We start from the raw sequence: 132,263 nt of genomic DNA, 5'->3' as shown, positions 1-132,263 counted from the left end.
TTGACACACAGGAAATGACAAGCACAACTGCCAGCAATTTGCAAAAGGGGTTGTGAAATAACCTACAATAAATGCTTCTTTCCTTTTGTTCAACAGTAGGAGATGCCCATCTGTGTTTTGGGCCAATCAGGATATGGGAGATGTTGATTATCCAGAGTGATTCCAGGGGAAGATCACAGAGGTAGGGAGCTGGAGGATATGATGTACAGCAAAAAGCTGAGAGCCTTAGGGTTGCTCAGCGGGAGACAAAAAGGCAAAGACAGCGTGAGTAAATCTAATTCTAGATATCCATTTCTGAAGTGGGCTATGGAGAAGGCAGAGCCACACTTTCCTCACAGGTGCACAATGAAGAGCGAGCCACAACAGCCACACACAGCAGCAGGGGACATTCTAGCTGCATTGTGGGAGGGGGAAGAATGTCTTTCACCACAAAGGCCATGCACCTGGGCCATGCCCAGAGAGGTCAGGGAACCCCCACACCTGGAGTTATTCAAACCTCAGAGGATCAATGTTCCAAGAAATCTGTCTTTGTTTTGATGTTAGCCCTGTTCTTAAAAAACATTAAAAACTTGTAGAAGTCTTCACCAACGTATTTTTGACACGTTTCTCTGATATTATGCACTAGTAATACTATCAAGAAGAGACCTCTGTATATTCTCAGAGGAAGCCTAAGAAACATCCCCACAACTATCCTGCTGGTCCCATAGTCAAATGCAACAGATAGCAATCTTTAATCTCAGAGTGGAGGATGTTCTAAAAGGAGAAGAAAACATGGCAATGATTAATAACAAGTAGAAGTAAAAGACTAAGTATGACCCTCTACAGTTTCCTCAAACAAAATCTTTAAACACAGAATTGGAACATTTCAGATTCATGTCTTCTATCTAGGTAATTAACTGCTCTTTGTTTGTGGGCTCTCCACTTGATTTACCCATCTTCTTTATTTTTTACAAACTTTATTGAGTCTGTTTAAGGATGAAAATGAATATTTGTTTAAAGCTCTGGATTGTTACAAAGTTCCTTTATACTCTTAGGTGTCCAGTAGGCCAGCTGGAGGCAGTTCAATGAATGATGAGTTCTGACATCTGAAATTTCATCAAGAAATGAAATTTCATTTCTTTCATTTTCATCAAGATTCTCACAATAATATTTTATATTAATGTTTTCCCATGTAACTCCTTTTTGTGGCTTTAGACCTAAACAGACAGATTTATTATTAAAAATTAAATCTTGTCAGGTATTGTTAAAAACTACTCAAAACTGACATCACTGGATATATAAGTGGGCACTTGAAACAACTGATGTCTTCATTTCTCTACTCTAATCCTCATCTTATGTTTTTTTAAAAAAGCAATTCATGTATCAAGCTTTCCATGACGAAGTTCTCTGTTACATGGCATTCATAGGAATATTGAAAGCTGTGTGCTACATTATCAATATTTTCATAGTTTTTATTAATTTACCGTAAACCTTTTGCAGTAAGGAAAGAAACAGCAAAGTTAAGCTGCTCCCTTCCCTCAGTAAGGACCATAATTCTCAGTCCAGCTTTCCTCTACTGCAACTTAGTTCTTGTATTCTAGAACTGCTTTCCAGTTAACATTGCAATTTGACTATCACCATACACAAAATTATATAATTACATCCTTTTCATGAGTTAGCACTTATACAACAATCCCCTTCTCTATCTTATCTTGGAAAAGCAAAACACTTTGCTTCCTTTAATGCTGCCTTTCTTGCCTAGAAGTTAACATTTTTTGAAAAACATGCTGCATGACACCAATATAAGCTTTTATGTTGTCACACTGACATGCCCATTATTTCATTTGTCTGAAAATATATAATATTAGCAATCCAGGGATAAACACATGTTGACATTTTCAGACTGAGCTATAAACCAGAAAATTATACCAAATCTAGCCATCATATTAAATTTAATACTTGAGAATTATATCACAAGACATCTAATAATGTCAAGAAGCATAGAAAATCAAGAATGTTTAAGTCACCTACTTCATTTACTTCATCTTCAGGCTTAGTTGTTTGGGGATCATTTTTTTCATCCATTTCAGCAGAATTAATTTTATGACTTGTCCAAGCTGAGAAAGAGCCTTACACCTTTCCTCAGGCACCCTTTCTGCTTGTGAAGCTGAAGACAGCTAATTGCAAGGTCCAGGACCAAAAGAGGCATCAATTTACTTCAATGAGTATCCAATTGTAATCTCATCTGCCCTACTGCACCTTTGCAAATGTTAGAAGACTGCTATCATATAACTTCAGGCTTTTCATGGTCTTTATAAAGCTGAAAAAATAAAATACAAAACTGCAGTGCTAAAATCTATACATTACTGATCCTCATGGGTCCTTCCCAATTCAACGTCTTCTATGATTCTGTGAAAATGTCAAAATATTACTTACATGAACAAGAAAAGCAGTACGCAAAATGTAAAAGTGAGAGCAAAAACATGCTAAAATAAGGAAAATAAATGTAAGCACCCTAAGTAATAGTGTTGAAAATTGCAGATAACAGCAGCAAATCAAGTTGAGCATTTGGACTATCTTTTAAAATTTTGTAATGTACACTGTTGAACACTCAAATTTGCTTATTTTATTGTAACTGAAAAAGCAACTTACTTCATAGTATTAAAATAGATCAGGCTTCAAACTGAGAATACTTTTTGTAATCAGATGCAGGAAGTCACTTGTATTATAACAGTTCCATCCTATTGTCTTTGTTAATTAAATATTTATAGAGGATGTAACCCAGTACTTTCCTCAGTGGATGCTAAGTATAGAGCTGTCTTTCCTTTTAAGTGATTAACAATCTCAATGTCTTCCTTAAGTCAACTGCAGAAATTGTACAGGGGATATACAATTATTATTTTAAAAATAACCCTTCTTTTAATTTATCTTCAAAGATATATTTTTAAAAAAGCACTACAATAGAAAAGATGTACTTATTAAGCTCTGGGCTGCATTAAAGCTTAGCAGCATAGGAAAGTGTATCCATGTATTCCATATTACTATGTTTAATTGCTTAAAAGTCCCTATTTTTTCTTTTTTGTTTGTTTGCTTTGGTTTTTATTTAATTATGCTTAAGTTTTAGGGGCTACTCTGGTCTCAAGGTGTTCATGTAACTCCCCAAAGTTTCCCACTCCCCCATGCACAGGGAGTTACTATGCTGTAAGTGCTATTTCAGAAGCTAGTCCATGGATTGAAAGAGCATTGACAAGTAAGTCCCCATCCCCCGGCACTACCTGTGGTTTGGGAGATGAAAGGGTGTGGGTAAGCGGAAGAGCAGCAAGCAAAGAAGTAGACCTGGGAAAGCAGGGAGGCACAATGTTGTTTTAATGTTTGTCTTGTAGATTCTCACAATCCACATTAATACTTCAATTTCTATTTGAATATCCAATAAATTAAGTAAATTTTCCCCAAACTGAATTTATTTTGCCTGTGACAATATTTGGCAAATAATCTCCCTGTCTTCATCAGAAGACATTATCCCTCCTTTCCTGTTCCTCCCATTTTCTCCCCTGATCCTCCTGAGGAAAGGAGGTAGGGGCTGAGCAGCTGGATGGGAGTTTGGCTGATAGCCATGGCTAAACCACGACATTGTTGCATTACCTAGTACATACTTTCACCTCCTCTCCTCACTCTCGGGTTTGAGTTTTGTTCATGATATCTTTACTTTGAAACAGAATGCACTCAATATAAAGAGACTGACAAACTGAAATGAAACATGAGACACATTAGAAATAAAACCATCCTACAAAAGGGAGCACTGTTGTTTGCTCCTGTTTAATTAATTGCATATTCCCTATATAAAAAAAGAAGTCTGAAGATTAAAAAAAATTAAACTTCAATAGACTTCTCAGATCATTCACACACTGACCAAAACACTTGTTTTCACTCACATCATTCTCACTTAGGGGAGTAACTTCCTCATGCACATCTGTTTGGCAGCCTTTCTTTTTCTCGTCTCATCAAGACCCTCTCACAACCAGGGCAGTTTCACATTCTAATTTTTGACCTCCCATGATGGGGAAAAAAAAAAAAAGATAACTGGAGAAAAGATAACTGGATCTTGGATGCATTCTCCCCTACACACACAGACACCTCTCTCCCTTTCCATTCTGATGGGCAGAGTGGTTTGTGCTAAGATGAGAACACCAGACGGTTTTGAAGGAGGAACAGTCTGGATGTTCATGTAATGAATGCATTCCAGAGTTGGGGAAGCTGTGATGTTTGGATTGACATTAGTGCACGCTGGCTGCCAGCGACCAGAGGGAGTCTCGGTTTGGACCTGACTACCACAATAGATGTGACTCTTGTCAACAATAAACCACAAAGGATCCCTACTGGGGTTAATCAATCCCAGGGAGCATTACTATCAGGACACTCCTCATCTAGATTTAAAGGACTTTTTGTTCTTCCTGGCAGAGACTGTGAAAGAGAAATCAGCGTGGTGAATGCGTTGGGCCAAATTTCGGCCTATTTGGCTTAGCACATCCGCTATGCTGCTTATTTAGTCACTGCATAGACTTTGAACATCAGAAGCCGCAAATGGACTGAAAGACTGGGAAAAGGCAACGCTTGTGCAGAACAGTTGGTCTTGTTGACAATACCAATGAGTGAGTTCACAAAGGCTCATGAGGCCCTTGCCACGTTTCATCGGAGTGCCTGAGGACTGCACAAACAGAAGCCAGAGGGATAATAAGAGCATGTCCTACCTGCAGCCACCATGGACCAGGCCTCGGCATCAGGGTTAATCCTCAAGGTTTAGGCCTGGATGGGATTTGGCAGATGGACGTCACACGTGTCCCTGAGTTTAGAAGGCTAAAGTGTGTGCCTGTCACAGTGGGCAGGAGAAAAGACCTCTCATGTAACTCATCATTTGACCAGCTGTTTTGCTGTAATGGGTGTTTTATAGTGGAAGGAACTAATCAGACTCTGAAATTGTATTTTGAAAAAATTAAAGATGTTAAAGATGTGCTAAAACAATTGTGTAAGTATTATTTGTACCACATTATCTTGGTATTTTTACTGATCAGGTGTTTGGAATGGTCCTGCAGAGTTTCGATATTTTGATGGGGGTTACATGTGTATTATTGCTCCTGCAAGGTCCAGTTTGGGTATCAAGCAAGTGGACATGAGCAGCAGTAGATGGAGCTGCTGATGTGGCAGATGCGTAGGCAGACTGTTCAACTTGATAACGAGTTATGTCCGGAGGCGTGTGAAAGGGAGGATTTTCGCTGGAACCTCCTGGAAGATCAAATCCTCCAATGGTGTATAGATATATTGTCCTTAGAGTCTAGGGCATTAAGTTTACAAGATATACAATCAGCCTACTTTTCGCAAAGATGTCAAACATTTAAATGCTTAAGATGTAGTAAGTATACTTTTGTATCCCTTGGGTCTTGCTTGAATGTGGTAGATGTAAAGCACTGAAATGGATTTATGCTAGATGCCTATTTTATGATTTATGTGCAGAATGTTATCATGAACATCGGAGAAATTCTAATTGGAGAAGACAATTGGAAGCATTTATTGGTGGGCCCAGTCCTGTTCAAAACATATACCAATTGTTCGAGGGTAGAGAACAAGCTTACCAGGCCATTAACGCTAACGAAATCTGCACACATATTATTCTATTGGCTTACTGTAAAAAATCACGTGTAATCACTTTTGAGTGTGACAAAAATGTATTTGTGCCTCATTCTGTATTTAGTATCAAGTGGCATGCTGAGAATGAATGTTGGCACTGATGTCACCTACAGGTTAACTCCCGAAAAAGTTCAAAACCCCATTAGTGAAAATATTTGGCTTACTTTTGCAAATCGTACTAGCACAACTGAGTTTTGTTTGAGCCTTGCAACAGCACAAAATCCTTTTCATATCTGTCTTATACGATATCCTATAGATAGTGACAGCCTCTCTTCTGTTTATCTCCTGGCTCAAATCCCTTATAAAAGAAGGACTTTGCTGGTTAAGAATATTGCTTGCAATTACAATAGTTATTAGAATTGCATATTCTTGTATTATAAAGAGTATAACACAATTATCCGATAGGGTTTTGCTTGTACAAAAAGAAAAAGAGGGAATTTGTGGAAGAATGGCTGGATGAACAGGGCCATGGGTCCCTGGAAGTGTTGTACAAGCAAACCCCATGTTAGCTTAGCATGAGTAGGCCTCACTTGACATAACTAGGCCTTATGCCATGATAACGAGATTGCAAATTATGCTGCATCATGCTGACAAGGTTGAAAGAGCAAGGACAGCAGCGAAAAAAAGGAAGAAAAGAGGTTTTGCAATATAAAAATAGAGAAGTAAAAGCGACAAGAATGAGGAAGAACCCTGTGTTAGAAACACAAAGTAGGAGGAGTGTGTAAAAATAACCTTTTGCTTTAAACCAATGAACTAACGACGAGTATGAATAATTATTGATGAGTATGAATAATTACTGAAAACATATAAAAGTACCACTGTACTCAAAATAAACTGAAGCTTGCTTTACCAATCATATTGATTGATCACATGTCTTCCCTTGCCGCCGTCACTTTTCTAATCTGTTTCCATGCTGAGGGCCTTGTCTTCTTCTTTGCTATGGATACACTCGAAAATCATCAATTGTTATTTCTTCTATTAGCTCAGCTTTGCTTGCAGGCCAGCTGTCAAGCCCCTCCATACTCCTCTGGATGCGCTCAATTGTTCTTCCCAAACTGAGGGGCCAGAACTGGACACAGCACTCAAGGTGTAGCCCCACCAGTGCCAAGTCCATGGGAAGGATGACCTCCCTGCTCCTGCTAGCCACGCTGTCCTTGATAAAGGCCAGGATGCCATTGGCCTTCTGGGCCACCAGGGCACGCTGCTGGCTCATGTTCATGTCAGCTATCAGCCAATACGCCCAGGTCCCTTTCTGCCTGGGCCATGTCCAGCCATACCATCCCCAGCCTATAGCACTGCAGGAGGTTATTGTGGTCAAAATGCAGGACTCGCCACTTGGACTTACTAAACTTCATCTTATTGGACTCTTCCCCTCCATCCAACCATTCCAAATCTCCTACTTCCAACAGATTGACACACACTCCCAGCTTAGTGTCATCTGCAAATCTACTAATGAAAGGCTCAACACCTTCATCCATGTTGTCAATAAATACATTGAACAGAACTGGCCCCAGCCCAGACCCCTGGGGGACACCCCTGGTGGCTGCCCCCAGCTGCATGCAGCACCATTCACCACCACTCTCTGGGCCCGGCCATCCAGCCAGTTCCTAACCCAGCACAGAGTGCTCCTGTCCAAGCCATGGGCTGCCAGCTTGTCCAGGAGTGTGCTGTGGGAGACAGTGTCAAAGGCCTTGCTGAAGTCCAGGTACACAGCATCCACAGCCTTTCCTGCATCCACCAGGCAGGTGACCTGGTCATAAAAGGAGACCAGGTTGGTCAAACTCGACCTAGCCCTCCGAAACCCATGCTGGCTGGGTCTGATATCCCGGCCATCCTGCATGATGACACTCAGTACAAACTGTTCCATAACCTTACCAAGTACTGAGGTCAGGCTAACTGGCCTATAATTACCAGGATCCTCCTTCCCACCCTTTTTGTGAATGGACATCAGATTGGCCAGCTTCCAGTCATCTGGAACCTCACAAGTGAGCCAGGACTGTTGGTAAATGATGGGGAGTGGTAATGGCTCACAAGTTCTTCTGCCAGCTCCCTCATCACCCTGGGATGGATCCTATCTGGTCCCATAGATTTATGAATATCCAAACAACTCAGCAGTTCTCTGACTGTCCCCTCCTAGATAACAGGAGGACCATTCTGCTCCCTGACACCATCTACCAACCCAAGAGGACAGTTGTTCTGAGGACAAGCTCTCCTGAAGCTGAGAGCACTTCAGGGTGGATTCCTTTAATAGGGAAGACAGGGAACACTCACTTTTGGATGAGTGACTAAAAGTGCTAATATCCTGATAAATACAGAAATACAATCTTGAATTAGCTATATAGGTGCTTTCTAGCTTTATAACTGAGAATTCTGCAGGCCCAAAAACTGTAAACTTACACATTTCTGGACAAACCTTCTTATATTTATAACCCTTTAGATATTGTACTAGATCATAAAAATTTTATTTATATGCTGCATTGGCAATATTTATATACTATACTAGCACTGAACCTAATCATGATCATGCATACATTGATTGTGTCCTGTTTCTCATACCTGGCTGAGAACATTCCCTCCACTTCTCTGCTGTACTCCTCAGCCCACTGAGTCCCTGATTAAGGGAAAGGTTACAGAGGATCCACACAACAGCCTCAAGCCACAGCAGAGATGTCTGTCTGTATTACACAGATGCATCCTGGAGGAAGCTGGGATACCAGCAATTTGGCCTTCTAGGACAAAAAACTTGTCTTATGCAGCATGCTGCACAGAGGAGAGGTAAGGTTCATCTCACCTGTCTTAGACTGTCTACAAGTTAGGCATGTAAATCCAAATTCCTTTTTTAGACTGAATCTATACATGATGGTTGACAGAGAAGATGAATCACACTTTCACTACTGAGTACAGACAGAAAAGAGGCAATTATCTTACCAAACCTATCTTCTACAAAATCATCTCTGTGTAATAGAAATGTTTCCCTTCTGACCAAAGCTGCTTTCATGCTCAGCTCAGAGGCCTTCTTGCTCCTTTAACTGATGGAAGCCCAGAACCAGCCTGACAGCATCAGCCCACTAACACAGCAGGGAGCTCCACAGAGCTACTAACCTCAGCATGACATTTTTTCCAAACTATACATCTGAAGTGACAGAATTTGCTTGTATTGCAGGATCTTCCATTGCTTACCAGAAATGTCTAACAAGCTACATGAAATCATGGAGGAAAGTCCCTGCACAAAGCAAAGTTAATTCTACTACAACCTGGTTTTATTACCTATAAGAATTCTCTTGCATGCTGCTTGTATCTGTTTTTCTTTAATCAAAACTCAGGTAAAGCACAGATTTTAACATGTCTGTGAAAACTAAACAAGAGTTTAAGAGGCAATTTATAGCAATCTTTCAGGAGGCATTCATGAACATCTTTAAATCAATCAATTTTCATTGGTACACAATCACATTGTCTGATTCCATACTCTGTCACTCCAATAATTTCTTCAAATTACAGCTGAGATTACTGCCAACAGAGGAAGGAGAGGTTTTGGCTGTCCTTCCTAATAAGCCAGCTGAATTTGTTATTCAGCTTCATTATGAACACAGAGAAAGTAAAATACCTATACCTTCATAAGCATGTACTAATAACTACTGTGGTATTAGTAGTCTGCAAAGATCTGCATACACACAGTTCAGTCATTAACATTTTGACTACATCCTTTCCACCCCTGAAGACAGAACCAGCACAATAGATGCTATTTCAATTTTTTGAAAGCTGAAGTTGTGAGCAAGATGAAGTGATGTTTTTATCAAAGTATGAAAGTGGGTGACAACTGATTACTAAATACTAAATTATTGATAACTGTCTAGTAACACATATTTCAGTATCAACTTTGAACCTCTTTTCCCCTCCTCCACTGAATGAGTACCATGTTGCTTGCTCTCCAGGTCTTTGTCGTCTAGAAATGCAACTTGGAATCACAGTGCTTGTACTTATTTTTCCTCTACTTGACCTCTTACTCAATTTCTGATTGCTGACAATGCTTGACTATGCACTAGAGGTCTCTGATGTAACAAAACATTTTCCAACAGACAAAATCACTTTGGAAATTACAGGCAGTTGAGCTGCCTTCAAGGATCCTGAAACAATACATACATACATAATTGCCATTGGCAGAGCACATCACCTGAAATGAAGCAGCTGACCATCTTGCATAGCAGCACTAATAGAGCTATTTCATCTCAGCAACGGACTGAGAATAGCTTAGTAATTTGCATCACATCAATTTAAATTAAATTTAAAATGCTAAGTGAGCACATCTTTCAGACACAACATCGATTCATCAGTCTGTGCCATTTTAAGGACAGCAAGCCCTGCTATTTCATCAGTTAACGGTCTTGCACTATTCAGTGCTCATTGGTGCCACTAGCTAATTTTACTCACCATTTCTGTCTTGCTTATGTGAAATTATGTGTAGCAGGGCAAGTAAGAAGTCAAACAATACTGACACAGCATACATGCAGCAATACTGCTGGATTAAATGTGACTTATTAGGACAATCACAGTGGTATGAAACCTGCTGCGTTTCAAATAAAATAAATACTATAAAAAAAAAGTTTCTGCAATAAATGAGGTTGACCCAGCTGAAGTAGCACTGAAACCAATGGTAACAGCCTCTACAGAGGCCAAGTTAGGGCGGCTCTTCAGTCAAGCAAAAGCCACATTTGTAGCTTTTCAGGTGATTTCCCGATGTGCAAACTCCCATCGTTCATAACGCTCAGTGACGTGTGCTTGGATAGGTCAGGCCTGAGCAGAGTCTGACAAGCCAAGTCAAAGCACTTTTACTGGTGAAAGCCTCTGTGCCTGTCCCTGCAAATCAAACTTCAGTTGGTGACCTGGCCCTTAATTGGTTAAAAGTGAACAGAGATAAGATTTATAAGGTCATGGCTTCAGCTTGTAGGCAGTGCTGCACAAAAGCACTGGTCTATGAGGCTAAGACCTCCAGAAATTTTTATGGTTAATGGATACCCTGTTCTCTATCACCAAACCCTGTGTGCCACATGGAAAGCAAAGAGGAAAACAGCCCTTCTCTCACTTTCTTAGCAGTCATATTTGTTGACACAACAGATGCCAGCTGATGTGAGTCTAATGTTTAGTGCAAGCAAACCACAAATATCTTACTCATGCTTATCTCCCCAGGAAACCCAAAGCCCCATGCCAGCCTAGCCTCAGTGTTTGCCACAAACAAATGCCCCTACAAAATGCTGATGTAATCTACTTGTTCTGCCTTTCCACCGTTGCATTTTCCTTGCAATTAGGCAGAGAAGATCTGGGATACCCTGATAGAAGACCAGCACTGGAAGTTTAACTCCTTGTCTTCCTCCTCTTTCTTTCAAAAACCTACCCATGCCATTTCCTTTCCTGTTTTTATTATTTCTATTACTCTGAGCATTTTCTAAGTAGGAGGATAGACCAAAAAAGCCTGGGGGGAAAAATCCCAACAAATCCAACCAAAACCCAATACCTAGAGTTTTTTATGCTTTATTACTTTTACCTAAAAGACTTCAGGAAGGCACGGATGCCACCTGTGATACTTTTATTTCTACTCTATCAGTCCTTCCATGTTATGATCCAGGCAGGGAGAATATGCCAAGCATATACAACTTCAAACTGTCAAGGAGCAATACAGATTTTTTCTTTCTTTTCAAAGCAAATAACTCAAACTAATCTACTAATAAACAGTTAGATCATTTGCACTTTCAACTATTAAACAAACTATTTCACTGAGTCAGTTTTTGTTCAGGAGTTATGGGGCAGCTCAACATTTCATCCCTAGAAGTGACTGACACTGCTGTTGTCATCCCTCACCCACTAAAGATTTTGATTAGCAAAGTACCCAGAAGCCCTGAGATTAAAGAGATTAATTCAAGAACTGAGAACCCTACTTGACAGGGAGGGGAACCAGGAAGTTAATCCACATAATTTGACAAAGAAAAGTCTACACAAAAGTATTCTTAGTATTTGAATAACATAGTTCTGCTATTCCCAGATAATTTACAAGGAAAATCTGGTTTTCAGAATAAAAAACACATGGAAGCACGGACAAGCCTGTCAAGATGAACAGCTCGTGAGGGCTGTTAACCATGAATATGATTGACCAAGATTTGCATTGGGTCAAATTGACCAAACTGCCCTGTTGAAATTTTACTATTTTTTTCCAGAGATGCTCTTGCTGTTCTGCCTAGGTCACTGACCACTTCTCTGATCTTGACATCTTTGTGTACTAGCAGGCAATTTTTTCTTTATCTCAGCTGCAGGGATTCTAATCTTCATTAGAGGTTGATCACCAGCTGAATACCTGCTCGTGCCCTTGGGCTGAGTGTCAGGAAATAACAGACAGAAGTTAAGAGGATTTGGACTGATGGAAACAAATGAAAGTCTAAATATAAAACTTGTTACTGTGATCTACACAAGCTGCTTTTTCCCCCTTGCCTGCTTCTAGGTTCTGCATTACAGGGATTGCTGTTGGTATGTTGGTTAGAGAAGCAGGACTTCAAGGGTTGGATGTGGGCATATTCTGCATATGGCAATGTCCTTACACATTCACTGCCCTGTGAAGAAATTGTAAGAACTAAGGAACTATAAACAGGAGGGAGCTACAGCCCTGTCTGCTTCTTTTACAGTGAAATCACTTATAAAAAATTTAAAATCTTAGTGTAGTTTGAACTAGAGCTGAAGGGATTTGGTTTTGTTTTTATGTTTTGTGTCTGCCATGGGGAAGGTCAGCAGAGAGAAATAGCATTTCCAGCTGCTGTGTCTTCACACAACCTCAACACAAAGAGCTTTTGAGCCTTTCTTCAGCATCATCATGTTATCCAGCTCCATCAGTCAAAATCTCACAGTAACCCCACTTGAGCCAGCTTTTTGGACAAAAGCTTTACCTGGGATTTAAATACTGCATTATCCCATTGGCAGGTCCTATCCCATATTCTTTAAGAAGCTTCAACTCTCCCAATGTTAGAGCCAATCACCTTGTGAAAGGTAAAATGAAGCTAATCAAGATCATTGGGGGAAATCAGTCTTATCAGCAATTTGCCAAATCAGGCAAGCCACCTGAGATTTGTTTAAGGCTCAGGTGGATATCACAGCACACAAGCTGATCACATATACAAGCACAGTGCCTAGTAAACACAGCTGGTCATATAAGCTGCACCAGCCTACTGCAGCAAAATTTCAGTAGCTTTTTTTGCCTGGAAAGCATGGGATAAGATCCCCACACTTTGTGTACAGTAATGTCAGAACCTGCACAGACTGCACTTCCTGCGTGTAACACAGTAGTGCCGAATGTCTGTGTCTCTTGACCTTCAGACCTTCAGACACAGGAAGCTCCCTAGATTCACCTCCATGTTGGCTACCGACCTAGCTTTTGCCTGTCCAGACTTGTAGTGGATTTATTTTAACAGGCCAGATAGATTCCTTATGGTGTTTTAATGAGTTAAAAGCAGCAGGGACCTAACTTAGGATCATCTGAGATGCTGGCCACCTTTTTTACTGCCAGGGCCACAAAACAATATAAACAAGACAAAAACCACCTACACTTCTAGAAGGACAACCTGGACCCCTCCTCACACAGCTCAGAATTTTGTGCACACTCATGTTGTCTCCACTCGTAGTTTTGCATGTAACATGCAGGGCTGTCAATATTTCTCCTCCAGAGTATTCGTTACACACTGAACTCATCACATGGTTGGGATCCTGTTCAAGACATCAAATCTTGGAGCTTGCCTCAGCCTCATAATTTCTCAAATTTCTTTCTCATAATAGTTTAAAGAATATATTTAACTCCAATTTCTCTTTGGGGGTGGATGTGAGGAGGTGAGGACATGACACATAACTGTATGTATATGATTTCAAATTAGTTAGAGATATTGCATTTTTCAATGGGTCTTCATACTACCCTGCATTTTCAGTGCAGCCCATCTCATGATGATTACAAAGAACTCCCAGACACAATCATAAGAGAAGCACTAAGAAGTGCTTTGCATTTGTAATGAATCCTAAGGGAGGAAACACGATTCATTCTGTAAAACACTGAACACATGGCAATAGTCACATGCTTGATCCCAAAGGACAAGGCATAGTTAGAAGCACCCAGCTCATAAGTGATATTCTTTACAGAATTATTTTTGGAGTTATTCCAAGGAGTAAAACAGTGGTCGTAAAAATCAAATTTTAAATAAAATGTTCTTATTGAAGTCCTGGTTGCTTTTTGATGGATAGACACTCATCTATATTGGAATAAAAACACTTTAGTCAGAACATTGTCTTTTATTTCTTTGTTCTTTGAATAACTCCTGCTGGACACTGGAACAGTTTTTCCCAGCGCAGCAGCTCTGCCTGCACAGAGGAGAGGATCTGGAGAGCATGTGCATTTTGCTGTGCATTCAGTCTTATTTTAACACAGCCAAGTAAACATGCAAATTCCAGTTCTCTTTAAGCAATGTACATTACCAGTGTCTGCTATGAGCAACTTCCCACTAATGTGAATAAAGATCTGCCTTCCCTCATTCCCAGCCAAGGTGACAGGACTTGCACCTTCACTTGCTCTATATAGATTTAAATTAGAAGTATTAACTGAGCTTATACAAACATTGACCAAAGGAACAACTAAAATTCAAGGCCCCTGGTGACCTTTGATGACAGAAGGGGTGGTATTGATGACATTAAATATGAGTGGTTTATGTTTCCATTTGTAGAGGTCATTCATCTCCGTCTTCTCCCAAATGAGGGAGATATTCCTTTTTCTATAGGAATAGCTGGTTACCTTCCACTGTAGTCTTTTGTTCCCAAGAATTTTATTCTGTCTATATTTTTCTGGGTTTTGTGAGTTATATTTTTCTGTATTTTATTGCTTATTTCAAGTCTGCTCACAGGAAAGACAGCTTTAAACCCATTTATTCTTCCAATTTTTTCTAATTTGCATTTTTTTTCCCTAAAGACCTACCACCTATACAAAACAGGCAAGTTAGCAGCAGGTAGGTTTATTTGCTATCAGACTTCATCTGCTCCCCTTTTCAGAGTTAAGCAAGGTACCCAGAAGTGGGAAGAAAACCAATAGCAACAAAAAAACCCTCTCTTGTTTGCTCTGCCCATTAGAAGGTGTTATATTCCTCAGCCCCAGCTAGGCCAGCCATGACCACTGCAGTTCAGTTCCCTGCAAGCTTTGCTGACCATACAGCACTCTGTAAGGGCTCCCATCTCACCACCATAACACAGCAAGCAAACAAATAAATCCAGCTGTTTCCATTCCACATCTTCTCATATTCTAAAAATATCACTGAAATGTTTTGAAGTTTAAAGCGTGCTAACTGTCTCTGCTGGCCTTGATCACGTGTTATACCTACAATACAATTTAACTAACTATCATTTTACAGTTGTTCTCTCAAATACAAAGCTAAAATGCCCCTTTCATTTCAAAATCACTATGAAGAATGTAACAGTTTCTGAAATTCATTGTGTTTAAAACTAAAGATTCATTCTAGATGTAGATTAAGGTTTATGATTCATCCCATTATAGCTAGTACAGAGCCTCTTAAAGGAAGAAAACAATGTTCTGAACTAAAACATCCTTCCTTTATCCCTCTTGCTTTTGTAAGAGCCAGCATTTACACTGAGCTGAAGGCAAGAGCATCACTGTTCTTGCAGTTAAGTGCTCCCTGGGCCCCTTTATCTCCAGATAATAATCCAATTTGCCTGGATGTACTTGACTCCAGTAGGAGTGCAATTCACAGGGCAACTGCAGAAGGTAGTTCTTAAGGGAGTAATCATATTACTCAGAGACAGGCATTTTAAATAGAGAACATGTTCTGTCAGAGTGAGGTACACTCATGAAGCCTGCTTCAGTGACATGGCAGTACTATGACTTGCTTTATTTCACAACTCCCAGTTAAAAAGCAAGCAGCAAAAAAACTGTTTAATCATTCATGGATTAATTTTACAGAATGCAGAGGGTGTAAACAGTAATTTTGTTTTTCGATTCTCATCCTACACCAAGTATAAAGTGAAAAAGACAGAGGTAATAAAAAAAATAGCCACATCACAATAGTGATTTAAAAGCATCACTCTCTTTTTTCTACTTTGATTCAATGGGCTACAGGTGTCTCACATCCAGAAAGCACAGAAATACACCACAACAACAATCACTTTCACATAATGCTTCTCTTCATATTCTTTCTTGAAAGGCTATGGAAAAGCATGACTTATTAATGCATAACCCTTCCCACAACCACCACCACAAAAATAAACAAACAAACAAAATCTTTCTGTTCTAGTCATTGTATTTGGCACCTCATTATCCAGCTCCCATTATGGCAATGCTTCTGGGGGAAGGATTTACATAATTAAACATGTCATAACACGAAAAGATTTATGCTTTTAAGCAAGACCTCAAGAGCCAAGTAAATTTCTTACAAAACACAGTAAGATTTCTGTGGATTTTTGGGACCCCAGCAGAAATGCTTTTTAATTGTAGTAAGAAGCCCTAAAGAGATCTCCAAGTAAAAAGGTAGAGAACGAAACTGAATGCGTAAGAGCCCCAAGAAAAAAATTCCCAGTACTCAGAAAATGCAGGTCTGGTCCCTAAAACTCACTGCACTGACCTTCATGGTGACAGGCTAGCACTGTGAGCAGGCTGGCCTGGTGCAAGGGAGCCAGCTCGGCCCTCAGGACTGACCCCTGGCACAGTCATCTGCAGGGCTCACCTTCAGCTGTGCTACTGCCCTGCTTAACAACAGCCCCATCGACATCCAGCAACAAACCACACTTGGTAACAAACAGCCAGGGAGGATTAGCAGCTGCTTTCTACAGTCCCAGCAGTGCCTGCCCCTGCTGAGCCCTTCTAGAGTTCCCTAGAGCAAAATTCCCCACAAAGTTCACTCCAGCTTACACACACGAGGCTGGGTGTTTACCTCACCTTCTCTCTGCTCAGGAAGGGCTGAACCTTCCACTGCAGGTCTTTCATGCACTCCAGCTACCAAATTCCCCTGGCTACAGCTCAAGCTCTTGCTTTTCAGTAGCAGAACCTTCTTCAGCTACAATTTGTGTGGGGACCCAGCTGTAGCTCATCTTCACAGAATCATACAATCATTTAGGTTGGAAAATACCCTAATATTGAAAATTTTAATGGAGTCTGACTACTATCTGTGTTCCAAAATACACTTCTGAGGTAGGAAAATTTAAGAAATACTACTTTGATTTAACACCACTGTCAGAGCTGTCATGGCAGATCTGGGGAAAAGGTCTTTTTAAGAATGCCAGGAGATGATGAACATTCCTGGCACATGCACAGAGTCCCTTGATCTCCCACTTGCACCTTCCAAACCAGATTTTTCCTCCTTGAATCAAAAGGTTTTGCTATTCTCCTGGAAAACTAATACTGCCTGAATTTATGTGACTATTCCTGAAGATGAGGAAGGGGATTTTCCCCCTTTAACCAAGAATGACACCAACAAAGAACACGTCCAGTGCTCAGCAGCCCTGGGAGTGCTGGGGCACACCCATGGGTGCAAGCATTCCGCCAGCACATTTGAGAATCTGGTAAACAGTGCTTGGGCTGAGTGCTGGAAAGAAGCAGAGTTACCCTTGTATTTACATTATGTGTAGGAGGTAATACAAAGACACTTAAAATGAAGTGTTGACTCATAATGACAGTAATGCAAAACCTGCTCCTAGAAACAAACCCTGTTCATTTTTGCTGGCCTTTCTGTGTCTTGACAAGAAATTAGAGAAACAGAGGATTTCATTGATTCTTGTGCAAACAAAAAAGCTTTCCTCCACCTCACATCTTTGCTGACAAGATAACAATGCATGCTCTTTCTTAAAATTCAGTTTGAAAGTACCCAGCAGTGATGCCTGAAGATTTTTGCTTTTCATATATTTTTCACATACTTGTAGTTTTGTAGACTGTTAATACATAGTCATACAGCTTCTAGTACTTTTCCTGCCCTTTCTCCCACATTTTAGAAAATAAGCTAACCCTGTCTAACTCATTCCTAAAATTCTGTTTAGTCTTATTTTCAATAAGAGGAATTCTAACAAGGACATGGTTTGCATTAGAACTTAGAAGATGTAACAAGAAAAAGGGCAAAGATGTCCCTGGACAACTCCAAGGTGCAGACCCCAAGGGTGGGTTACTGGGGCAACTGGTCTCTTATTGGATGTATCTGCTAGATATACTAATTAATTAACCTTACAAAATTTGTAGTAATACAATTGTGCTTGTGTGCAGAGCCGTATTTGTGCATCGGAAAGCTTTCATTAAAGATCTCCTTTTAATATAGGCACTCTTAATATTGTTTGGAAATTTTTGTCTTTGATTTTAGGCAACAGCAGTCACCAGCCCGTCTCAGACATGGGCTGCTGCCAGTCCCCAAAAGCCTGAGGCTGCCTCCTCCTTCCCTCTAGCACTGCCTGTGACCTCACCAGGAAGCTGGGCCCTGCAGATCTCAGGAAAGCAGAATGCTCTCCTGAGTTTCTGGACATCACTTCTTCTGAACCTAGACATAAACATTGAAGCTGCCACATGGTCTGCAGAGCACTGGCTCACTGGAGCATAAGATTTACTGCTGCCCAATAACAGAGTAACACTTCGACCTAAGTGAGTCCTTTAACAGAAATTTCATTAGTGAGAAAGGTCACCTTTCTAATATCCCCTATAAACCCAATAGTATCACAGACAAATCTATTTCTACATCTGAGGAATGGCATTATAACTTCAATTGAATGTCACAGCAACACACACTGGGTGGTAGTGCAAACAATGCAAGTGAAAGCAGAATTTCCTTCAATCCAAGGCAGTGATTTTACCTCTGTGGTAACAGTTAATATTTTTTTGTCCCCCTCTGCCATTTTATCTCATTGTTTTGTACTGCTCAGCCTTAGTTGTAGAACTGTGGTGGTTTTATTTTGGAGATTCATGTGGGCAGAGCAACCTCAGCAAAGTTAAAATAGATACATAGATTTTTTAGGGTGTGGAGTAGTGGCTGCTTCTGAATGTTTTCCTGCTAGTGGCTTGTACTGTCTTCTTGCCGGCCCTTTTTGCAAGATGGCAAGCCCCATAGAAAAGGAAAATAGTTTGTTTCCTGTCATGAGCATACTGTGTGCAAAACTCAAGTTGACAAAATTGTCTGTTACTCTGTTTGGTGACAGCCTTAAATTTATGGTGTTGCATATTGTTTCCTTTGGTAGCATGCATTAAAATGATCAGCTTTTATGTTTCTCCTAAAGTTTCTAGAAGACAAAATAGCTGTTTATAGAAGACAAAATAGCTGGAAGGTCTGTGTACACAGGCTTATCTGCAGCCTTGGTAACGCCTTGCTCTATTGCTCAGGACCTACTGCGGCAATCATAGAATCACAGGCTTAGAGTAAATGACTGAATTTCTTTCCTCTAAACGTGCTCACTTCTCTTCTCAACATATTTAAAGCTTATTTCTAGTTAGGAGATATTACCATAACAGGGATGCTATTAATATCTGAGCTGTTCAAACAACCACTAGTGTTACTATTTCCCATTAGAGGAATGGAGGTAGCCAATCCCAACAATGCAGCCAGAGCCAAATGCAATCAATTGCAGACATATAAGTGAAACTTTTATGTCCTGAATTCTTATCCTTGCTCCTTGGGGGCTCTTTTGGACCTAAGAAGTCAGTAAAACAAGAAAGCTTGGTCTGAATGCATTGTGGCCTGTGAACAGCACACACAGACAGCTCCCAGGTGAAAGGGACGGGGCTGCTGCTGCCTGTTGCTGCAAGGAGCACCTTCCTTCTACTCTCATCCTTGCTGAGTGTGGGAGATGCTGCTTAGCACAGGCATCTTAGAAAGTGATGTTGGGGGCTCATTTACTGGAGAGCAAAGCATCGTCATGGTGTACACCCTCATTAGTTTTTATTTTAAACAGATATTTTTATGTTAGCCTGACAGCCCTCAAACTCCAACTTAATTGAACTGGCTGAACTTCGTACTGACTTTCTGTTCACTGTATTTTCTTTCTGCTCTTCTTACACATGGAGATAAACCTGGATCCCATACTCACATATGCAGTTCTTCCTCCCCCACAAAGCTGTTGAGCATCCTTTCATAGGGCCATTAGATGCCAACTTAATGTTAAAAAGAAGTTATTTAGGAATTGTCCATAATGAGATCATGGTCTCAAAACCTCTATAAAGGCAGATAAATGTCATTTACTTGTCTAGAATTATGGCAAAGTATGAAGCTCAAGGGTGACAGTATTTAAGATGTTTCTGGCCCAGCCTGCTCTGATGAGGCTTTCTCTAGCCATTGAAGGGCATGACATTACAATGTTTTTTATTTTTAATCACAAAAATATTCTATTCTATTCTATTCTATTCTATTCTATTCTATTCTATTCTATTCTATTCTATTCTATTCTATTCTATTCTATTCTATTCTATTCTATTCCTGGGATAGCTCATCAAGTTACAACCAGGCTTTAAACGGGATTATAGGCAGTGTGTGGGGGGTCTTGTTTTAGTTTGTCCTTGCTGTCAAACTGAGTCCAAAGTCTTCAGTGAGATGCTGTTCATCATCTGCAGGGGAAAGTCCCCCTAAGCATTAGAGAGCTAGGAGAGGAAACACAAAAACCCCTCCTCCCAAACACCACTCTGCCCCTCAGTGTTCAATGTATGTCTATATTCTAATGTATATCAAGGCTTTTAACTAGTAACAATACACAAGGTTGCCACATAAATTAAATAGCCTTCTGGGAGCTCTGCATAGGTGCTTTTGATGCAGTAGTACCAAATTTACAATGGCTTATTGCTAATATAAGAGAAGTGATGATGTTTTCTGTTAACTTGGTGGCAACTAACATGGTTTTAACTGTATTGATTTACGTCTTAGCTTAGTATGTTTCTAAACTTAGTAGTAAGGATATTTTAATGGAAGAACATTAGTAGGCCAGAGCATATTAGCATTTAATTAACAGTAACATTATTATTTCTATATCTGCTGTATGGGAATATTAAAGGATAAAGCTAACTCCTAGAATAAAGTATACTTTGCAGCATTGACTGCCAGGTACTAACAGCTAGATTAGTTTGATGGATTAAGGTAATGAAAGAATATGTTATGTTATGTTATGTTATGTTATGTTATGTTATGTTATGTTATGTTATGTTATGTTATGTTATGTTATGTTATGTTATGTTATGTTACGTTACGTTACATTATGTTATATGTTATGTTATCTTATGCTATGTTTTGTTATGTTATGTTATATGTTACGTTACCCTGTGTCTGGAGCTACGTGGAATAGATTTTCTTTCCTGGAGCATTTAGCTCTTTTTCCCTAATAAAGTTGGTTGCTTTTTTTTTTTTTTTTAATATGCAAGCACACAATGTTTCCTATAACTTCAATGAGGTTAGCATCAGAAATAGGGAAAGCAATATATCTTGGGAATTTAATTGTCATGTAGCTCTTAAAAATGGTGTTTTCAGGGAGGACATATAAATGGAAAATGGAATGAAAATTCTGCAGCCAGAGAAGGGAGGCCAAGGTCACCAAATTTGGGATTGATCCTTCAGGCTGTGTCCGCTGTGAGGGTGGTGTGGGGCAGAGGATCAGGTTAGGACCTCTCAGACCTCTTACCTGTCTGAAGGCAGTTTTTCCAGCTCCTCCCATCCAGCCATTTCACCCACTGTGGGTATGACTTTGTAGTTTCTATTAGAGGATGGTGGCTGCTGTTCACATTCACCAAGGTGAAATTTCTGGTGGCAGGCATTTGTCTTGCCATCAGCCCGGATTTCTTTATCAGAAATCAGCTTATTTGCTTTTAGTAAGAAAACCTGCTGGTCTCTTCATGCTACAAGTAATGTCATATCTAGGGGGAAGTTATGTACTATACTTTGCACTGAGCTACTGCCCTACCACGGCTGAAGTGTGAGTTCCTCTGTCTGAGATGCACCCTTTGGAGCTGTCATCTGCTCCTCTGCTGAGCTAATTCCCCTAAGTAACAGAAGAATAGTCCTGAACAGGTAGTAAATACAAACCAGTGTGACAGTAGGACAGTGGAGGAGCCAAGATGCTCTGGCAGCTGCAAGAGGAGGTACAAGTGGGGACAGGACCTTTTCAGTGGCAGATACTGCAGATCCACTCAGCCCCAATGATATAGCATGACCTTCTTATCACTTTCTATGCAGTGTTTGGCTGAAGCAGGGAGATGTTACTCTCTTCTCCTGACAGGAAAGATAGAGGTTCCCACAGGCTGAAGGAACCATCTTTTCAGTTTACTTGGTGGTAGAAATTTTTGAAGCCACATGAACCTGTGTGTGTGGCTGGCCCTAGGGCTACTTAGTAAACACCTAACTGTGTTAGTGCATGTCACTGGGTTCAAAGCCAGACAGAAATCACCCCATCTATATATGTAGGCACTTAGAGAGCTGTCAGAACAGATTAATCTTCATTTGTTATCTGCCTACATATTATGTTTTCAGGCCTTCTTGCAAGATTTTAATGAATTAAAAAGAAAAAAATCCAAAGGACCCATAGGATTCAATTATCATGTTTCCTTTCCCTCTTGCTTGTGGGCAAGAGGTGAATGGGCTTTGTGGGTGAAAGCCCAGAGACAGTCAATAGCAAGGAAACCTGGATAGAAAATAGTGTGCACCCCTCAAGTTTGTGTGGGGCACAGCCCCAAGGCAGTTGTACTGACTGGCTAGTCAAGTATTCAGAGAATGCTCTGGTAGCCTTTGGTGGCCAGGTGACTGTGTCAGCCACTTCTTCTATTGACACTGCAGAAAACTGTCTCCAAATGAACCATTAGCCATGTTTACAGCCCTTCACTGAGCATAACAGATTATTTGAATTTGAACTGTGGGTGTTTTGCAGGTCAGAAGCATTCTGGTACTTTTGTTCTATTTCTTGCTTTGCATTTAAAACACGATTTGTTTTGTGCTTTGCTTGGTATAGTAGCAACTATCACAAGATGAAGCCTGTTCTCACCTCTTTCTGACAGACTGTTCATTCACAGTGGAGAATTCCCTGAGTTTGGAGACCCACCTGCTGGTGGGTGTACCGAGTTTGGCTGAGTGCTGTGCTTTGGACTGGGGACTGAAGAAGTTGATAACTCACCAGTAGTGGCTACTGCTAAACTGCCTGCACAGTGCCAAGGTCTTTTCTCTTTCTCATTCTGTCCCCACAACTGTGAGTGGGCAAGAAGCTGGGAGATGCACAGCTGGAACAGCTGACAGCGCCTGCCCAAAGGATATCCCATACGTATTGTGTCACGGTCAGCAGCAAAAGCTCAGGGAAGAGGAGAAAGATAATGACTGTGGTGACAAGTAACCATCATGCATGCTGAGGCCATGCTTTCTAGGAAGCGGATAAATGTCTACCTGCCAATGGGAAATACTGAATTAATCCTTGCTTTGCTTTGTTTTCACATGTGGCCTTTGCTTTCCCTATAAAACTGATTTTAACTTGCTCCACAAGTTTATGGGCTGCAGAGGACCCAGCATACTATGTCAAGAAAAATCTGAGCTAAATTGGCTGTGACTACATGAATCAGACTCAGTGGACAATAAATCTTCTTTTCAGGAAAATACTTTGGGTGTGCCTTTAGACAAACACTAAATTGAACATGTAACACAGACTGTAAACACTATGGCAGGGAGTCACTCAGAGAGCACTCTGGGTTAGAGATAAGAGAGATTGACCATTGAAAATATTTAACTCATCTGCACTGTACCATGTGGTTGTTGGTTTCAGCTTTTACCTCCTTCAAATAATGAGTCTTTGAGGTATCTTTATTTTGTCTTTATTCTTCAGTCAAACAATATCATCACTAATCGAAGAATGAGGTTATTGGTTCAAATACAAGTGCAGTGTGAGACAAATATGGAAGATAACACTTTGCAAATAAATTAATACAGAATAATTGCCTTTGCATAGTTCAGAAGTGAAAAGTAGGAGGCAGCAGAGCGCGCGTGCTGTGAACTGACACATACCACCACAAAAACCCAAGTTCCTAGGTGAGCTCTTGCAGCTGCAAAGAAAACAAACCAAACCAAAAATACCCCAAACCTTAGAGAGCCTAACTTTTAAAAACCAGGCAGAAAACGAACTAATAAGCATTTTTTTCTTTTTCTTTTTTTTTTTTCCCTAATGGACCATGTTGCAGAAAGAGTGTTTTCTCCACAGCGAGAGATGCTTTTAGATAATCTGCCTTGGCATCCCATAGCCTGTCATACCCGACTGTGATGCTCCTTTGTTGCTCCCCATCTGAAGGCCTATTACATTCTGTCCCTGCCGAAGCTGCTCCTCTGAAAATCCTCGTCGATTCTGCTGTGCTTTCCTGTCCAGATACACACAAAAAAACCAACATACATACATATCATTCTGTGTAGGATCATGAAATCACAGAGATTGTGATCACGAAAATCAATCTGGAATTGGCTCATATCCCTTGTAATGCATTAAGTCATTTGCCCCATCCCATGTGCTGGACTGTACTGGCTGAGCTAATTGCTTTCCTGCAGAAGTAATGCTCTACTCAAAGCTACAGTACTTTAGACTTTTACTGTCCCTGTTATTGCAGAACCCCAAGGGATTTCCCCAGAAGCTGTCACAGGTAAAATATGTATACAGTTTTGTATATAAAACACAAAATAGGGTTAATTTATGTTGAGCACTATAGCTCTTAACAGCTGTAGTCCATGGGATCTGATCCATAAGACACTTACCTGTGCTGTACTACAAGTCGATACCCATCTAGAGCAACACTAAAAACTGGTGTAACTTAACTCAGTGGATTAAATAAAAGCTGAGTGTACCCAGAACAGCCGTGGGTTGGAGAAGGGACTTAATAATTTTTGCAGAGGGGACATTGGTTGTCAGCAGGACAGAATGTTTGCCTTGTTGCCATTTCCAGATCTCTCACCTCCTAAGCAATAGGCTTTGCCCCTTGAACTTGTGTCTTAACTGTATGACAGTTCTTTATCTTCTGCCAAAACCTACTGACCACTTTGTTCAGTGTCCCTGGTCTCAAAAGCTGTTTGGATCAATGAACCTTTGTTGGACCATAAAAGAAGCCTTTTTCTCTCTGAAAATAGCACTGAAGGCCAAAGTGGGAGCTAAGCAGAAGGAGCAAAGTTTGCACTCTGCTGCCTCACAAGAAAATGTTCGTCTTGGATTCATCTTTCATTTCTACTAGGTGAGGAAAACAAGCAATTTAGGATGGAGAAGGACCAGGCTGTTGTTATCAAATGAGCCATATGAATCAGCAGAGTCCCAGACTGAGGGACTTCCGGACTCTACTCCCACATGTGTAGAATCTATTTCCCTGCTGCGTCTGTATGTCCTGTGATTAGGTTTCAGGTTACGCAGCAGTATGGCATCCAGTTACAGTTCCCCTTTTCTTTCCTATCCCTCCACTACATGAGAATACTAGGTTAGATACCTGCTGTGGTTGAAAACCGTCAATATGATCCTCTCTATGAGGGTGAGATCCTGCACTGTGCTGACAACCCTGGCTCAAGTCTGAAAAAGCACTTAAACCCTCTGTTAGGCTCAGGGTGTTCAGGAAATTGCAGGAGACGAACTCACGCCCACGTGAAAGCCCATCAAAGTGGAAGGGGGAGAAAGATCCACAGAACACCAGGGCTGACCAGTCATTTTCCAGAATGAGCCCTCAAGTGGTGCAGTATAGGCTAATAAGAGAGCTTATAGAGGCCCACCACAGATCCCACAGCTCTTGCCAGAAAACTCACTGTTTTGGGGGAGGCACACAGAACTGTGGTGCCTCAGAAAGCAGACCCCTCTCACTGCTGCTTAATTTTTTTTTCCAGAACTCTTACACAGGCAGCAAACTACTGCCAGGATCTTCATGAGAGGATGTTTTTAGAACAACTCCTATTACCTAAGTGAATGTCAGGTTCACTGTGTCTGCCTCTATTTTAATTAAAAGAACAGGAAAGTATTCTACTGTTCTTTTCTCCTTCCTCCTAGAATTTTTTGCTATGTTGATGAGTACTTCCACAGAAAGTCAAAAAGTAATTAAACAGAGAAAAAAATAAGAACTGCAAAGAAGAAATAAAAGGAGAGACTAAAGGATAGCCTGGCTAGACTAATAAAAGTTGATTACATATATGGCTTGGATCATATAGTGTTATTTTTACCATCACAAGCCCCACCTTTAGTATATGATGGTCTTACAGATAACATGTATGAGATTTGTTTTTGGATGAGTGGAAATGGCCCAAACTGAGACTAAGAAAAGAGACGAAGGCAAGTCTACTCACCTGCCATGTCTCACACTATGTCAAGTTCTGTTCTGCCTGTCTGACATCACTCTTACCTAAAACTGAACCCACCAGATCTGTCAAATTTTTGTGCCAACTTTACACTAGTGCTTGTGTTTGCCAAGCCACAGAATAACAAACAGCTGTGGATCCAGGAATCTTGCTATGCAAGGACGGGGACGTCAGTTTGATGGCACTGGGAATGTGAGACACTGGCAATAGAAAGTTAAATGGCTTACCTCAAGTGCGGCATTATCCTAATCACTGTAGATCCCTGCATGGATATTCTTACTCTGTTTGATACTGGTCTCTCAATTGAACTTAAGGCGATTAAAAATCATCCTGAAAGCCCTGAATTATGAGTAATACTGGGTGGCAGTGAGAGGGTTTGGTCTGCTTGAAGGGCTAGGGAAACTACTCAGGAAAGAGCTCCTGACTGGCAACATGCCGTAACACTGATTTTCCTTAAGGCAGCAATTATAACATGGTGCTTCACAGGGACTGTAATGGATATGGATTGGCTATCCAAGTAGCATGGGTTGGACAGACAGCTAGAAGAGAAGGGAGGTGATCACATCTTCATCCATGCCAAAAAAAAACTGTTCCCACCCACAATTAAGAGTCCAGATGAAAATTATTTTTTCTATGTGGGACTTCGTTTTAGTTACATAAAACAAATAAGCCTGTCTGGGTCATAGTGATTTCATGTCTGGTTTATATTAAAGAATGTAACTGGATTTGAAGTATATAAATTTTAAACCTAATTATATTCCATAAATATAAATCTATTTGTGCAGTGTATTAAGTTAATGTAACCTGATTTCATAAAATCAGGTTAAAGCAAAACTTACATAGGAGTTTGCATTTATTCACCTGAAATTCAAATCTCAGATTTAAACAGAGTTTAACCAGCTTGGTGTTTAAGAAAAAGTGAAGTTTGCTTTATTTTTGCTGAGCCTCACCTAGACATCAGAAAATTCAAGCAAAGAAAAGACAAGCAGTCAGAAGTCTTTTTGCTAACCTGCCTTCGACATTTCTGTGTAAGAGATACTCTTGGATGGCAGAAACTTATGTCAATAATATGCCTGTGGGAGGATTTCCTTTTCTTCCTGTCCCTGCTTTACAGCCTCCCCAGCCAAAATAAATAGAACTTCAGAACAAATAAACAGCTTTGCCAAGACAGAGACTTCTTCACAGATAAGCAGTGCTCCCCAAGAATTAAGAAGCTTAGGAAATTAAATCATTTTTGTCTGGATGAAAAAAGTATAGAGACTTCATGCTTATCTTTGCTAAGTGAGAGGGTTGCTACTTGAGGGTTTACAGACATCCTCAACAGCCTTGTCTTCCTTAGTCTTTCGGTCTGCTACCTGATGTGAGAGAGCAAACCTGATGACAAATGTACACTTTTCCTGCTTCCCGTCTGTAACCTCCAGAGAGAAAAACCTCACTATTACAAGGAAACTTGGGAAATATTCTTCCCTTCCTTTCTGAATAAATTTCCTGAAAGCCTAAAGGCAGATGATATTACTAGCTTCCCAGGGAAGACAGCTGTGGGCAGCTGAGATCTGGATTTTACCTGTGGAACCAGGACGGATCTCCTTTGTAGCAGCCATCATCCTTGGTGACTGCCAAACTGCCCAAAGCCATTAAGGTTCTCTGCACTGCTGCCATGTCCTTCCCTAGAAAGCCAGACAGTGAAATTAATGTAGGAAATCTTTGCTCAACAAATAGCTTGGCACATTGAAAACCAGTTTTATCTGATGTATTAACTAACTCTCCCAGGTTCCTGAAGATGCGCATTAATAGAATTATAAATGCTATTTTACCATTGCTGAAATGAAAATACTGACATGCAAGAGCTTATTAAAGTCAACAAAGGGATGGAGTTAAAGCAAAACTTACTTTTTCAGGCATTTCTAGATTTCCAAGCCTTTGATTATTTTAATGCCTTCCTCCATACCATTTTAAGTCTATAGAATCACTTCGACAAAATTTTCTCCTAAGGAGAGATTATTCTGGTATGCAAATAATGGTAATATAGTCAGTAAAATGTGGCTGAAGGAGAATAGTGTGTTAAATAGTGTGTGGTGTGTCTCAGTTTATTCAGAGTCAGTTTAATCCCTGTGGTAACAAAGCTCACAGCAGAGATCCTGTGCAGATAAATTCTATAAGTCCTTCCCAAATTAACCATCAAAGCACCTTCCTAAACCTTCCTGCTTACTATGATGCTATTCAGTTTCATACCTTTAATTTTTCCCATTTGGTCCACTATTTTCCCATGTTCTCCCTATGCTATCTTACGTCATTTCTCAGTTCACAAAGTCAGGGCTTGTCTCAGCTTTAGCCAAATAGAAGTTACATAACTCATTACCCAATCCAGACATGCTACCTTTTGGAATACTTTCTAGTGAAAATAAGTTGCAAGCAGGTATTTCCAATTTGTGTGAGGTATTAAGTTATTGGAAATCTGCCTTTTGCCTCTCCCTTATGAAATTCTTCCATAAGCATTTTTTTTACTCCCCTTGCCTCTTTCATTCCAGTTCTTTCTCTTTCCTAAAGTAATGTGTCTAGTTAACAGATCTGATTCTGGCTCTTCACATGTGAAAACAAGCAATTCAGAAAAGAAGAGACACCAGAGGCACGATGATAACAGAATTCAGAAATACCTCCAGTGGAACAATATTAATGGGCATCACTGTAGATGAGTTGGAGTGTAGAGGGAAGGGAGCAGTGCACACTCTGTGTTTCTGTGGTGCATCACCCTTATTACAGGCAGATGTAGTCCAGGGCTCTGTAACACAGTGGCTGAAGTAAGGACAGCACACTAAAGCTGAAAACATCTATCAGCTTCCAACTGTGGCTGTCATACAGACTACTAAAGTTTATAAAAATCCTATCTGCAGGGGACCATTTGTTCATAAAATAAGTTGTCAGCCCTCCAGAACTTATTTATTTTACTGTATTTAAGGCAAACTGCATCAGAAGGGTCCTTGCTGGGGAGGGCAGCCACAGAGCCGACATTCCCCACATGCACATCTGCAGGCGCACCCAGAGGAGCATGAGGCAGGAACCCCGAGAGCTCCCACAGCAGCAGATGTACCATATGCTGTAACAGATGCCACATACAATGTCCTTGGGATCCCTCCTGTATAGCAGGAGAGCAGTGACTGCCTGGGATAAAAAGAGATGTGGAGAAGGATTTAAAAGTGAATCAGCTGAATAATGATGGCAAGCTAAGGAAAAAAGCAAAAAGAACAAAAGACAGGGAGTGACATATGATGATCAGCCTTGCAGAGCCATCTGGCAGCCCCCCCATGCTCTGTGCTCAGCTCTGCTTTATTTGTCACATTTGAAAAGTGGGAGATGCTGCAGGGGGAAAACTGGGTAAATGGGAGCTGAATGACGTGTGACAAAACAAAGCCACAGCTCTGCTCTTCAGAGACTCCTTGCTACATAAGAGGAGTGCTGTGGGTGAGGGAAGACCTGAATCCAAGTGGTCTTGTGTTACTTGCCCTCCTCCAGCAAAGGATACAAAGGGCTTGATGGTCAGCATAATAAAAAAAAAAAAAGCAGGGAAAAATTTTAAATTTTCAGTGCAGTTACCTGACAGAAGGGATCATACACCTTCCCTGAAGCCAGGTTCGACTCCGGTATTGCAGCAAATTGTAGTCAGTGCCTTCCCTCAGCTCCAGTACTTGTTTATTGACAGCCATGTGGGCCGCCCACCTAGCTCACAGCTTCAGCCTCTCTTCAGGGACCCACACTGATGACACTCCTGCATCTCAGTGTCCTCTGCAGTGTGCTTTGAATAGCACAGCGTTGTATAGGAATTTGGCACTGTTTTTAAAACAAGGAGGAAGGGGTCTCTGCTCAGTTCTTGCTCCAAGCCTTTCTCTTTAGGCGAAACCTATCTGGAAGGACCTCCTCTCCAGGTCCAGAAAGGAGAAAGTTCAAACAAAGATGGAGAACCGCTCTGCAGAGTACTCCTGAAATGCTTTTTTTGTAAATGTTGAAAAAATACCCAGTGGTTCAACTGCCTGTTTCCTGCCTGGAAGTATATCAAGGAGGGATCTGTAAAAGGCAGCAAACATGTCTTGGGTGTGGATCAGGGAAAGCTGCTCAGCACAGTACATTTATGCAAGATGGGGCCAAAAAAGAGGTGATACTTCCCCTGGATCAAGAAGCCAAAGAGATGAAGAAAAGTGCAACAGATGGACTGAGTGAACTTGAAACAGCCAACAGTAGATCATATCCTAAAATATTTTCATTAATCATTGCTAAGAATTTCAAAGCAAAAGCTCATTGGAAACAATTAGTGCCAGGGGAAAGCTGTTTTTCAGTCGCCCACTTTTCTTTCCCTATAAACCTACATTGACATTTCTCTTTCTAAAGAGATTATGGTGTGAAGTGTAGGAGTGCTGCAATTATGAAACAGTGAAATAGAGATTGTTCTTTCTGCCCAGCTAAGGCATCCCTGTCTAGACAATTCAGCCCTGAAGCAGCACAGATGCCAGAGGTCAGAGTTACATTGAGACACAAAGAGCTCTCCCTACTGGACAGGCATACTATGTCATCCCAGCACTGAAATGAGCAGCAGGAAGGATGAAAAGGGAGTGGGAAAGTGAGGAGTTACAGATTAGGTCTGGGAAGTCTTAAAATAACAGTGAAGAAAAACCTTGTATGTCTTCCTCCTAGGATGCAAGTTCTGTTTTGACTTCCTGTCCTCTAGAAGTTACTATTTTTTCACCTTATGTCTGTTGAGAAAAGGTGATGAGTGAAAGGAAATTAGGAGACAGCCACTAGCAGTAAGAGCATTATGTCTTCAAAACAAGTTCTTTTCCTCATAAGGATCAATGTACCATATTTTCATATGCATGGTGAGAAGCCATTATGAGTTGCAAAAGACTGTAAAGAACATCTGAAATGAGCAATTATCATCCCTTACAAGTTAGGAGCTTCTCTCTCAACAGTCTACTAGGCTGAGGGGTGGGAAGGTGCTACTTCAGAGAAGTGAAAATCCCTTCATTTAAGACATGTAAAGATAGATTGCATAAAACACTAAAGACTAAATTGGAAGAAACAATCCTGCCCTTGTGCCAAGGGTATGGATTTGCCGAGCAAATCTGGCACTCTGAGACATTTACAGATCCCAGTAACACCATCTGTCAGTATGTCCTTTCCCTCTAACCCATTCATGAAGAGCTCCCTAGTCTTTCATTTCTCCAGCTGTCCTTCAGAGGAATGACCTCTTCCACATGTATTCCAACTGCCTGTGAAAACACACCCCACTTATTTCTCTTGATGTGTACTCCTACACAAACTATGCTGGCCAGCTTTCTCAGTGGATTGTTTTCCTCTTTCCACTGTTTGGTTCTCATGGAAGATTTTTGACCCTTTCATATGTGCCTTTCACTGCTCTGCAGCTGTCTTTGCTCTGAGTGCTTAGCCAAAGCATCGCATCACCCTGTCCAGGGAGATGCAGGATATACAGTGTGTTTGGTTTGAGCACCAGGATGGGATGTACCACCATAAAAGTGAGCAAAACCAGCTCCATGAATGCACAAATGACTCAGCTCTTCAGCAACTAGAAGCAGTTTCCATTTTCAGCCTGGGAGGGAGACTTCACCTGCCTTACTGTAAAACCACAGAAGCACGCCGAGGTTTTTTGCTCTTGCCAGTGACCTCTCCTAAAAGTCTCCTTAGAGAGAGAAGGTCAGCTAACATGGCATTAAGCAGTGAGTTTTGTTTCTCACGAGTCATAAATGAACCCTCATTAGCTTCATAGAGGCACATATGCTCCTGGGAATGCATTTCTTAGCTCCAATTTAAGCTTTGCTTATAATTTGAAGACTGCAATAAAATTTTGTCATCAGAAAATCAGGGTTTTCGATATTCTTATTAGGACCTATTTACTTTAAAATAATTAGCAGAGAGAACATTTTTTTTATTAGGCCTGTGAATTTCTATCAGAATGATGGGGTTTTGGATAACATGTGAGTTTGGAAGGGTTCTGTTATGCCCTCAGGGCAATATAAATCCCTCAGAAGAAATAATGCAGCACTGGAAGAACATGGAAATAAGGTAAGGCAAACAGAAAAAAAAGATAATTACATTAGAGAATATGCCAAGACAAAATGCACATCAAAGCAAAGTAAAATGAAAACTGTAAACTGACTTTCAATTTATTATTTTTACCTTCCCATAAATCCACTGTCTGGAAAATATCTGTTGTTCTTACTCCGTAGATTTCAGCAGCTTTTAAGAACTGAGATATTTGTTCCATCTGCTTGAAAGCCATTTTTGATTCAGAAATCTTTGCAATAGGCTCATTTCCCTTTGGATGCAAACTGTTTATTAACTTGCATAACAGCTGAGAGATAAAGACAGAAACAAAATTAGAAAGCAGGCACCAAACTAGAAGGCAATTTGTGCTTATTAAGTGATGTTGCAAAATGCTTTTGGCCTGGCCAGTTTCTGTTAGGGACATAATTTCTTCAGTTAAAAACAAAAAGTGAATTGATAATAATCAAAGTGTATTAGAAAAGCATTAAAGCTTTCATTAAATGAGGCAAAAGCATAACCATATAAATCCTAATCTGCTAGAAACAGCAAAGCAATCACTGGTAGAGGTTATATAACAACTGACAGAGAAGAAGCCGAATGCCCAAAAAATAAGCAATATCAATTGAAATGTTGTTAAAGTCACTTTGGCAGAGATTCAATGATTAGCATAGTCTTACAGCTGCTGCAAACAGCAGCATCTGCCTGTTGTTCAATAAACCAATGGAATACAATGTTTTAGCTACAGAATTATTCCCAAGAAGACAGTTATGACACAATCCTGTCCTTCAAATTTGCTATATCTCTTTGCCTTTCCTTGTCAACACTGATTATTTCTTTAAGATAAAAGTATACATCTTGTTTAAAAAAAAGATCTCATTTAACTGCATGAGAGAAAAAGCTGAAGGAATGAGTCATACTTATATATAAAACATGCATGACTCATAAGAATCATAAATATTGTACTGATCTCAGTGTACTAGTAGGATAATTTATATTCTGATATTAAGACTCTTGGTCAAAAGGAAATAAATCAGATCCTAAGATGTATATTTCTGCACTGACCATGAGCTCTGATCAATTTATCTAAATGAAGACAGAACACAGGAGCACTGTGCAGATAAAAACATTCAAGTGGGCAATTGGACAAAACACTCACTGTTCCATCCATCAACCAGGTCTGAAAATGTTGCCTTCCAGGAGGAGGGTGCTCTATCTGTTCTCCACACTGTACAATAATCCAGTTCACCAGTCTAGACTCTAATTCCGCGTCGTATTTCTGTTCAATCTTTTCCTGAACTTCTCGGCTTAAGCCATAGCTTGGTCCTCTGTTAGCCATCTCTGGAAACAAGGGAGAACTTACTCAGTGGGCAGAGTCACAGTCCACATCTTTGAAGTATGCACAGGAAAATTAAAGAATAAAAGATTGAGCAGCCTGCCCTAAATGTTAGACAGTTGAACAGATGTTCATCAGCACTGCAAGTAACTGTATATGCACCGGGTTATAGCTCCACAGAACAGGGGAGGGATCAACGAGGGAATGTCCTTTTCCAAAAGCACAAATTAGCTACATCTTTTTTAAAAGGAAGGAGTAAACAGCAGTCCCCCCTACCCAAACACAAAAACAGAAAAAAGCAAGATTTCAAACACAGTAGGTTTTAAAGAGAAGCTTCTACTATGTTTATAGAGAATACAATAGGGTTGTCAGATCAACATTACAGCTGCCTGCAAATCCAAAAGCACTTTAAAATTGCCTACCTAATACTTGCTAATAAGAAGAAGGTTGTGCATGGGAGCTCAAGCAATCCGATTAAAGATGCAGAGTCTTCCTCAGCAGAGATGCAAGGATGGATATCCAGAGATCAGCACACTGAAAAGCGAAGATGAATTTAAGAGATGCAGGCTGTCACAATGCCCTGCTGCTGCTGCAGCATTGTGGTTTGAAGAACAGTATATTGATTTGATTTTCCTCACATATAGGGAGGGTCAGAACAGGGGCGTTGCTAAGAGCCATTAAAGAGACCTGCCTCCTCAGTCACAGCCCAGGGAGCCTGTTTATCTCGCCCATCTGTGGTCTGTTTTCATGCATCTCTCCTCAGCCTTGCACTGCTCACCCCACTGGCTCAGATTTACTCCACCTAGTCTGCATCGACCCAAATTGCATCAAGCATCCCAGTAACAGATAGGCAGAAACACAAATATAGGCACTCTGTTAAATGCATGTGACAGAAATTACCACACATCTAGTTTTTTTTAGCCATAAGCCAGAAACAAACCTTTTTTTCTCCCTGTTCTGCACCTCAATAACAGGCTGAGAGTGTGACAAATAATTTTTCCTATTCCCAGTTCAAATGCTGATAAAAAGTTTGAACAAGGGGATAATAGGATGGAAAGTGAAAGAAAAGAAGGCAGGTAGTAGAATATTATTATCGCCCTCTCATCAGTATATATTAGAAGGCTATCAAATAGTGGAATGGTGTCCTGAAAAACAACTCAAACCACTGAAACCAAGGGGAAATCATGGAAAAGTAGCAAACCTACTATAAAGCACAAGGATTTTACTTTCTGCTGCTATGAGTCAGCCTACCTCCAGCGATAGAAAAGCAGCTAGGCCCATGTACAGTCGTTTAAATTTTGATTATATCACTCATACAATGTAGAAGGGGAGAGAAGAGTTAAGATGAGACTTTTCTTGTGGTCTGATTTAATCCTATATTAAATAAAATCACTTTACCTCTTTCTGAGCTCTGCAAGACTGTCAAATATCTTTCATTCATGCTGTATTATCCACCGTAGTAGGAAATAGTTTCCTTTTAGCAAATGAATAATGTTCAGATTGATATGCAAGGAAGTTGATAAGCCCAAGATGGACACATAGTCAGTTTGGCAAACAAAAGTCCTGCTGCTGTATTCAGAAAGGAAAAAAAAGGGAGAAAAGCAATACAGCTCCGTGTATATCTGTTTCATAATGGGCTCTTCCTCCATTACTTTCTCATTTTAAGATTCTGAATTCTCAGACATACTGCTTCTGATGCTGCTGGGCTTGAACAGACTCAAAAGATGAAAAATTTAATAGATGATCTAATTCATTGTTGTCCTCCACAGGCATTTCATTTAGTGCTTTCTCTTCTGTGCACTGGTAGCTCTAAACCCCTATGAAGCACTTGATTACATAACTCAGAGCATGCTACGTGACAGGGCCACCGCTTGGGCACTTTCTGTCTCAGTGAACATGGGGCTGAAGGCACAGCGGATGTGCAGGAACTAAGGCTGCAAGCCCAGCCTGGAGATCAGAGAAGGAACAGGCTGCAGCTGTAACAGGAATAGGTAGTATATTAATTTGACATCCTTTCCTTTCAAGCAGCTGTTAAGGGCTGGGCTTCACACCCTTTGGCCAGTGGCACAACCAATAACATTTATTTTGCACTTTCATTTCTTTTTGTGTTTGTCTGTTTAGAAGGGAGCTACTTAGGGTGCCTGGCAGTTTCTGGTCATCTGGTCACACCAGGGGGCTCAGTGCTCCTTGGCAACAAGATTTCGTGAAAGTCACCTACTTTTGCATCAGCCTCTGTTTCCTAACTTCGGGGTAGGGACGAGTAATTTAACTCTCTGAAGATACAGAGCAGAGGTCTCACCCTTCACAGATGTTGGCTGTGCAATCTGTTCTCGAAGGACCATTCCACACTGGGAAAGCTTGAAAACTTGCCCATCAATATCAATTTTTAATAAGCCTTTGAAAAACCCGGAAACAGCAGAGGATTGGAAAAATGCCAGCTCCCCACCAATATTTTCCGAAGTACCACTTAAACAAATCATAAGCCTGCTTTCTGTGCCATCAATCCTGGGGAAAACAATAGATTTTTTTTTAAGTGATAATGTTGATGCAATTTACTAGATGCTCTAGTAATATATTAATAATATAGTAATAGATGCTCTAGTAATATATTAGAGTTGGCTACTCCATGACATGTTGATTAGGGAACTAAACCAATTCTGAAGCAACATGTCACATTAGAGAGATTAAAGCTGGCTAACTAGTAGATCCTGTAATATGACTGTAACTGAAAAATCATTAATGATGGTGGAAATTTTATTCAGTTTGTACAAGAATATGTTCCCAGGCCTGAATTAGTTAATGTCATTAGAAGTCAATAACCTCCCCCTCCGCCCCACCCCGGGCTCCTAAGAAGATCCCAGCTCATGTGAGTAAGCAAAAAAGATAAACTTCTTTGAAAGCAGTCTATGTGAAAGCAGACAAAAAGTGTTTTATTGCAGCCAAAGTCCAGCCATCATTGAAGAAGTACTTTTAAGAATGCAGCACTCTGTCCTATGACAAAACAGATGTAAAAAAAATGCAGAGGATGATGAAGATGTTGGGTAAGACCCTATGATTGAAGGGCTAGGCTGAATAAAACATGGGAGGTGCACCAACAAAAATGGGAATATCATATCAAGTTCTGACAATTACTTTTCATAAAAAGGAGTGGAAGAGTAAAGTAAATTTAAATAGTGATTGCAGTAACTGGAGGACAGAAAATTAGTTTATCTCACCAAAACCAGAAGTTAAGAAATGGCAAACACGTGTTCCTACAAGTTAAAGAACAAATGAAGAATCTCAAGTTCCTCATGTCAGACACAGGCAGATTACAGCCTGATGGTTAGAAATGTGATGTGGAAAAAAGAGGCAGGTTTACAACATGAAGGTAGTACCATTAGAACACTTCACCGACTGCTTCTAATGGATTTGTCCTCTTACTTTTCTTGGCAACACAACACTAGAATTTATGACTAAAACCTAGGATTGAAGAAGCATTTCATGCCTGTAAGCACCATGACTCCCCCCTTATGCTCTCAGATAATCACAATATTATGCTATAAATTGAAAAAAATCTTTGTGTGCCTATAAATAAATGCTGCCAAAACCAACAACTGACATTAACTAGCTCACTACTCACATGTAGATCCAGGGTAACTCAATAGCTTTCAATGTGTTCCAACTAGAATACATAAGAAAATGTAAAACCTATCCTACCACAGAGCAATCATTAACCTTTGTCAGATTCACTGTTTGGCAATTAATTCCTTAGAAAGAGCCTGGTATTTCAGCTACCCCAAGCACAATCTCACAAAGTATGGTGGGTTGAATCCCCATCACATAAAGCTGTCCAGCAATAAGAATAACTGTGAAGCCCAGGCTCCATTTCCCTGGTATGCCACTGTACAATAATGGACCTCTCACTATTAAGTTTAAAAAAAATAAAAACAACCAAAACAAAAAGAGGGAGTTTTCCAAAACTTAACTTTTCCAAACCTCCCTTCAAAAGGAAACCCCCAAAGAGCTTTTAAAGACCCTCCCTGCATGAATGTCCATGTGTGATGTCAGGTTTTCTAGAGTTGCGGAGGGCATGCTCAGGCCCAGTACAAGCTCAGTTTAAGTACAGGGCCTTTTTCTGGGAGCTTCAAGGCAGGAAAGTGTTCTGCAGAGCCTTGGTTTTATGCATGGCCTTGCTTTGTCATAAGATAGCTGTAGATGTTCTACACAAAAGAACTAGTCAGACTAGGGGATAAAAGGTAATATTGGAATATTGCCCTCCTTTTAACTGTGCAAAAACAGGTGGCAGTCATCAGAACCAGGGGACAACATTAATTTTAGAAATACTAACTTCCTCATTACTTTGAAATCTACAGTCCAGATGCCCTTGAAGACAAAACATGCTAACTTAAGCAAGTATCTTCCCTTCCACCCACAAAAAGGTTTCTTTGCCAGCTCTGAAGATGTTAGGCTCCAAGCAACAGCATACTTGGAATACCTCAAATTTGGGTTTAAAAGAAAAGTAATTCAGTAAAGAAGGACATTTCTATTTGTCTGACAAAAGAGAATGCACCAATACTCCGGCCTGCAGAACAAGGCAGTTCCTAAGGCTGCGGCCTGCAGAACAAGGCAGTTCCTAAGGCTGCCATGAACAAAAGTGTTTCTGGAATTTTTAAGTCACTGACTGTTGTTGCAGGCCCCCAGACGGGTAATAATTAGCATTGACTCCATGATTGCAAAGGCTGATCAATCGCTTCATTCTACTATATTATACTATACTTCTTATTAAGAAACTTGTCACCCTTACAGACAGTCTGATACAGACTGATCCAATTGGTCAATCAATACAAACACCATCATGAGTGTCCAATTAAGAAACCACCCTCTGGTAAACAAATCTCCATAACACATTCCACATATGTACAACAACAGGTGCAGCAAGTGGACATAATAACTGTTTCTCATTCTTTTCTCTGATCTTCTCACAGCCTTCCCCAGGAAAATGCCTGGAAAATCATGCCATCTGCTCTCTATGAAGAGAGCTGTGGCTACAACTGACCACCTTCCAAGCAGCTCGCCAGCAGAAACAGTTACCACTTAGCACTGGAAACCAATTCCTATGGATATAATTGTCAACATTCCCAGTACTCAAGATGACCTTGGAGGTAAATTGTACATTTGAATTGTCAGGACCTCTTAAGTTTTGTGCTGGATTCTCCTTTGAAAGAAACCCAGAAGGTTTCATATCAATTGCTTATCCCTCCCCAACTAAAACAGTACCTCATGAGAACTACTTTGGTTTGAAAATGATACATTGCAATGTACATTCACAGTAGAACAGAAAGGAAGTAACATCTTCACTGAAATACAGGTCAAAACAGACAGCAGAATTTACAAACAAAAACCCCCTAAAAGATCAAATCCTCTAACTACATAAATGCTGCTTCCTATGGTTAAGGATTTAGCTTTGCTCTAAGGAACTTTTTCAAGAGATACTGTCCCAAGGACTAGCACATTCTGGCACACTTTCTGCTAGCAAGCCATGACCAATTAAGCCCCAAACCCAAGGATTCTTGTACAGTTGAGATTTGATCCTAGGAAGGCTTCAGGGAATGCTTTTCCCAGGCTACAGTCTGGGCAGCTTACTTGCATCACTCCAACCTCTAAGTATACTACTGTTCAGCAGATCTTTGCCACTGACATGAGCACCTGCTTCCATCCCAGCAGGCAGTAGTGACCTTCTCATGTTGCCAAGTGGGAGGCAAGTAGACAGCATGGTGCAGATCAGAAGGCCCAAAAAGAACACAACCTTTCATGTGCTAGCCTAGAAAGATTTCAAATATGTATTTTAATTTCAGAACCAAATGACTTGAAGTTTTAGGAATTGTCATTTGCTTTTCCTTCCAAACATAAATGCAGAGCTAGTTGAAGCTCCTTGCCAGACACAAATCAAGAGATTGTAGCAGGTTGAAAATGTGTCTACCTGTGAGCTGTAATTACTGCATCATAAGGAGGATGCCCATTTCTCTTTAATGGAAAAGAAGCACTGGACCACACAACATACATATGTAGGACTTGAAAGAGAAATACAAGGTCAAGCCTACAACCAGACTGCAGTAAGTCCAGTAAAAAAGTTTAGATTAATGTATTACATGACCAAAGCTGTAACGTTTTTCTGTTTTAGGCAAATATATACTGAAGAGAGATGAGGTCACAAAGCAAATGTGAGCTATAAAAACTGATCAACATGCAGTAAATCTATGAGCAGTGCATTTCTGAACTCTCTTAATTTCTGTCTCTCTTTCCCAACAGTAAAATCTTCCCTTAGAGAATACCTGCCAGAAGCAAAGTGCCATTGACAGGGGCATTAAAACCTCATGCTCAGCAAGCTGGCTGCTATTTAATGTAATGGCTGAGTTCCCTGCTGGGCTTGAGAACAAACTTAGAAGGGTGAGAGTGCACACTGATATTTGGTATTTCTGTCTGCATTCCTTACACAGCTGATGAATTTCCACCAAGCATTGGTGAAATTTTACATTCATACACATCTTAATGAATTTGGTCATCAACACAAAGCAGAGAGGTTGCTCATCTCAAAGACAGGTCAAACACAGAGCCCTCTTCTATCTCCTCAGAAGCCTTAATTATAATGTAACTGTTCAGCATTTAAGAAAACCAAAAAAATGTGAAAGGGTAAGGTAGGTCTCTTTGTAACAGCACAACTGAGTAGCTTAGAAAACAAGTTCAAATCTCATTATTCCCCAGGACATGATTTTCCCTCCCATTTGTTTGGGTTTTTTTCCTGCCAAAGAAATTACAAGCACAAACCTAATGTAGAAACTCTGACCACAGCACCAGTTCAGAAAATGTTACAACTCTGTATTGCATCATGACTGGAACACTGAAGATAGTTGAGCAGCTGCAGACAAGTTACCAGTTGAATGTTCCTCTCTAAGCACATTTTAATTTGGTATGAAAAGTATGGTACCATAAATCTTTTAGCCCCATTGAGTAACAGCATGTCCAAGAGAGCACATAACCAAAATTAACATAAAAATAAAACAGCAGGAGGTGGTTCTTCTAAGGCCTATCCAGCCAGGCTTTTGTTGTGAACACTGTCTTTTTTAAATTTAGTGTTGAAGCAAGAGAAAACAGCTTAGCTAAACTGAAACTACATGAAACACTTAACACCAATTAAGTTAAAAAACCCCCCAAAACCAAAAAGCTCAAATCAGATGGTGTGTAATACAAAACCAAACAAGAGGAGAGACAAAACAAGTAGAATATTTAACAAGATAAAAAATGCATGTATCTAAAACTGTGGAAGTACAGCTCAATATAAGCAAAATAAGAGCACTTGTTTATTAGGAAACAAGTTGAGTTAGCTTTAGAAACGGAATATTTCATGTGAATAAAGCTTAATGTACATTGTATGTTCACAAAATGCTTTGCATTTGCCAACAAATAAGCAGTCTGTTAAAAAAAATCCCAAAACAGAACATAATTAATTACAAATTATTTTTTAAATCTGCATCATGCAGAGCTTTCCAAGTGTGTAACATCCTATTTTAATACAGTATCTCTACAGAGGAATGAAATACTAGTTTTTAAAGCATGATTAATACTGAAAATAATTACTATGTAGGCATCTAACAAAGAAAAAAGCCATGCCCCAGGCATTAATGCAGAAGACAAAACACTACCAATCTGGAATGACACAGTAATATGTGAATGCCACATTATTTGAGATTGTCAAAACTTCTGGTAGGTGAACAGCTGCTCAGAGGTAGGATGTAAATCTCCCTAGTTATCATTATCCCTTCTTTCAGGCACCTGAACATGCAAAGTTACCAACAGTCAAAACTATGGTAATTCCCAGCATGAACACAGGGAAAATGCTTATGTTTGCAAAGATAAATATCAAAGGAATTACTACACCAAAGTCAGAGAAAAAGGTCTGTCTGCATAACGTCTACCTCTTCATATTTAAGCAAACCTAATTTACAAAAACAAAAAGTGAGCACAGAGAGAAGGACACTAGCATTCCCTGAATTTCAAAACACTACCTGGAATATTGTCTTTATGAAAAAAGTACAATCTCTGCCTTTGCATTTAGACTATATGTAACAAACTTTGGGTGTACCTGTACTGTAAATGCTACCACTGATCTCCATTTAGCCAGCAGAGAAGGAAAACGGGCATTTTCAGTAATGCTGTGGTTTCAGCAACCACTGTTACACTGAATTCTCCCACCTCATGTTATTACAGGAAAATAATGGAGGGGGCAACAACACAAAACACCAACAGCAAACAAGGAAAAAAGCCCTCCTGAAAACTCTTTATACAACTGCTCCACTTCACATTTGCTTTCACCTATCTTGCTCGAAGGCATTGCCACAGACATCTTACCTGTAAAATATCAATTATATAATAAAGGCTAACATGAAACATGAATACAATGCAACTCTTTCAAGACAAATAAACAGCTACAGTTTGTGCAGGCACACAAAGCCTTTACCTTGTCTGAAGTATTAAATTGAGTATTTACAGGTATAATTCCCTATTAAAAAAAAAGCTCAAAACTTTTCAGTCACTGAATTAACTTTAATATATGTGAAGAAAAAGCATACCTATTACAACTGGTAACTCTTGGCATTAATTAAAATTAATTACTTTGGAATTATTGCAGTCCACTTGTTTCAGCCTCTTCTTTCATTATGAGCCAAACTAATCCAAGATGCGAAAAAACTGGATTTAAAAACGTATCATGGCTTAGGGCAAAAAGTTTTAAAATAATTTTGATTTGACTGCATCTTTAAAACCCGCAAAATCTGTTTTTTGGGTATTATCAGATGCAAGTCATACAAACACATACAAAGATGACAACTGCTTAACAGTATATAAACATGAACACAGCTCCAACTCCAGGAATGCCATTTGCATTAACTTTCTCAAAAGTTACAAACATATTTCAGAGGTTTCAAAGCTAAAGTGAATTGCATAGTGATACAAACAGAGGAACAGTCTATGCCAGAAATATTTGGGAACAAGATTTCATGAAATGTTCTAATTTCCTCAAGCAATTATCCCAATCTAGATTATCCTGAGCTGGATAGAGACTATTTATAAGAGCATGTTGTGACAGAACAAGGGGAAGAATGGGTTCAAACTTAGAGACTAGGTTTAGATCAGATAATTAGGGAAAAATTCTTTACTGTGAGGCACTGGAACAAGTTGCTCGTAGGAGTTGTGGATGCCCAGTCCCTGGAAGTGTTCAAGGCCAGGTTGGATGGGGCTCTGAGCAACCTGGTCTAGTGGAATATATCCCTGCCCATGGGATGGTGGTTGGAACCAGATGATGTTTAAGGTCCCTTCCAAACCAAATCATTCACTAAGTTAGGGAATTGGTACATTTGAAGTAGAAAATTTGTATCTGAACAAGAGCCATCTTTTTTTACTTATACCAAATTCAGATTTTTTCCATCACAGCTTGTTTTTGCAAGCCTAAACAGAACTGTAGTTCACAGGAACTCATCCAAAATTTTGGTTTTGTTGTTGCTGTGTTTTTGGTTTCTTTTTAATTTAGTTATCTGTTTGTGGTGGTTTTTTTAAATTAAAACCCATTGCCTCAGCAAAGCCCTGTTCAGCACACTTCTACTGACATAGCTAAAACTGGAAATGACAAACTCTCTAGAAATGCCTTACCCCCAGCAGCTCTAGTCTTTTAAGGTAATAATAGTGATGCCATTTACTACTTCAAATAATAAACCCAGAAAGAATTATATGCTTTTGACTGATGTTACACATTAAGGCCAGCCTGAACTATTTCCAGCCTCTCTCTCAAGTGTACGAATGGTACTGTATTTCTGTACAAAACCCAGGTAACAGTCATATTTGCAATTAAATCAATTTCCTAATAAATCCCATGGATTTACATTTTAAGACTTATTCAACTATCAAGTTCCATTTACAGCTTCTCAGGGTTGGACTCATGCAGCTGAAGAAGACACTGTGCCCAGCAATCCTCTCTCAAGTCGTGGGAAAGAGGCAACGGTGCTCTGTGGCACTGTACTCCCTACTTTGAAGAAGTTACTATTAAAGTCATCTTATTGATCCAGTTTCAGTTCACATCAAGATTATTTATTGTTTCCTTAACAGTAGGCCCACAAATGAACGACAAATGGCAGCCTGGAGAAGATCACAGACACCCTCCTGACAAGCACAGATAAAGAGCTCTTAATGCTTTGAGGCCCTGCTTTCTTCGAAGTCAAATTCTTCCCTATGCAGTACCACAAGTACATCATCAGGGTGTGCTTTCCACTTTTTAAAAGCATTTCAGAACAAAATAACTATTTATCTGAAATCTGTTTATTGTGTTTCATGGTACTAACTAGTCTAATAACTAACTTCAGTAAACACTCAAGTTGTAGTTTGCCTTGCACAGATGGTTTAGACATAAGATACAATGATGTTACAGTGGAAAGACAGTAAGAGGTGTCAAAGATGTGAAAATAAAGTTTTACTGTACAGGCCAATAGCAACAAAAAGTAATCAACATGTCAGTACAAAATTATAGGAAATTTGTGAAAAAAAATGGGTAAAATGGTGAAGGAGAGGTTCTGAACACAATAGCAGCACCCCTTCACACTTTGGGCTGTGTGCAAATGCAGCAATAATACAATTCCTGTATTTATGAAACAGAGGTAAGGAAACAGCAGATAAAGCTCAGTTCCTACTGTGACAGTCATAAGCTTGCCACCATCTGGGTAAGAACAAGGCTTCTGTTATTCAAGGAAAAGAGTCAGGTGTAGAGTTCATGCACTAATGCTACTCTTCAGCTTATGCTACTGTTGACAGCTTGTCAATTAGATCATCAACAGTATTCACAAGGAGCTTTGTATCCTCCTTGTCACTCATCCGATGCTGGCCGATTTTGCGGAGGATAACATCCACGTCCTTGCTCAAAACACGGTCAGCAACTTGCATAGAGATCTCCCAAGGGACATCCCCATCCTTCATGCCGTGAATAAGGCGTATGGGACATGTCACAGGAATAGGACTATTCAGCACGCAGTGATTTTCTGCTTCTCTGATAAAGTCATAGGTCAAGGAGTAATAGCCTTCTTCATTTTGCTTTGTTTGATACTTCCATTCACCCTTTTCTTCTATTTCTTTTTGTGCCTATATAAAAAGAGAGCAAAGAATGGACAAAACACATGTTAGGAGTGCTTAAGAGTACCTCATCTTATTTCTGTTCTAAAAGCAGTAAGACTCCCCCAAGCATAAAATTTCACCTTGTTGATTTTTATTATCATGGGTGTATTCCTGTTCTCCTCACAGCATCTGAGAGGACAAATCCCCTACCATGTCACAAAATCTCCTCTCCAAACTTGTCCTGCAAATTAACCTTGTTAAAATTCACCAATGAAATTAAGTTTCTTAGCCAGGCTCAATCAGAAAAGAAAAATATGTATTGCCACCATGAACAGTAAATCTCCTTGGCTTCAATCAGTTCACTGATCCACAAACAAGGGGAAATCCTAGGGAAAAGACATTGTCCAGTGATCAGTCTTTGCCACAGTAGGTGTCTCTAAATACTCCATTTCCAGATTCTTATGTATTTTCAGATTCTGAATCCTAAGTAGTAATACTGACACTACAAAGTACCTTAGAAAAAACCCAAATAAATTGGGAAAATATTTTCTTTATTCTAAGGCACACACTTCCTGAAGACTAGATATTATTACCATCAAGGAAGAATCTCAAAAGGGCAGTTCCTACTATCTAAATCTCACAGTCTTTACAAACACACTAATCTGAAGAATTACCTTTCTATGCACACTCTGTGTCATATGCATCTCATCCAGTGAAACCTCAACTACCTCAACTTTAATGGCTACTTCTCCATCCTTCCAAGCACAAGGATCCAATTCCAATGCAAATATAAGATATTCAAAACTGAAATCTAATGAACTGCAAACAGTAGGGATCTGACTTCACATCCTCTAAACCACAGTAATATAAGTACACTCTGGTTAGTGCTCACACTAGTCTCATACTGTAAGCTTACATTGATCAAACACAGAAAACTTACCCTAAAATTTGCAGGAAAAGTACAGTTTAAATAACATCATTTCTTAAATTCTTGGTAAGATTTTTAGACTGCACAAAAGTCAACCATCAACATTTACCTCAATAGGAAGCCTCTTAAAAGTTGTTACAACGTGATCTGCTGCTACAGCAACTCCAACCAGAGCAGCTACTTTATCTGGACGTGCTATTGCAGCATGAAGCATCAGCCATCCACCCATGCTGGAGCCCACGAGAATCTGGAAAACAAAAGTAAAAAAAGAGAAGAAAATATAGTGTTTTACAGGAAATGGCTAATAGATTTTTTTCTTCTTGCACAAAATACCCGTTTTCACTTGGTTTAACTATATAAACCTTGGGCATAATCCTGCTGTCCTTACCCAGGCAGAACTGCTGTCACCTCCAATGGAAATTTTGCCTGAGTAAGCACCACAAGATCTGGTATTTATTATTCTGTTTGTCATGGCTGGTTATTGCTGTCTGAGACTGAAACACTGTAAACAAAATGAGAGTTGAAACAATTCAGTATCATATGCATACTTTTATATTTCCTTCTCAAGATAAATGCACCATGGTAAAGACTCAGTGCAGTGAAAGAAGTAAACAAAAGCAATTCATAATACAAAATTGTTTTGAACACAATATTAGGTATTTCTAGGTTGTAGGAGATTCCAAGTTTCTCACAGCAATTTCTAAAGTAACTGAAGAAATTAAAAAACAGGCAGGAGAAGCAGCATTTGAAGCTATTTGATTACATGGAGCATCTTGTAATCTTCCTGCAAATCCTTTAATGAATGCATCAGCAGGGGACAGTAACACACTTTTTCATTAACAGGGCCACACTGCACAGAAACAATTCCTTGTCTCCTGTCAGGTGGCACCTCCACCATGAGGCTTTCTCAGACTCTCTGGGACAACAGACCCACTCTGAGCAGGAGATTCTAATAAACAGCCTCCAGGAGGTCCTGCCAATGCATGCTTCCATGATTTCATGACCTACCTGCCTGCAAAAGAGCTCCTATGAATGTGACTGCTCAAATGATTCAGCTTGGAAGTGAGCAGGTGTCACCTGTTCAGCAAAAGCTACTGCTGACCAGAGCTATTATGGCATATTTTTGATGAAGATTCTACCCTGAGGGAAAAACAGCATTCTATATTTAAAAATAAAATATAACCTGTGGTCCATCTGTAAGTTCATCCAGTATAGACAGAACATCTTTTCTCCACTTCCCAATTGTACACTCTTCAAATTTACCATCTGAACTTCCACATCCTGTATAGTCAAATCTGAAAAAATAACCATCAACAGGAAAGTCATAGTACTGTCTATGACTGTGTCTAGCAATACAGACACTAAATAAATACTACTGTATAATCAAATCAGCAGGGAACAAAATACCACAGTGAGTATTTTCTTACTTGGTCCTGTTTATCACTAGGAGCAGAAATCACACAAAGCCAGTCTAAATACAACAAACACAATTAAGTTATGCAATGCAGCATTCTCTATCATTTGATAGAGCATCATAATTTACAAGAATAGGCAAAAAATTTCCCTTACAGACAAAAAAACCCCTCAGACACTTGAATTTTAAAGGTACTTTTAAAATGTACAAACTCTTTCAAACACTGAACCCAAACATGAAGAATTATGACACATTCAGACAGACAGCATTCAACTTCGTCTATCAAAGGACAGCATCACCAAGCAGGGGCATGTTCTTCTAAACCCACAGAAGACACAGGGTACCTTAATCGGACTTGGCACAAAAGGACAGTGCTTATAGTGGTAACTTAAAAAAACAGAACTCCAGGTCCTTAATTTTAAACTTTTAGGCCTACAGCCTGATTGTAACAGGTAGCACTGGTTATACTAAAGAAAATTAGAGAATTTTCTCAGTTACTTTCAGAATACATTCTCCTGATTTACCCCAGTCTCTGTACTGACAGAAATCCTACATTTGGAAACAGGAGAAAGAATTCTTGTCTTGTATATGAGCTCCCTTAGCACAGGGAGCACACGAATCCAAATGCCAAAGTTTATGTATTTATGCTATAAGCCTTCCCACAACTCATGAGACTAGTTTAATTTTCATAGATATTCCTCTATGTACCTGATGAAGGCATGACCTAACGATTTGCAGAAATCTTCAAGGGCAGTTGCTTTCTGACCGTTCATATTTGAATTGAAGCCTGGAAGGAAAATAACCCCTGGATTTCTTCCTTTTAGTTTCTGATAAGCAATATTTGGTCGATCCGGTCGAGTGAGAAAGCTGACTGATGACTTCAGCCTGCAAACTAGTAAGAGGAGCTATTTAATACAATCATCATGATAACCTAGGCAGAAAAACAAGTTTTTATGAAACCAGGGTTTGGAAAATATGGACACATTATGTGAAAATAACGTATTTTGGCTCAAGAGAGATGAAAAAAAGCATCTCCTACGTTCTTTAATGACTGACAAGTATTGATGAACCTGAAAAACAAAGTTTATTGCAATTCATTCTCCAATCATTAAATGCCAAAGTGGTTGACTGAAAACAAACTCTCAGGCTTCCTAGACTTCATCAGTCCTCATGTTTCATCTTGAACACATTTACTCGTTTCACCAAAAAATCTTCTCATTTAATATCTGCTTAGTTTAAACTTTTATTTTCAAAAAGCATAATTTTGAGATTAGTGTACTCTGTGCAATGGAAGTTTAAGAGTACAGGAGGTGACAAATTTTTCATTAGAATTAAAACTGAAGGATAAAATTTCACCTTTATCAAAGCCCTGGATCCACACAATATGTGGGGTATAGGGGCAAGTTCATAATCAAGAAATGGGAAAGAATCTTGTGCCTAACTTCTTCATCATGACAAGCATAAAACAACATTAGCATTGTTTAAACCAAATGAAATAAATAACATCAAACAAGGAAATTACCAGAGGAAATGCAAACTAATTAATAATTCTGCTGAATCTCAACAGCTGCTACAGGATTTAATCTAACTTTAGCAGTCAATTGTACCTCTACTGCAGGTGAGGAAAAGTAATTCCTGGAAAGCTATTAAGGAGACTTAATCCACTCTATTATCCAACGCAGCAAGGCAATTTGTTAAACTGAAAGCTTGGTCAAGTATTCTAAGACTTTGACATTCTTAATTCTTAGATTAGAACCTCACAGGCTCTTCAACAGGAGGGCACAGAAATGATGCAACCCAAAATGAAGCGTCAGGTGTGGATAAATAGTACAAAACCCAAGCCCTGACCGTATCACACCACTTAGCTGTCTTGCAGCCTTGAGTTCTGTCACTATCAGAGAGATTACATTCAAGGGGTTTTGGGGGGTTAGCTTGTTGTTAAACTTGGATGTGCATGAGTAAGTGTGGATACATAACAGATACAAGGTGCAGCTAGCATTCAGAACTCTCTTACAGTCCAACAGAAATGGCATCATATGAACTACAGATTTAAACCATTAAATTGCTCCTCAAACAATGAGGTAGTTCTTTATCCTACTGAGGAATGAGTTGTTTATAAAGGTGAATGACCTCCACAGTAAAGGTATTCAGATGCATCCACACTGTGGCTTTTGATTTGTGTGTGTCTCTCACTGAGCCAGTCACTTCTTCAGGGCCAGTAGAGTGCAAGTGCCAATAAGAGATGAACTAAGAAGTGCTAAATTTAATAGAAAAATAACTGGGAATATTTTTCTCCCCCTTAAGCCCTGATAGCCATCTCTGAAGCCACTGTCTTCCATGCTACAGCACCCTGGAGGTGTCCTCAAATTACTTTGATATTGGGCAGGGTTCCAACTGCAGCTGCAAGACACAAACACTATCTAAGCGATTTCACAAACTATTCTTCCATTTAACAAATTAATGGAAGCACCAGCAGCAATTCCAACCTGAATAAACGCAAACCCCAAAAGCAACCACTGCAGCCAACCCAAAAGCAAAACTCAATGCTGTCACCCTCTCAGATTTCTCTTCAGACAAACAAAACCATCAGCAACTACCCAGTAATTTCTCCTCCTGATTTTAGGAAAGACCTTATTAAGAGCAGGGAAACACTTCTCAAGGGTGCAAGGCAGGTATTAGTGTTTATAAATGCAGGTTACAGACAGAAGGTGATAGCTGTAGTAAGACCACAGGACCCTTGCCTGATGGTATCTATGGAATTCTCTTAATATTGGAGTCACTGTGAACTTTTATGAACATCAGAAACTGTGACTGAGACCAGTGTTACATTACGCTTCAAAGCCAAAGAAGTTCCCTGAACTCTGCGAATATTCCTGCACAAAGATCTCCCCACTCCCAGCAGCAGCAGATTAATGTTAATGTGACAGATAAATGGACTCAACTCCGTCCACACTCGGTTTCATGCAACCATCCACATTCCAGCAGGAACTGCTGCTTGGCCTGGTCCCAGAGCACCTAAAGACACACTCAAATAAACAGATACTCTGAAAATATTACTGTTATAAACACGCAGAAAGGGAGAAGAACACAGAAACAAAATCCCACTGTATTCAAGCTTTTATGAAGCTAGAAAATGTGCACCCGTAGTAGCAATAAAGTTTTACTCATTGAGCAACCTTAGATGAGATCCACCTGTCTAATTAAAGGCAATGAATAAACTCAACAGCTCAGACAAGGACACATAAGGAAGGGACACTGCGTGTTTGGGCAGAGGCCGAGCTCACTCAGAAGTGGACGCCAGCAAAGCTTTTCAGGTGCCTGACGGAGCTTTACAGGCAGGCACGTTTCACAACCGATCAAGCGCTGGCGCACGATTCCCAGCTCCTCAAAACCCACCGGGGCAAGAGCTTAGAGCCAACCAAACACACGTAAGAAAGCACTTGCCCTGCCCTCTGCACAGTTACCGAGCTCCCCCGCGGGCTAGGTGGGGAGAAGCCTGTCAGGAACCCCGTGCGAAGGGGATCAAGTTTAAGATGCTCATTCCCACCAGAGAGCCGCGCCACGGCCCTTCCCGATGGCGCAGGCCCTGAAGGGGAGGAAAGGGTGCCACCCGCAGCTGCCCAAGAGCCGCACGGTGGCTGTCACAGTCGGCACCGAAACAGATCCTCTCCCCTCCGACTGGCAACCCTTCTGCTCCGAGCTCCCCGCGGCCATTCCCTTACCCAGGAATGCTCGAGCTGCCCTCAGCGGTGACAGCGATCCCCGCAGGGCCGAGGCACGGCCGGCCCGCACCAGCACTCCCGCCATGGCCGCCGCGGGCGCACGCGCGGACCGCCTCCCGCGGGAGTGAAGCGACGGCAGGGGCGGGGCGGGAGCGGGTCTGCGGTCAGGGCGGAACCTCCCTGGGAAAGTGCAAAGTTTTATCAATAAAAAGAGCCACAACATTGATCGTGCATTTCACAGCGTGCGTGTTTTCCCCGAGCTAGCTGTGCCTTGTAGCCAAGAAGGCCAAAGGTGTGCATTGGGAAGAGCACTGCCAGCAGGTCGAGGGAGGTGATCCAGCCCCTGTGCTCAGCCCTGGTGAGGCAGCTCTGCAGTCTTGTGTCCAGGTCTTGGCTCCTCAGTACAGGAGGGACACGGAGATCCTGGAGTGGGTTGAGTGGCAGGCTGTGAGGGCGATTGAAGCACCTCAGGAGGAGAGGCCGAGGGAAAGGCTTGGGCCTGTTTGGCCTCGAGAAGAGACGGCTGAGAAGGGACCTCATTAATGGGTTCACATCTCCTCATCTTCTCTCAGCTTTACATATACGAGCACAGGAGCCAAAACGACATCTTTATGCACATACATCTTTCATATACAGGCCATGGCAGCCACAAAGAAAATAATCATAGAATCTCCAAATAATTTATTTAGATTGGAAACGATCTCAAATATCGAGTCCAACTGTTGACAAATACCACCACATCAACTAGACCTGTGGACACACCCAGTCATTTCTTGAATGCCTTCAGGGATGTCCCTCCACAACCTCCGTAGGTAGCCCATTCCTATTCTTGACAACCCCTCCTGATGTCCAACCTCCCTTGGCGCATGAAAATTAATGCTAGGAAAGGCCAGTGCCTGCCAAGGGAAGGGTGTTTTCTCATTCAAGTACCAGGCCAGCACCTGTAGGTCATGGGACACAGCTGAGGAGGTTTTTAAGACTCAGACTCCACGGTTTGCAATTGCCCGAGAACCTTCAAGGTAAACAGGTATTTGACTCCCAGGCGGATAAGCTTGAAGGACTTCTATGATCAGTGCAGACTGATCATAAAGGGGGTGCCTACCACCATGCTCTATTTACGTTGTCTTGATATACACCCCTAAGAACCCACCCCACATCATGATGATGATGGCAAACTTAGTGAAGACAAGTCAATAATAAAACCACACTTATTTTCATTTCCACGTGAGTTAATCCCATTCAGATCATGTCTAAGTCAAATATTGGAAAAACTGAAATCCTTAAAGTCAAGCAGTTTCTGGTTTGCAGTTAAACAAATAAAATTGTCAATATCCAAAGCTGGTAATAAATTTTTCAAACAGTTTCATAAAAAATAAAAAAGGTATTATATTATGTATATGCAGAAAACAGACTACACTCCTAATTTCACTGACCTCCGAAAGATTATGTTCCATAGCTCTTTTCTGGAAAATACATGGAATAGTTCAATTAAGTGTTACTGAGAAATGCAGTGTTGTTTGCATGACTGTATACAATTATTTAAAAGACAAGAATAAATGTCTCAGGATAATGCAGAAAGAAAATATTTGAAACGAGTGTATTTTTAAAAATGTTTATTGAAATGCCTTCATTGCATCATGCAGGATACAAAAATCAGTATTAGAAAACCTTTATAACTATACTTGGGAATAAAATCAAAAAACATCAGGAAAAATAATAACTGTATAAACAAAAGCAATTTATTTGATAGTGTTTTAAATTATAGATTACAAGCTGTGATCTGCACAGATGAAAACAATTATCTTGCAACAACAGTCTCTTCTATGATTCAAGTAGAAACTGATGTTTGTCATGCCAGAACAATCACATCACCTGTACATACCACAAACCTGTTCATTACAGCTACAGGGTTTAAAAAGTATAACAAAAATATTCTGCCAGCATATTTCTATTCTGGTTTCAGTTTATTTGTTCAATTAAAAGCCATTAACTTTTTCATCAAAGAAAAAAAAGGTGAATGTGCTTTCTTCTAGTACACAAACCACAGAGTGTGTAAGTTTCAATCTTTAAAGTCATAATATGACACTTTCTTGAAGTTAATTTCAATTAAATACTTTATCATTTGCAATATTACTCAAGGACTTGGAGGTGATTTTAAAATGGGAGACTGCTGCACCCTCAGTATTTTTGCTGTTTTAGGAATCTCAATCCCTACTACTTCAAGCTTTCAGTTTTTTATTCATACACTGCTTAGTGTAAACTCTTGGAACTCACCTCTCCTCTTAATTCTATTTGACAGCATTTTTCTGTGCAGATGTACATTAAACAACAAAACAATTCTCTGGGACTGAAAGCTTGGCTCCAAAGAATTCAGACAGGTAGAGATTTTGGTGCTGGCTTCAAGGCAGACAATATTTGAGAGATTTCAACAGACCGTTCACTTGGCACTGAGTAACATTAGAAAGATACTGGGACCTTATATATAAAGAAAAGTGCTGTAGAGTCCAGAATCAGCTTATTCTGTTCAACAGGGAAGATTTTAAAAATCTCTCTTTATGAGGAAGTTAATACATGTGTTTCCATTTCTCATCCTTGTGGAAAAAAATGCATCTTTATAAAGCTATCCCTCTCAGGGTTTTTTTGTTTTTTACTTGTTGAGCTCCATAGATGCGAACTTTAAACATAGAGTTGTTGCCACAAAGTGTTTGAACACAAAGAATATAATAATTTAATTACATTAAAAATCATTAAGAGTTTTGGCACTGTCCCTTCACAGAAAGTTAGGTACAAGTAACAATATGAAAATGTAAGGGACTCATGTAACTCTTTGGCTCTGTTGTAACATTTAACTACTAAGGCAAGAACTGTGTGTACCTTAGGGCTTCTTTTTTGTTTGTATTTCTATAAAATACTCGACTAAAGGTTTTAAAAACTCACCTAATCATCTATAAATGTCAAATGTTGTATATTAAAATATATGCTTATTACACCTTTTTGTTTCACTACTAGAATTTTTGCATACCAGTAGGAACACACACACTTGTAAACTGTTCTGTATAAATTTATGAAGACATTCTCTGTATACGAGAATTTGTAGAAACTTATCATTCAACCAAGATTCTGTAATTAAAATTGCCTGATTATCCATTTTGGAGCACTATGATTCTCTCAACAGCTTTAGCTCGTTCATTCCTATAAAGATCAATTACAACAGATAACCCCCCTTTTTCCATGCATTTGTAACCCCCTCTCAATCTGAGTTTTTAGGGTGCACATCATAAGGAGGACATTTCAGGGTATTCACTGGCTTTTCAGCTGTCACTAGCTATGGCTAACTTAATTATTTATGTTATTGCAGGATGCCCTATTGCTCCCTTTTATTATAACATGAAGTGGGTGTAGCCTTCTGCGCCTGTAACAATGACATCCATCCATATCCTCATGGCTTCTGGAGAAGGAGCAACCATGTAGTAGATGCGGTCATGGGTCTTAACACTGAAAGTCAGCAGCGGGTTGGGACTCTCGAATAAAATGCAAAGAAGATATCAGAAGTGTGAAATCAAAGCCATTTATTGGTATCAGAAGTGGATTTGCTTACAGGGATATTTATGAATAGGGTTAAGAAGAAAGATAAAGTGCTGTACCACTGAATCTTATATTGCAGCAGAGATGCATTTAAAGTGTTTGTAGCTACCATAAACACCTTTTACAGTATTTTTCCAGTAGACTATTATACAGTACTACAGGGCTCCAAGCTGTTGTTTCATGCCCAAATAAGTAACTCCCCCACTCTGTCCAGTGGCTTCCACAAATTGTTCATAGCTCATTTAAATTAAAAATGAGAGGCAGGGTGTGCCATGAACTGCTGGCACAGTTAACTCCCTTCCTGGGACTGAGGTGTGCAGCCAGCCCTTGACTTGTCCAAGCCACCGATTTCAGTGGTCTTGCCACTGGACTAGGGAACTCCTTGCAGCAAAACTACTTTGCAGGTAGACACTTATCTCTACTTCCATCAGGATAAAAAAAGCCACCAAAACAGTGCTAATCACTGATAAGCTTCCTCTTCCTTTTCCTCCCCTCCAGGGTTTCTTTTTAAGTATTTGTTAAGGTTTTTTCCCCTCCAATAATGTTAGTTCTCCCTTTAATTTTACAGCTGCTACATACTTTGGGTACCCTGTGTGATAAATGGTTAAAACAACAATAACAAAGTTTACCTTATATGCATTCTTTAGATGATCATAATAGACTTCTTCAATAGCTTGAAAATATATTACACCTTTTAATTTATTTTCGTGTTTGTCTAAAACAGAAAAGAGAGAAATTACCTCAGAACTGAAATGACCACTAAGAAGCAAAAGCTTAATTTGCATTTCCATATATATTCAGCTGATAAGTAACTGAATTAACAGTTCTGCTTCTGAAATCCCATGGATACCTTCAAATTTTCTTACTAGTTTGTTGGTTTTATTGAGAGATGCATTTTTGACTTTAATATGTCTTCTTCTTCACCTAGTTTCCAAGGATAAAAGCTTTTGTAATTTCCTCATCTATTTGCAAGTCACTCCCTTCACTGAGTTGGCTAAATGTTATGGAGGGTATTAGCCCACAGAAGGACAGATGTCTCTCAGATATAGCCACTCTTCCAATTCCATGAAAACCAGCCAGAGTTCACACAGTTCACAGGCTAAGACCTCCACTTTGCCTTGAAGAGAAAACTGCAATGATAATCGAATTTTCAATACAATCTGAGAGCAAAATCTTTATATTAGAACATAGTTTGTGTATGTACTTAAAAAAAAAATGCTTCTTCGCATGTGAATTTAAGAGTCACCACTAAAATTTTTCACAAGGAAAAGGAGCAGGGCAGGGTAGCATCTTCCTGCCATTTTCACTCCATTTTCCTGCAGTGGAGAGAGAAATTGTTAAGAAGCATCCCAATTGCATGTGGACACTGAAAGGCCAACTTCCTTTTGCTCCCAGCACTTTTGTATTAGGGGAATATAATGTTTTCTGCCCCCACGTCATAGTATCATCTCAACACTGAACAGTCATGCAAAACATCTTCATCAGTCCCAGGAGGGATTCTGCTGTCATTCAAACACTTGGGGAACTCAGCTTACATCCTATGTGTAGCTGCAAGCAATTCTTAAAGCTTCATATGATGGCAAAATAAAATCCCAGAGAGCAAACAATGCAGCTTTGGGAATCTTCCTGCCAGCCCACAGAGAAGCAGCGCTGAAGCACTGAGATACAGGATTATGAGATCACAGCACACATTATACTGAGATAAACACAGCACTATACAAAGTGTGCTGTCTGTGCACCACTAGTAAGCAGGGGACCCACTCTCTTTTCAAGCCCCACCTGGGGCCTTGGTTACCAGACTATTTCAGGTACCCACAAGCTCCCATTGAAAGTGTCTTGGTAGAGTTCCCCGAATGCTTCAGTTCAGAAAGTGCAGATGCTTCAGTCACCACACTAAGCTGTCAGACTTCAGGCTAAGTTCTTGGTTCAGTGCACTGGCAGAACTAAAGCATTATCTCAGGACATTCACTCAGAGTTCAATTACTCTGAATTTGCAGCACCAATATTTATTTTGGAAATCTACTATGTATTTAAAGATCTAAAGATCCTCACTCATAAGCAGCATTTTAGTGCAGCTGAGACTCCTCATAAAACTATGCTTGTTGGCTGGAGTCCTTGAGACATTAGCAAAAGTTTTCTTTGGTAATTGAGATTACATTATGGCAACTATGATGAACTCAAAAGTGAAACCATTAAATGTTAACATAACTACTAAAAAAAGACAAAAAAAGATCAGTACCAAATGGGAACACTACTGTATGTTACAAGCCTTCCTAACCAATAAACCAGATGTTTAGAACAAAATAAAGAATGTTTGTTGCATTCCTCACTGTATTAATGCAAACTAGTAATAAATATTCAGTGGGTATGTAATGAATGAATGTAATGAATTCAATTTTATGTTCCTTAGAAGTTGCTGGAAAGGAGTTATGTCAATAAAGTAAATGAAACTGTTTGGTGGTTTTTGTACTTGGTGTTTTCTCCTGCATCTTAGCAATAAGCTGTCCTGCATATGCCTATTTCTGGCCTCTCTCAACAATAAATATTCAGAGTACAATGCTATTTTTGTAGCTTCCTCAGAACTGAAACTTCAAAGTCAAACCACTGCGTATATTTGCACAGCATTTGGAGAAATAAGTATGTTCTTAAATTCCCCATTTCTAGGTTTACCCTAAGATAAGAAAGTAATGCAATGCTTATAATGGCTTGAGATATTGTGTTACACAACTTCATGAACAGAAACACTTTTGGACTATTGCGCATTCTTAATCTGAAATTCCTTACACGTTCAAAATAAGGCAAACTCAAAAAGTCTACCCTTGTATGTTTAATTTCCTGAAAACCTTTTCTTCACATTAAGCACAGGACTGTGAAAACATTCACTTCAATTTTCATGGTAAGTATAAATTATATTCTTGTATGAAGGGTACAAGAAATCATTCAGTCATTGAGGGAAGTATATACTATTTAAAAATAAAATACGTGGAACCATTATTCTGTGTACTTGTAACTTGACCATCTTCCATTTTTTCTCTTGCCCATCTGCATCTCCTCCTTTATTTTGTTTTGTATGCTCAATTCTGCCTTACCTGGCATGAGAAGTAAATGCTATAGGCAAGGGTTCACATGACCTCTAAAGGAATGGATGAAATGGAAATCTAAGTTTTATCTGGATTCCCTACGTGTTCATAACTCAGCTGAGTTTGATAAAAAAATAGAAGAACAGATGTACCCAAGTAGCAATCCTGAAACTTACCTGCATAATAAGTAAAAGTTCTCTTGTTTCTGTCAAAAACAAACCACCGTTTTTTCCATGTTTTAATTTTCCCTCCCATTTTAATCAGAAAGCCTCGGCAGGTTTTCTCAGTGAGAGAAATGTGGTAACAGGTCTCTATGTTGTGCCCAGCTGTTTCAATGTGACTTCGTAGGTCAAAGTCTTCCTTTCTAATGGGCAAATAGCGAGTCAAGGGACGGGCCTAGAGGAAAGAAAAGAAAATCATATTATTTTTAAGAGAAGCCTTATCATCTCCTACTCTTTCTGCTGGGAAGACATAACTGAAAACTGCTTATTAAAGTTTAAGAATAAATGTAAGAAAAATAAAGAGCTTTTACTGCAGCTCTAATTTTCTTGAAAAGAAAAATCCATTAAACTTCTAACTTTACAGTGTTGGACAACTTTGTAAAAGCCAGATATAGTATAGAAGTTTCTTGAAATCAACAGCTGATAAGCCGGTAAAACAGAGGCCAAAGCACAGAAAAGCTGTCACAGAATTAAGACATTAATTAAATGTAAGGGTGTGTCGCTGCCTTAGATGAAGTCCAAGAACTTTATATGTAGGATGTTAATCAAACTCTTTATTTCTCTAAGTACTCACTGCACAGATGTCACTCTTTAAGTTACTGCTACAGGCATTTTTATGCAGAGTATAATATATAAATAAGAACATGCTATTGCAAGAAACATTAATAATAGAAATGAACTGTAATTGCCAGTTAGTTTCACAGAGATTGCAGTGAACAAAAGAGAATTATTTTCTGTTGAACAAATTAACTGTGATAACTAGTTCACATCCCTCTGCAAAAGACAGCAAAGCAGTGCAGAAGACAGTGCCTCCTTCTTGATTGCAGTTCAAGACCCTTCACCAAGCCCGGATAGTGTCAGCTGGGAGAACAAGCAAGAGGAGATAATGATTTAGAAGCTCTGCCAACTGAGGGAATATTCCTGTTTTCTGTGCCGGAAGGGTCTATGCACGATCATTACCCCATCATTTTAAACACAGAAGACAGGTCTCCCAGAGGAGCCTCCTGCTGCAGCTGAGGCAGAGGGTACTTTGGAACAGAAGCTAATTTTAGATGCTTTCAAGGATCTGTGAAAGGACCATCTCCCTCTCTCTCTCCCCCTGGACTCCAGAGAAATCGGTGACCTGAAGAAACTAATCTGCCCCTGCTCCATTCCTCAAGTTAGCCTGTTAAATCCCACTGTGAGTCTCAAATCAAAGGGATTTTCCCTCATTGCATTCTTAAGAGTCCCTTGGTTCAACAGGAGCTGTGTTGCTCACAAGCACCCTTCTAAAATTATGTATGTTTTGTATGATACGAGCTGGCACCGGCTCTGGCAAATGCAGAGATTGCCTTCTTTTCATTTACATTTCTAAGTGTCAAAAGGTGCTGGGGAAAAAATTGGTCTCACTGTACAAAAGAAAGAAAAAATAAAAAAAGTCTGTCATTTTTGACAGATAAGTTTTTGTCTTCCTGCCAATTCAGTCTTCTTCTCTCTGCCAATTAGCAGTAACTGATAGGACATTCTATTACAACACATGCATGCTCTAGTTTGGGTTAAAGATATCAGCATTGCATTGTTGTTTATGCCATACTTGAGTTGTCAACAAATTTCTTAGAAAAAAAGGAGAGAAGCAAGTAAAATTTAGCATTCCTGATTACATTTTATATGAAAACAAATGAATGAATATATTTAACTAGAAACAGCTGGTGAAACATCAGCAAAGGCAGCACAGATAAAACCAGAAAGATATTCCAATATGATATGGAATCTTCTGCACTCAAACACGTCTATTAAGATGGAGACATTGTCTTGCTCTGGTATACAAGCAATGACTGCCTAGTCATTTGCTGTACCTTATAGATACTACTGGTTTTGAAGAAATAAACAAATAGTTAAGACACTAAGCCTAAAGAAAACTCAAGGTACCTCTAAGCACAAAGAAGAAGCAAAAATATGTAGGAGGTAACACTTGTTAAATTAAGTAATGTTTCTCATGTTGTACAATCCCATTAACTTCAGAAAAAATAATATTTACTCTGTACTTAGGTGTGGAGCTGAAAAAAACTTCCTTATTTGTCTTTTCTGTCAAATGTTTGAAAGTAATAATTCACATTTCAAGGCATTTTATGTATTAAAAGAAAAAGCAGAACAAAAGAACCCCCCTCCCCAACTCCACACCAATGGTTTATAAAATTAACACATTCACAAATTTCTGTTCTGGCCAAAAAATTCTGCTCTGCCTATATTCAGTAACAAACTTTATAGGATTAATATTCATACTTTTTATATAAAATGCTAAATAGATGCCTATGCTGTTATCTAACTTTAAATGAATACTTGGCTCCAAGAGCCCAAATATACTTTTAGCAAAACAATTTCACCTCAGAAATACTAAATCTATCTGTTCAGCTGTTTACCATTGGCAGAAATACACTAAGTCCTTTCCCGTATATGAAGGGGAAGTCTTGCACTTCAAAACCATTTCACATCCCCATATCTGACCTGTGCTCTTTGTTTCTCACGTATTTTGACTTCTTTTTCAATTAATTTTTGCCTCTGGCTCGTTTCTTCCTCCAACCTTTTCTCCAGTTGCTCCCTGCGGCGTTTTTCTTCTTCCAGAGCTCGTTTCTTAGCTTCCATCTCCCGTTCCTAAATACCACAGCACACAGAGAACTTCCATTATATGCAAAACTATAGTGGGCAATGTCATTTCTAAGCTAGGGCTAAATACCTTTTTGTCCCTAAACCAGGCAGAAATATATATCCAGCACACTGGACTGAAATTTGGAATAAGAATTGCAAATAGAAATGAAGTTTCTTCTTAAGCAAGTCCCCCAGAAGGTGTCAAACCAATGCTGAACAAATTTCTGGGGATTTTGCCATCAGCTTGTCCTTTGAGACAGCAGATATTGCATATGGGCTCAAGGCTGTAGTGTGAGGTGAAGCCATGGAGGAGGAAGAGGTGTTTTTTAAGTGTTTATTAGGTGTAAGTGGGGTGGGTTTCTATGTTGCATTAGGAGGATATTATCCAAACTTACATGCCTCCTCTTAGTTACTCAAAATTACACTTACTCTGGTCTCAAGCAGCCGAGTCTTTTCAGCATGTGCTTGTTTGAGAAGTCTCTCCATCTCCTCTATTCTTGCAACATTTGAAGTGCTAGCACTGCAAAAGACCCCATTATTTCTTATTTAAAATAATAGCTGGTATTTAAAGAAATATTTTGCAGTCCAACATAATTTAAGAATGGAGTTGACAGTGTTCAGATCCAATTCAGTGCAGTAGCCACTAACAAAAAAAGAGGTATCTTTGGTGAGTTGATAAATGACTATAGCAGTTCTGTTTCTTCTGTACTTTGAGCACCCACCAATTTTATGCATTTCTACAAAAAAGTTTCTCTTGCCTTAAACATGGTAAAATATAACTTATCCATTTTAAATTGGTCAGAACAAAGCATCATAAATTGTTTTCCTTTAAAGTCTGATAAGGCTCGAAAATATGTTCAAACACCATCTAAAACAGTATGAATTAATTTTACTTAAAGGAAATTTTGTCAGGGAAAATTAACTGGCTATCTTCCAGAATTTATCAACAAAATCAGCTCACGCTCTTTTCTTCTTTCACCAAAGTGAAAGAAGAGAAACAGAAAGATCTGTGAGAAACAGAAAGATCTGTTGTAAAGGATCCTTTTATGGTTTTTGTATTGATTCGGGCTATTCTTTTCTTTGTGTTGCTTTCTTTTGTTTTCCTTCTGGCATTGCCTGCAAGAGTCAGAGGGAAGCAGAAGAGCAAGCAGTACCAGTGAAATTCAACAGCTGTTGGGGTTTCCCATTCCTGGGCTGGAGCCTGGACTTACAGGATAGTAAGATCAGACACACCATCCTCCTTCCAAATGGTCAGAGCCAGAAGTCAGAGAGAGAAAATTTTCATATCACTGGCACATTAGCTCTATGCACAGAGTTAGTTCCCAGCCTGTCTCCAGCTATCAGAGACTTGTTGATTACCCATTTAAAACAGAAATCCTCAAAACCCAAGTCCTAATGTTTTTCCTTTAAGAAAACCAAAACCAATGTCAACCAATGCAAAAAAGCCCAAGCAAACCAGCTGGCAGAATGACTGCCAGTGGTATTTTCTAAAACTTAACACTGCAGTGATAATGACATTAAAGGGGAAATCAGGGGCTTCCCAGCCACAGCAAAAAGATGCTAAATAAAACACTACATGCTAGCCCAAAAAGCTGTCCTTGTGTTCACAAAGTATTCATAGTGACAAATCTGTACTTAATCATCAGCCTCTAGTTATGCTTGTGAAACTGCTGGGGCTGGACTGTGAGCAGGAATGGAAGCACTACTAATGTCAGATATAAAAAATGGACTGTCAGGAGAGAATGTTTGCACACATTTTTGAGACTCATCTGGATTTTTAACACAGATCATGGAAATTCATTTCGTCTGAGAAATGGTGTCTGAGCTGACAGCCTCTGAAGATGAGTAAAGCAAGCCTTTCAGTGTCATCTCTTCATTTTTACTGACCCAGAAAAGGGAGAGGAAAGGGCAATAAGATTTTTGGAGGAAGCCTGAGTGTTTCAGCTTAAGCACCTAGTTGGTTAACATGCTGGACTTGTGGAACAGTGTAGGTCATCAATGGCACATGTCCCTGAAAAGTTTCCTATCAGAGGAAATTCCTTCCCTGCAGTGATCAGGTGAGGAAGCACTGATTGCTCTTCAGTAAACTTCAGCATTATCACTAAGTTTTGCATAGTTTTATTTTCATCTTTCTATTAACAGGTGAGATGTAGTTAAACCCGATTATGAGGAACTAGACAAATATGATGCCTGTCTAATGACCTTACATTTTCTCAACCAATCAGCAGCATTCACACTATCACAGTGTACATGTACATACTCACTTTTTTCATATGACCCTATAACAATTGCAGGATCAGGAAGAAAGAAGATTTACCTGGAAATGTTATCTGGTGAGCATGCTGATATGCTTGTCTCCATACTGTCAGAGCTGTCTAAGCTTAACGTGTCAAAGGCATGGTCCTTGTAACTACGATCTGGGTAATGGAAACTGTTCAAGTAGACATTGGATTCTGATGCTGTTCTGCTGTAAAATTCCGGAGACTTCTGCCTTTGGTTTTCACAGATACGCTGATGGTTATACCCTATAAAGTACAGAAGAAACACTGATTTCACACAAAAATTATGCCACAGAAGCATAACTTGTTAGCAGCACAAGCATTTTTAATATCACCTCAGAATTAACTGCACTGTGACCAAGGTACTACAAGATTACAGTTAATTTTACAAGTTAATCACACTGAAATAAAAGCTTTAAATACCTGATTTATCTATGATGGATTCAAATATATGCACATTAGTACAAGTGACTTTTCAATATATGTTCTTCTATGGGTATTATGAAGCTTTAATTTGAAAAAATTATATTTACATTTTAAAATAACAATTAGGCCTAATCTGGAAAGTAATGCAGTTAAATCCAGGAATTTAGAAGAAATTGACACTGACTAAATTACAAAAAAAAGAAAAAAGTCCTGATATTCAGTATTCAGTATTCTTAAGTACTTGTCTGGTTGACTTTATTTAATATTATTTTTTTTTTTGTCTCTTTGGGAAACTTTGCCTTCTGGTAACTGCAATAGGACTTTTAGTTCAGCTGAAATAATACAGGCTGCTTCTTACAGAATCATAGTTACTAGTATAGAGGTACTTTACTGGAGTTTTGAAATTGCAGTTCATCCTATGGAATTGAAGCAGATCCTTATAGCTCAATGATTCTGAAGAAAAATAAGGTTCATGCAAAGGCTCTTTTGTTATTTTTCCACAAAAACATTTTTTTCTGAAAAGTCATCCTCCTTGAACACAGAGAACTTTGGCAATGTGTCCTTTAAAAATGTCTCTTCACAATTATTTTTATCTCATGTCTCCATTGCTCTTTAAAGTAATGCAGACTTTGAGAGAGGTTGTTGAGCTTGCCTGATGAGGAAGAGTTGTCATTTTAACTGCTGAAGTATTTTACAGTGCCCTTTAAGATTGTTTCATCTATCGATTACAAATGCAACTGCACTGCTCATCTTTTCCTTCAATGAATGCAAGTAGTGAGACTTTCTAATAGTTCTGAACGTTAGGTTTGTAATATTGTCTGCACATTTCTGACCCAAATTCTGAGCTGCTGGCAGAGCTGGAGATTAAGAAGGATTAACAGACTACACAAAAACCTCACATTCTTACAGGAAGGCAGCCACTGACATTCCACATATTTAAGATAAACAGACATGGGAAAAATGCAGACAAATGTACAAATGCAGCAAGGTCCAGATACAAATTTTTACTAGACACCATTAAGACACTGATGCATGAAATCATGAAGGCATGCTTAAAGTGCAGTGTTCTTCTGCCTCATTCTCATTCCCTATCTGTGCATACCAAGTTACTCTCTGGTATTTTTTGCCAAGCCAGAGCTGGGAGAGTCCCGGTTCAGAGAGCCAACAACTGCAGCTATCTGAAAAGTGTGTCTTCAGCTGAATAATTAAAGCATGTCATTGAAGAAACTGTGCCCTACAAGCATTTCCAAGGTAGTTTTCTCCTCACTTCCCTCTGTACCATACAAGGCTTTCTTGGAGATAGTTAAAGCTGGTTTCTAAGGAAACTAATAAGACTCACTTGCCATTTAAAAGAACTCTGAATTTAAATCAAAAATTCAGTTGCATTGATTAGTAAAAGAGACAAAAGGGACACAAATACACCTCAGCAGTCATAAATAACAACATCACACAACACAGATGTTACTGATTCACATACGTGGTTTGCTTTTTCCCCCTTATTTTGACAAATGCTTCCGTTATTGCAGATAAGCAATTACTTTTCATACATGAACCTTTGGAATGACTAATTGCTCCTGTGAAATGGTTATCAATGATTCATTAATGAAAGAGAGAAAAAAATAAATTACTGAAAAATTTAATTCAAATGCATGTTTTTCTGATGAGCCCTCTACAAATCCTTGCCTATTCAGAAATTTTAATTCCGTATTTTATATTTCACTGCAAAATAAACACGTCTAAAAGACATAGAGCCGCATAGCAATGCTACAAACACTCTACCGCTTAAGATAAAGAACCCATTTTTGAAGAAAACATTTATTAGTCAAATTTATGCAATCATGCAAATATAACTAGACAGTGGAAGAAATCAACATTTCTTAGGTTGCAAAATGAGATGCATTCACAGAAACAAAGCATAATTCAGTGTTCGTCTTTTATCTTCATGCTGTAAGCAGCACGAACCTCAAAGCCGAGGATCAGCTGTGAACCAACACCACAAGGCTTCACAACTGACCTACCTCCATTACAGCCACATGCACATACTAGGCAGCTACAATCTGTTGTTTAAGGAATTTATAGCTGCTCAGGTGCCTCTTCACTCAACATGCACTTAAAAATATTCGACTCCTTGTAAGATCCAGTACTTAACTAAAATTTCCCACAAGCCAAGATTTTATCAGTGAAGTCTAACCTGATACAAGAGCAAAAATATTTGTTGTTGCATTGGTTTTACTATAGAGTTCCACTGCTCTGCAGCAAACCTGTAAACAGTGTTAACCTTAACAATGTTAACAGCCATACCGTTGAGAAAAATATTGCAAAAACCCATAAAGCCATGTCATCAAAGAAAAATACTCCAAAGAAGTTACTGCAGAATTACAAAATCCAGATATACACCACAAAATTATAGTGAGGGTAGAACTAAAAGTGAAAGCTGTTATTAAAAGTTGCACTGTCAAGTATGTAAAAAACCCACTAGTATTTTATGAAAATGATCCCATTACATTTTTCTTTTATTTTTCTTTTATTCGTATTCTTTCTTCTTTCTCTTTTTTTTCTTCCCATTTGTAAAGACTGACATTAACATGTCAAGATACATTTGTTGTGTGGAAACATGCCAAAGTAGGAAGCTCAAGTCTGTCTACCTTGTCACTGTCACTCACAGAGCTGCAAAGATTTTTGAATTTTCTGCTCTACTTGTGTGGCTATGAGCAAAGAAGCGAAAAATTAGGCCTGTGCAAAGCCATAGCTCTGCAGATATTAGCATGAGTCAGAAGTTTTTGTTGTGGCAGGTTATTTGACAGCAGGAAAAAAGAATTTTTGAAATGCTGTCATTATTTAACAATTATTTACAAGTTTTTCAAGAGTCTAGGAACTGCTTGATAGTGCTGATGCAACTGGTACTTTTGCAAAAATATCACATGAAGAATACAGCCAGGGAAGGGGATATTTTCATACCTCTTCTGTTTTTTCCTGATTTTGACAAGAAAAAGACTGAAAAACAAACAAAAAAGGCTGACTCCTTTAAAAAGTTTCTAGATTGTTTGTACAAATATCCCTTGCTTGCAGTATATTTTTTTTTAATACAGAGCTTAGAAAGGACACAAATAATCATCTTATTGGTACGTAAGTTCTCTGTCCCAACAGCTTTGTTCCCAGCACTGTGTCTGGTCTTACACCTTAACTCCCAGCTAACCATTTCTTCTTTCCTTCTGGAGTCCATCCTACAGTCAGGGGGACTGCACTGGCTAACCCTCCCTCCTTGTGCAAGCTTCTGGCACCCAGCACTCCCTGGGAGCTCCAGGCATCCACCTGTGCAGGGTGAGGTCTCGAGTTGGTACCAAACAGCAGTTTCTTCACTCTGTTTTTGCATATGGTTTGGTTACAAAGACATGTCCACAGGAGGTCAGTTTATAAATACAATCTGTCAAAAATACCTCATGAATGACTGCTAAGAAATACCTTTTCCACTAATGATTTACAACAAATATGTGTCCTCTAAAACATTTAAGTTGCCCTTAACTCAGGCTGTGATTATGGACTGTGACTGTTTCTTTCAGTAACAATTCTTGAACTCCTATGACTGAACATGGTTTGGTAATCCTAGAATAAGGACTGTTTATTACTTTGAAATCCATGAAAATGTTTATTACTGCATCCAGCCTAAAATTTATTCATAGATATTGCTTGTTCCTGCATAAAGAAAATGAGAATGAACTCCATGTTAAAACCCAAGAGGCTGTTCTTAATTTCCTGATTTCACTTTTAACTGTCCTTTTTTTTCAGCTCAGACTTTTACAGTTATCTTCTTGGACTGAAATAAGAAAAACCAGAGAAAGCATTTTGGAGAAAACTCACTTTGGACCATTACTAGTTTTGTGATAACACTCGGATAATATCTTTAAACCAGCTGAGCTGCTACTGCCTCCAGCCAGCCTTGAATATACTTGTTTTCAGATCTACATGCACACACCAGAACATCTGGTCTAGAAATTTGCTCGATGCTGTTGAGCTCTAAGGAGCACAGGAAGGTACTAACACCACATCTGGAGCACATCATCCTCTTTGGATAGCAGTGTGTGGGTCACTGCTTGATAGCCAGGGCTCCAGACTGAGTGGATTAAGTGGCATTTGTTGTGTGAGACCCTGTCTTCCCACTGAACCCAGTTCCAGTGCACTGGGTGCAGCTCTATGCCCAAGGTATCAGGAAGCCAAGACACCCATGTTGTTTGCAATAGATCACCTTGGAAAACTGACAGAGTGAAAACTGATGGAGTGAAAGACCTGTCAAGTGTGGAAAGAAACACAAGGAAAGCAAGTGCTGACTCACTACACATGACAGGTAGAGAACACTTTTTATCTATTCATCGCCTTTTTTTAGGTGAATAACTAACTTTTGGAGCAGGAAGATTAGAGAGCTCATATTTATCACTATAATCAGTCTCTATACATTTACAAAGTTCCATTGATTTGTCAGCATATCTTCTGAAAAGTATTCAGTTATCCTGAAAAGGCAAACCTGATCTACCTGATCTACAGGACTGCTGATATAGCAGTCTGACTTGATTTTACAGAAGTATTTCCAATTTTAAATACTTGATCGCTTGTTAGAGTTTAGCCAAAACATCCCTCTTGATTTTCAGACTGAAGTAACATCACAATGATGACTCTGAACATAACTGCCAGCTATTCCACCTTCGCACACACATTACATCGAAGACACTTTCCAAGCCGAGCATGAAGCTCCTTTTTTATTGCACCTGAAATATGTAAAGATAAGTTAGCCACAACACTGCAGGTTTCTGTAAGGCCTGCTGCATAGCTAAAGCTCAAAACCAACAAATCATAACAGGATCAGCTCTGGAAAGGAGCATGTCATGATCCTTTTCCAGCTTGCTTGTTCCATCCCTGTGTTGAGTCATCTTTGTGCATATGACTGACCTCAGTCACTGCGACCTTTAACAGCTGCAAGCTCTGACAAGTCCTGTAACAATGAGATGGATCTAGCTCAGCTCAGGCTCAGTTAGTGTAGCTCTACACAAGGACCTCTTGCACTGGTATCGACAATGGTGATGCAGATGCTGGAAAGAAAATAAACTGACAGATGGCACTGAGGAGTGCCTCTTTTCGAAGATGGGATACTTATGAATGATATGTCTCACTAAAGCAAAAAAAATGTATGTACCAACACAAGTCAACACACAGCAGACACAGAATCCCATAGCCTACAAGATCATGTTTCAGAGGTGTAGTTTTTTTTTGGATCCAGAATTGCTGAGTTCCTATTAACAAACCCAGCCATCTATCAACAACAGAACAGCCCTCTCCCTTTCTGTTTTGTAGCCTAAATATTTAAGACGACTTATAATATCACAGTCACAGCTTCTCAAAGTTATCTCTCTCTGTGGAATTTATCCAGACAAAAACATGTGCCTGTGAAAAACAATTTTTAAGATCCCAACATTAAAAAAAAGGGAAGAATAAGAAAGAACATGTAATATATTGCTTCAAAATCACTTGCAGAAATTACCCAGTTAACATAATGTGTATTTTCAATATAGTTTTCTTATTTACGAGACTATATTTGGTGACCATGCACTTAAAAACTACACATGTACCTACATCATAATATTAACCTCTTATTATGCCAATATAAAAAAATGAGTTACATTTGGAGCTTGTTTTTGTCACCAAGAAGTAAACTTTTATTTTGCAGACCTGTTGATCATAGCAACACTAGTTTCAGGCTTATTTTTGAAAAATAGAACACTAAGTTTAAAAAGAAATGCAACAATTAAAAGGTCTTACCTTTGTGCATCCTTCTTGACTCTGACTCTTTGGTCATGGTTGCCAGGCAGTGAGGAAGTACGCTGCCACAGCTGTTGCTCTGTCCTAATGGTAAATGTCCCTACAGGAAATTTTGTAAATATGTGCTTAAAATTGTATTTCAAGATTTTTTTTTTATCAGCAATGGCAAAATAATGTGCTTTTTCATGGATATTAGTGTCATGTCATATCAATCAGCCAGCTGTGTACAGTGTCTATTAGGCCAAAATGTTTTCAAAGCAGTACCTCCACCCTCTTGCTGTTTGCTGACTGACCACATCAAAAATAAAGAGTATTTCTCCTTTATATATCACTTTATCTTTACCATTTAGAGGCCTTCAGTAGGAAAGAAAACAACAAGTTGTGTCTCTAGAATCAATTTAAACCAGTCAAAAATATAATCCTTGATATAGAAATTGTGTATTTATGATTAATGTTCTACAGCTCAGCATTTCCAGAGGTCAGAAGAATGGCCGAAAGTACAGATGCTTTCACATACATTCCCATTTGTTAATGACCCTCCAGTCATTTCATAGTCAACTTCAGGTGTGAATTTGGGGGGGTTACATAATGCTTAGGGCGCTACCCAGCCTTCCCTGTAACCCAATGCAGGAGGCTGGAAAGCTGTAAATAGCAGCAGGCACGTACTTTGTTTGCAATGTTGCGTCCCAGCGTGGCGCTGTTGAAGTGGGGAGACATGGATGGGGTTGTTTTCTTGCGGGGCAGAGTATCGCTCAGGTACGTGCCCTCCCTGTGCTGCTTCTTGCGCTCCTCCAGGCTTCTGAAATGCTTGATGGGGAATTTGTTACAGTTTTGATAAAAAGAATTGATGCACTTGCTCAGTTATACTCTATACGGACAATACTGATAGTCTGGAAAAAACAAAATCCAACATAAAGAGCATCTCCTGCTTCACAGTGCTTCCCATCACATTAAAATCATACTGATTTTAAAAATGCGTTAAATTCATGTGCACATTGTATGTACATGTCCCTGTACCTTTTCTTTTGTGTTAAATATTCAAGTGTACAAGTGGAACCCAATTATAAAGGAAAACTTTTCCTTAGAAGTTATTCTAATGAATTGGTGGCTTAAAAACAATACGACTTTTGAAAGGCATTGTTCAAATGTATATGAAAAATTAATTTAGGATTTCACACATACATTATTGCTGCAAGTCCTCTGAAAGTTACAATGAGTCCTGAATATTAATATTTGCCTCTGCATTATAAGGTGAATTTTTTTCAGACACATTCTATAATAGATCATGTTAATTTTTAAATGAGCAGTCCGTCAACTTAGAGTATCACACGAAAGTCCTCATGTATAAATCAAATTTGTGGCCATCATATCAAAAGCAAACAAAAGAAAATAATTACAATTTATCAGCTTTGAATCTGTTACCTGTTGTTCCCTGCAGTGTTTCTTAGCTGGCAGAGGTGGAGGTGTATCAGATAAAGGAATAGGATCTACATGAGTAGCCATGACCTCAGGCCAATGGACTGATGGAAGTTGAGCAATAGAGCGAGGAGAAAGAGAGTGAGGAAATACAAATCCAGAACAGAGAGGTGATCTTAGCTTTATAGAAAAAAGAGAAATTACACACAGAGTTTTCTTTTTGGAATTTTTCAAAAGATATGGCACATAAAAGCTGCAGTTTTAGCACTGTATTTGTTGGACTGTTTAGCAGGAAGGAGGTGTACTCTATTGCAACTGTCATGGCATACTGAGCTACCAGAAGCAGCAAACAAATGCCAAATTCTAAATCAGTTTCTGACTTTTTGCAATGCAGAAGTAAATGGATTTACAATTATAAGGTTATTCCATTCCTTTAAAAGGGGATTTATTTAAAATTTCACAAAGAATGAGGAAGAGAAAGTAAGCTACAAAACAGACTGGACAGACTCCATGGAATAGCTAAAATGGGTAGAAGCTATTAATCTCCCACAACTATTCAAGATATTCTTCTACCACCTTACAGGGGGAAAAGAAAAAGAAGCTACAAAACAAAACGAACACCTGAACATCACTAATCAAGTTGTCATAAGCTTGTCCACAGATGGTTTCCCAAAGGTGCAATACATTGTAGTGTTGGGCAGGCAAAGTTTGTTGCTTACTGCTGCTTGGGTCATAAGAGTTCACGTTTTTTGGCCTTCAGGGTCCCATCTACCTCATCAAAGACGCCTTAAAGCTGGAGCAGTCCTTCAGCTTTACTATTAACCTGTTATCTAACTTGGTAACTTGCAGAGGCAGTTTGCTTTAGGGTCAGTTTGTTACATGTTGAATTACCAAAAAAAAAAAAAAAAAAAAAAAAAAAAAAAAAAAAAAAAAATAAAAGGCAGCATGAAAGAACAAAGCAAACAAAGGGAAATGTCTCTCAAACAAACCTCTTTATTTTGTGGCTGGCTCGTCAGCACAGCCGTGGAAGGCTCAGTGGCCACTGCTTCAACATCTGAGGGGGTCTGAGTGGAAGGGGATATATTCGTGGAATTGCCACACAGCTCACTAATTTCACTTACACAGATATAGCCCTAAAAGGAGGAATTCAGAAATTAAAAGCAGCAAAAGCCAAAAAAGACATGCAAGAGTATTAATGTTCCCAGTAAAATGAAAGTTAGTTTAGAGTGATTCAGCCAAATCTTTATTATCATTGAAATACTTAATCATAAACAAAATAAAATTAGCATCAAGATTTTTGAATGTTAAATACTTGGATTCTGAAAATTGTTCTTAATTTAATTCCAGAAACATTTGTCTAATCAAAATGCAAATGAACATTAGGTGTCCAAAAGATTTTACTAAAAGGCAAATACCGTTTAGAAATTATATAGCTCTTTCTCAGGAAAGCAGACTGGGTAAAATGAAAGAATAAATCTTAGTCTGAGATCTTAATTTTTTTGTTTCTGATTAAATAACCTGATTTGTTTCTTGCCTAAATATTAGGCTAATTTGAGTAAATCAAATGACTAACAGAATTGAGAAGAACTTCTATAAGGATAAGCTGTTCTCAGAAATTACACTAACACATCTTCCATTTGCATTGCCTGGAAGACACTTCTAACTATTGTTACCAGAAGAACCAGGTAAGATGCTGTTAGTGTTATCCCACAGCAATCACTATTTGCCTTTTTTTTTTTTTTTTAATTAAGCAGTCATACAGAAAGTGATAGACTGAGGCATGGCATGAACATCAGTGTGCTGCTGACTGCTGAGATTTATGCAAGCAGATTTAAGATATGAGGGCGAAATGTGGTTATTGCATGTATTTCGGTGTTAACTGCACAAATGTTTTTTAAAAAGTAAAATATGGATTCTAATCCATTGTGCATAGGATACCAGGTTTTAAAAAGTAAAATGTCCTAATTTCTAATCCATAGAAAACAAGGCTATACAAAAGTAAGAGTAAATCATTCTTGAAGCAATGCCATAAAGGAGAGCTAGAAATATGATTATTTTTAAATCAAGATGTAAAGCTGCTTTCACACTGATAGTGTCTGGCAAGGGCTGTGTTTCTATTACTGCACCAACATATACTTCGGAAATTCTGTAAGAGAAGGCACAGACTGCTATACTACTACTTCTTTTTAGAAATGCCTAAATTTACCAATGATCATAGAAGACAACTTGAAAAGTAATATCAAGATTATCTATGAGCATAATTTTCAATGTATGATATCAGTTAGTTCAGTCATAGAAGACAATCCTGTAAAATTATGTATCATACAGTGAACAAAGCACTCTACAAATAGGAGGCAAATCTTAACTCTCATATTATTTGACGAGCCATTAATTGAGGAAACTGGCTAAGATACTAAAGTTTATCTCTCAAAGCATATGACTACAGTACAGTAAAATAGAATCCAGAATGAATTAACATAAAAATTGCTTAACCATCTTGTAGTGGCAGTTTATCAGTAACCAAAACTCAGCAATTCTGCAATGCAATATTGTGTTAATTATAAAGATATAAACACTTTCACCTTTATATGAAGAGCATTCAGTTCTGACTCACAATGCCAGTGAGGACTTAGAAGGGGAATAAAAATCTAAGTAAGGAACAAATGACTGCGCTTTGCACTAGCTCAGACCCCTGCTACATTTAATTAAATAAATGGTTTCAAGTCAGATTAGTCATCCAAGTAGTTTTTTCAATGCTGAACTTTTAAACAGCATTAATTTTCCTTGCTTATTTAAGTAGTGGGATAAGCATCCTGCTTCTTTACCTAAGGCAGCGTTACTCTTGCTGTGCAGACTGTGAGCCAGCTCACAATGGATGGCAGAGGCAAATGTGTGCTTTGGTGAAGAGGGCTGGCAAACATTGGACCACAGACTCAACTGATGCATAGCAACCCTATGGTGAAATGAACTGCTGTTTCAGCAGTCTCTGTAAGCCTGTCTTTGGTGCCTGATTTTCAAAAGTGCCAGCGCAGTCAGAGAAGAATTAAACTGGACCAAGACAAACATGACATCTGGCAAAGGTGTTTTTTTGTAGGACAGAGCCTATGGAAACACTGAGAATGAAACAGATAACTCTTGCTGTTCCTTCTCTTATTTGCCTTGGAGTAAGTCCTGACTGACTTCACTGCGGTGATCAGACTGACACCATTAAATTATCCATTTCTTTTTAAAAAGAGTGTAGCCTCACTTAATGTAGTTGCAGTTTGAAGTATGTGAGTAAACAAGCCATGAACTGTGTGTGAGAAAAACCAACCAGACAGCACCCACTCTCTAGTGAGAGAATGGGCAGATCCATCTCAAAAGGAAAAAATTGAAACTTAGACTTGCCAGATGTTCTGGTGGGAGGACAGATGTCCAGGTCAGAACACAACCTAGGACACTGAAAGTCTAAGCAAGAAAGGAAGGGTGCTCAATCCCACTGACAAGTGAAATTGCACACTGGGAACTTGGAGATCATATAAGCAAGACCCCAGTTCCCAGGTACTGAAAGGTTGTGGTTGCTTTAGACTTCGAGAGCCCAACTTCCCAGAGTGGCACCTACATCATTATATGTGGCAGACCTTGGTCAGGGCTTCAAGACAAGCAGATCCAGCAAGTTCAGTCAGAACTCTTAAGAAGAAGTTAATGAAGCAGCCACATATGCCTGACAGTGTATTTTAAATGCTAAATTTTCTGCTTCCTTTAACTGTTCAAAAAAAGTGAAATAAATAGCTCAATACATATCTTAGAACCACAATAGCTAGAAGTCTTCAAATCAATGCTTTTTAAAAAGAACAAAATGTACATTTGTCATGCTTTAGTAAAGGGTCTTAGAATGAGGAAGGGAGGCAATAATAAAATCTACAGTGCAAAAATAAGACCAAATTGTATTTGTACTTGAACAGTTATTCCCAGATCTAATTCTTCTTTACTTCAATGAGGTTTGATTGTCTATTTTGAGAAAATTAGACATACACGCACACTCCACACACATAAAACCAATAATTTCTCCACAGCAAGAGATTAAAACGATACCAGTTACATTTGGAAGAATGTCAAGAGAAGCTATTTTTGCTCACTAGTGAATCTATCCTTCTACGAATAAGTGTAAAAAATGGTATGAAATTATTTTGCAAAGATTTGATGACTAGGACTTCACTCAATAATACATACTGAAGTGCTTTTGTATGAGGCATTATTAAAAGTTAGTTACGGTAACGTCAAAAGCAGAGAAGCTCTTTACCTCTTTCAAACTATTGGGACTGACAGGAAATCCTTTTTCTCCAGAAAGTGTGGAATATTTCTTTTCCAGATTACAGAGATTTTCTTTTTCCTGTTAAAACCAGACATTTTATATTAAATAACAAAAGCCAAGTAGTGAAAATAAATGTTAGCCATTTCCTTTACTATGTGAAGAAGCACACTGGGACACAAGACTGAAACTACATAGCACATAGCAGAGCTTCAGCTTCATCCTTTTAGAACAGAACTGAACAAAATTGGAGATACAGAACAACAAACAAATAAAATGCTTTATTTAACAACCACAGCCAAACCAGGTTTGGCTCCTTCAACGTTCTGAAAATGATGGTTCTGCTTAGTGAGCTAAACATGGTTTCTCTCATGATTAAAAGCAAAATATAAAATGGACATGAAGGGTTTATGACAGCTTCTTATTAACCAGACGTTAGCTGATGAGCAGTAGCTCATCTCATGGCCTCACAGGGGCTATTAAAGCCAAAAATCTGAGCACTCTGTGCAGAGTCCCACTAGCCACAAAGGGAACACAGGCGTCCAGCTTTAGCATGTGGGCGGGTGCCTCTGCTTGAGTCCTTGGGAAAGAGAGCACCTCTAAAACACTCTTGATTATCAAATACCAGCAGTGTTTCTCTTAAGAACACCTGCTGACTGACTGCAAAAGATTTCCTTTTTTTTTTGAAGGTGAATGTCTGTCACATTATTACCAACTTGCTATCTTTTGCACAACTGATGTTCTTCTTCTGCTCTACATTCTTTTATTCTATGAAATGCTCTTTTATTGCCAAAAATGTTTGAAAGACAAAAAATACTTACCCTTTGCAGTATCATTATTAAGTTGTTTTTCTCTTTTACAAAATGATCTTGTTCTCTTTGTGCTTGTTGGACAATATGATTGGCTTGTTTTTTGAGAGCAGAAACCTTTTCCTAATATAAGAAAACCACAAATTACATTATTTATTTTCAAATCTCAAGACAACCTGCAGCAAAAATCCTACTCATGAAAGTTCACTTCATATGCATGGCTAAGCAGCAGGAAAATAAGTTTGTACAAGACAGCTCACTGCTCTGAAGGAGATAAATAAGAATTAGACAGTAAAGAGAAAACTTATTCAAGAGACAAAGGAATAATTGCATGTATTCTTTGATAATATAGTGACAAGCATCCATATACTAAACAGAACTGGTTATTGATCCAACCTGTGATTTCTGAAAAAAGTGGTATTAATTGATTGAGATAATACCTTTCAAACTGATTTTTAAAATTACTGTCTTTTCTTAATCTGGTGTTCTACTATTATTTTAACAAAACCATTTAACAGAAAAATCATTAACAAGCCTAAAATAACTGCAGTTTCGTCCAGAGAGAACAAATCTCCTTTCTTAAAGACAAAAAAAGAAAAAACCAAAGCTTTGGTACTTTTTTTGAGCAAATTAAGGGCTTTGATTTTCATATGAAATATGTAAACAGGGCATGAAATGTTACTTATTTCTTTCTTCTTGGATAAGGATATTATTTGATCTATGTGGGATGCCACTGGGCCATTCTCTGCTTCAAAAATTCATTCAAAGTGGAATGTTTTGCATTATTTCTTGCAGATAGGCAGGTTGTAGATCCCTTTCCTTGCCCTTATGCTCAACAACAAAGAACAAATTAATCCAGTGCTGATGTTGTTACCTTTCTACTGACAATGCTGCGCTGATATTCAGCGACTTCATGCAGGAGCTGTTGTGTCAGATTTTCCTTCTCTTCATCTAACCTGCTTTCATGTTCAAGCTGCTGAAATTCTAAATCTTCAAAGTGTTTGCTTTCTATGTCCAGAATATCAGCATCCTTAAGGAAAAAAAGAAAAAGGTAATATAAAAAAACATAATAATGCTTTTGCTGACACCACAGTAGAGGTACTTACAAACACAAACATCAACCTAAAATTATATTTATCTATTTCCAACAACATGTCTCACCAGGATCTCAATACTTTTAATGACCTTCTTGCATAATAAGAGAATAAACAGGGCTAATTATTGTTTTGATATTGCTTTCTCCATCAACTCCTACTGCGCCTCTTGCTAAGAAGCATCTGCACTATGAGGGAGCTGTTTTGCAGCACTCAGAGCAAGTGCAGCCTCCCGAGCTGGCTGGGCTCTGCTGTAGCCTGGCTGGGACACCACCAAAGCCTGAACCCACCTGGTGAGGTTGTCAGATGCCAAACTCAGAGGACATCTGCTTTCCAACCAAAAAGGACAAAGTATTGCACCAGTAACCTAGAGAACTGCACATGGAATTAACTGCTGAAAATTGCTCTCTGTGCAATTAGGGACTCTAGTCATCCCCCCTAGCCAATAGGTACAGACAGTACTTCAGAAAATGTACCAGCAAATTTTTACGCATTCCCCTGAACTGATACCATGTGTTGTCAGAAAAAGAAGTCGAATGCTGCAGAAATGAACCAAGAAATAAGAACACACCTGCTTTCCGCTTAGGGATGATGAGATAAAACGCATGGTGCTTTTCAGCACGAGAAATGAATGCTAATCTTCCCTCCTGCAACATCTGTGCATTCATAATATGAATTCCTGCTTACAAGTTTCAGAGTGTTGAAGAAAAGGGTGTATTCAATAATTGCAGCATTAGTAAAAGGAAAGGCTCTCTAAAACAGACACATGACTTGCTACACAAGAAAACCTACATCCTGGAAGAATGCAAACTTGTTCCTTTTCTTATTTCAACCTAAGGCAAAGATTAGTGGCCAAGATAAGCTACTACTAAAACAGGTCTCTATAAAAGGAATTCAAAAGCAGATTCCAGTGTACCAGAGAAAGACACAGGATGCAGAAACTGAAGAATCCAAGTTCATACATGGAATACAAATATTTTCCCCTTACTCTCCAAAGACGTGCTCTTCACTTGTAGGAGATCGTGAAGAGATCAAAAGCAAAGGTGTTGGGTAAAATTTACAGGAAAGCAGTTACCTACAATACAGAACTAACCAGACATCTTCAGCATCCCCAAAAATACCAAAAGGCTTTGCCTGGGCCATGAGAGTCAGTAAATTTAGCCTATTGTACACAAGAGTAATTGCTACTAAGGCAATAGAACAGACTTCAGAGAAGGCAACTGATGATGAAAAAGCCAACTGGGGGCCTTTAAAATACACTTCCTGCCCAACAGGGAGAGTATATTTGTGTTTCAGGTACAAGGAAGCAAGAATTCGGAATTCGTTATCTGCCCACTACAACCCCAACTCCAGCCCCACCCTGCAGCCAACTGCTACAGTGAAATTGGCTGCCCACTCCCCTGGGCAAAAATTACTGAAGCCCCAGAGAACCATCAGGGAATTGGTCTCATTTGTGCCTTCTTTGTTGTCAGTAAAGTAGCACAACAGAACATGATGCAGACTAAGGTATTTCACATGATGGTTTGGGTTGGAAGGGACTTTAAAGATCACTTCATTCCAAACCCCTGCCATGGGCAGGGAACTTTACATTAGACTAAGTTGCTCAAAGTCCCATCCAAAGTCCCTAACTTTTAACATTTTCACGGATGATGAGCCTACAAGTTTTCTGGCCACCTGTTCCAGAGCCTTACCAACCTCCGTGTAAAAAATTTCTGCCTAACATCTTATATGAGCCTCCCCTCTTTCAGTTTAATGTGATTGGGTTATCACTACCTGCTCTTTTAAAAGGTGCCTCTCCAATTCTGTAGAAGACCCCTCTAGGTACTGGAAGGAGCTGTAAGGACTCCCTGGAGCCTTCCTTTTCCAGGCTGAACGCAGCTCTCTCAGCCATTCCTCACAAGAGCAATGCTCTAGCCCTCTGGTCATCTTTGTGGCCTCCTCTGAACTCACAAAGGTCCATGTCCTTCTTTTGTTGGGAGTCCCAGTTATTTTTCAGGAAGATATTTTCTCTATTTTGGGTAAAATACTTACAATCATTTCACGACTGCTCTCACATTTTGAGATCAGTTTGAAGCTACTGGGCACTAATTCAGTGATAACTTTTACTGCATTGACCACAGCAGCCACAGCAAACTCCCATTGCAACTGGTCTACAACAATATGCAATAGAACTAACTGGACACAACCATACCCCCACATTTCAAGTTTTGTCCCACTTTCAAATCCAAAATCATTATTAAGACGACTTGCAAGGAACAAAAATCATTAAAAAAATAATTTAAAAAATTTAACCAAACAGACTTCTAGAAGCATCTTGGTGGTCAGTAGTGAAAAGAGATTTACTACCATCCCACAGCAACATGACTGCAGCATCTCATGAATCAGTACATTCAAGCATGCGACTTCAGAGGAAAAGCTTCCTTTCCTTTTAATATGTATGAGACAGTACATAATACTCTTCCTTTTTTTAAGATAATACACAAAAGTTTTAAGTGTCTCAAAACAAGCAAACTTTCTGTAGCAACTGAGAATTTAACATTGTTCTTTCCAAAGCTGGGCTTTTTTTTTGCTCTTCAAAAAAACAAAATAGAATTCTGTGAATAAAACATCTAAAAAGTATTTCCTATAAAGCAGAAAAAGTCCTTTTTTCATTATTGCTATTACACCCTTTATTCCCAAGACAGAAAAAAGATTTAACTTTTAGATGGCATCTTGAGCGTCCCATACTGATGCTTCTAAAATTTTCCCCACCTACTAAAGCTAACTATATGTGCTGTATAACCTACTTAAGGCTAATGAATATTAAGACTTTTTCACCGAAACTAAGGGTGCTTTCACTGCCAATATTCTATTTTTTTTGCTTACAAATAATACAAACTAAAATCAAGTTGCAATTAGACTTTATGAAAAGTTAATTTATACCAATGTGAAGCTGTTGAAAATATAGAACAAAATAAAGCTATTTTAGCAAGTGGTAAAATCTTCAAAATTAACTTTTCAAACTACAGTTAAGGCTAACAGCTAAGTTATATATTGAAAAAAAAGAAGTTATCCATAGCTTCACTGAAATGGTAATTTACTGGCCAATTTTCTTCTTTGCTCACACAGATAAAGAATGATGTTCCACCATCCATCTAAACATCACAACAGTTTCCAAATAACCCAGCAGGCCTAAAGGGCTAATTACAGGCAAGTGATGCAAAGCTTTAGAAACGTTCAACACCAAATAATTTCTAATCCACACATTTGCACGTTACTTGTTTGCAATCACGCGTATAATCTATTACAAGCATTCCACAAAAAATCCACAAGCCATAACCCTCATGACTGTTACAATTCTAAGTTGCAAATATGTTCAGACACTGGATACTTGAAAGAGGAAATGTTACACTTAGCTAAAAAAAAAAAAATAAAAATTGAAAATCAACAAAATTTAAAAAAAATAGTGCAATCTTGAAACTTGCTACTGACCCTCTTCAGCTGTTGCTGTAAGTGTTCCCTCATGGATTCAGGGCAATTATCAAGCTGCGTCTTCTGCTCGGAGTAAAGCTCCTGAAGCCTCTCTAGTTTCTCCCTCTCAGCATCAAGTTTTAACTTTTCCTGAAGCATGAACCAGAAAATAAAGACAATTACCTTCAAACCCAAGCAGTTGTTAGTGATTTGACAGTGTGTGGCAAAACCTTACTAAGCAGTTGAACCATGCAGGTCAGAAACAGAAACCTTGTTAGTTGAAATGCAGTGGTGGGATGCAAAAGAATCAAAGCAAAACATTCATCATTTTAGTGGGGGTGATTATTTCTCTCCCTCATCACTGTGCTGTTAAAGGCCCCTTGCCCAAACACTTGTCTCACTTAATGTAAGAAAAAAAACAAATAAGGGAACTGTAGCCATGTCAGTGAGGTAACTGATGAAGCTGAGAAAGAGCAGTTTTTAGAAAGCAAAGTAGATGGAAAATGACTGTAGTTTGGTAGTGAGAGAGAAATGGACCTTCCTAGGATAATCAATTTCATGCCTGTGTGGCTCTGTAGAGATAAATACATTTAGCAGTGACAAGCCAGAATGAGACAGAGCATTATAAAGAAATAACTCTTGGCCAGGAAATCCTGTTGCAGCAGAAATATCAAGTGATCGAGCAAATTTGCTTCAGGATATAGGAACTGCAACCTGTCCATGGGGATCACAGGGGACAGCTTTCCTGGTCTCCTTCAACTAGTTCAACTTTCCTTTTGTTCCACTCAAGCAACAGTACTCAGAACACTGCTTCTCACCCTCCAAAGCCTTTGGCCTTTTAATCTTTGTAATCAAATACTACATGATTTACTGTGCAAAATAGCTCCAAAGACTGGCTGCACATCACTTAAAGCTTGGCTGTAGACTGTTATTTATCTATGGACCAAAGTTTGGGAACCAATAAATCAGAGCACAGAGCATTTTTTCAATGTCTTTCACTGGCTGACATGGCAGATGCATTTTCTCAAATTCAGCAATTAATAACTGAAAAAAACAATTTATGCCTGATATGTCAGGCAAAAATAATCAAGTAAGTTTCTGAAGCCAGGCTCTCTGCTATCTTGTAGCATCGCACCTGTAGAGCTCTCTTTTCCTACTTGTTGTTCGGTGGTAATGCATCTCCTTCCAGATGGTCTCTAGCTCTCCTTAATACTCAAAAATTAGTAGTATTCTGATTACTCCAAGAACAGTTGAGTTCTGTCACAGCATATACTCATTTCCACTCTTTCCAGTCCCAACTATTATTTAATTTTGAAATCAAATGTGTGGTACAGCAGGTACTGTATGATTGGACATTGCACCACCCTTTGCCATAGAGAAGCAATGTCTTTCAGTATACAGCACTTGCCATTTCAAACTGTGGGAAAACTTTCTCTTTGCTATGCCTGACATGTTTATCAAACCCCCATGCATGGCAGAGGTATACAAATAAACATTTATTAGCTGCCTGCTTTCTTTATGGTTTTATCTCTGAGTGGGACCAGGAGCTGGAATTCAGTTCTCCCAGTATATAAAAACAATGGGAAGAATTTTTATACAAGTCCACTATCAACCAGAGTCCCAGCTCAATTATGTTCATTTACACGTGCAGCTTCTCAGTTCATACAATCAGACGAACATTATGCTGAACACAAGTAGATTTTATTAAGCTTGTGAAAACAGCAACTGAGCCAGCATATTTTATGACCTGAACTTCCTGTAGTAGCCTCTGTCTTACAACAGCAGGCATCAGAAATACAGAGGATGTAGCACAAGGGAGCTGCACAATGAGGGAGAAGCATGCAACTCCTGTGATGTCACCTCCAGAGTGCTGTTCCCAAGAAGCCCCATTTGCTGAATCCTCCTTACTTCCAATACAGAAGGAAAGCTATGAATAAACTGATAGTTCCCCTCCTCACAAACTTGATTGTCCATTTAACATTCAGCCCTCAGTCTTCCACCTTGTTTCACACTTGCCTTTTCTGCCCACCTAGCCATCCAAAGCAGCAAGGACTTCTCTGACCTTAGCTGCAGTGCCTCCGAAGCTATAAATAGCTCTCTAAATGTCTATGCACAGCTATAAGCATGCTCATTCATCAACAAGCAAGTCCAACCTCGAGTGTGAGGAGACATCATCAAGGATAAAACTCCCTGAGTATCTCCCTGCCGGAGATACTGTTACACGCCTCAAGAAATTAGAAACTTATTCCTTTGAGATTGAAAGCGATACTCATCTGGTCTATTTATAGCATAGGAAGTGCTAAGATTCCACCAAACTGGCTCCCTTCAAAATGTGCAGTCTTAACAGGAAATATCACTTTCAGCAATGAGAGGCATTACATGTTTTGCAGCTGTGGAGTTAAGTTCACTGATGTCTCAGGCTGTGCAAAGTCCATTTGATTTACAAAAAGCATGAGAAGAGAGAAGTGAATGAGAAATTTTTCATGCAGTGTTTTCTATAAGTGAATCAAGACAAGTTCGTCTAGAAGGGGAAATATTTGTGACCTTGCAAGCCAAATCTAAGATGCAGCTGAGACAGGTCTGTGGCTGACTCCACATCTGTTTGCTCCAGAGCAACTGGCAGCACAGCTGAAACAGAACCCATGCTCCTGCTGCTCATGCTCATTTAACCGCAGGAGCTGGGACTTGGTTAATACCTCTCTGCAGAAAGCCGCAGTGCGAATGCCAGAGGCGCATCAGCTGTAGTCTGGCTGATGTGATGAATTCTTAACATCCTATTTCCGGAGAAAACAAGTGCAACATCTGGTCTTAGCCTACTGCCCAACTTGGCCTATGGTCTGCCTCTACATGAACATTATGAACAAATGTGGGGTCAGCCCAAATACAAAGCAGGACTGATCAAACTTGGGATTTGATCATGCTTGGAGCAATGCTTGGATCAGTTTTGGAGGACTTCAGGGAATTGTGGAGGATAGCAGTAAAAAGAATTGACGTGTGACACTGTCCCCAAAGGCAGCGATGGGATGTCAGCAGAGGATACACAGTATGAACACCAACCATAGGTGATCAACACAGGTCAGAAAAGGAAACCAATCTTTAGATCTGGTAAAATTGATTTAAGGGCAAAGAAAGAGCAAAAGAACCCAAACTGTATATACACAATACAACTCATAGATGATCATGACAGAGAGGAGAGAAAAGGATGGTATTAAAGGCAATCACAGCCCCTACAGGAATGGGAACAGGAAGAAGGAGAAACAAAATTGCTTGGGTGCTGTCTCCAGTGGTTGACAATACCCTATACCTGATCAATGCTGCTACTTTAAGCCTTAGTGGTTTTCCACACCCTTTCTGCAGAGAGCTGCTGCTTTTCAATTTGTCTTCCATCCCAGTCTGCTATTGCATGCAGGCTGGCTGGCTAAAACCGTAGACCAACATGTGGCTGCACGGACATATTCCCTGTGAACCAACCTTTCTGCATAAACTCATGGAAACTCTGAAGAAATTAAAGTAAATTGGACAAAATAGAGAAAACTTCTTGAAAATCTAGCTAAAAACTGGGCAAAACCTCCCTAAACAAGTAAGAACCCTATCATTTTATCAGCTCACTGTGATATGCATTGTATGGCTAGGTGATTTGAGCTTACTTACCAATGTTCCAAATCTCCCTGTCCTCCAAAATAACAAAAAAAATAACCCAAGACCCCCCCAAACAAACAAAAAAAATCCCCCTCCAAACCCCAAGGTATGTGTTAATTTCAGAGAGAAATTGTAAAGAAGCCTACAAGGCAAATGAAATAAAAATCCCAACAAGCAGAATGATTCATTTTTCATACTTTCCATGATCTAGGTCTGAAATACTCCAGGATCTTCCTCAGTCCAACTCACCTATAAATCATCATGTTTTAAGGTAGCAACATCTCATAAACCACACTAGACTTCAGACATGCACATTCAAGTCCCTCTTACTATGGAATCAGCTAGTCTCACAGGTTTCTCAGAAATGTAATTACATATAACTGACCAGAAAACTCCACTGAAATAAAACAGTGTCTCCTGTGCAAACTGTACATGCTCCTTTTCTGTATTTTCTGACTACTCTTTCTTGCATTCCTCCATCTCTTTAAGGACAGATGCATTAAACTTGCCACAATTTTATTCTTTGTCACTAAATTCCAGTCAGTTTCACGGCAAAAGCTATTAAGAGAAGAAAATAACAGGTATGCCAGGCATATGAAAAGGAGCATAAGAAGCAGGTTGATAGGACAGAAGAAGGTGGTTCATAATAATTCTTTTTTCTGTATGAATGGTAACTAACTTATTACATACTGCCCAGCTCAACTCCCTCTTGAGCAAGCTGTGCTCAAAGTAATTTTGTCAAGATCTATAACTAAGCTCTTTCCCAGAGAGCTTCAAGCTGTATCTGTCAAATTGTGTTAGTAAGGACTTATCAGGGCTCTCTATACATAAATGGAACTTGTGATTAATAGCTTAATAGCTGATATTCACATATGTAGGTCATCATCTTTTTCTGTAGAGAAGAAAGGAAGAAGAAAGGAAGCTGTTCTCAAGAAGACCAGACAAGGAGGGAAAGTTGGACTTTTCTCCATATGCTAGCATGTTTTCCAGCACAGCTGAAAGCACAGGCCATGTGAAACAGCTCTGGAAGTAGCTACTCCAGCCAGGACAACTGAGTCCTGACAGCACTGGTAGGTCGTAGACGGGCCAGGTACCACATGAGAACTGTCCCAAGTCCACAGGGGTCCTGAAAGGTTTTGTCATCTTTTAGAAACTCAATCACCCATAGCTCTGATTTTCCAAACCCAAGAAAACCATTACAAGGTGCTTCACTCCTTCTAATGTGTGTGGTGGCAGAATCACAAAGGCAATGGAAAAGATTTCAACTACCCTGAGGGTGTGCACTACATCATCTTCCCCACTCTTTCATTTGTCCTCTTCCCGTATTAGTCCTGCCTCATGATCTGAGAGGGTTGAGCATGGGACTCGGATGAGACCAGCATGCAGCTTAACACATAATGTACAAACCCACTCACAAAATACATCCCTGGTTTACAAGCAAGGGGCTGGGACACAGAGAGATTGCATCACAGCAAAGAGCACACCGACAGCCCAATCCTGAACTCACTCCTGCCTTCTGACTCCCAGTATGTTTTCCAGTCAATTCTTTTTCTTGCAAGGACTAAAAATTGTGACTTTAATACTCTGAAAAAGTTGTCAAAATTTGTGTTATCACCTAAATGAAATGTGCACAGGCATTAAAAAAAAATCCTAAATAGTTAGGTAGAAGGTAGTATAAGAGCTTCTACAAACAGTTCATTTCAAGTACATAACATGGCCAAAAAATTAGATTGTAGTTTATTATCTCTCTTTTTAAGAATTTCACAGTTTTTCAAACAGGTGTATGGGTAAGGATAAGACTCAAGAAGGCAGGAGTTTCCTGTCAATAGGTGTCAAGATCAGTAGCAAATTTCATGAGATGCTCAAGCTGCTCCAGAGACAAATGTCATCATATACAGCACTGTTGCAGTGCATTTTTATACTCTGTAATACTTTGAAGTAGTTTTGTTTTGTATCCCTATATTTTTCCCAAATGGTTTATCCCAGACTGTACTCCCCTCCCTTTACCTGTGTTATCCCTCTCTCAGGATGAGATCATCTGCAAACCCCCACCCTGGCTCTCTGTCAATCACTCACCATCCCATCCCTCCATCTAGAAGTTTCAGTCCAGGTCGTCGAGTGATTAGCCAGAGGCTAGGGATCAGGCCCCCAAGCCTTGCCCCATATGCTGTCCTAAATATCTATCCCCCGGTACCCATCTCTTAGGGTCACTTATTGGTTAGTAAAATGTTATCTACTTTTGGTTTCCACCTCCCTTTAAATGTAACCTTTGCACATCTCCTGGGGCTCTTGGCAGGAGGCCCCCTGAGGATCTCCTTTTTGGACTCCCAATAAATCTTGGATTTACCCCTGCTAAGAGTGGGCCCTTTATCTTCTACCAATGCCTCTAGTGTCTCTGCCCTCAGCTGCAAAGGTGACCAGCCTGGGTGCCCTTGGCTGCAAGGCGAGCAGCCTAGGTGCCCTCGGGGCACAGAGAGTGTCTCCCCACTGTTGGCCGTGTCGGGGCTGCCCCCCCGGTGTCTGCCGACTCGGGACTGGCCAAGGGTTCCTGAGAGGCTCGCAGAGGGACCGAGACACAGCACTAATGCCCCCGCCATCAAATGAACTCTCCCTCTCACCTCCAGATAACGAACACCATGTGGTGTATTCAGATATCACTCCCTTACCCTGGCAGAAATGTAACCACTGTTCAAGATATGGGACCCCAACAGCTTCTTGCCTTGAAGCCTCACCAAAAACCAAGACCCCAGCTATCAGTAGGGGTGAAATATTAAGGCAACTAATAGAAACTGTGACCAACCAGTAGACACTGGGACACTTGTTTTAGCAAGACATAACACAAAAAGTACCATCAGCAGAGTGGAAACTCCTGGTCAAAACCCAAGCCTTAATTCTGACCTAAGTATCAAATTATTTCAGCAAAAGAGACTAGCTATCACCTCCACCTGAGCTCCCTTTTTGTGGGTGGGGGCTGATTCTGTATTACTGCAGAGCCAAGATGTTGACTATCTTGCAGCAGATCTGCATTGCTTGAACTTCAACATAGATACAACAATCAAGCTTTAAAAAACGCTACTGTTTCAAGCCTGCCAGAACTTTTATTTGTTGATAGGATCAGTGCCATCTGTTTTTCTGGATGACACTACTTTCCCCAGAACACTTACGCTGTCACTTTATACTTTACTCCCTTTGTAGAAGCCCATCTCCCATTTCTATTTTCAACTTTCACTTTTTTTGCAATGCTTCCAGACATATTCCCAAAAAAAAAAAACCAAAAAAAAAAAAACCAACTGTGAGTGTATTCCTGCAAAGATAATTTCAGTATTAACTGAGCCATGCTCAGCCATGGCTTGACATTTAGAGCACACACTCACAACTGGGTTTCTTTGTCTGTTTAAAACAAAGAGGAACACAAAAGAAAACACAACTAAATTTTGCAGCTGATCTGAATAGTGCCATGCCTCATACTGAAAAAAATGTTTTGAGTGAACTTGCCTTTTAAACAAAAAGTGCTTTTTATAGGCTGCTTTCCATGTTTCATTTCACCTGAAAATTTAATCTAGACCTGTCATTTGCTACCTACACACTAACAGGTGGCTGCAAGGAAATTTAAATTTTGTCTAGATTTTCCAATAACTTCCATTAGTTTAACTGAACTTTCAGGCTACTGGAAAGCCAATACAAAAGATCTCTTGAATTTCCAAACGTGTTATTTATTACCGCTTACCAACCAAAACTTCCAGCAGCATTCTTTTGAAGGGCATCTGGTTGCACACCCTGTCTGCTGATATCCACTTTAAACTCATCTTTCTGCTAAAATCAAGTATGAAACATGTCCCATAGGCAACTTAAAATGTGACCAGAGGCCACACTGAAAGCTGAAGGATCAGTGAGGGGTACACAAGCACAAAGAAAAGTGCAGACAGGGAAGTTCAGGGAGGTCCAAACTCAAACTGGATGTGCACTGTCTCCACACAGAGTGGAAATGTGGGACCACCATTCTCCTTTTCAGACACAAGCTTGATAAGCAGAGCCAAAAACCAGCAGCCAGGTTCCTGACAGGGCAGGCAGAAATTGAGGATAGAAAGCTCAGAATAAAACAATGCAAGCTATAAAATGTGAATTGAATGGGAACTGTGGACGTGCTAAAAACATGCAGCTTTTCTAAGCAAAAAATGCAGAACTTACAGATATTTCTGGAAAGCTTAAGAAAAGAAGAGAGACTAGCTAGAGCAATTCCACAAGTGACAGACCTAAATTATGAGGCAGAGGATAAAATTTTAAAAGCAAACAATGCTGGCTGAAATCCCTGGAAAAACTTCCTGACCTTGACGTATTATTGGCTGTGGCAGATCCCCTGTGGAGAAGGGAATTGCATGCCTGAAGAGGCCAGCAAAAAGCCTGCTGGAGGGAACCAGCACTCCCTGCCTTGAGTGATGCAACTTCATCTTGCAGGCCCTTTCCATTTCTGCACTTAAAACTTCTTACCCTGTTATCTTATTTTGGAAATATGTGCCTATCTATTTCTTGTGTAGCTGAGAGTATGTGACTGTATATCAAAACTAATTAATTTCTGAGACTTAATTACAGAGGGAATAGTCTTCAGTACTTAAATTTTCAGTCAGCAAACAAAACAATATAATGACTTTAAAATTACATACTTGATGGATGTCTTATATTATGTATTCTATATGATATTAGATAAAAACTGCCCCTTTTTCATTTTGCTCGTTTGCTGAGAAAATAATTTCTTTTTTTCCCTCCAAATTATATAAAGGAGGGAACAGTTCAATTAATACTGTTCTTTTAAACAACAGGTAGCCCAAGTACAAGCCTATATGGGGTGTTTTTATTAATAAAAGTATCTTCACAGTAGGTCAGGTCTTTCTATTTTAGCTTACTATCTTCTGCTTGTCAATCATACCTTGGAAAACAATACTGTGAAAGGGAAATGACAGGGAAAATAAATTTTTCTTCCATATTTATGAAGAAAACTTACTTACAGGCAGTATTTCATCAAATAAGCTCCATTAATATTACCCATATAAAAATATTTTGAAAATCGAGGGTAACAGAGAACACAGCAGGCTACAATAACTGAATTACCTTTGTCTTTTCACCAATAACATTTCTCTCCAGTTCAGCTATTTTCCTGTTTAGATGATCCAATATTTCCTTTTCTTTCAGCAGCTCTGTTGTTTCAGATTTCTGCTCCCCATCCAAAAGGGCACATTCCATATCCAACTAGGAACACAAAACATCTTTCAGAAGCAGTCCAGATTCAGAAGAAATCTCGATACACATTATTTTCAGGAGGAGGGGAATGAGTTGGTTCACAAGAGAGAAATATTTTTCAAAAAGGAGAGGATAAAAAAAGCATAGGTTTTTCTGGAACAAAAGTTAAGAAGAGGTCACAAATTTGTGAAAAAGTAAAATTGCACATAAAATAGTGCAAAATAAAGTCCAAACCAACTTTAGCTTGAAGATTCTTTTTTCCAAAATTTTTTGTTTTCTAACTCTTCTCTGTGCTATCTCCTGTTATGATACTGTCTCTGTGCCCAGGCTCCATAGGAAACCCTTCTGGAACAGCTGTTTCTTTCCCGTTGCTGATAATTGGAGCAGGCAGAACACAAATGCCTGGCTAGCTTAGTTTGCAACTGTGAGATTCCAGAACTCAACAGGCTGCCAACCTACCCTTGCCACTGTAAAGCTGAGGAGGATTGATAGGAAGTTGTCTCACTTCCTTTTTCTTTAAACAGTCACAGGACATACCACCATAAAACTCCCAAGTGACCCAAGGTATTTGGATTAACTGAGTGGCCATTAAATAAGCAAGACTGCTCCAATTCCATTTCAGAGTGTAATGGTTACAGCTGGGAAAAGCTAATCCAAGCATTATAAGCATCCCCCCACTGGAGAAAAAACACCCTTTACAGCAGGAGACTGCCAGGTTTGTGATTCTGGTGAAAAAGCACAGAATATGAAGACTACACACATCCACGAGTTCCCTCATGTTGTACTTGCTGAACCCATCAGACTTCTGCTATGGAAGCACACGTAACAGCCAAGACATTGAAAACCAAAACCATATTTTCATACCTCTCTTGAGGATTCATCCATCTGGTCATTTAAATCTTTGATCTTCTGCTCAAGTTCTTCCAAGTTATTCAGTATTACTATGCGTTCCTCCTCCAGTTGACCAAGCTCCTGCCTTCTCTGCTCTTCACTGGTGCATTCTGGTATCTGCAACTGCACATCATAAGAGGTTCATTAGAAAAAGAGGCAAATGCTGCCTTTTCTGCCCCCTTCCATATGGTTTTCACTTTAGACAAGTATGGCACTGTTGGTTTTGAACCCATTACATATTTCCTATCTACTATATTGCTATTTCTATATTTAGGAGGTGTACAACAGAAACAAACATGATACTTTACTTCCAGGCATTGGAAGTAAATACTATACTTAGCAGTAAATACTATTCATTCTAAAGGAATTACTAAAACTTAACCTTTGAGAATAATTAACATGCTGTGCTATTCAGGTTGTCAAAATCCAATTTTTTCCTTATAAAAAAAAACACAGACAGATGAAGACACTTTTTAGGTAAATTTCAGCTCTTCATTTAATGCAGGCCAGGAGGTAGGATAGGACATTTTTGTAACCAGCCATGAAGATGGGTGGCTTCTGTAAAATAAGGACAAAAGTTGGTCCTATCTCCCCAGGTAGCACTAAGGAAGTAGCACCCTTAATGCTCCACTTTTCATTGATATTTCCTTACTAGATGCCTGTGTCAAGAATTAAACAAGATTAGGAAGAAAATACATGGGATCTTACACCATCCAATACTAAATCAAACAGGACTGAGTTTGAAATGCATTCTTCATGTTCACCTGACCCCAGGGACTTGCAGTCCACTTCCTCTGGGAAGGCTGCTTGTTCATTATCCCCAAGCAGGATTAGAGTTGGGCTGCCTGCAGGTCTTCGCAGTCACCTCTGGGCCACACAGCCTTGCTCAAGAGAGGCTCAGTTCAGCTAATGAATGGCTACTGTGAGAGTAGGCATTTTATCCTGAACAAATCTGAGCTCAGTATTTAAAGATGAGCAGCACATCATTAATGCAATTGCTTGCCGGTGCTTTTCTCAGGGCTTAGCAGAACTCCCTTTACAATGAATGAATGAACACTATTCCTTGATTTAGCAATAGTAGTCCCAGCAGCAAAGCCTCTTTTTGTTCTGTCTCCTGTTTGGATAATGCTGACATAACATCTTTGATTGCAACTTCCTAATAAGGATTTTAAATAGGATCTCTGACTTGCATGAACGAAACAACAAATGGGAAAGAAATAAAAGACCACAACAACTTGTAAGTGACATGTGTTACCATCTTTTCAATGTGGAAAGAGCAAGTCAAGCCATAATAGCATGTTCCTGTTCAACACAATTTTACACCAGAAGATTTGGCAGACAGATTTCCACAGAGATCACCCTTTGGAAATGAAAATCTGTTACTGTCACACCTCTCTCATCTTCTACACACACACTACTGACTCTCAAGTTGTGAGTATAGCAGGGGTTAAATACAATTCACCTGACGCATATAACCATGCTTAAGATCATACTGTGTGTAAATAACAGTAAATAGAAGAGCCAAAGTATTTTGAAGGTGAGAACTTGTTAAACAGAAACCTACTTTTATGGCTTTGCTTGATCTCATTTCACTCCTGACCTCCTGACTCCAGCTCTTCAGTCCAGTTATTTAACACACTGCCCGCCGCTGGGATTTGCTACACTGCTGCTCTAGCACAGCTGGGAGGAGGCTGCTGCTGCACGAGCACAGAAATAGTTAGGAATGCTGTTCGCTCCTTTATTAAAGGACAACTTCCTTTTGGTAATGAAACAGCAGTGAGAAGCACACAGGAAAGGAGGTACAGCTTATTAAAGGCAGCAGTTGGGTTGGAGGGGCAGAAGGCTTGCTGCCACTACATCATTCTCAAGAGACAACAGCTGATCTGGCAAGAGGCTTAGGTCCAACCCCAGGAAAGAGACAGGAAGTAAATTTGGCTCAGGCAACTCATCTTCACTTCCCATGTGAGTGTGAGAAAACATACTCCTCTTACAAGAGCCTCAGGTTGGGAAAAACCAGCAGAGTGTCTCTTCCCTCCTACATCTCAGCAGGATGATAAGCAGGGTTCTGGAAACCTTTATTTAAGTAGCTATAATTGTTCAAGCAAATCTTTCTCCCTTGGAAGGTCTTAAAACTCTTCCTGAACAGTACATCCCACGAAACAAACAAACCAACTTCCAGTACCATTAGCTTCCACAAGATATGGAATAATAATTTGCCGGCTGCTATATTTTGCTGGCTATATCTTCTATATTTGATGGCTTATAAAGCTGTACAAGTTCTGAGATTAATTCCCCTACCTAAGCCAGTCTAATTGTGGCCCTTGCCAGGACAGATAACTCCTAGAGGTGGATTTCAAGTCTGGATTACGCTGTCTCCTTCTACAAAGCATTACCTTTGGTGTGATGCTTAGGTAGGATGACTCAGTGGCGTCCTTGAGGAAGCTGTGAGCAGCAAAAGGTGGAGGCTTGGTGCTCTCACTGAAGTGCTCCTCAGCCCTCAGCCCCCTCAAGGGCAGGTAAGCAGCAGTGCCACGGCTGTGGCTGCTCAGCTCTGAGAAATCAGAGTCACTCGCAGATGATTTCAAGTGGCTTCTGAACCTCATTTCCAGATTCATCTGTGAGTCTTCAAACACGGAATCCTCATCAGAAAGTTGAAGTTTTTCGAGCTCTTTGTTAATTTTCTGAACATCAGCAACTGTAGTGGCTGCAGCAGGATCGCTGTCAGATTTGGAATATTCTGCACACAGATTGAGGATGGTCTCAAGCCGCTGTCGTTCCTGGTTCAGAAAAAGATAATAGCATTGAGTGTCACTTGTGAGCTAAAGTAAAGATGAAGTCAAAATTTGTTTGCTTGTATTTTGTTTTTTGTTTTGTTTGGGTTAGTGTTCTGTTTGTTTGTTGCTTTGGGTCTTTTTTGTGTTTTTTTTTTTAGAGTGAAGGATTAAAGTCCATTTACCACTTCTAGATAATAAACTGTAAGAAATAAATTACAGTGCAAGATGAAGAATCAAAATTAATGTGAAAGAAGATTTTAAGAATATTAAAACTTTCTACATTGGAAAGATAAATTAATGTTAGGACATCTTATTTAACTAGCTATTAATTTCTGTGAAATGTGCTTTTAAATTTTTTATTGAGGTGTCTGTGTTTACATCCCATTTGTATGTACACATGTCCAGTGATCTCACTACGTAAATCACTAATTGTTCCATTTCACACTTACGCTATATTCCTACCAAGCTGCAAAATATTGCACATGATTGCACATAATTTTCCATGAACTCACGCATTCCTGACTTATTCAGATTTTCCATTTTGTTAACTGTGATTCCTCCTTTTGAGAGAATTAGTCCACATTTTGAAAAACACAGTTTTAGGAGCATTAACAGAAAAAAGAGGCATCACATCTAAAATACAGCATCTGTCAAATGCACAGAAGTGGAGGGAATCTTTATTTACCAGTTTACTCAAATTCTCTATGGATTCATACCAACATTTCAAACTTGAGATTCAGAGTAGCTGTGCCATTTTAACTTGATATGCTTCAGGTTTTGATAAACATTTAATTTCTGAAGAATTTATAGATCTTTATGACACCTTTTATCAACTATTAGCAAGTTATATTTGTTTTATCGTACTGTATGCATAGCTTCTGGTAACTTCTATTTAAGACGGATTTTTTTTATACCTTTTCATTTTTACGAGGTAAAACATTTATGTAATTTCATGTTACTTTTGTTAAAGAAAAAAAGAAAAGAAAAATTGCTTACCATAAGTCTATTGAAAATTTTGCTGGAAAAAAGACCACTGTGAGAGTTCCATGCTTGGCATTAGTATCTGCACTAATGATCTAATTTCTGATTTCTAAGAAATCCTTCTACAGTAGTATTTAAAAAGATAGCCAAAAAAGCAACATACTCACCCTCCATCCCCAGAAACCACCACAGACAGACTTGCTTTCCCAGCTCTACCTGGCACTACATTTGCAAGCAGAATTTGCACAGCAGCTACTTCTGCCAGCCCCAACACTTCCTATGCCCAACAGCAAGTGATAACGAGGATCAAGCAAAACAGGGCAGGCAACGCACTGCCTCAACTTTCCCTGCAGCAAGCCACTACATTGTATGAAAATGCAACACTGGTTACATGCACCCCAAGTAACCCCAGGGATACTAAGAGATCACCTGGCTGTAGGCACCACACATCCACATCACCTGCAATTCAGACCTCTGAGCAGGAGAACCTGTCTGAACCCACCCCTTTCCAAGCACTACCCAAACAAGACAGCGCTCTTGCCTTTGGGGGGCTTATTCCCAGATTCCCACTGCAGCTTTCCTCCTGTATCGAGATGAGCTGCTGAAATAACAGAGAGCCCAGGGCAGCAACTGAAAACTTCTGTTTTCCATTAAATAGGTCCTCTGCTAGTCCATTAATAGCAGATTTTCAGACATCCTTCAACCCCAAATGGTCGACATAATTACAACTCTCCAAAGCCTTCTTCCCTCCAGGCAACTACTGCCAGACCATATAAGCCTCTTACCCTTCCAACACCACTATCCTCCCTCTTACTAAGAGTTTGGCCAGGCAACCCAATTCCTAAAGCCCTGTGCAAGTGCTGGCTGGGACAGTCAGTAATTATGCAGCTCTCCCGTTGTGACGGCATCAGGCCTGTCGTAATGATTATAGACGATTATAGACAGGAAACATGGACATCAGGATATAAGGGAGGTCCCATCCCTCCTGCAAAAACAGGCTGTATCGGGTTACCCCATGCCAAGCTTCCATCCCTTGGGCAATAATAGGAAACAGCAAATTTCAAAGCAGGCCACTGCTCATTCCAGCCTAAGTGCTCAGGTGAGGGGCTCTGGCAGCAAACCAGCCATTTGCCAGCAGTCAGGAAAAAAGGGATTCTTCCCCCTGCCCCCACCCCCCCACCCCCTTGTCAAGTCTCAGTTGCTCAGAAGAAGCTTAAAAATTGCAGGAAAGCCAGTCTTCAAAAAATTCCTGATGAGTTTTCAGACACATTACAGAAATACTGATATTTCTCACTTCTATTTTGACATGTGCTGAGAGGCTTATGGACAGGAAGCTCTGTGGTTATTTATACACCCTATTCTCATCATTTCATCTCAGCCAGCTCGTTCCAGTTCCAGCACACCTGCATGTAACTGTTTCCAGAATTAATTTCTCAGTGAAGAAGCAAGCTAGGAAAGCACCCTTGCAATGAAGAACACCGAATGAGTAGGACATGGAAAATCCAGTCAATAATTTTGCAAGAGATACCACACAAGTTATTTGCGACACTGAACACAGCAGAGGGGAAAAAACATAGGTACGTCAAGAGCAGGAAATGGATTTAAAATTGGCTCTGGTGGGAGGGGGGAATGTTGAATCAAGCCTTGTAAGCTGGTCAGTGTGTTTCCCTATAAAATGTCTTTTCTAACTGATTTAAACATCTCTGTTTATTTTCTTTTAACATTTAAACATTTCTGTGTAATTCTCTTGCCCACTACAAAAAGGGGTAACAAGTCTTGTGCCGTTTCTGCCTGAGCAGCTTCACTACTCCTGGCTTTGAGAAAGCGACATATCACCTGTGGTTGGCTGCAAATTTAAGTGCTGAGGGACAAGGATAAGGAGCTAATAACCTTCTTCTGCTATTGATTATCAATGACATTAAGAGACATCCCTGGTACCCTGTAAAAAAAAATTCCAAAATAGCAAAGATAAATACCCCACTTTTTTAACAGCAACCATGTGGTGATTCCTAGATTTGTTCATCTGCTACATATCACATTTATGAATTTTACAAATGTGTAGAAGTGCCTGATATCTGGATATCAAGGCAAGCCTCTGTTAATTGGCTGTGGCAAACAGGAAGCTTTTCAGGTAAGTGCTACTAGGAACTAGATAACCTCAAATTTCATTAAAAATACATATGCAGTCTATCCCTTGTGACAAAGACTAACATGAAGTACGGCTAGTCCATGCAGCCAGGTTCCCTTTGCCTGGAGAAGCTGTTGCACTTTTCAGCTGCCAAAGAAAAATTTTCCTACAGTTGCTCAGACAAACCACCACTTTCTCAGCAAAAGCTGGGAACAGGAGCAAGTAAAAAAGGATGGTGGGCAGAGAGGCAGAAAGACTGGAGAAGACAGCTGCAGAAAACCCCCAAACTTTCTTTCTCACATGTACATTCACTACCTCATGAAGGAGAGGCTGGAGAAAGCTTTCTTCTTCTGTGCTACATTTCTGAGGAACTTATTTCAATGATAAACTTGAACTGGGACTGAGAACAATTTGCAAGTGTTCTTTCCCTTCCCTCCAGTTTGCACCATTTTCTCACTCCAGATTAGTTTGTTTTCTCACTGCCAGTCCTTGTTTTGCTATAGCTAGTGCTTCAGCTCCAAAGTTACCAGCAGTAGCACAGCTTTCAGAAGCAGCACCTGTATTTCATGTCCCACTCTCAGAGGCAGCTGTGACAGCAGAGACACCTGCACAGAGAAGCAGTGTGGAGAGGCCCAGGTCACAGCAGAGGAGCAGGTGTGCCTCGTCCTTTCCTTCCCAGATCAGGCACAGGAGAAACGGACTGGTAAAAGCAGGAGAGAGCAGTGGCACAGAGCAGAGACAGCCTGCAGGGAAGAGCTGAGCAGATGACTTTCCAAGAATTAGCTCTTGTACCCAAGGCATGTGTTCTGCTCCTGAGGGAATGCCACTGGCTGCCAAAATAACAGCATTGTTATCCCTTTTGTCACTATAGTACCTATGCAGATGCTCCTTTTCGAACCACACTGAGGGCAGGAGCCTGAAGACCAGAGTTACAGAGCAGTACTTACGTTCTGTAAATGAGAACAGGTCTCCTGTAATTGATTTCTTCCCAGACCTGAGTGTTAATTTACATAATACATATAGCTGCAAAAATTAGGCATATGTAATCCAGATTTTGGCTTATTAAAGACCCCACAGAAATGTTTTATAACACAATTGAAACTGAATGTTCCAGGAAAGTTGTGGAGTCATCAATATTAGTTATATTCTGCAGGGGTTTTTATCCTGTTATACAGCACTTATTCAATTACAAAACTAAATGATATTAAGTAGCTATTCTGTAAAACTATAGAGACTGTCAAATACTAGTGGTGGGAAAAATTACCTTGAAGCTACCTTTGTCTACTTGGCTCGGACTCCTTTAAGAGCTTATCACTTACAGTTTTACATACAGCTTGGGTACTTTATGCTTTAAGGGTCTATAGAAAGACACAGTGCCAATATAGATTTATAAAACATGTATATGAGGTTTTCCACAAACCATATGAAGATTTACATAAGCTCCATTAACCATGATTTTAAAGCAGTACCATCTTAAAAACCCCAAAACAGTTTCATTTCATTTTCCCTTTGCATAAGAACATCTTACTAAATTGCAAGGCATCAATGCAAACCAGGCATAGTGATATTCTGTATTATTCCCTACATCTGAATACACTAATGAAATTCAGTGCTCTTCTGACTGTGACAAAGTGGACTATGGAATAAGCCCCTTGAATTTTATTACTGCTCATTCAAGCACTGATAACTTCAAACCTCTCCCAGTACAAATCCTGGGTCTACTAAAACTTCATTAACAATTTTTATGTATGTTCACAGATTCCTATGGACAGCTGGGCTATGGAAGGTATCATGAACCTACTGCACATCTAATTTTTAGGTACCTACCACCATCTAGAGGAAATACACTGTACTGCCTAAAAACCAGTACTGAAAACTTTAGTGCTATTTAAACCAGTAGCTATCAAAGAAACCAGATGACCCTTAATATCTACTAAACTATGTTGCCTGTGCAGTTCCACTCCCAAGCCCCATATCAGCTGAAGAAAAAGAGCCCCTTATAGTTCCAGCAGCTACAACTGGGCTTTCATCTCAGGGAAAAAAAAAAGAGTGAGATTTCCTCTTTAAATAATAATAATAATAATTAAAAAAAAAAAAAGCTAACTGAATCACATGGAACATTATTAGATCACAGCAGTAACTTTCTCCTTGTTTATAAGGCTCCTGGGCTAGTGTCAGCAATAGCTACTCCAACTTCTACTTGTGTACAGCTCGTATAAACATCCCATGGTGGGACGCAATGTCCGGTCAGCTGGGCTGCAGAGGAAGCAGAAGCAGGTCGTAACCCTGCTGCCTGTGCCAGGGGCAGCTGTGGCTGCCCCACCTGCTCCCACAGCCCATCAGCCCCCAGCACCAGCACCAGCGGGGATGGCAGGACTCAGAATGCCAGGTTCTCCTGCTCTTCAAGCCACAAAGGAACAGGCTGGCAAAGCAGAAGGGGCACCAGTCTTCAGCTAATTTATGTGAATCCAGCCACAGACAGCAGATCTAAAGAAACAGATATGGAAAAACACCAAATCCTACACAACTACTTACGTGTCTTTTGTATTTATTGCACAGAAACAAATTAAAACTTGGACTTTTAAATAATTAAAGAAAAACCAACCTCCATATTTTTACTATTTCTACTTTTTCTTTTTTTTTTTTTTAATCTTTGGTTATTTATTTGGGCAATGACGGCAGATAATTTGTTTTCGTATGCAGCTGCAGCAGCAGCTCTAAATGCAAACTTCCAGAAGAGCCTCTGACACTTAAAAGCAAACTAAAAACAAGTAAATAGAATAATTTATATGGAAAAGAAAAAGTAAACAAGTGAAAGTAAACAGAAGAGTTCAAGGGCAGATACTAGGTCAAATTGCAATGAGTGCAGGGATTTTACTACCAAAAAAAATCCGGAAGTGAATATCAGCTATCAATTAGCATACTTTCAAGCCACTCTGTGCCAGCAGAATAGCAACAGAGGCAGTGCTGGTGCAAAGAAAGACAGTCTCCACTTCTTATGTGGGCCACAGGGCAGTCTAGTCCTCTAAAAAAGTGTTATTTTTTCTGATGAACTTATTTGAGTATTCCTACACTTTTGTTCTCCCTACTGTGCTTCAAAAACCCAGTAGGGAAAATCCTAACACTTGTGCACAGAGAGACTACATTTCCCCTGCCATTTACCTACCAGCTACTCAGCCTGGGCTTTTACATAGTACTGCAAGCTCAGAGCACAGAGTTTTGATATCCATGAGTGCTTCTTTAGTTGGGGTTTTTTATTCATACCTTCCCCAACCCCATATAAAAAGAGAGACCTGAGCAGACATGGATCCTTTGCCCATGTCAGTACACAATGGCAAACAAAACTGTTCTTTGGAAGCTCTGGCTGGATATATCAAGACCCTGCTTGGACAGATCCTTGACTATCCTTGGACAGAGATCCATACAGAAGGACAAAGTAAAATAACACCAGAACAGGACAGACTCTAATATACAAAGAACTGATGTGTGGATTTTTTAATATATATCTTTCTGCTTCGCAGAGATCTACAAATCTGCTTATGGCATTTTTCAGACTCTGAAACCAGTGGAAGGACGCACTGTCCTGATATTTCGCTCTTCTATCAGATAGCTCTAGTAAATAGAGAATGGAGCAGATATAGGATCTTGAGTATAAGATGACCTCAAGCAGGAGGAAAATCCTTCATGCTCAAATATGCAACACACAGAACATCATCTTATTTTCAAAAGCTTTGGAAAAACAGTAAGCAAATTCTCTTTTTGAAGAATTGGGACTTGAAGGAAGTCTTGGTGAGCAAGACGAAATACTGAGGGGTGGGAATGTAGCCATTTCATCCAAATATAAAACCAGAATGATTATCAGCATCACTGAATATTGAAACAACCCAGTATCTTTCATCCCTCAACACAAATAATAATTAAAACAAAAAAAAAGGCTGTTCTCTTTGAAATACAAATACGTTGCTTTTATGACTGATTATCTCAGGTTTTACAGCATGACTGCCTGCAAAACCTTCTGATAAGAAGCAAAGAAGCAATCACCACTGCACACACAACACACCAGGATGGGAGAAGATTACTGAAAGGAGCAGAGGGTTGGCAGCACAAAGGCAGCAAGAAGAGGGAGAAACATGTTTCCCAAAACCTTTGTCCTGAGCCCCCCAGCCATTTCACTCACAGCCAGTCCTTCTTGCCCTGGGGAGCCCAGTCCCTGCTCCTGAGAAGCTGCAGCTTCAAGGGGAGTCAGCAGAGGTTTTGGGGAGCAAAGCAGAGCAGGGGTGGACTTGCCCTGACCTCATGGAGTGGGGAGGGGGCAGTGACTGCCTGCCTCTCACACCTGAGCCTCAACACTCCAGTCTTTGAACAGGCAAAGACTTTTTCACATCTTGCAAACAACAGTGGTTATCTTACAAACTACAGTGATCAGTGGAATGGGGAGGAAAAGGCAGACTTCTGTCTGCATATTAGGCTCCTCACCAGCTTGCATCAAGGACATAGGTGAGATGGGGGAAGGGGAAACATCTCACTGGGTTACAGTTCTTTAGCCTAAACCTGCTCCCTCGTGTGGTTCAAGATGGGAACTGTGGCCCTGCATAGGCACCAGCCCTGCATCCATCTTCCCAATGGCTTTTCACCTCCACCCTGCCCAGAAAGTGACTTTTCCTGCAGGCTTGCTGTCTGTATGCAAACTAGACAGGTTCAAGAGAATCCTATTGCCATTTTGCTCAAATTCATAAGATGTGAATTAAGGCACACAAACATAACATTAGTGTCTCAAATTTAAGACTCAGGAATACCAACTGGCCCATCTAATGACCTCTGCTTCTATGTGGATGATAAAATATGAACACATGTTAATAGGGTCAGAGAGTCCAAAAGCCACTTTGAAAACCCTTTGGAGGAACTGTTATGTGTTCTTCTAGAGACAGTTTCAATACAAAACTGTTTCAAATACCTCTGTAGGTTCTGAAGACGTTTTTATTTTTCCTACACACAAGTTGTTTCAGTAAACTTAAATTATATTTTACTATCTAGATAATCCCAAGCTGAGGCAGTATGCACTGCTTTACACTGACTGAGACAAGGAGAGAAACTGCTCCCCTCTGCTACTCTCCATCTTGGGAGGGGGAGAAGCAAGGAGGCCTCTATTTTAATGAACATGTTCAGAAAGAAAAAATGAAAACTAAGAAGAAAAAACTCTGCTGATGGCCGTTTAGCCCACACCAATGTACACCTGACTCTGCAGCACACAAGGCTGAGCAGAATCTCTTCTTCTTTGCCCACTTATCACAAAACAGTGCCAACATCTAAAACAAAAAGTCCTGCAGGATCCCTGCAATGTAGTTTTTGGCTTTTATGTACACAGACATTTTAACACAGCCTGCAGGATAACAGAACACAATTTACATGGGTTCCAGCATTTTTCCAGGGTGGCTGAATGGTACTGTCTATCCAAGCAGCATGCTTTGTAAGTGTCAGCTTCATGGACTGTGATAATAAACAAGGTGTCTGGAGGTGGTTGCATTTGAATTTCAAAACAGAGCAGCTTATTCTTTGCTGTACCTTCCTGATGGCTAGACCTGGGATGGGTGTTTTGCAAATGTTAAGTATCACAGATAATTAAGAGGAAGAGAAAAAATTACCAGCCGTTCCATCTCCTGCTCCCGAAGTCGCTCTTCTCTCTGCCTCCTGTGATAGTCCATGAGGTCTTCCCTTCCTGAAATCGAGCTAATGCTGTTCTTCCGCTCACGCATGGATGTTTGCACAGAATTTGGTGTCTGTCTGTAACTTTCCAGATCTGGGTCATCAAGTTCCATGGAACTGGTGGAAAGGTTTCTTCGGACAGAGAATGACCTGTCAAAATCCACTGGGGAGAAAGAACTACTGGGACTTGTTCCTGAGAGTCCAAGTCTGTCAAAATCATCAGGGAGATATGGGGAAGAAGGTGCTAAAAGCATTTTTTTAGCAATACGAGGGCTTGCAGGAACACTGAGAGTTGAACTGACATAAGGATTACTCCTGGAGACAGAATTTACATGTGGTGAAACCCCTGAGCTGCAAGAAGAAAAATTCAGGTAATTATCAGCATCAAAAGCATTCTGAGGTAGATCTTTTTCTCCAAGTTTTTTCCTTTTACTATTACCCAGAGAGCTTCTGGGGGGCAAACTTAATGGCACCAGCTGGTTTTCTGTTGATTTATAAAGTCTGGGTAGGGAACGACTGTACATTCCCATATGACTTAGAGATCCACCAGAGTATTTCCTTGGCCGTGAACCCAGAGTTTCCATCAGCTCATCCTTGTACTTCACTGGTTTTATGTGAAGGGCCAGACTGTTTTCAGCATTCATCCTCCTGCCTTGCTTTGGGCTGGAAGGCATGCTGGCTGCCCCAGAATTGCTACCAGGTGAAAGCATCAGCTCATTCCCCGAGCTTCCATTCCACATAGTCAGAAGAGAGCCTGAGATCTTCTTAGATTCCAGCATTCCTGGGAAGTAGATGTTGTCATAAGATTTATTTCTCTGACTGTACTTTGAGTAGTGAAACTTTTCCATGTGTCCAAGGGATTTTTCATTTTCTCTGCTGGCATAAATGTCAAAATCTGCCCTTCCAGAACTATACCCACTGAGGGAAGGAGACATGCCTGATATGGAACTCAAATGCTTTGCAGAGATGCTTTTATCTGGAAGATATGGGCTTTCACAGGGGAACTGCTTCCCTCCTTGAATTTTGTTAATAGAGTGCATATTTTTAACACTGGTGGAAGGATTAGGCTTAATTGGCATAGGTTGTGAAAGGGTTAAATAAGAGCCAGCATAGTCCCCATTTGTTTTAAATTTAAGAGTTGATGAATATTTCCTTGTGTTGAGGTTTTCCGTAATATCTTGGAGACTACTTTCAGGGGAATTTGCCACAGAACCCTTTCCCAAATTAGCATTTTGTAATTCCATCTGGTTCTGTGAGTGGCTATAGTCTGCCATAATCTTGCTGGAATCTGTAAAGAAGACCAAACGAGGAAAAAAAAATTAGCAAGTAAATAGCCTCTTGCATGCGCATGCCTGCAAAATAATGTGAACACTTTTTGCAATAATTACTGTGTGTAGAAGTTGCGGGGGGGTCACATGGTTGGGACGGACGGAGACGAGATCTCTTTGAAGCCAAGTCGTATAACGTGCAGTTTATTGTGAAGGGCCCTGCTGGGAGCTGCCAGCCGCAGCTCGGAGCAGGCCCAAGAGAAGAGAGGCTTAAAGTGTAAGAGAGTTAAAGGCAAAGGGTTAAGAGTGGAGAGCATGTAGAAAGGAGGGGGTGAAGAAGTGTAGAGGAGAAGACAAAGAGACAAAAGAGAGCGAAGAAGAGAGAGAGCAGAGACAAAGCAAAGAGAGATAAGAGAGAAGAGAGATAAGAGAGCAGGAAAAGAGACCAAAGTTCTCGTTACAATACAGTAAATCATCTTCAGTGTTGAATATTCAGATTCTCATTAACTAATCTACTACAGCATGCATATCCTATAACATTCCTATACAACCTGTAAGAATCACTACTGTGATTACATTTTAAACCCTAAATCTTACTCTTTGGGCCCTATCTGCCAAGCTGCAAGGCCTGCTCTGACTCTTAGGCCTGCCTGCTTGTAGAGGGAATTGTTTCCTCCAGGGGGGATTACATTCAGCTGGTCACATCATTGTTTTCCCGTTGTTCAACTACAACTAAGGGATCTCTTTCATTTCAATCTCACTTATAGTTTCTATATTCTCAAAATCTTTTGCCAGGCAGTCATATTTATAAGGCTTTCTTGTTTCATCCTCCCCAACAACTGTGCTCGTAGTAAATGTGCCTCAGATCACTAAGCAAAGGAGGAGATGCACAATTTTCCCATGTGTTTCCACAAAAGATGGGAGACTGAAAAAGAAGGGGTAGAGGCACAAAACCATACAAAAATCAGCAAAACAATTGGAGAGAGGCTAGACTCTTTCTTCGCTGTCCAATCCTTTGCAGGAGCCTGCGGCTAAGCCTTTATATTCCTGAGCCTCTTGAGATATCCATGAAGTAAGGAAGAATTATTGCCCCGATGTTTTACAGCTGAGGAACAGAGGCACAGGGAAAATATACAACACAGACAGCAGAGTAAAGAATCCAATTCAGGTCTCCCAGGGCCAAAGACATAGGACACTGCTGTGGATCACCTCTCCCTTTAATCTGGGCTGCTAGAGCATCTGAGCCCAAACAAACTAGCGAGCTCAGTTTAAAGCTCAGTAGGAATTTGTTACCTTTTTGCTTAGTGGATGGTCCTGCAAAGCTTAATGGGAAAGTACAAAATCAAGTCACATTATTCAAGGTGTTTCAGCTTATTGCTCTAAAAATATAAGGCTGCAACTACCTCTGCAAAGAACACTTTGGTTAAAAGACAACCTTAAGGAGGCAGAATGCTAGGTTGCATGACTTTATTCAAAACAACAAAACCACATGACTATTAAAAATACTGCTGAGGGAAAGGTTCCAGATCCTAATGATTTTGCAAAAATCTAATTTATACTCAGGAAGAGAGCACAGACCAAAAAAGCCTTCGCTCTGCTGGATGTTATTGTTCAACAATGTATCAAGCTCTAGCATATAGTTCTGAGCTCCACTTTGCCAAAAGCAAAGAAAAGAATTCAGCTCCTGACAGTGCCAGTTACTGCAGGAGATAAACTGGACCCCCAGCAGATTTGCACTTAGACCTCAGCTGATGTAGAAATGACATCATTAATATTTACAGCAGCTCCTGATTTGTGCTAGTCTACACCTGCAACTCATAAAGCACTCCTGAGTGTCAGTTACTGAAGTGCCAGCAAGAGTTTCTGAAAACAAGGGTCAAATCTGGGATTTACTCTTGGCTCAGTCACATTTCAGCTATGACTTCAGCTTCCTCATGAGAAATTGAATTTCAGCTTGTCCTCAGAGGGAAAAACTAATGTGTAAAGTGCCCTTAACGTCCTCAGAGGCAGTACTTTAGTCCAAGTACTGCTTCATGCAATTACATGAACTAAGAGACAGAATTTGGGACTCCTGTCCGCCACCAGAGCTCATATGACCTGGTTTCATTGAGAATCACTAGGTTCAGATCTTGTGGAAGGTGGCAATGGGTTCTTCACAGGGGTTTCTGGGACCTTCCTTGCTGATAAGGCACAATGCTTTGGAATTCACCGCTGTCCAGGGCATCAGCAGTGCTCTGCTGCCCAGGCCTCCCCTGCACCACCAGGCATGCAACAACAGCTTCTCCTCGGTTATTAAGGAAAAAAGCCATAAGTTTGAGAACAAAGGTAACCATCACTACTAATGGAATAGAGTAGGCAGAAGATAAAAGGAGCCAGCATTAGGGAACACAAACACAAAACTCAAAGTAAAATATGACACCTTCTTGACCACAGTGGACCCGGTTAAGCTGTTGTTAATTACAAGCTCTGGTAGTGGCCAAAAGCATTAACTTCCATCTTCAAAACTAAACCTCAAGTCTACCACTACACAGGATTTAATATTTTATGCTGGCTGTAATTATGGGATTTATACTATATTTATAATTTTAACACACTCATTATGATGATACAACTATTGAAGCTGCCTTTGAACCAGAGAGCTCACAGAGTTCTCCATCACACCATCACCACCTTGAGCACTGAAACTGCCATTTCTTATATTGCAATATTTTACTTGGCATTTTTTAGCTATTTTCATAAATTTTGATAACAGCAACGATGAATTTCAAATGAACAAAAGGATAAATGTGACCCAAATTCAAAAGAACTCTTCACAGGACAAGAAAACATCATCTGTATAAATCAAGTATTCATGGTATTAGTGGTGTTTTGTGGAAAAAGATGTAGAATTTATTTAAGAGCCCAGATGTAAAACACAATTTATATGCCTTTTATACTTAACCTTTCATTGTGGAATGGACCCTAATTTCCATCTCAGTCTCTCTTTCTCCTCGCCTCTTCCAAATCTCTCTTAAAACTGAAATCTAATTTCATATGAAAATTTTACTGTCCAAACCTTAACTAACACAGCTAAGTTCAAATATTTTTGCAGAAATTTCACTGGCTCCTCTATAAATAGCTTGGCAGACATATTAATAGGATATTAATAATTGTTCATTACTCCCTTGCAACAGCAGTAGGACACATTTAATCCTTCAAAGACTGAATGCTTTAGCCAAAAAACAAGTTAGCTCATGGAAACTTTCATGCCTGTTCACCACAGTGAAGCAGTGAAGGGTTCATTGTACTTGAAATCCAAGCAAGTACAGTAAGAAAAGGTCACAATACCTTCATGTAGCCACTCCAGTTCAGCTTTTCTCTACTATCCCTTATGCCAGTTCTTCTTTTTGCTTCCAGTGCCACAGAGCCCACAGTCACACAGTTAAATCCCAAATGGACAACAGCACACGTTTAAGTAAAACATAGCTGCTTCCCACCAACCATATCTTGTTTGTTTTGCTTATCTTTAGGGTAATGTTTGAGTAGAAACTTGGTAAATATGCCAGGATGTGTTACACATCCTGGCTGATGCTGTCTTGGCATGCATCTATAGAGACTGAGGATGGGAGCTTCAGCTTGTGACATGTCCTGAACCCATCCTGCATCCAGGTCAGACCCAGTTTTCATGCTCAGCACAAGGGTCCTCTGTTTAGCAAAGTATTTGCTGCCTGGAGCTACAGAAGGAAATTTTTTTTTTTTTTTTTTTTTTTAATTTTTATTTTCCCTCTCTCGTTCCTTTTCTTCCTTTCCTGAGTTGTTTAGCTGGGAGTCACTGATATCTATTACAGACAGGCATTAAAGTGATGGGGGAGGGCTGGCTGTCTGTAGCATATCCAGCTGTGCCTAGTTCTGCCTGGTAAATGGAGTTAGACATGGAATTAGAAATTCTGAAAGTTCTCAGTGCATTACAAATAAACTTCAGTTTAATTGATTACCTGATCCAACATTCTGGAAGGAGGAGAGGTTACTTCTGTTTTGCCTCATATTTCTCTTCTATTGGATGGTTAAAATGACACTAATTTGAGTGAAACAGATAAATTTTGACCTGCAAATAAAGTAAAAAATGAAAAAAAATAGCATTCTGTTAAGAAGTGTATCCGGGGAACATTTTTCAAGTGCATAATATAGAACACAATTAGCTTTTCTTACGGTAAAATTTCCAGAGACAACTCAAAGAGAAATATGTTAAAAGATATTTAGAAAGGACAGTTCACATTTAATATGGTGACTGTGGAAAAAAAAGTGCCAAAACCTGTCTGCAGCTGGTTTATGCTTTTAAAAGTATATATAATTACTTTTCATAACAAGCCATTATCTATGATCCTGACTCTGTACAGGCAGTTAATAATCACACCTCTTGAGTTTTGTCTGTAATACTGTGGCTTCCTTAAGAAATCACTAACAAGGTTTCACTTTGCTGCTGAAGACGTTATTTGGAAAGCCCATAGCCCAAGTTCAGCCCACGCAACACCAGCATCCTGCAATCATGAATAAACCCATACAAAACAAAGACAATGTATGTAATGATTTTTGAGTTTCCAAAGAAGCCAGACTAGGGATGCAAAGGGAAACTTAAAAGTTTATTTAAGATCAAATTTAAAAATTGATATGGCTACAAGAGATTTGGTTTAAAAGAAATGCCAAAATTGAATTCCAGCCACTAAAAATTAAAATTAAATCTAAATCCAAATAGAGGACCTCTAGTGAGTTGCTTATTAACAGATTTATTTATTTTTTATACACATCTGTTTTTAAAAGTTTGAGAAAAAAACCATTTAATTGCATCAAGTGACAAAATTAATGATGACCATCTGTAAGTCCTCTGAGCTTAGCTCTGGACAAGCAAATATAAATGTGTCAGAAAAACAAGAATGGAGACAGATGTCTGGGCTGTCTAGAGACAAGCCACCTATTTAATTAACTGCAGTCATCACAGCGCCAAGGTTGCAGGTCTGTGGTGCACAGACTTTCTGTGCCATGCTTTTTCATGTTATTCTCTTGGGAAGACAGGCCTGGGAGAAGGGAGCTGGCTGCTGATCCTTGTGGAGGGAAGCTCCTTCTCTCTGACCTCTGCCTTTTGCCTCTCCTGCTCCCCACAAGCTGCTCTCCCAAGAGAGGCCAGACCTTTCCCTCTGTTCATCAGGAATCCCCCTGTGCTGGCCTCATTTTGCAGTGCTTTTTCTTTCTCTATAGAGGTCATTTCTCAGTCCTAAGGAAAGTTTTAACCCCACTGTGCATATTCTGCCCCTCATAGCAAGATGCAGGTTCCTTTAACATCACATAATCCACTGTTCCCAGAAAATGGCACTACTGTCCAAGGAACCAGAGAACAGGAAGCCCCCCAGAGCACTGCAGCTCCTGAAGGGACTCACCCACATGTCCAGGCCTTCCAGCACAACAGGACTGAAATTCTCCAGAGCAGCTGATGGGGAAGAACCTGGCCAGCAGAGAGCTTTACAACCCAAGTTTCATCCTCAGAAGGTTATTTTATTGACATGTGACATTTACCATCATTTTTACCTCATTTGTCTTCCAATCCATTGACAGACCCCTTTGCTAGCTCTTTCCAGCTTGCCACAGATCCTCCAAACTCAAAGCCTGCACAGCATCCCAGGCACTCAGCTTTGCTGGAGTGGGGCTGGGGACTGCCCCTGGACCCCAAGCACAGCTGCAGCCACAGGCAGCTGACCCCAGCAAGAGGTGACAGTGGCTCTCCCACTTGTCTGCAGACCAAACACTGAAGGATCACAACACAAATCCAGTTAATACTGCCACTATGTTGACACCTTGGCATATTGCTTGTGTTATCTCTATCAAAAATACTGTACTTTGTGCCCAGAGGTGCCCAGAAAAGAACCAAAAATTTAATTTTTCAGGCCATGTTCAACTTAACACAGAAAACTAGTGACACTCAACATTTCACAGATGTCTGCAACAAAGATGTCACCATATCATTGAAGAGAAAAATGAAACAGGGAAAACTTGGAATTAGAAAACAGAACAAAGGGTTGGTTAAAAAAACAGGAAGATTCATTGCATTTCCCATATCTCTGATTTATGTCTTGTGTTTTATGGTAAAAACCACCAAAAACCTCATCCTTCCTACCTTGTGAGATGACAGCTACCACTTAATCAATGTGAGAAACTCTCCCAGCTTTATATGCTGATTAAGGAGAGCACATCTCAAAGGGAGGGGTTTCTGTGCAATTAAAAATACAATCTTTTATTCAGTTTGGTGAATACTTGGGTTTTCTAATAACCTTTTTTAAGGTTAAATATTTATATGGTTTCATTTCATGTTTGAGAACTCATCACACATTATAGCATCCCACAAACTCCCTCCCCTTGGTCAAACCCCAAGCCCTCAGCTCTAGAAACATCAGTAACCACTCACCTTAAGAGTTAGTCCTCCTGCAGGGGAAAAATTGACTCCCAAACGGACCTTTTGTGTTACAACTTCCTCTGGTTACTCCTTCCCCTGTCCCCTGACTGGCCTGGCATCCCTGGGGGCCATCCCACTTCCCCTGAAGGCGGGTCAGTCCCATCTGCCCAGCCCTTAGCTCTGGCCCCCACCCCTTCCCCTTGATAAGCTGCCTGCTCCACGTGGTTCGCTCTCTTTCCCGTCGGGTTTCCCTTCAGCGACTGTATTACTCTGCTGGAATAAAACCTTGCAAAAGAGCCTTTCTTGCCTCTATTTCTGAGCCACTTGCAGTAAGTGTTGAGTGGAGGTTTGACTGCATTGCCTGAATGTTAACTCAGTCTGCTTTTTGACAGGAGAAGTTTGTTGGGGACAAGAGTTAGGCAGTAGCACCTACCATTCTAACGCCTGTATTTTTTAACACATCTCCTTCCCTAGAGGATGAGAGATCAGAGAAGTCATCACTTAGTAATAATTGGATTTGAAGGAGAAAAGAACTTTTTAAAAAACTTTCCATTGTGAGCAAAACCAAGAAACAATGAGTGAATTAATGAGCTAATGTAACAAATCGCTCAAAATCCACAGTATATCTACTCTCATGAAATCATACTCTTCTAGATAAGGTTATGCAGGGCCTCCAGCAAGGCTGACTCTTGTAACAGAGCACATGCCATGCTCTGCCTTGTCTGGAATGAAGCAAAATTATTTCATCTGGGATTTATAAAGTCATCTGAAGTGAATGTATACAGCATTACCAATCATGTTTCATCTCTACAGTGCTCAGGCCAAATTAAGTTTTGTTTCACTAACAACCAGAAGAAACAATGATTCACAACTCAAGCAGAGAGTCAAACAAAGGATTCCAATTTTAAGATATTATAACACTGGGTGGCTTTACAGTAAGAACTCCTTTCCCTTGTGCAGTGGTTTAAGCCCAGCTGGCAACTCAGACCCTGCAGCTGCTTGCTAATACCCACCCAGGATGGGGGAGAGAATCATAAAAGAGTGAAAACATGTATTAAAATAATGACAGTTTGATATATAAAGCAAAAGTCATGTACAAAGCAAAGTAAAATAAGGAATTGAACCCCTAGGAAACCCTTCTCGTCCCAGCTTTATATGCTGATTATGATGCCACAGGATGTGGGATATCCCTTGGGCCAGCTGTCCCAGCTATGAACTTCCCATGCCCCCTCAGCCTCCTCACTGGTGTGGCATGAGTTGAACAGTCCTTGACTCAACAGAAACACTACATAGCAACAACTGAAAACACCAGTGTGTCATCAACATTATTCTCATACTAAATCCAAAACACAATGCTGTAGCAGCTAGCAGGAAGAAATGAACTGTACCCCAGCCAAAACGAGGACACTATTGTAGGGGCCAAAAGCTGCAGTTCAACCAAGCCACAAGTACACTACCTGTATACCCAGCACTTCCCAGCATTTCATCCATAGATTTAGGGAGAAGTTTTCCCAGCACATAAGCTTCTCACCTATTCTTTACTTCTGCCTGGGCTACCTACCTCCCTTTAGCAGACTCTGCTCTGGCACCCACTTTGCTCTTATGTTACCAATCAAGAGGGTTGCAGTGCCACAGACATCATCAATGCCCTTCTATGACTGATAATAAACAGCTCTAAAGCAAATTCTCAAACTTGGCCATCTATCCGATTGAATATGAGCCAGCAGTGTGCCCAGGTAGCCAAGAGGGCCAATGCCATCCTGGCCAGTATCAGGAATGGTGTGGCCAGCAGGAACAGAGAGGTCATTCTTCCCCTGTACTCAGCACTGGTGAGGCCTCACTTGGAGTATTGTATCCAGTTCTGGGCCCCTCACTTTAGGAGGGACGTCGAGTTACTTGAGCGTGTCCAGAGGAGGGCAATGAGACTAATAAAGGGCTTGGAACAGAAGCCATATGAAGAGCGACTGAGGGAGCTGGGGTTGTTCAGCCTGGAGAAAAGGAGACTAAGGGGTGACCTCATCACTCTCTACAACTTCCTAAAGGGTAGCTGTAGTGAGCTGGGGGTCGGCCTCTTTCTCCGGGCGACAACGGATAGAACAAGAGGACACAGTCTCAAGTTGCGTCAAGCTAGATGTAAGTTAGAAGTAAGAAGGAAATACTTCACAGAAAGAGTGGTCAGATACTGGAATCATTTACCCAGTGAGGTGGTAGAGGCATCATCCCTTGAAGAATTCAAAAAAAGACTGGATGTGGCACTTGCTGCCATGATCTAGTTGAACAGTTAGAACATCGGCTGGACTAGATGATCTTATAGGTCTCTTCCAGTCTTGAAATTCTGTGATTCTGTGATCTTTTAAGGCTTTTTTGATCTCCATTGTTTTTTCATTTTCAGTTTCTCACTGAACATTAACAGCGTCTCCCTGCAGCTCTTGGCACTTCTACTATCTCTGACATTTCTATTCAGAAACTCCTACAGCAGTGTATTGCCACTCTTGGAAAACAGATGAAACCCCAACTGAAGCAGGGTGGGGACAAAAGCCCATCACTGGCACTGCCTGCACATCATTAGAGTTTCATTTGTTCTGCACAAGATCTTCAAATGATTAGGGTCTGTTTCAACTATTCCAATGAAAGACACATTGTTTTGGAAGCAAGAAGGCCTCTTGAATTTTCACACTCTGAACAAAATTTGGTGAGTGAGTGCTGATGGCTTCAGCATCTGGAGATTTCATTTTCCCACAGTATAGCACGCCTACGTGCATAAACAGACTGTTCCATCACCAAGCTCATTTACCTTTTCCCTGTGTAATCTGAGGACAATGTACTTACTCCTGATTAAATCAAACCTGGTTTTATTCCTGATTAAATCAAACTTGGTTTTATTCCTGATTTATTCTGCTTATTTACAAATAAAAGTCTTGATAGGCTCAATGGCAAAGTAAAACTCACTGGAATCTACTGTTTACCTCTGAAACACTTATATGGAAATTCACCTTTCCTCAAGCCCACTGTCATACTAAAACGATATATTCACAGAAAGGCACCTGCATAATTTGGTGGAGACTCTGTACCCATGAATGGACACATCTTTATGAGACAGCAAAGTCATCTCTGCCAAAAACTGGACAACTCAGCAAGGCTGTGATCTAAAGGTTGCCCTAAACATCCTTCTCAATTTCCTCCTCCTCCTACCCCACAACATAATACACTAGACCCCAAACTACACCTAACTTCTTGCCAGCATAGTCCTGAAATCTGTTCAGTCCCTGTCTTTTCAAGATATAAATCCTGCAACACATAGGTCTTTGCATGCAAGTGAGCATAAGGCCTGCTTATAGGCAGATTGTTTTAGTTCCTAAAACTCACAGCTTGGCACCTTCAGCAAAACTAAATGAATTAAAAATCAAATATCTGTGAATCATATTTGACTAAGTCACTCCCTTTCAACCCTGCAGGTTTCCGATGTGGAAAAGGGAGTGGCAGAGGAAGTCGCTCTTATGGCTTACCTCTTTCTCTGAGAAATTATCATGTTGATACTGGAGAAGAAGAAGAAATAAAATAATGCAACAGGAAACACCTGAGTAACATTATCCCACTCATAAACCACATATGTTTTACTGTAACAACCCACATGACTACTCCAAAAATTGCACTTAAATATGACATTTTTAATTATCCTTATTGTTATAACATGATTCTCTCCTATTTGATACAGATTGATGTTGCAGGCATTGCCCATCAATTGCTCTTTCCAATAGATGGACATAATAATTTTAATCAGGTCACGACAGCTGACAATTTTAAATATGCATCAAAAATGAAAACATTCATTACCATGTAAACATTATGGCTAGGTGACTACAAACTGAGGGTAGAGCCATTGACATATGAGACACAAATAAAAATGCTGGGGAAAATGCTGAAGCTTTCTAACTTTTGTGCCTTAACATAGCTACTCTTACCTGAAACTGAAACTGTCAAAGCACTAAGCACTGATTTCAATGAATCTAAACTAATTCACATGCATTTGGTAAGACAAGATATTAGACCACCTACTCAAACAGCATTACTTTAGTAGACATCACTGCCCCTCCTTACCTTAGAGTCACACTAACCACTGTTTCATCTGGAGTAGCTCACTGAGATAAGTTAAAGGAAGAAGGAGGGTTAATCCTTTTCTGCTGGAACAAAAGCCTCAGACAGGTAGAAACATACTAGAAGAAATTTCTGTTAAAACTGAACTCCTTTCATCATGCAGAAAGATATGGTTGACAGAGGACAAGCCAAACTCCAGCTATACTCATTTTTTCTATTTTGGTACTACTTTTCTGGTAGTTAAGTTCCAGAGTCAGTTATCTGACCCAATGACTGTATCATCTCATGACAGTAGTGACAAGCTCCCTGGTATCATTCCGATGCTATTTCATTAACTCCTTTGCTATTGAAAAGTTGAATATGCTTAAAAGATTTGCAAACTGAAACTTTAAAGTTTCACACAGAGTTGGCAAATCGAAAGCTCTGCAGTTGGGCTGCGACTGCTTACTGTGCAGACTAAGAAAACCCAAACCAAACAACATAGCTGGTGTACAAATAAATACATTTAAATACTCTAGACCAATTTCTCATTCCTGAAGCTCAATAAAACAGATTTTCTTAATCTAAAATTTCAGGAAGGGTACTGAGTGCAAAACAATTATGTATCCAAATTCATATCAAGCAGGAGCAGAATTTCTGTCTGTACAAGAGCAGAAAGACCTTAAAGAGAAGTTTCTCTGTTCCCACCCTATTTGACATGACAAATTTGCCCCTAGGGCACCCCTGACAAATACAATGAGAACAGGTAGGTAAGGCCCAGAAAATCTAAGCAGATAGAAAAACTAATTAAAACAGCTTCATCCACCCTTATTCTTTTTTCTTCTTGCATGTCCTTACCATTTTTCTCCCATCTATTGCATTTTCCCACTCTCAGGCAACCTTTGCCCGTGATCTGCTTTCCTCTGTGCTGACTTCTTTCACTGCCACTTTGTGCCTGTCACTTCCTTCCGTTAATCAGCTCTCTCTAGTGCCCATTTACTCTGACAGCTTCTGTCTCTCCTGTTTTGCTCATCCTTTTCTCCTCAATTTGTCTCCTTCCTGGGATGTTTGCCCCATATTTCCAAATGTCCCCTCTAGCTCTTTAACGCTTCTTCATTTCCCAGCAGTCTCAGGGCAGCAAGCATGCCCCCAGACTAAATGCTTCTCATCACACATGCTTGGCAAACCCCACCATGGCAGTGACAGCTTGAATGGCACCGCTGTGGCTGCTGTGCTGCCAAGCCATGGGTCTGCCTGTGCCAACACGGGACAGCATTTATCAGCAGGTCCCAGGACGGTGTTCCCTCAGGTGAGGCACAGAGGTGCTACACCTGCAGTTACACAATTTACTATATAACAAAGGAAGTTAAATGAAGTGGTTCACTTAAAAACTGACCCCACCTGCACAAGACCCGAGCAAGAAAAAAAACCTCAATCTTGGTCATATTTACACAGTTCACTCTACACTGTAGTCTCTGGAGGACCTTCTTTCTACAGGGGAAAAATTCCCTTGGATTTCTGTGGCATCTTGGATGTGCTCCACCAGTCTAAAACAAATCCTAAATGAACAGCATCTGCTCAAAACACCCAGAACATAATTTTATAGCTGCTTGTTTAATTCAGTGGAAAACACTGTTTGCCTTGCTGGCAGTTATTACACACCAGATTTAACCATTCATTTTAACAAATTAAAATACAAGTAATACACAGTGAACACAGCGTTAATCTCTTCATTAACAATCACCAGCGCTTGCCCATACCTACTTTGATTAATTCAGCTTTTCTCTGGATCTTCAAGTGCAAAAGACAAAAAAGATCTTAAATATCTTCTGTCCTTCTTATCCAACTCCAGCCTCAAGATGGATCAGCTACCTTTACCTCACCCAATCTCCACTTCCTATCTAAACCCAAAATACTTTTAAATTTTTCATTATGGGCTTTGTTGCTTCTCAACAATAGTCAAATGATGCCTTTGACTACTTCCAAGGATATGGTTGATAATTGTATCTGATAAGCATAGACAGTAACTGATATGGAAAAAAAATGGCCACTCTTCCTGCCCTGGCTGATGGCAAAGATTTCCATTTCCTCAGTAAAAACAGACACACTAATGAGCTGATTTAGCATTTGTCAAAATGGAAGCAGAATAAATTACTGGTGTGTTAAAGGAACTGTGTAAAATGAACTATATAGAAAGGGTAGGATGTCACTACTTGACAGCCCTAAAAGCATCTCTTTTTCTGTAACCCGGTTAGTTCAGACTACCCCTCCCCATGACAGCAAAGGTAGCTCACTGAGATTAGTTAACCCTCCTTCTTCCTTTAACTTATCTCAGTGAGCTCTCCCATCTTCTCATCACTTAATCTCCTTTCTTTACTACACTGCTTCCTTCTGCTGTGGGAAAGCAAGACCATCTTCATTCACCCTTTCCAATTCCATTCTATCATGCCTTACTTCCTCCCATCTCTGATCCTTTCCCATGTTAATAACTTATTTTTGAGAACATTATCCACAAGAATATGGAGAATGCAAAAACCAGAAAGTTCACTAAACATGAAAATCTGCAAAAAAGGTTGTTCTTGTGTCCTTCTTCCTCCAAAAGAGAGTGAAGGTGTGGCACAAAAATGAATATTCTCCATGTTCTGACTGGCAACATGTTCACCCAGATGCCCTGAAGATGCAGACACAGGATTCGGGCACGTGCAGAGTCAAGGCACAGAGACAAGATGACAGGTTGACAAGATAAGCATTTGGGGGGAAAAGGAACTGGTGACAAAAGCCATGTGTGTGAGATCAAGAAAGCACTCAGTGGCAGGAGCAGAAAGCCATCTCTTGAGTCTTTATGTAAGCGCAGATAGTCTATTTACACTTCTGGACATGGGTAAAATTCCTCAGCAGCTTTGGGGCAGGAGAAGGAGCGGAGACCGTAGTTTTCAACCCGCTGCTCCCTCTGATTGTGGGCAGATATCTTCCCAAGAAAAGCTCTGATCTCCGACTGAACTCATCACCGAGCGCGGGGCTCCGGGTGCCGCCGAATCCCACCCGGCTGCTGACAGGGCTACACGAGGGGGAACTTAGGAGCTCTGAATCTATCAGGGGAGATGGAGCCCAAACCCCCGATTTCCGTCCGCAAGCCGATCCGCCGTAACGCCGGGTTCCTGTCGCTAAACTCCAGCGATGCCGAGACGGCACCCATCGCCGGCTCAGCGCCGGGAACCCATGCCCGCCGGCACGGCAGCCCTCGCACAGCCGCAGGAGCCCTTATAGACCACCAGCCGAACAAAGGATCGCGGACAAAGAGCCTTGTCCCACGTCTTCCCCTCCACCAGGTAGATTATTTACGATGGAAAACCAAACCAAGCAAAGCCAAGCCCCGCCGTTCCTCCCTAGCTTCCTCGGACCTCGGACGGACGTCCCCGGCGCCCCCGGAACAGAGGCTTTGTTCGCCAGCGGGGACGCGGCAGAACCGGGGGAAACACCCGGACAAAGAGGGAGAAGCGTCTGGCGACGAAAGGGATAAGGAGGAAGGGAGCCCCGTCTCTATCAGCTGCGGGGTCCATGCAGAGCCGGGCGGCAAGGGGAGACTCCACCGCCCTCACCCGTCAGACGTGCGAAGGGACGGGAGGCGGGGGAGTGGATGGGGGTGATGGTGGCACAAACTGCCTTAAAAGTAGCCCAAAAAACGGAGACGGCTGCAAGCAGCTGAGCCGGCGTCAGCTCAGGCTCCTGTGTATCCGAGAGGGACCCTCTCCCCATCCCCGCGGGGCCCCGCCGCCTCCTTCCATCCTGGCGGCCCGAGAGGGCGTCACCCACCCCGCGGGACAGCGCTTCCCCCGCACTCACCGCCGCCTCCCGCCGCCGCTCCCAACACATCCCGCTCTCCGTCGCCCGCCCGACTGCAGGAGAGCCGCCGCCCCCGGGAGCCGCCCCCTGCCGCAGCGCCCGCCCCCCGGCGGGGCCGGAGCACCCCCGCGGGCTGAATGGTTCGCTCCCCTCAGGCCAGGGTCGCGGGAGCGGGGCAGGCAAAGGGCAGCCGCGATGGGGGGGAAGGGACGGAGCAGGGGGTGGGCGGACGAGAACGGGAAACGGGCACAGGGATGTCCCCGGAGGGGCCACCGTGGAGCTCTTCACGATCCATAAATATGAGTCGCCTGGCAATTTCCTGCCCGCGAGATTAGCTGAGCAAACAGGGCGGCGCTGGCAGGGCGCGGGCCCCGTTTTCCGTGCCTGGGGCGCGCTTTACCTGCGCCTGCCCTCCACCTCATCTTCCTCCTCCTCATCCCCGGGAAAGCCGTGTTTCAGAGGGGTCTGCCCTCCGCTCTCCCGATCCTGGAGCGGAGCCGGGTTGCCTCCGTTCCCTGACTGGGGCGACCCTGCTACTCACCCAGCCCGGGATCACACCCTGCTGTTGCTTCTGCCTGAGGGGTCCTGAAATTGAAGATTTTCTCTTACCTGAGAAAAACACACCCATGAAAGTATGTGTGTAATACATAGACACCCTCGTGTGTATACACACACACGGGGCTCCCAAAAGACCCCTGTCCAGTCCCCATGCATCACTGAAGGATGTAGCTGCCACCACCAGCTCTTTGCTGTTTCCAAAGCAGGGAACGGGCTGGTGAGACTGGCCGATCCTTGCTGGAGGGATTTTCACACCAGCACCAGCTCGGCAAAAAGTGTTTGCAAGAGCAGCGCGTCTGGCCCGTCCCGTGTTTGGCAAGCGGCTGGAGGTGCTAGGACCCACCTTCAGGAGTCCTGGCTCAGGAGACTGCTCAGTGGCAGAGGCAGCATCCTGCGGGCTTGGAGCTGTTGCAAAGGGGAAAGAAAAGGGGATAAAGCCTCCGGGGAGGGGTCGTCCCTCGCCCGGGATCACTGGGTGCTGGCAGCCCAGGGCGTATAACCAAGCTTTGCTTTCCGAGCGCCTGTGCAGTGTCAGGCTTGGTAAGGAAACGCCGGCGGTGAGAGATGCGAGCCAGCCTGGAGGACTCAGGGCAGTAAGCCAGAGTATCCTGCACAGAGATCTTGTTTCATGCTGTGTGGCCTCGTCACTTTACCTTTCCCCATTTGTTTCCCAAAGCGGGAATTCGGGGATAGCAGCACTTACCTGCTATGCAGGGGTCCGGCAGGATGGGTCAAAGCTCACCCAGCACTCAGCCGGGTAAGCCACTGCCGCGGCTGCTGCCTGTTCCGGTGTACCACGAGCAAACGGAGTTTGCTGTGATACACTTCCTGCCTTATGTATTCCAGGAGATATTTTACTTGGCTAGAACCATAACTTCACTACAATATAAACTTGGTAATAACTCATTAGTACCTGAAATCTACATAGTGATACCCACAATACTAGAGAATATTTTAAAAAATAATGCCCTTGACTGTCCTAGTGTCCCCTCTGGTTTACTATAAAAAGACAAGCATTGAGACTAATTACTCTAAAAGACCAGAACCTAGATGGTCTCTTCTATGATGCCTCTACAAATATCCCAGTGTTTCATTTTCCACTAGCATTGAACCTGGCTCTTCTGTTTTGTTCGCTGAGCAAGCAAGGCACTTAAAAAACAAAGGCATATGTGTGTAATAAATGCAGTTACAGGCATGCTCACAGTTGGTAGAACTGAAAATTGCTTTTAATCCTGCCACAGCCAGAACCAAAAGCAGCCAGCCTTCCCGTCATCTCACATGATCTTCCTTTCTTTTTAAGTGGGAAAAAACTGTAAGTAATAGTCTGCAAAAACCTCCCTAGGGACCGTGAAGCCTAGAAGTATGGAAAGCTGCAACTTTGCTCTTGCGGTCAAACTGTTACTCTGAAGGACTTGTGATATATCAGCTGAAATATTCCTTCACTTAGTTCCTACCCAGTAGGTGTGGAGGCAGCAAAGCCGGGTAAGGTAGACCATATGTTTCCCCTGCTACCTGTATGCAGTGAAAACTTTGCCTTAATCAGTGTGATCTGTTTATTTTCAGCAAAAGAAATACAAATACAGAATAGGACTTAATTCTAAAATAATAAGTACTCAAAATAATAATAAGTACTCAGCCATAGCTGAGGTTCTGAAATAACTTGGTAAGTTGTAATGTTCAACAGGCAAGAGTCTGGCAATATAAAACAACAACAAAAACTCCATCTTACATTTTATTTGTAGAAAATACTTAAAAATTAGGAAACAAGAGAACTTCCATAAACTAAAGAGCTGAAAACTCTTGTTGGAGCAAAAGAAGCAATGCTACTATTTTAAAAAATGTCAGGAAAAAGTATATGGAAACTTGCCTGAGAGCTACGAGTCGTAGATGGGTTCAACAGTCTATCTAGCTAGCATTAACAGTTTTCATGGCAATTATACTTCAACATCAATGGTACTGCATATCACAGAGGCTTTTAAAATTCTCCACCCTTCAGTATGCAAGCATGCCCGATAAAAGTTTGGTTTCCATGGTAATCCATATAAGTAGAAATTGAATGTGGAAATGTTTACAGAAAGCATGCTTTAATCAGGAGCACTGCAAATGGTAATAAAATGCCATTTTGTTACCATCCTTCAATGCCATGCTTCTGTAAAACAGGTGAAATCACTTCAGCTGCTTCAGAACTGAAGTAATCTCTGAGCAGGCACCCGCAGTCACAACCTCTGCATTACCTGGTCCTTTACCTTTACAGATTTTATCCACATCAGGTGTGGACAAGACTGCATTTCTGCCAAATGAGCCAGAGCCCACAGCTGGGAGTTGGTTTAGCCTTTTGTTACTTGTAGGAGGAGAGGCCATTCCTAGTCAGACAAAGCTGCTTGAGATAAAGCTTCCCATTGATGACTAGGTGTTGCTATACCCAGCCTTTTCTTTGGTGGCAAAACTGGCCTGGTGTCTTCCATTTTGTGCCTTAACTACTCATCTGGATTCATAGTCTATGATTTGTTACATTCTTTGGATGGGGTGATGCAATTATTTATTAAAACCAGATCAAGAAAATGATGCAGGTGAAAGCTATTCCTTCCCAACACCTCTATGTCTTCTGAAAAAGGTCCAGAAATTACTTGTATTAGAGTGATTGATGAGAACAGAAACAGCTAGATCTGAGCAGTTGTGCTTCAGACTGAACCTTTGTTTCTTAAACCAGCATCACCAACACACCAATGGATTATTAAGTTGCACACTTTTTGAACAAACCTGTTACAACAATTGAAGTAATAAGGATTCAGTTTTCCAGGATGTAACCAGAGCATTTGAAACCACCTGTCTATAGCCTGAAAAGCAGAACTTTGGGTGCAACTTCAAAGTAAGCAGTCATTCCTCTGCTGTAACTTCCTCAATGACATTTTGAGGCAGTGTAGCAGGCTGGATTCTAGGTTATGAAAGAATCTTGATTTTTAAGGCTTGTTGGGAATCTGCAAAATCAAAAAGCAGTGTGGAGGATGACTGCATTCATCAGTACCATTCTGGTGGAAAAAAAAATCACAACCTGCACTTACACTGGTCATCCTAGTTAAAAATCTAAAAAGGTCTTAATTTAGCACTCAACAGAAATGTATATCAGTAATAAAATAAGTTGGGGTTCAACCAGTGGAGTGTTCTTTTCACTTGTCCTGGAACTTTCTTGAACTATCACACAAGAGCTATCAAGAAGAAACTCCCTGGGGAAAATAAGTTACATGAGTAATCAAATCTCATGCTTCAGGGCACAAGTCAATTGCTGGAAGTCTCAAGAAAGGAATTTCCTTACACTCTTCCTTTGCACAGTTGTACATAATTAACTAGGTTGTAATTTCAAGGCAAAAAAAGCGATTATATTTTTTACGTTTTCTGACTCATCAGGCCCTGGCTGCTTTTGCAGTTGAATTCAGAGCTTAAGGGACAGGTCTGGTACATGAGTTTTGTTGCACTTCTGTGAGTTTTTGTCTAGATTTACAATACATTTGGGAGGTTTGCTTTTCCTTTATGCTGACTGCCCAGCCCACAGTATAACTCTGTTGCAGAACTACCATTAAAGGAAGACTAATTTAGACAGTTAATTTTCTGTAAATAATCAGTAGTTACCTTAAAAAAAATCTCTCTATAATTGCACAACTCATAATGACTCATTTAAGTAGCAGCAGTGTTGCATCCATAATGGCCTAAAGATATAAACAAGACAAGATTTGTCCGAGAGGTAACTATTTTTATTAAGCAACTTGACCATTTAATGCAATAAAAGAGCATGCTTTTTCTTCATTAAATAGGGTATTTTAGTAATCAAAAGAATTTTTCTACCACAGTATGGACATTGCTTCAAATCACAAGAGCACTCCCCTATTAGCTTGTGTATGGTTCTCTGTCTTCACAGCTGATTAATTGCTTCCCTTTCCTAGAATCAGTGTGTGCACTGGTCAGTGAGGGTGGCTTAGGGCTTCATCAGCCAGCTCTGCTAAGCTCTCTGCAGTACTAGTAAAGTGTTTTTTCCTGTACACAAGTACATTTTGAATACACGATCTGTGAGAAAACATAGTGAAAACTACAAGCACTAGCAAAACCTTGGCCAGTGCTCCTCATAGATGCCAAAGCAGTAGGAAAGCAGTTGGCACAAGACATGGTGCAAATTCTGTAGCTACACTGGTTTACAATTATAGTCACAGATTAGGACAGCTAATAGTTTTGTACTCAGTGGTTGGATACATTGGTACCTTCATTCCATAGTTGCCTTCATTCCCCTTCTAATCTTATATTTTACCCAGCAAGCAATAAGCTGATTCATAAGTCCTTACATGCACCGAAGTTTGGTACCTTATAATTTCCTTCTGATTCCAAGCCAGGGAAGTTTTCTATTCTCCTTTGAGCTCTCTTTATCAAATCTGGATGCATATATAACAGTACTATGGGTCGTGTCAGTAGGACAGTACTTCCTTTAGTTGGAAGTGAGATGAACTCTAAAGCAATTTAAGCTATTTGCCCAAGGTTACACAAGAAATCTCAGTGGGGACACGGTATGGAACAGAAGAACCAAAGTTACTACTTTAATTTCACAGTTAATCTGTGTAAAGATGGATCTCTTTGGGCTGAAATAAATTCTCATTTGTTTTCTTCCTCCTGCAAAAAAGTATTCTTTCCCTTCAAGTGAAATTAAATTAATTAATATGGAGTCAAAAGAGGTGAAACAATGTGTTTGTACCAAAAAGAAAGATGGTTGCCAAAGCTTCTTTCATTCTGTTTGGAGACATTTGGGCTTTTGTAAAGGAAAAAGCTTTGTCTAATAAAGTTTAGATAAAATATATTCCCACAACTTATTCATGAAGCTGTTTTTGCTGACAAGTTTTTATATGTGCATTCAGAAGGGTTGTAGAGGTTTTCTTTTCAGCAGATGGCCCCCAAATGTAGAATTATGTCCCATTAGCAGCACAAAGGATGACACAATATTGCTACTACTTTCTCACACTGGTAGAGGCAGAATAAGATGCAGAGATAGATTCTAGCCTCAGATTTCTGGATTTTTTTCTCCTAGCAGAAGCAGGATTAAAAGCATCTAAAAAATGTAAATTATAACAATTCTCTCCCTGCACAGCCCTTACGTAAGTATGCCTTAAATGCTTAGACAAAATATGCTAAACCCAAAGACAAACATCCTGAAGATGTGCTAATACCCAAGGTAAAATCAGCCTAAATCAAAATAGAAGTCAAATGACAAGCCACCACCACATGGCTTTCCCACTGCACTTGCGCCCCCTTCAACCCTAAAAGTATATCGGGATAGTGGAGAATGTTACAGAATGCAATACATTCCAAACAGAATAAGCAAGGGAAAGGGAACATTTTCCAGCGCTTCCCCGCAGGTATGGGTGCTGTACAAGCCTGGCTTCTGAGGCCAGGATATATATGCCCTGTGCCAGATTATTCTATATTCTGTTCTTCCCTTTCCTCCTTGTGTCAGCCCAAGTTTGAGTTACCCTGGGGAATAGTGGAGGACCATGCCCAGCCATCCTACAGGTAACACTGTTCCCTGTGCCTGCTGTTGGATGTGCCACCTGCCTCACAGGGTCTGTCACAGGCCAGTAACAGGACTGGGTTATGGCAGGCTGGGCAAGGGATGAAACTGTGGGAGGGCTCTGGATCACCTTGCTCTTTGTGCAGGCTGCAAACTGCTGGAAGAGCTTTTGGTACCTGAGTTTAGTGTAAATAAAGTAAAGCACTTGGGTACTTCAGATTCAGAACTCTGCATCTCTCCATCTGCCCATCCGGTGGTCAGTGGGAACTCAGCTCTTTAACCAGAAGCCAAAGCTTTAAATGGCAGCACACCAGCTAATGGTACAAGGTAAACTGAAAAGCAAATAAACACAGATATTTTGGGAATATGAGTAGTTTGAAAATGCTGCTTTACAGGAGCTGAGCCATGAAAAGTCTGCTGTCTTATGCACATGTCCTTGTCTACACTGGTCCCCACAGAACGCCTGTCCCTGTCCTACCGTGCAGCTCCTGGAGCTCGGGCACCCCTTTTCCACAGAGCCTCATATATGCTCTTTGCTCTGGGTTGCACTGCTGTGGCCATGACATCACACATTTCCCATGAAATTCCCACTGACTGATGTAGGATTAGGCCTGCAGGAAGCAATAAAATATGCTTGCTGATCCCACAGTATCATAGGAAATTAACATATGACAATATTTAGCACATTGTTTAAATAAATTCTAATTTTGTACTGTAGTTTAAAGACCACTGTAAAATCTGAGATAGGAAGCTGGGGGTAGTCTGGCTTCTTTGTCATAATGCCTTGTCTACATGTTCCTTTTTTTTTTCTTCTTTGTACTACTGAAACCTTAAAGCACTCAAGGGGAGGCATCTCAGTGTTGGTGAGCAACAACCTTCTTTTAGGTTGCAAGCTCCTCAGACCATCCTGTAAACTAGAAACCCATTTTAAACAAAAAGAGAAATGTCAGTGATACGCTTTGCCAATAGGACATAAATTACTAAGCAATATGAAATGGTGATCCAAAAGTAGCCCATAGGAGCTGGGCAATTAATACATAAAGAGAGAAGAGGAATGACAGCAGTTCCTCATTAGACTTAGAAACAGTTTGTCATTAGTGCATTTTTTTAAACTTCAGAATTTTAATGGGAGAAAAATGTATATTTATGCCTCCAATCTCCTCTTTAGTTAACGGAGGCTTCAGGTTCCCCCTCCCCCTTCATTTCTGGAGAGGCTGCCAAGTTTTCCCAGAGCTAAAAGCAACAACTTTCTGTTAAACATTACTTCATGCTTCTGGTATTAATCTAACAGGGGGCTGGATGAGGAGGAGGGGAAGTTGCAATGAAAGCTGATTTCCTGCCATGCAGTGGGAAATCCATAGAAAAATTCAGATCTAACACTAATTTTAACAGCTGGATGACTGCTTTGCCTTTTACTTGCCATAGGAACATACAACTGCATAGGGTTTTTTTGCTTATAAAAACAAACCAGATGTCAAGCAAAAGGCAAAATGAAAAGGAGGTATGCATTTGTAAATGCCCCAGTTAAAGCATTCTTTTTCCGCTACTCTAGAAATATCAACAAATTTTGCAAATTGTCTCTTATTTCTATTAACATTTCTAATATGAATATTCATGGAAAGAGAAAACATCCAAGAAAATTGTCTTGCTAATAAGCATTTCAACAAATATTTACTTGGGATGTGCTCCAGCCACCACTTTGCAAAGGGCATTAGTGCATTTGAGAATCACACAATAGAGACATTTAAATAAATCTTTTTGAGGGAGATGAAAAAATCATCACAAAACCAGTAGATTGTGAACACTCAAAATATATGTGAGAGAAAACTGTCCTGTAGCAGTCCTGGCTGTAGACAACATACAGCACAGAACTGTTAGCACATCTTTCAGGCTTGACTATTCTGTTAATAATTGTTTGGAGAGTGATGCACACAAACGTAATCCTTTATCTTGACTATTTAAAATAATGGCTGTTTTCTTCTTTCAATGCTTGTTGCTTCACCTGTTTCTTACACACCATGTGGCTCCAATCATGACATATTGTAGAAGATTTTTTACATTGAAGCAAAGAAACCTTCATACAGTACGCATACTGAAACTGAATGCTGTTTTGCAGACGAAGCAGGGCTATATATTGTGTGTGTATACAAGGAAGGACCTTTACCACAGATTATATTGATTATAAAGCTTTACCTGCCCGCTGATGCATGCAATCAACAGAACATGGCAGCTGTTTTTTATGTTCCTAACTGCAGCCAGCTGTTAGGCTGAAAGTGTTAGGTGACCCTTTTCATCAGTCCCAGGCTTGCATTAGGCAAACTGGAGGACTCTCAGGAGCAGTGATGCCTGAGAAACCCCAGAAGCTAACACCCGAAATATGAAGTTATGCTATGTGAGCAGTGAGGCTTCTCAAGGGGCAGATAAGCACAGGGCTGGAACATTTGATAGTCTGAAGTACTGATGGGCAGGAGAGACTAGGAATGAAGGCCTGGAAAACGAGGGAATGAGAAAAGTTCCTGTGGATATCACATTAGAAAGACGTTTTAACAGATGAAGCTGCTTAGGGTGTTGAAAAGGCAGAGACCTCTAAAAAGAAAATTGTTTCCAGTTTTTTTTATTTTGTGCTCCTAAACCCCAGGATGTTATGCATAGTTTTTAAGTCAACGGGACTATTGCCATTGCTCTCTCTGTAGTCCAAAAATTCCAGCTGGTATCAGGTTTTCCTTGTAATGGAAACAAGCTGGCAGAACTTCAAAGTCTTGATAATAGTTTATACAGAGAAAGGACAGGAACAGTTAGTTATACTTCCCTATTTAAAATGTTGTTTTCACCTCTCAAATTTTTTGTAGAAGTTGGATAGAATTTGGCAATGAAATGGTGCCACTTGTATCTGGTCAAAACTTAGGAAGAGAAAATGTAGCTGTACTGGAATTTGTTTGGGAAAGGTTATCTGAGAGCTCAACTTTTGTTAAATATGCCATGACCAGGGGCTATGAGCACCGTTTCATGGTGCTCATAACCCAAGTCATGGCATATTTAACCATATGCTCACCAGCCTTGATCACAGTCGGACAGCATTTCAATGGCTAAGAAACTGAAATGGAAGTTTGAAAAATAAGGATATATGAGTATCCTATTTCTTTATTGGAAAGCACATGCAATCCTGATAAACACTAAGACAGTATGAACTCTCCAAAGAACATAGGAAACTGAGTGAAAAAATGAATGAATGAATGAATGAATGAATGAATGAATGAATGAATGAATGAATGAAAAAATGTTGAGTAAGTGAAAATAACACTTCAAAATAAATTAGCCTTTCATTAACAAATCCAGTTCAAACAATTCCATCAGAGTCTTAATCTTTTCTAAGTTTTTACCACAGTAGGATTGTAGTCTCAGTTTCAAAGTTGTCCTAACTTTATATTTTTACTTCTTTGAAAAAAATGTTTCTCTTTTAAAAGTACTACAGTCCCTCATTTATTTTCTTCCTTCTTTTCTTCTTCCCTGATCATATGCAACAGCAGAAATGGCCTTTGTTAGCTTTTTCTGGGCTGGCAAGAAGCCCAAAGATCCAGCTGACAAAAACATCAAGTCAGCAATTCCAGTGTGAAAAATGTCCTTTTCAGAGCCCCTGTTTACAGGATCCCTGTCACGGAGCACCTCAGCAGCTCCACACAGAAGAGCCTTGCATTGTCCTTCCTCCCAAGGTGAATTATCCTTGCTCTGTTCCTTGTGTTTCAGCACTGAGCTCTCAGTTCCCCACCGACTGCTGCCCGGCGTTTGTGTGCTGAGCTCTGGGGGAGGCTGATGCGACAGCAAAACGAAGCTCCCATCACTGGGTTCAAGAAGTGACTGCAAGGCTCAGTGGGCCAGCTCCTGTGCCTCCCAGCCCTCATTACATCTGAAACAGAGCACCCTGTACTCAGAGGGAAGCAGCTTGACAGGCTGTGTGAGCCTAGACACAGTAGGGTCAGCAAAAGGTCCCCGAGTCACCCACTACTGGATCACTTGAGTTTGCACCAGAATTTCTAACACAAAAGGGTCAAGATCTTCACAAAAGTTGCTCATTCACAGTGGGCAGCCCTCAGAAAAACAAATGCTGTGAACAAACTTAAGGGTCTCTCTCATGCTTTAGTTGAATAAGGTGAATTTTGATTTATTTTTTCCCCCCAAGGGAATTCAATGATTTTTGAGGAAACAACACAGTAAATAAAGATTTCACTGGGCTGTGCACTGATCTGAACTACAGCTTTGGAAGTGGTTCATCCTGCAATCATAGCTTCATTTAATATCAAAATAAGCACTTCATTTAATATCAAAATAAGCACTTATTTCTCATGCAGTTTTCTTTCCTGAGCCTTTCTTTAGTGGACACAAGTGAACACTGTGCTTTTTGTTCTTACTCCTCCCCTTTCCTCAGTGATCCTTTGGTATTTACCTCCTCTCATTTTGGATTTCCTGTCTGTACCCTAGGGAAAGGATTTTCCTGTGAGAAACAAATGTCATGTTGCTGATCTGTTTGGATGCCTAGAGTTCAAGCATAGCCTCCATATGAAGCAAAGCTCTCATCTACCTGCTACCAGAAGAGTACTGCTCTAAGATTTTATTTTTTTTTTCTGAACCATTTCATTTGGAACTAGCTTTATAGAATCAATTTTCTGGTCCCTAGCAGAGCTGCTGTTTCCATTTTTTAAATTAAGGTCGATACAACTGTTTTGGGTAAGTGAAGATGTAAACTGGATTAAATCTCAAAATTCAAGCCAAACATAATTTTGAAAACATATGTACATACATACTTTCTGTAGGGTACTGTGTAGCACATATGTTTTAGTTACTGTATTTGATGTTTTGCTCTGAGAGGGGGAGAAAAGCAAGTGGGAGTACTCTGCATTTCTTCCACACATATACAGAGAGCGGGCCGCAGTGACTCTAGTAGAAGCATCCAGATATGGTGATATTAAACACACACAGCTGTTCCTGAAATTGCAGAAGGTGGCTCTGCATAAGAGAAGAAATATTCCTGGCAATTCACACCTAATTATTCATGGAAATAAAAGTCACCAGCAGGACAAGAGAAGGAAAGAAAGTTCTGCATTTGAGCAGCAGAAGTCCCAGAAGATGTTTGCTCAGATGGTTGAGACTCAAAACTTTCTTCCCCTCAAAGACAGAGCAGAGTTTTTCATTTTTTCCAGTGATCAGAGACCAAAAATCCTTTAGCCTCTGGGCTGAATTGTGTCCAAGGCTGTTGAGCCTTGGGTGACTTGCTGACAGGCCTTGGAAGTGCTTGGGAAGAGAGGTGCCACCTCTCCTCTGGCTCTGAAGAGGCAAGACGACATACCACAATCATGCTGTGAAGACAGAAAAGTAGTTTTTGGAAGCTCCCTTGGGATTATGTTTATGTACATGCATGCTCAAGTGCAAGGTACAAGTCCTATACTGAGCATGTGTCATACCAACAGAGTGCAAAAGTAGGGCTAAGGAGTGGGGTATATTGCTTAGTGCATTTTCATTTAGAGGTCTTCAGGGTGTTTGGTGCTTAGGATGTTGAAAATGCCTTAGATTTCTTTGCTATCCTCTTGTAGTATGTGATAAGAGCTGCTGGATTGCCATGATTGCAACTGTGGCAAACAACAATCTGTGTCTTTGAATGGTTATGCTGTATAACTTCAAGCTGTTACAGAGCACTGGGGAGGGTTTTGTGGCTTGTGGTGTATGCAGAATGGGTGATTTGTAGGCCTTCTGAGTCTGACCCCTGTGCTTGTGAGGCATTGGATTGGATAACCGTGGTGGCTTATTCCATGTACAGTGTATCATACCTCACACTGCTCACTATTTTAAGAGAAATAAATAATTGCCTTTGTATTCTCACTATGAAAATTGACTAAAAACTTCTTTAATGCACATGAAAGAATGTCTAGATATTGAACTGTGGGTAATGCATTCTGGAAAGCTCAAAAAAGCCAGTATTCCTGCCAGTGCATCACCAGAGAGCTAGCTGGAGTTCAGAAGAATGCAGCACGATCATGTGCAACCTTGCTTCAGTCCTATCTTGAAACCATTTGCTTCTCATTTTCTTCAGTGTCAGTATAAGAAGAATCTAAATCTACACTTAGTGATCATTCATGGGACTAATGAAAGGCAGATGCAGACAGTGCTTTAATAAAAGTCAGACTGGGTTGCAGGGGAAATTGCGTGGAGCTTGCAGACACTTTCAAACCAGAGGAACTATCTGTGAAAGGCACAGTTCAGAAAGTCTTGAACTTTGTCTCAAAAACTCATAATGTTAGAAATCTCTTGAGGTCAGGCATATAAATAGAATTGTCAAAAGCCTTGTTTTTTCAAATAAAGACACAAGGGACAACCTTTCTGTCACAGCAGACAACTCATTCACATGCTAAATCTAGTCAACAAAACAAACACTGCGCAAAAAACCTTCTAGGCAGTGAGGCAGGTGAATAACCAAGAAAAGTTCATTCAAGGGAGAGACCATGCTGGACACTCTAGTAATCAGAGTAAAACTGAACTGTGATCATGGTGACTGTACAGTAAAGAAAAAAAAGCAAACCTCCAAGTGCAGCTCTCACTTTGCTAGTTCAACACTGTAACAAGTAAATATTGCTATGTGGAAAGCTCCAGTAGAATTGATTTAGGCTAGGTGGGTCTGGTTTGTGTTTTGTTCTGACCTGGCCTTTTCCTTCTAATTGATGATAATTTATATTTTCCACACTGGAATCTGGATTGCATTCCAAATAAAAGGTTCACTTGCTTAACTACAGTTAAAAGCTGAGATACCCGCTTCTTTGCCACTGCAATAATGAAGAGATCTATCAGAGCATTGCCATCTAATACTTTTGCATAACTTATCTCTTGCAGGTGGACAAGAGTTGGAATTTGGCACTGCATTTTTCTGATACAAAGCCTCCTGATTTCGGAGCAACTCATTAAACACAAGTTCTCACATATCAGTGAGTACTTCAGAAGAGATAACACCTACCCTTCCTGAAGCTCCAGGTGCCTGACTTCTGAAAACTCAGCTTTTATTCAGTCAGAGAGAAAGTATTTTTTTGGCTGTGAGTTTCTTCTGCATGCTGCCCTGTTGTCTTTCTGGTTTCTCTTCCACATGAACAGCATTCTGGCACCTGCATGTTAATTCAGCCTGTTGTCAAACCCTCCACCTACACAACATTTTTAAACAGCTTTGTACATACCCTTATTTTTGGGGTGGCGGCTCCTATTGTTTCCGCTATCTATTCTTTAAAGCCTAATTGCACTCTGCAGTTGATTCAAATGAACGGTGGTTGTTACACCCACTACCCTCAGCGAGTGCCAGCATCACAAGATAGGCATTTTTAGTTCCAAGGCAAGCCACTGTGTTTATGTCCCTCAGAAATACTCAACAGGACACTAACCACGGATTACAAGTTTGCTCAGATACACAGATCTCTTCTCAGGGAACTTGCAGACAATCTTCCTCTACATTCCTACAGTAGTGAAACCTCTTACGTAAATGCAGTGGCTCCCTTTTTTTTTTACAAAACTAGACTCTGAGTACTATGAAAAAATGGCCTGTTCCACTCTACCTCTTGCTCTACAAATCATTTTCCTATCCCCAGCTAAATCTATTTTCCAGTTAAGTATGCCAACAGGCTGTTCTCTTTGCTGAAAGATCTGGATTTTGTCATAACTGTAGATTCATAACTTTGTGAAACGCAACTCTACACATTTCAAAACTAACCTGTATTGTCAGCTAGCCTTAATGTGGTAAGATACAGCACAGCCAGAATAAAGAGATTTTTACCTTTCAGTCAAAACTGTCTTTTATGGCAATGAGTAGAAGCTGGCTTCATTCTCTGGAAAGCTCTTGACATTGGGACACCCACATTCAAGTTCTTGCTTTGTTTATCTTAGTGGGTCTGGAGTAAAAACTTCTGGTCCAACTTGGGCAGAACTTTTAAGTGGGATCCTGTATCAGGGCAGTGCCTGGTACCACAAAACAAATATTCAGGAATTAAAATATCCAATTAGCATCCAAAAGCAAACGTTAGTGCAACTGAGTTAACAAGAAAAATATATGTGTAAAAAAGAACATTTCAGACTGTTCTCTTTTCACTCCAGCTTTGAATAAACAAATTCCAAACTTCCAATACTGCTGAGGAGCAACCATTGTACTCCAGCAGTAACAGAACTGCAGCACTGATAGCAATGGGGTTTGGGGAGAAACCTTTAAAATTCCACTGCTCATAGGGTGTTTCAGACTTTTCGATGATTCTTCAGATACAAGTCTTCTAGAAGCCAAATGTACCAACTTTTTTCTCTTCCCAACTTGTTCAGGTTTCTTTACTGCCTTTGCTTCCTGGGCAAAAGCCGACACCTGATGGAACAAAGACTGCTGCCCCTTGCAGAGCTTCACAAAGCACAGGATGGTGCTCTGTGTGCAGCAGCAAGCTCTCTTCCCTGCAATGCTGCAGATCCTCCACCCTGATCCTGCCCTTTGTGATCATCCCCTTTAGCATAGCTCAGCTCTATGTTGGACCACTTCCAAGGCTAAGGAAGAACCATCGTATACCTAATGACACCAGCCTGGGCTAGAGCAGTGATGTCCTTTCTCTGACCCATTTGACAGAGGAAATTTATCAGCTTTGGAGCTTTTCCACTTTAAACAGAGACTTGCTTCAATGCTGCTTGCCAGGACCTGCTCCATGGACCACACAAAGGAGCACAGTGTCATGGAAATAAATGAGCCACCTCCTTGGAATTCTCCAGCCTGGGAGTCATGTCCTGGCAGGAGCCTCACCTGGCACCTATTTTTGTCAACCAACAGGTCATAACCTAGAGGCAACATGCTGCTGTGAACAAGCTGTTCATAGGAACAAAGAAAAGTGAATGCATGGGCAGGCTTTGGAAATCCCATGGAAGTTTTACCTGATGAATTACAAGCAGATTGCAAAAACACTTCAGATACTTCTGGGAAGTACCCGGTCCCATAACTGCTCCATCCCAGGAAATTGCCTCATCACTAGGCAGAGCAGTCATGCTACCTCTAGCTTTTTGCTCTGTGGCTTGATGAGTCTCCTTTTTCTGGCAAAATCATGAGTTCACATCCACAGGTGAGGTGAAGAGCCTCTGTGGGTCAATTATTTAACTGGAAAAGCCAATTGTCCTGCACAGGAGGTGTAAGTTTGAGTTGCCTCAGGAAGGGGAGGAAGCTCATGCTGAACTGATTCTTCTGCTTACTGGATGAGAGATGGGCACACAACTCTGAAGAGAAGAGCAAATCCCCTAGGTGATAATGCAAGCGCCTGAGCCCAGGCCATGAATCTTGATTTCAGATAATCCCTCATTTCAAAGTTCTGAGCATGGGAGAGCACAGGAATTTTTGGCACATTTTTGTTCTTGTCAACAGCCCCTTTCCTGGGTTGTTTGCTCTCTCCAGTAGGGTATGGCTAGTAGCCCCATTTTGGACACTTGGACCAGGACTTGGAAATGCAGCCCAAGCCCTCCGTTTATAAAAGTTAGACATGTTGCAATTTCATGTTCCCATTCTGCTGTTCTCCAAAATGGCATG

At 40.3% G+C, this 132,263-nt stretch overlaps 3 protein-coding genes across 12 annotated transcripts; all 3 read right to left on the bottom strand.

Annotated features, from left to right (window-relative positions):
• Window positions 1-23,463: 23,463 nt before the first annotated feature.
• On the bottom strand, window positions 23,464-33,986 carry TAGLN3 (transgelin 3). Its single transcript, XM_063148229.1, has 5 exons — window positions 33,780-33,986; window positions 33,181-33,362; window positions 32,157-32,331; window positions 27,538-27,640; window positions 23,464-24,016 (listed from the first exon to the last, which is right to left on the bottom strand). The coding sequence occupies exons 2-5, from the start codon at window positions 33,358-33,360 to the stop codon at window positions 23,875-23,877; spliced, it is 600 nt and encodes a 199-aa protein (XP_063004299.1). The 5' UTR covers window positions 33,361-33,362; window positions 33,780-33,986; the 3' UTR covers window positions 23,464-23,874.
• A 9,465-nt stretch (window positions 33,987-43,451) lies between these two features.
• ABHD10 (abhydrolase domain containing 10, depalmitoylase) lies at window positions 43,452-51,113 on the bottom strand. The gene is made up of 6 exons (XM_063150298.1): window positions 50,957-51,113; window positions 50,552-50,731; window positions 47,538-47,721; window positions 46,599-46,710; window positions 45,525-45,662; window positions 43,452-44,514 (listed from the first exon to the last, which is right to left on the bottom strand). Exons 1-6 carry the CDS (start codon window positions 51,111-51,113, stop codon window positions 44,173-44,175), a joined length of 1,113 nt encoding a protein of 370 aa, XP_063006368.1. The 3' UTR covers window positions 43,452-44,172.
• Window positions 51,114-52,149: 1,036 nt separating this feature from the next.
• PHLDB2 (pleckstrin homology like domain family B member 2) lies at window positions 52,150-116,653 on the bottom strand. Of its 10 annotated transcripts, none has more exons than XM_063148218.1 (20): window positions 116,593-116,652; window positions 106,229-106,338; window positions 100,926-102,274; window positions 91,794-92,177; window positions 89,374-89,523; window positions 88,381-88,518; window positions 79,657-79,785; window positions 75,966-76,121; window positions 75,104-75,214; window positions 74,274-74,363; window positions 70,981-71,124; window positions 69,998-70,171; window positions 69,242-69,382; window positions 68,576-68,675; window positions 62,380-62,587; window positions 60,492-60,582; window positions 59,922-60,068; window positions 57,393-57,612; window positions 54,766-54,851; window positions 52,150-54,072 (listed from the first exon to the last, which is right to left on the bottom strand). In XM_063148218.1, the coding sequence occupies exons 2-20, from the start codon at window positions 106,275-106,277 to the stop codon at window positions 53,932-53,934; spliced, it is 4,008 nt and encodes a 1,335-aa protein (XP_063004288.1). In that variant the 5' UTR covers window positions 106,278-106,338; window positions 116,593-116,652; the 3' UTR covers window positions 52,150-53,931. The 10 variants fall into 10 exon arrangements, with proteins under 10 accessions (XP_063004288.1, XP_063004289.1, XP_063004290.1 ...); XM_063148219.1 differs by lacking the exon at window positions 116,593-116,652 and adding an exon at window positions 114,510-116,532; XM_063148220.1 differs by lacking the exon at window positions 116,593-116,652 and adding an exon at window positions 114,514-116,532.
• Between the last annotated feature and the right edge of the window lie 15,610 nt (window positions 116,654-132,263).

This window comes from Melospiza melodia, chromosome 2 (genome assembly GCF_035770615.1).
Source record: "Melospiza melodia melodia isolate bMelMel2 chromosome 2, bMelMel2.pri, whole genome shotgun sequence".
NCBI lineage: Eukaryota > Metazoa > Chordata > Aves > Passeriformes > Passerellidae > Melospiza > Melospiza melodia.
Note: the sequence above shows the minus strand (reverse complement) of the source record. Positions and strands in the feature narration are given on the sequence as shown.

Excerpts from the sequence above, each read along its gene's own strand:
- TAGLN3 (XM_063148229.1), bottom strand. The coding sequence starts at position 33,360 with ATGGCTAACAGAGGACCAAGCTATGGCTTAAGCCGAGAAGTTCAGGAA. Across the intron at positions 32,332-33,180 it reads CCTGGTTGATGGATGGAACA|CTGTTATGCAAGTTAATAAA; the intron begins GTGAGTGTTTTG and ends TTTATCTCTCAG. Across the intron at positions 24,017-27,537 it reads GATCCGTCCTGGTTCCACAG|GAAAGCACAGCAGAATCGAC; the intron begins GTAAAATCCAGA and ends GTATCTGGACAG.
- ABHD10 (XM_063150298.1), bottom strand. The coding sequence starts at position 51,113 with ATGAGGAGATGTGAACCCATTAATGAGGTCCCTTCTCAGCCGTCTCTT. Across the intron at positions 50,732-50,956 it reads AGGATCTCCGTGTCCCTCCT|GGAGGTTCCGCCCTGACCGC; the intron begins GTACTGAGGAGC and ends GCACTTTCCCAG. Across the intron at positions 44,515-45,524 it reads TTAAGAGGCTTCCTATTGAG|GCACAAAAAGAAATAGAAGA; the intron begins GTAAATGTTGAT and ends CTTTTTATATAG.
- PHLDB2 (XM_063148218.1), bottom strand. The coding sequence starts at position 106,277 with ATGAGGCAAAACAGAAGTAACCTCTCCTCCTTCCAGAATGTTGGATCA. Across the intron at positions 79,786-88,380 it reads TTATTGGTGAAAAGACAAAG|GAAAAGTTAAAACTTGATGC; the intron begins GTAATTCAGTTA and ends TTCATGCTTCAG. Across the intron at positions 54,852-57,392 it reads AACTTTTACTTATTATGCAG|ACAAACACGAAAATAAATTA; the intron begins GTAAGTTTCAGG and ends TTTCTGTTTTAG.